Source organism: Lycium ferocissimum, chromosome 2 (assembly GCF_029784015.1).
Source record: "Lycium ferocissimum isolate CSIRO_LF1 chromosome 2, AGI_CSIRO_Lferr_CH_V1, whole genome shotgun sequence".
NCBI lineage: Eukaryota > Viridiplantae > Streptophyta > Magnoliopsida > Solanales > Solanaceae > Lycium > Lycium ferocissimum.
Genome location: NC_081343.1, coordinates 44814775 through 44942432, shown reverse-complemented (window position 1 = coordinate 44942432; position 127658 = coordinate 44814775). Strand labels below are relative to the sequence as shown.

The 127658-nt window shown below is 34.9% G+C and overlaps 12 protein-coding genes and 1 pseudogene across 13 annotated transcripts; 10 read left to right on the top strand and 3 right to left on the bottom strand.

Annotated features, from left to right (window-relative positions):
* Nucleotides 1-10693: 10693 nt before the first annotated feature.
* On the top strand, nucleotides 10694-12305 carry LOC132039699 (phosphoserine aminotransferase 2, chloroplastic-like). The gene has a single exon (XM_059430208.1). The coding sequence runs from the start codon at nucleotides 10784-10786 to the stop codon at nucleotides 12056-12058; it is 1275 nt and encodes a 424-aa protein (XP_059286191.1). The 5' UTR covers nucleotides 10694-10783; the 3' UTR covers nucleotides 12059-12305.
* Nucleotides 12306-13873: 1568 nt separating this feature from the next.
* Nucleotides 13874-27785, bottom strand: LOC132039684 (protein GRIP). Its single transcript, XM_059430187.1, has 22 exons — nucleotides 27636-27785; nucleotides 25840-26348; nucleotides 25539-25654; nucleotides 24363-24532; nucleotides 23740-23833; nucleotides 21445-21531; nucleotides 21274-21354; nucleotides 20888-21013; nucleotides 20131-20239; nucleotides 19974-20053; nucleotides 18491-18619; nucleotides 18293-18393; nucleotides 17857-17990; nucleotides 17664-17761; nucleotides 17471-17590; nucleotides 17316-17343; nucleotides 17158-17216; nucleotides 15622-15693; nucleotides 15493-15540; nucleotides 15112-15217; nucleotides 14922-14980; nucleotides 13874-14471 (listed from the first exon to the last, which is right to left on the bottom strand). Exons 2-22 carry the CDS (start codon nucleotides 26294-26296, stop codon nucleotides 14361-14363), a joined length of 2385 nt encoding a protein of 794 aa, XP_059286170.1. The 5' UTR covers nucleotides 26297-26348; nucleotides 27636-27785; the 3' UTR covers nucleotides 13874-14360.
* A 1467-nt stretch (nucleotides 27786-29252) lies between these two features.
* Nucleotides 29253-36216, bottom strand: LOC132039692 (serine acetyltransferase 2-like). The gene is made up of 10 exons (XM_059430199.1): nucleotides 35730-36216; nucleotides 34539-34736; nucleotides 34387-34446; nucleotides 33762-33857; nucleotides 33653-33677; nucleotides 33382-33476; nucleotides 31275-31441; nucleotides 31112-31185; nucleotides 29983-30042; nucleotides 29253-29616 (listed from the first exon to the last, which is right to left on the bottom strand). Exons 1-10 carry the CDS (start codon nucleotides 35994-35996, stop codon nucleotides 29603-29605), a joined length of 1056 nt encoding a protein of 351 aa, XP_059286182.1. The 5' UTR covers nucleotides 35997-36216; the 3' UTR covers nucleotides 29253-29602.
* Nucleotides 36217-50525: 14309 nt separating this feature from the next.
* Nucleotides 50526-59015, top strand: LOC132039673 (isocitrate dehydrogenase [NAD] regulatory subunit 1, mitochondrial-like). The gene is made up of 4 exons (XM_059430176.1): nucleotides 50526-51257; nucleotides 53904-54143; nucleotides 55492-55570; nucleotides 58518-59015. Exons 1-4 carry the CDS (start codon nucleotides 50778-50780, stop codon nucleotides 58790-58792), a joined length of 1074 nt encoding a protein of 357 aa, XP_059286159.1. The 5' UTR covers nucleotides 50526-50777; the 3' UTR covers nucleotides 58793-59015.
* Nucleotides 59016-61857: 2842 nt separating this feature from the next.
* Nucleotides 61858-65701, top strand: LOC132039653 (butanoate--CoA ligase AAE1-like). The gene is made up of 2 exons (XM_059430157.1): nucleotides 61858-62404; nucleotides 64083-65701. Exons 1-2 carry the CDS (start codon nucleotides 62066-62068, stop codon nucleotides 65523-65525), a joined length of 1782 nt encoding a protein of 593 aa, XP_059286140.1. The 5' UTR covers nucleotides 61858-62065; the 3' UTR covers nucleotides 65526-65701.
* Nucleotides 65702-66501: 800 nt separating this feature from the next.
* LOC132039637 (kinetochore protein NUF2 homolog) lies at nucleotides 66502-69054 on the bottom strand. Of its 2 annotated transcripts, none has more exons than XM_059430140.1 (2): nucleotides 68923-69054; nucleotides 66502-68269 (listed from the first exon to the last, which is right to left on the bottom strand). In XM_059430140.1, exon 2 carries the CDS (start codon nucleotides 68242-68244, stop codon nucleotides 66835-66837), a length of 1410 nt encoding a protein of 469 aa, XP_059286123.1. In that variant the 5' UTR covers nucleotides 68245-68269; nucleotides 68923-69054; the 3' UTR covers nucleotides 66502-66834. The 2 variants fall into 2 exon arrangements, with proteins under 2 accessions (XP_059286123.1, XP_059286130.1); XM_059430147.1 differs by having other exon boundaries at nucleotides 66502-68274; nucleotides 68923-69028.
* A 5412-nt stretch (nucleotides 69055-74466) lies between these two features.
* Nucleotides 74467-82627, top strand: LOC132039662 (isovalerate--CoA ligase AAE2-like). Its single transcript, XM_059430164.1, has 2 exons — nucleotides 74467-74670; nucleotides 80950-82627. Exons 1-2 carry the CDS (start codon nucleotides 74470-74472, stop codon nucleotides 82387-82389), a joined length of 1641 nt encoding a protein of 546 aa, XP_059286147.1. The 5' UTR covers nucleotides 74467-74469; the 3' UTR covers nucleotides 82390-82627.
* A 4212-nt stretch (nucleotides 82628-86839) lies between these two features.
* LOC132039626 (butanoate--CoA ligase AAE1-like) lies at nucleotides 86840-89937 on the top strand. The gene is made up of 2 exons (XM_059430128.1): nucleotides 86840-87253; nucleotides 88322-89937. Exons 1-2 carry the CDS (start codon nucleotides 86915-86917, stop codon nucleotides 89780-89782), a joined length of 1800 nt encoding a protein of 599 aa, XP_059286111.1. The 5' UTR covers nucleotides 86840-86914; the 3' UTR covers nucleotides 89783-89937.
* Nucleotides 89938-91652: 1715 nt separating this feature from the next.
* Nucleotides 91653-96812, top strand: LOC132039615 (peroxisomal membrane protein PMP22-like). The gene is made up of 7 exons (XM_059430116.1): nucleotides 91653-91925; nucleotides 92090-92188; nucleotides 94063-94164; nucleotides 94534-94609; nucleotides 96112-96182; nucleotides 96272-96357; nucleotides 96457-96812. The coding sequence occupies exons 1-7, from the start codon at nucleotides 91857-91859 to the stop codon at nucleotides 96506-96508; spliced, it is 555 nt and encodes a 184-aa protein (XP_059286099.1). The 5' UTR covers nucleotides 91653-91856; the 3' UTR covers nucleotides 96509-96812.
* Nucleotides 96813-99259: 2447 nt separating this feature from the next.
* On the top strand, nucleotides 99260-101026 carry LOC132048107 (probable F-box protein At4g22030). The gene has a single exon (XM_059439038.1). It carries the CDS (start codon nucleotides 99370-99372, stop codon nucleotides 100642-100644), a length of 1275 nt encoding a protein of 424 aa, XP_059295021.1. The 5' UTR covers nucleotides 99260-99369; the 3' UTR covers nucleotides 100645-101026.
* Nucleotides 101027-102965: 1939 nt separating this feature from the next.
* LOC132048106 (probable F-box protein At4g22030) lies at nucleotides 102966-104462 on the top strand (annotated as a pseudogene).
* Nucleotides 104463-109432: 4970 nt separating this feature from the next.
* LOC132048105 (probable F-box protein At4g22030) lies at nucleotides 109433-111242 on the top strand. The gene has a single exon (XM_059439037.1). The coding sequence runs from the start codon at nucleotides 109536-109538 to the stop codon at nucleotides 110823-110825; it is 1290 nt and encodes a 429-aa protein (XP_059295020.1). The 5' UTR covers nucleotides 109433-109535; the 3' UTR covers nucleotides 110826-111242.
* A 6489-nt stretch (nucleotides 111243-117731) lies between these two features.
* Nucleotides 117732-119326, top strand: LOC132048104 (probable F-box protein At4g22030). Its single transcript, XM_059439036.1, has one exon. The coding sequence runs from the start codon at nucleotides 117852-117854 to the stop codon at nucleotides 119136-119138; it is 1287 nt and encodes a 428-aa protein (XP_059295019.1). The 5' UTR covers nucleotides 117732-117851; the 3' UTR covers nucleotides 119139-119326.
* The last annotated feature ends 8332 nt before the right edge of the window (nucleotides 119327-127658 follow it).

The following is a 127658-nucleotide window of genomic DNA, read 5'->3' as shown; positions in this document are numbered from 1 at the left end:
TCAGCTCCCAGGGCGGAAGGTGTCTTCTCGGAGACCCCGAGGCGCATGTAATTTTTTTACTTAAAATTTTTTATTTAATATATGGTAAATATTTATTTAATTTTTTATAACCTTTGTGACTTCGAACAAGATCTCGTCAGTGAGACTACCTACTATATTCACCACCACACCTATCTAGAGAGCCTACAGACCATCTCGAGAGCCTCAGCGCCCGTCGATTACACAAGTTTGATTAAATAAATAACGTTAATGTTTTCAATATAAATAAGAAATGGCACTAATTATTATATACTTACCAGTTCATCCTTCTCGCCGCCCGAGGGCGGCGACTCCCGACGAGGAAGAGGTCGAGTTTCCGGACCTAACTCGACTCGAGGTTCGAGCGCGTGCTGCTGGGACTAGATCCCAAGAAGAAGCACGTTCTAGTTAAGGGCAGAAGTGAGGGAAGTGAGATGATCATGACTTGGAGCGCCCGGTTATTAAGAGAAAAAGGGCGATGGAGACGATGGCGAGGGCGGCGGGGATAGGTCTCGGCATACTACATGTGGGACCCATCCTCGATAGTGTATATACATTAGTGTTGTACAATTTATCGTAAATATTATATATTTTTTTGCATATTTATACATATTATCTTAGTCTTTATTATTGTTTATAGTTTCACATCCTAAATTGATAATAAAAAAAAACGTGACACATTCGAAATAAAGTTAAGCATTAATTTAAAAATAAGACGAAACCCTAAAAGATAAATAACATAAAGCTAATGACTACAAGTCTTCAAACAAAAAAGGACTTCGAGCACTTTTCAACCACTAAACGACAATCCAAAGTATTGCGTATTCTTGATGTATTGAGCCTATTTTATTAATTGTACAAATATAAGTAGGGTTCTATATAAAATATTGAAGTTCGGAGTCTCAAAGCATGATTAATATAATCGTTAAAACTACGTAAAAGGAGTGAAAATGTAATAAGAGTCGGGTGTTGGAAAATGGTGGATCGCATAGCGTAAAATAATGCGCTATAGATATTTACAGTGTTCATAGCGCAGTATTTTATCGCGCTAAAGCACTCAACGGGCCCGTTAGGAGAAGATAGCTATAAATATAGCAAAAATATTGCGCTAAAGCACTTAATCGTCGGCAGATGGAAGAGGTGCTTTAGCGCAGTATTTTACTGCGCTAAAGGTACTTTTGTAACATTTTTTTTTTTTGGGTATTTTAGTTCAAAATGATTTTTTTGGGGGCATTTTGATTCCGGACTCTCTTTTTACCAACCTCACTAATACGACATCGAACTCAGTCCTTTTAGACTTTTTAAGTGTTTCACCTACCTTTTAGCCCCATTTCACCAAAAATCCTTCCCCGTGATTAAATCACAGTATACACTATGTATGTTCGAGTCATTTTTTTGCGCTCGATTGTTCTTTTCGGGGGGGTGGTTTAAATCTTGCCCCTCTAAATTTGTGGTCTTTAAATTTTACCCCTCATATTTATGGTCTTTAAGTTGTGCCCTTCGCTTGGAAAAGTGGGCGAATACATGAAGTTCTAGGTTCGAACCCCTACTCAAGCATAAAATAAAAAAATAATTTCGCAAGGCATCAATGATGTGGAGTGTGTCATACGGATCCGGCATAAAATCTTTAAAAGGAAAAGCTAAAGTTATGCCGGATCTATGATAACTAAAAGTCCGCCCCCATAAGGCAGAATTTTTCCTAAGACATAGTTTAGTTATGCCTTAAGGCAAGTGGGCAAAATTTTAGTTAAGGCATAACAAAATTATGCCCCATAAGGCAAGAACTTTTCATAAGGCATAGATTCTGCCTTATAAGGCATAGACTTTGCCTTATAAGGCAAAGTTTAAGTTATGCCTTATGAAAAAGTTCCTTTTACGGGCATACTTTTAGTTATGCCTTTGCAGATACTTTTTAGTTAAGTATAACTAAAAGTTTACCTTGAAAAGTAAAATATATATATGCCTCTTCAAGGCAAAGTCCGCCCTCTGGCAGTTTTTAGTTAAACATAACTAAAAGTCTAGGAGGGGCATAGCAAAATTTAAACTTTGCCTTATAAGGCAAACTTTTAGTTATACCTTAAGGAAAACTTACGCCTTATAAGGCATACTTAAGTTATGTTTTATGGGCAAGACACTTTTAGTTAAGGCATTACTAAAAGTTTACCTTGAAAAGTTAAAAAAATATATATATATATGCTTCAAGGCAAAGTCTGCCGGAGGGGGCATAGCGAAATTTAAACTCTGCTTTGCAATTTTTTTTAAAATTTTTGACTGAGCGGGGGTTCAAACCCGAAACCTATGGGTTTTAGCCGAAGGGCAAAATTTAAAGACCACAAATATGAGGGGCAAAATTTAAATACCACCCCAAAAGAAGGGCAATTCTGCGAATTTTAGTAGGGTCATGTAGTTGCTATTCTATTGGCTTTTCCTAATTACATTTTAACATGAGGAGATGCACATTAAAACGGATATTAAGTTGAAAGTTCAATAAAGTTTGGACGAATCAAAACAGAGTGAATAATGAATCACGATTTAATTCGACTAAAGGTTGCTTGCGTATAAAATTGAGTCAACATAGGCTAAAATATTAATCATAAATCTAAAAACAATTTTTTCATTTGTCTTTGTTATTTATATCAACTTCTTTTTGTTAAGATAATGCAAGCTGTCATGATAGGTAGTTATAACTAACTCCTCTAGTCGGTTAGTTAGTTAGAGTTAGTTTAGGTAGTTAGAGTCAACTAACTCAAAGAAACCCAACAAAAATGTATATATCACAAGTAGTGTAGGGTACTAACTTGAATGAAATGAAATGATTTACATGTGATTGAAGGTTCAGAAATCTTCTCTCTATAACCGAATTCTTTCATCTCTTCTCCTCATTTCCCCGTACATAGATTAGTTTACTCAAGTCTCTTCATTCCTCGAGTTCTTCCTTCATTTAGCTTAGTAATTCAAGCTCCAATTCATGGAATCATCATGGTATCGGAAGCGAGGTTAGATCATAGATTAGATCGAGGTAAAACTCGGTGTTCATAGTTTCCAAAAGTGCTTGCATTCGGCTAAATCAAGTCGAGTAAAAAATAAGCATAAAACGAGTTAGATTTGGTGATTTCAAGTTCCGTTCGAAGGAGAAGATCGTGACGAATGTGACGGGTTGAAGGATCACGAACTCTAGAACTCGGAACAACAATATGAACAACAATGAAAATGAATCGAATAAAAACACGTACCGGAGCAACAGGCATAGCGGGGATCGGTGATAGCATCACACACATCCCTTGTACTTGCGCTCGTCGTATACACCGGGGTAGTTCTCGTTAATATGCGATTAATTGGTTCGAGAAAACTATGCATGGAGTAGGTATATGAGAATTGGATTGGTAGGAAAAGGAAAAACTAGGATTTGTTGATGGTAGATATCAAAGAGTAGTTTTCCCGGCTAACCGATGATACATGGAAAAATGCAACGTCGTACTCTTACGGATCCGAGTGCGGTCCGACACGTTTGCACTTGGTAGTGTTGTATATCTTTGATGCTCACAAGGTACAGTATGAATTAAAGAAAGGTTTGATAAAACGGTGTTCTCAAGTATTTCACTCGCATAAGGAAATTCATACCCGCACACAAGGAACTAAGGTGGGTCCAGATTATTTTTTCAAAACTTAGTGATTTTTGGAATGAATTTGGTCGATAGCAATAATGCCTTGTCCCGGATGTCCCTGTCCGTAATCAAAAAATTCTTGGAACATTTTGAGTACCCGGAGACTCACTGCGGTTTTCTTATGGGACTTAATGAGTCTTATACCCGAGGCTAGAGGTCGCATCCTCATGATGTCCCCTATAAACTTAAACAAAGCAATGATAGTTGATCGGGGAAAGCCAAAGAAACTTAGCGCTCATGTAAGTTTTGGAGTCCTGGTAGTGTTGAAGGAACGACTCTCTTCACAATACAGGGAAGTGGGTGGAGGTGGTCATGTGAGGAGGCTTGGTCGAGGCAGGGGGTGGTGGTGCACGAGGTAGTGGTCACTATGGGAAACCAATTGAATAAGTCACGAAACAATTCATAATATGTGAAGTGTGTGGTTATAAAGGGACATACTAGGGAACGAGTGTTTCAAAATAGTGGGCTATCCACCGGGTTGGAAAACAAAGAGAAAAAATGGACCACATGCAAATCAGCTGCATCTAGTCCACTGTACAATGGGCATACGGTCGCAAATTCAACCGACAAGCTCCAATCGCAAACTTCTTCACCGAAGATCGATACGAAGCGGTCTGCCCGATTCTTTGTCACAAAGGAAGTGACACCGCATCACCACAATCATCTGCTAAAGCGACGAACGTGAGTAGTATTTTAACTTCTTTGGTGTCAAAATATGTGAAAAAGGAGTGGATCATTGATATCGGAGCATCCCAATCACATGACATCAAAAGTTGAAATGCTAGATAGTTATAAATACGTTCTCGAGACTAATAGGAATAAAGTGCACCTACCTAATGATAGTGTAGTGCCGGTATCTCTGTATTGGAGAGTCAAAGATATTTGAAGATCATCTCTCACCAATGTCCTCGTTTGTACCGTAGTTCAAATATAACCTCCTATCCGTGTCTAAGCTCGCAAAAGAACTAAAGTGCTCGGTGTCCTTTTTTCCGGTTTTACGCATTTTCGGGATCTACCTTTGGACGAGTCAAGGGGATTGGTAAAGAAGAATGTGGTCTCTACATACTAAGGGAAGGAGGATATCATCGGTCTTGATTCAACTGTTCAATCTCTAAAGGGGAAGTTGCTAATATTGCCGGCCTATATCGAGCTGATGCTTTGTGGCATAGGAGATTAGGCCGTACTCACTTGTTGTTGATATAATAAAGAAGCATGAGTTCTTCAGACACTCTCACTATCCGAGATCTTTCTCATTGTTCTATTTGTCCTTTAGCTAAACAACAAAGTTGTCTTTTATCGATAATCGTATCGCGTCCGTGTTCGAACCGGTACATTATGACATTTTGGGACACTTATAGAGTTCCTACTCGCATGATAATAAAAGGTACTTTGTAACCATTGTGGATGATTTCTCTAGATATACTTGGATCTTTACGATAACTTCTAAAGTGACACCATTGTGGTTCTCGTGGGTTCTAACTCGAGTTAAAAATGTTTTTTCCCTTACTGCAAACACTCAATCGATAACGGGGGAGAATTCTTCACCCCGAGTGTCAAACTATGTTTAATGACCGTGGGATTATTCATCGGTCCTCATGTGTATACACCTCGGCAAAATGGTATTGCCGAGATAAACACGAACCATTCTCGACATGGCTAGAGCTCTTGCATTTCGGCTCTATTCCGCCGAAGTTTTGGGAGAGTGTGTATCAGCAACCGTCGTCTATATTATTGAATAGACTTCCTGCTAAGTTACTTGCAGTTCAAGTCACCTTGAAGCCCATTGTACTCACACTCTCCATCACTAAGTCACCTCGAGTGTTTGGTTGTTTATGTTATGCCTCCCCGTCCCAAAATTCCCGACAAGTTCTCTCGAAGAGCTATACCATACCGTGATTCCCTTGGCTGCTCATCCACACGAGGAAGGGGGTACATCCTATATGATGCATAATAAATCCGTTTGTTAATAGGCATGTCATTTTCCATGAAGAACTATTTCCCTTTAAACACATGCAATCATCATCTAACTCGACCTTTTTCCCGCGCTAGACCTCTATCTCCCACTTTGTCCGAGCAAAGTCAATCTTCCCCTCGGTGATCAAAGTGAGTCTCCAGGCATACTTCAAATTCTACACCTCTGCCTCTTTGTTCATCTCCACAAGTTGACCAAACTCCTGCCTCTCCTTCCGTACCTATAGCCACCAGAAACCATCTAGATCGGTAAACCACCTCTGCGGATGCAAGACTATATCACCACATCCACAAGTAATTCACATCTATACCCCTTATCCCGATCGGGTGTCTATGCTCATCTCTCCCCTCCTCCTATAAACATACTTTGACTGCCTATTCAGCTCATGTCGAACCCTCTTCCTTTAAGGAAGCCTCGGCTGATCCTCACCGGGTGCAAGCAATGCGATTTAGAGATTGATGATGTGTGGCCCAACCACACGCTGAGCTTAGGTTGACTTACCTCGGCAAAAAGCCTATTAGGCGCAGATGGATCTATAAAATCAAATACAAATCCAATGGGGAAGTGGAGAGATTCAAAGCTAGACTTGTTGCCAAAGGATATAGCCAACAAGAGTCCGGATTATGGAGAGACATTTAGTCTGTTGCCAAAATGGTGACGATCGAGGTCGATTTGTTGCTTTAACTTGGTGGCAAACCTGTTCATTTACCGGATATGGATGTTCATAATGCTTTCTTGAATGGGGATCTTCCGAGGAGGTGTACATGCAAATACACAGAAGGGTTTGCCGGACAGGGAGTCTTCTAAGGTCGCAAACTACATAAGTCTTGTATGGGCTTAGCGAGGCCCACACAATGGAACTTGAAACTAGCGAGTCTTTTTGCGTATGGAGTTTCACCAAAGTCACTATGACTACTCCTTGTTTACAAGGAAGGCAGTAATGATCCGTGATCATTCTAGTCTATGTAGATGATCTCTTAATTATTGGCAATAGTCAACAACTTTTATGTGAGACTAGAAGAGAGTTGCGAGAAGAGATTTAAGATGAAAGACTTGGGTGAGCTTAAGTTCTTCTGGGGCATTGAGTGTGCAAGATCAAATAAAGGGATCATTCTTCACAAAGAAAGTATGCTCTAGAACTAATAGCGAATGCGGTTTGGGAGGAGCCAAAGCATGGTACTCTCTTGAACTTAATCGAGGAAGTTGACCTCATTCAAGTATGATCGGTGCATCTCGGCATCAACACCGAGAGTGATCAAACAACGGGTAAACAAGAGCTTGAGGATAGTAAACAGCTCTCTTCAAGGAAACCAATAAAGGAAGAGTCGGACTGTGGTGAGTTCTAACGGATCCTAGCAAGTACCAAGGCGGCAGGAAGATTACTATATCTTACCATGACCAAAGGCGGACTTGGCTTTTCTCGGTTCGGTACTAAGTCAATATATGCATTGTCCAAAAACCTCACATATGGAAGCAGCACTCGAGTCATCGGATATGTAAAAGAGGAACACGGATTAGGCTTGTTCATGCCCTGCGAAGGTGTTAATCGGTTGACGACCTATTGTGACTCGATCGGGGGTGCATGTTTGGAGACTAGGAGGTCGATTCTGAGCTATGTAGTCAAGTTCGGAGGAGCTTTAGTGTCATGGAAGTCAAAGAAACAAGAGGCGTGTCTAGAAGCTTCATTGAAGCCGAGTTCGTAAGCATTTACGTGTGCGGAGGTAACTTTGGTTGATTGGAGTATTCGAGCTTGGAGTAGAGGTTGAAGTACCGGTGAAAGATGATATGTGACAAGAAGGCCGCAATCCAATTATTTGTAATCCCATATTCCATGAGAGAACCAAGCATATAGATATTGATTGTCATTTTGTGAGAGAAATGATCGATGAGACTACTTAAAGCGAGTATGTGCACACTAATGATCGGCGGCCAGATTTGCTAACAAAGGGGCTAGGCAAGGCACAACACCTGAAGCATCTACTCAAACAACTTGAGTGATGAACTTGTTTAAACCATGAGCTTGAGGAGGAGTGTTAAGATAATGCAAGTCGTCATGATAAGTAGTTATAACTAACTCCTCTAGTTTCCGTTAGTTAGTTAGAGTTAGTTTAGGTAGTTAGAGTCAACTAACTCAAAGAAACCCAACAAAAATGTATATATACACAAGCAAGTAGGGTACTAACTTGAATGAAATGAAATGATTTACATGTGATTGAAGGTTCGAAATCTTCTCTTCTATAACTGAATTCTTTCATCTCTTCTCCTCATTTCTGTACATAGATTAGCTTCTTACTCAAGTCTCTTCATTCCTTGAGTTCTTCCTTCATTTAGCTTAGTAATTCAAGCTCCAATTCATGGAATCATCACTTTTCTGTAATGAGAGAAAGTTAATGAAATCGTCGATTTCTTTTTTAATTTTTTGATTGTTTTCTTGTTAATCAATTTAAGCTACCTAGATATGACGTATTTGTTTCCAACTTAACCAACCGAAACTTCGACAAATGGGATGTATTACGCATATATAAGCTAAATTTGACACCATTAAATAGAGTCGAACACGCGGCTAAATATGTATTTATATTTATAAAAGTTTTGCAAAGAAAAAAAAAAGTATCTAGTGAATCTGAATTAGCAATTCGGTTACTAGACACCAGATGAGGTAAAAAAAAAAGATATGGTTATTCAAAAGAGTCCTAAAAATATGTGGTACACTCATTTAAAATTTCGAATCTATTACTAAAACTTATAATCTAATAATATTACTGGGAATCTTCTATACAATAGTCGTGGTTAGATTTGCCCTTTTTCATTTCCCCTCCTCCTTTCATGACCTCTGTGTAACGAAATTATTTAGAGCCTATTTGGATGAGCTTGAAAAAAGCTGCTTGTAAGCTGAAAACAGCTTATAAGCAAAAAAAAAAAAAAAAGTTGGGGTAGCCAAACTTATTTTTTTAGCTACCCCAACTTATTTTTTTTGGGCTTAAACATTTTTATTTTTTTTCGCATAAGCCAACGGATTGCCCTTCTTTTGGGTGGTCTTTAAATTTTGCCCCTCATATTTGTGTTCTTTAAGTTTTGCTCCTTGACTTGGATACACGAGGTTCTAGGTTCGAACCCCGTTCGGGCATAAAATAAAAAAAATAATTTCGCAAGACGAAGCCGGGAGAGTGTATCCGGATCAAAGATACAATCATAAGAGAAAAACCAAAGTTTATGCGGAGGGCGGACTTTGCCTTGAGACATTTTTTTTTTTTTTTAAACTTTTCAAGGCACACTTTTAGTTAAGACATACTTTTGGTTATGCCTTAATTAAAAGTATACTGCAGCGCATAGTTCTTGGAAAAATTTTGCCCCATAAGGCAAAACTAAATTATGCCTTGAGGAAAAGTTATGCCTCAAGCATAACTTTAGTTTTTCCTTAAGGAAGTTATGTGGAGCCACTTTGCCTTGAGACATTTTTTTTTTTTTTTTTAACTTTTAAAGGCACACTTTTAGTTAAGGTATACTTTTGGTTATGCCTTAATTAAAAGTATGCATAGTTCCTTAAGGAAAAATTTTGCCCCATAAGGCAAAACTAAATTATACCTTGAGGAAAAGTTATGCCCCTCCGCATAACTTTAGTTTTCCTTAAGGAAGTTATGCGGAGGACTTTGCGCTCGAGACATTTTTTTTTTTTTTTTTTTTAACTTTTAGTTAAAGCATCTTTTATTATGCTTAATTAAAAGACATTTCCATAAGGCATAATTCAGAAAAGTTTTGCCCATTACAAGGCACTAAATTATCTTTAAACGCATAACTTTAGTTTTCCTTAAGGAAGTTATCCGAGGATTTTGCCTCATGAGATTTTTTTTTTTTTTTAAACTTTTCAAGGCAGTTGTTTTACATCTAAGGCATACTTTTGGTTATGCCTTAATTAAAAATTTTACAAGGCATAGTTCCCAGGAAAAGTTTTGCTCCATAAGGCATAACTAAACTATGTCTTGAGGAAAAGTTATGCCCACCGGCATAACTTTAGTTTTTCCTTAAGGAAGTTATGCGGTACACTTCCTTCCACCCACCGCGAAATTATTTCTTTATTTTATGCTTGAGCGGGGTTCGAAAAAACCTCGGTATCCAAGCTAAGGGCAAAACTTAAAACGCAAAATATGAATAAAATTTAAAGACCGCAAAATATGAGGGCAAAATTTAAAGAAAAAGAAGAGGTGCGAATTGCCTAGATGAAACTTTCCAACATCTTACCAATTATTTTTTAGGCTTGTTTTAGCACAAAATGACTTATAAGCTGGCCAGCCAAACACTCAAAAAAATTGAAAACAGCTTATAAGCAACTTATAAGCCAATCCAAACGAGCTCTTATTTCTAACATATAAAAAAGTAGAAAGAATCCCGAATCAGCTTTATAGGAGCACTAATTAACTATGTCTATGTGATGAATAAAAACAGATTTTCATTATTAATAAAAAAAAAAAAAAAAATCGAATTTCGAGTCCTAGATCTGAAATTGCTGACAAGAGTTGTTTTACATCCAAAATCTAAATTTTAGGTACGAATTCAGATTAGCCAAACCCCAAAATAGGAATTGAACGTTGGTATGAACAAATTTTTTGAAAAAACTCATCAAACAAAACAATAACATACCCAGTTTAAAAAATCGGGTTCGAGCTTTAGGCATGCAGTCACTTTTGATAGTAGGTGTTTTAATCCAACGTCTGGACATTTCGACATGAATTCAGAGTAATCGAATCCCAAAACAAATATTGGACATTGAGTAGGAACAAAGATAAAGAAAAAAAAAAACTCATCAATTATTTCTAAAAGTTTCCACCACCACCCTCTTTAATTAAATATTTCGGGTCTGAGTTATGGTACAGAGTCGTTTTTATGAGGGAGTACAAAATGAGCTTTTATATGAATAAAATTAATCGATTCAAAACAAATACCAACAAAATAAGCATAAGAAATTTAAAAAAAAAAACTCACCAAATCTAATTTCACAAAATGTCCACATTTCCCTAATACTGCTGTATAAATACACACCAACTCCCCCCTTTTCCTCTGCATCTCTCAAACCCTCTCAATACAACACACCCAAAGCCAAAAAACCAAACCAAAACAATCTTTAGCAGCCATGGCTATGTCAGCTGCCACCTCCCAATCTTTCCTCCTTAACAACAACAGAACCACCCACCATACCCTCAAATCTACCACCCACCTCACCACCTACCCCACCACCACATACAAATCTATGTCCATCACCTGCTCTGCCGCCACCACAACCACCACCCCCACCACCCCCCTCACCCCCACCACCTCAGATCGGGTCTTCAATTTCGCTGCAGGACCCGCCACCCTCCCTGAAAACGTCCTTCTTAAAGCCCAATCCGACCTCGTAAACTGGCGTGGATCAGGCATGTCTGTCATGGAAATGAGCCACCGTGGCAAAGAATTCCTTTCCATTATCCAAAAAGCTGAATCAGATCTCAAAACTCTCCTTAACATCCCTGAAAATTACCATGTTTTGTTCCTACAAGGTGGGGCCACCACCCAATTCGCCGCCATTCCTTTAAACATATGTTCACCAAATGACACCGTTGATTACATCGTAACAGGTTCTTGGAGTGATAAAGCTTATAAAGAAGCTGTTAAATATTGCAAGCCTAATGTTATATGGAGTGGCAAATCTGAAAAATATACCAAGATTCCAGGTTTTGATGGTTTACAACAAAGCCAAGATGCTAAGTATTTGCATATATGTGCTAATGAAACTATTCATGGTGTTGAATTTAAAGATTATCCAACACCCATTAATGAAAAAACCATTCTTGTTGCTGATATGTCATCAAATTTCTGTTCTAAGCCAGTCGATGTGTCTAAATTTGGTATTATTTATGCTGGTGCACAGAAAAATGTGGGTCCATCTGGTGTTACAATTGTGATTATAAGGAAAGATTTGATTGGTAATGCACAGGAAAGTACACCTGTTATGTTGGATTATAAGATCCATGCTGAGAATAATTCTTTGTATAATACACCACCTTGTTATGGGATTTATATGTGTGGGCTTGTTTTTGAAGATTTGTTGGAACAAGGTGGATTGGGTGAGGTTGAAAAGAAGAATAAAAAGAAAGCTGAGATTTTGTATGATGCTATTGATTCAAGCAATGGGTTTTATAGGTGTCCAGTTGAGAAATCTGTGAGGTCTTTAATGAATGTGCCATTTACATTGGCTAAACCTGAATTGGAAGGTGAGTTTGTGAAGATAGCTGCTGGTGAGCAAATGGTGCAGTTAAAGGGACATAGGAGTGTTGGTGGAATGAGAGCTTCAATATACAATGCTATGCCTTTTGCTGGTGTTGAAAAGTTGGTAGCTTTCATGAAGGATTTCCAAGCTAAGCATGCTTGAATTTTATTTTATTTTATATTATGCTTTTGGCTTTTAATATTTTGCAACCCTTTATAATATGTTATGTTGGTTTATTTTGAGTTAGAGTCGAAATGATGCTGAATCTGTAACGGGAATGATACTTAAGCATGTGTCGGTGCTTATTGATTCTTGTGTACTTCTAGGAGTTTGTTTAGAAATATGGAAACTATTATTAGTACTAGTAGAAGTTTAATGAAAACATATTTTCTTTTATTTTTTTGGTTCATTGTTGGGCAATACTCTACTTTATGAGGAAAAATGCAATATTGTTAAGTAAAGCTGAAATCTTGGCAGACTGTATGACGATTTTTCCTGTTTAAATATTGGACGTGCCATGTCAGTATTTGTTAATGTTGCTGAATCATGAGAGAGCAGCACACCTTAGATTCCCCTGTTTTCAACTATTGTTGACTTCTAACTTGTCCCATAGTGTTATTTTCCCATCGGTTGCTGCTTGGGACCTGTTTTGTATAGGTATAGAAGCTATATTCTGAAATGAATATTTACGCAAACTTTGGTTAAGTGGAGTTGATAATAACACCATCTGCCCAGGGAATTGGTAGGAAGGGGTTTATAGAAAGGAGTACTGATTAAAGGATGATTAGCTAAATATCCTTGAAATGATATTTGGACAAAGTTGGATCAAGCATCTCTTTTTTATACGTGAAATTTTTGTATAAACCAAGTTAACTATTTGAAATCACAAACAAAATGGCAAAGGATCACTGAAAAATGATGTGTGTTGAGTGCCCAAGAGATAGCAAAGGAGGAAAGTATAGCAACTCTGGGTAGAGTTACTCATACCTGTCTTGCTTAAATGCAGCAAATAGACAAACACAGTAAGATAATCAAAGGTGCATGCAAATTCTGTTGAGCATCGTTATAAGTTCTCTTGAACCACTAAAATGGTAAGCTTTCTCTCAAAAAGTACCCCAAGCACAAAAAAATATTTGAGACTTGTAACTAAGGACATATTTAAAAAAAAAATACATAAATTTAAGTTGGTATTACAAACCTCAGATTTTTAAAATAAACAATATCATTAAGTTGTGTGTATTGAAATACACTATTACAATTTATTAACCTTATTTGTCAATTATAAAAAACGTCGATGAAATACCTCTCAATTATTGTAGTTAGGATATCTAGAATTATTCTTGTTAATATTGTATGTGAAAGTTGCTAATCTTAAATGATTTGGCATGTTCTTTCCATTTTCCTACTTTCAGGAAAGGAAAAAATTTTCAAGGGTAAGTTAAGACAAGACAAGACTCAACATTCAAGAACCAATCGTTGTCTATACCATACCACCAACCTCAACTATAACTCTAGACAGTGATGGAAGCTTTGCAAGTTATAACGTGCTCTATTTAATTGGTTGAATTTTTCAGATCTAGTATATGAGTCCAAAACGTGGTTGCCAAGAATCACCATTCTTTGTATCGGGTTCCTGATTTTAGATAATTAAATGCCAGACTATATGCTCCCCTTGACCGACAAATAGAGTAATATTTTATAGCGGCTAATGTTCAGGGAAATTGACCAAGAGTAAGATCGGCTGTTTGCCAATTGCCAGTTACAGCATGGAAGCAACGACTCCAAAACTAATGTTTAGTCTAGGGGCAGACGTCACCTCTAATATTGTTATTCAAATTGAAAACCAGCTACAGCTATTGAATGAAGAATCAAAGGTTTCTTATCTCCACTGTAGTCATGCTGATACTCAGACAATCATAGTATTACGTTTTGATATTATTATTGATCTGATTGCCTCAAAGTAATATATTATGATCCTAATATAAATCCAGTGTTAAAGCTTCTCGTAATTACAACTTTGAATACTTCTTATACAAACGTTTAGATGTCTTGAAGCAATGACTTTACAGCGGTAACCTAAAATACCTCTGGCAATCCACAAAGTAAAAGTAAACTCAGAATAACTCTTACACTATTATTTCATGAATTTCACAAATGCGTTCTTCCCTCTTTCTCTACACCCAAAAGAAAAATGGGAGAACGAAATACCTCTGGTATACAATTCATGTGAAGAACGAAAGATGCTCTACTCTTGCCCTGTATCTCGTATTGCTTGTGTTTTGTTCTTCTTTTGGATCAGTTCTATACAACAAAAAAATTCTTTGACAAGGCATTCTTTGTTAATTACATGAGAACACAAAAATTTCCTCTACTGTCCTTCCACGTCTGCTCCAGACTATCCAATCTACTTGAAGCTGGATTAGACAACGTTTGGGTAGCATCTCTACAGCCATCATAATGGCTATTAAGAGAATGAGAATCTAGAAAACAGTGAGCTCCCAGATCCAGAAGTATCTTTTGCAGGGCTGGCTTGAGCTTCTAAAGAGGAGCGATATGCTTGCTGGCACTTCCGCATCTGCAAATGCATGTGTAAACTCATGAGGTTTTCAGGTTGTGTTACACTCCTATAGTTCTACTCACTACTGACACATGAGTAATTAACAAAGGAATATCAGCATGAGACTGATAACTACAAAAAGGTTCGGCTTCATATTCCTTCCAAGTTTAGTTAAAACATTACAGCACATTTTGCTATTTCTAATCATTTGATAGAACTAGATTTTGCATTTAATAGCAAAATAAGATGATTATCTGAATAAGTGTCTGTACCTGCAATCCAAATACATACACCCATGTCATATTAGCTAAAAGGTACCAAGTCACAATAAGTCTTCATGCATATATGTTTACAGAGTAGGCCTAACAGATTCGTGAATATTACTGATATATATTGTCATAACCATCACCAATATTTTAGAAATGAAAACAGTAGTTTACTACTGCAATTGGGTAACAGGAACATCACCTCCTCAGGGCTGAACTGGAGAAGCATTGCAACCACAGGTAATAGAGCCTCCACTTCACCTGTGAAATATTTATCACAAACAAATTATGATGTAAATAATTACCTACGAAAGCATTTATTTCAACTAAAAAAATCCTGCTTTTACAGGGAACAAAATTAAAACCTTTTCACTGAAACACTGAAAAGTTACCTGTCTCGAGAAGTTTTAGAATGACATTCTTAAGATACGTCATATCTACCCCTTCCCTCTTCTGTGATCTATCCATGTTCCTAAGCTCCTCTTTCAACTTAGCTTCCTGCACTCATAGAGGCAAACTTATAATGGAATCCAAATCATAAGTAGTCCAGGAAAAAAGACAACAAAGAAGATGGTTGTCTAAGCCAAGAAAAAAAAAAAAGATTCAGCTGCCTAAGCCCACTCAAACATTAAAACAATGGCTAAACAACCCAAGCCCTCCCTCCAGTCCAAAGGAAAAAGAGAGAATTAGTTATTCAGATGGAGTACACCATGTAGAAGCAGACTTACTGATGTATATTGACAGACACATGACCTCTATTTAAAGACATATACCTGCTGGCTGTGGAGACGATTTTCACGTTCGAGCTCTTCTATCTCCTCCTGAATCAAGACACACAGTCTAATGAGGGAACTATCTCTTGAGAATATTGATGTTCTCAGTTCTCGGAGCGAATAACTTACTTGAAGTGCTAGAATGTGACGTTGTGATTGAGCAAGCTCTTCTTCTCTTTGCGCTTGTTGTCTTGCCAAAACCTGAAGCACCAAGACGTTTTAATAAATATTGGCATTGACTAGTGAGACAGAAATGGAGTCTTTGAGTGCTAAAAATTTATGTTCTTAACCAAGTAGCCATTTGTCCACAGAAATTTTTCCTACTTCTCAAATTCTTTTCCAAAAAAAATGTTTGATTATACATTGGACTGATTTTCTGAAAATGTTATCAAGATGAGTTTTTCAAGTTTAATCGAAACCTTCATCCACTCACAAAATTTCAAATTATTTTTCAAGTTAAATGCATGTCGAGACACAACTTCAATTTTGAAATGCACTTTTTCAACTTAACTTCAAATAATACTTTTTTCCAAATATCACATTTTTATATCCAAACGCAGGCTAAAACTCCGGATACAGAACTTTTGATAGATGACCCGAAATAATTCCCTCACTTAAATTACACATTTGAATGTTGTTACATTGTCTTCCAATAGCTTATCACCTTGCTTTTTAAATGCCAGACAAACAAAACCCGAACCTTTTACCTCCATTATGAATCCACCATCTTTTTCTTTTTTTCTAGTTTTACCTATCCGGTATCCGAAACTCACTAACCTAACTAATCCTTGTTGGTGCTAGGTAGGCCCACCTGGGGGGAGGGGTAAAGCGCTCACTATTGGAAGATTCTCCATTCCTAGGGCTTGAAACTAAACCTCTGGTAGAGGGATCCAAACCATTCACCACATCCTCTTCATTATAGCACCCACCACACACCCTCTAGGCTAAGAAATCATTTTGCAGTCTATAAATAGTATTAAATACACAATAACATATATTTACAAGACTTTCACGGAACATTTACCACATTGGCGACTCAGCCTGCACGTTCTAACTATCAAACGAAACTCTTACACGTGGTGGCTTTGCAAGGACCACCTCAACTACCTACAATGTTTTATTATCTTAATTTGATAACTTCCAACTCCCGGAAAAGTACATCTTTATTAGAAGGTGGAAAGAAGAAGCCTTGGTGCAACGGTAAACTTGTCTCCGTGTGACCACAGGTTCGAGCAGTGGAATCTGCCACTGATGCTTGGGTCAGGGTAGGCTGCCTACACTACACCCCCTTAAGGTGCGGCCTTTCCCCGGACCCTGCATGAACGCGGAATCGTTCACCGGGTTACCCATTAGAAGGTGGAAAGAACAGCACCAAAATTCTTTCTCCTCACTTATGTTCACCAGACCTTTTACATGTACTCAAATGATTCGGGAAATAGAACTCTGTCTTACTCCAAAACACTCATACACAATCAAACTGCAATATCTGTCCCCTGACATCCGACTATCGACTTCAAAGAACTGCATAAAGCATGCCAAACCATGTTTGGGTGGACTTGAAGACTGTTGCCACTTATAGCTATGTCTCTCTTTGCCTTCTTTTCCCCCCTATGCAGAAACTGATGAAAATATTTCACATTAATGTAATTAGAAAATTGTTCATACTAGAATCTGCTGCTCAGCAGCTGAGGTAGTCGAATTCGGAGGATCCTGCTTGTCATACACTGTACAATCATTTCCAAAAGCAATATTAGTCACTGAAGGAGCTAAGAATAGTATTTTAAACTGGAGAATGAGCTAAAAGGTGCTGAAGATCTTTATACCTGTATTTGAATTTCCAGTGTAATCGGCCTGATATTTGCAGAAGAAAAACAACGATTTTAAAAGAACGCTTAAATACATATTAATAGGACCTTTGCTAAAGCAGATTAATGAATGACCAGAATGAATAGGTGATTGGAGACTGCTCCACACTTACAAAAGATTTAGACTGAAGTTTGTTGCGAAGGTTCTCGTTATCATCTAGAAGTCTAGAGATCTCATTGTCCTTCTCCTCAATCATCTTATCAGCAAGGTCACGAAAAGAATCAAGCTCTTCCTACAAGTTAAAGAACTCAGTGCCACTAAAACTATAAAGTATTATGATCACATTGATGATTACAAATCATCACCTTCAACTTTTTACAGCTTAGTTTGAGGTCCTCTAGTTCTTTTTGAGCATTATCACCAGAGGTAACCACACTCTCTGCTTTAAATGCATCATATCTCACTGCAAAATAGTATCTCGAATGATATTTCCATTTGGAAGCTGAATAAATGGCAATAAAAAGAAAGGTTGATTAGCATATCATCCTAAAAAATTACATCGCCATGTTTCTTCCACATTTTGAAGGTTTATTTCCCATGCTTCCTTCTCTTTTTGGTGGGCAGAAAAAGCAGAATTCAGCTTCATTTCCATGCTTCTGATCTGTTGCTCTGTAGCACGCAGAGCTTCATCTCTGGAAAGGATTTGATGGATAAGCGATTCTCTTTCAGCAAATAAAAAGCTAAATCAAATTTCTAATAAACTCACTGTACTACTACAATTTATATTCAAAACTATTTTGCCCGAGGGAGTGAATGAACTTAAGAGTGTCCATGTGTGTGAGCTTAATATTCAGCAAACCAAAGTAGATAGCAAACTGCAACCAGATTTATTAAGATGCATATTGTGAATGTGTGAAAAACACACCAATAATAAAAGCGTAAATTTGTTTTCAGGTCCATGTGGACATTGAACGAGTCATCAAACTCAGATTACCTGTCTGAAAGTTCCTTCTCATGATTAGCTGAAGTGTCCTTTAGATCTTGAAGGGCTTTATCCCTTTCAGAAGAGACCGACGTTAGCTCTTTCTCAGCTTCCTAAAAGAGCAAAAATTTGTCTTAGCAACAATTAAACGACCTTAATGTTAAACTGTTAATCCAAGGCATTTCTCTAGTTACACCAGGAAGCATGTACCTTCAATGCTTCCTCAAGTGCTTTAAGTTGTTCGTTGTCTCTAGCAGCAGCCAATTCAGCATCCTTTCGCTGCAGAAGTGCGTGAGCACGAGACTTGTAAGACGAAAATTCACTTTGAGTGCGACTGATCTGCAAGTTACCATAGAAGAGGAAATCATGAGATACATAAAACAAAGAGCATTTGTGTCAAGGTTTGCTACTTCTTTCCCAGTAATAAATATTAGCCACTCTTCTTTCCCAGTAATTAAAATTAGCCACTCTTCATGCAACAAACTTTCTCTAACACCAAACTCCGAAGAAGGGAATAATTAAAGTCAATGACAAGCTATTCACCATCCTAAACTCTTCTTAAAAAAGAGCTATTCAACATCCAAAATTTGCCTAATTCTATCATTGCATAGTTTGTTTATTTTCTAAAAGGTAAGTGTAAAATGCAATTTCAATATAGGTCCATTCAGAAGAAAAGAGTTTAACTGTGCCACATGAGACACAGGGAATAGAGATAAAATTTCTGTTAGAGGTAATTACAGAAGCATAATCTAGCAAGTGGGAGAAAAATCTTTTCCTGAATTCTCAAAAACTTTAAATCAGTAATTACTACACTGTCAAGGCGGACTAAATATATGTGCCTCTTGCAGATTCTTTGTACCTTTTCTCACTTCAAATGATTCTGTGGTAAAATGTCAAATATGCAATCGGAGAACATATTTTCAAGAAGAAAATAAGGGATGTGTAAACATCCAATTGATATATAATTCTTTTTGCCCATAGCTTGGGACAATGCCATTACCCAATTAATCAGTCACATCAGGAGGATCTAGATATCAATAAAAGTTCTAGAGGCATGGGTAACCACCGACCAAACACCTCCATAACCGTCAACTACTACCACTGACCAACCACCTCCACCACCAGCCTCCATCGCACAACCGCCATAGCCAACCACCACCACAACCACCAAGCACCTTCACAACTAGTCACCACCACCAACCGCCTCCTTCACACAATCACCACTACCAACCACCTCTACCACTAACTTCTATCGGACCAAAACCGCACACAATTGCACAACCATCATAGGCAACCTCCTCCATACAACCACGACCACCACCAACCACCATCTTACGACAATTATTGCCAACCGCCACCTTTGCTGCTAGCTTTTAGAGAGCGATTCATCAAATAAACAATTTATATAACAACATGTTAACAAATGGAGTATTTCCAAATTTTTTGTGGATATAATAGTTATTAGTAATTTATTTGAATTCCATATTTATTGCGTAGTTTTCAAAATAAAGATAGATTACCAACATTCAGATGCTGAAAACAGTGTTAATTATTCAACGTTCAGATCTAGATGCAATATTTAATATTTAGATGCGAATAAAGATTCAGCCGTCTTAATCTAATAAAAACAAACGGGGCCTAAACATTTGTCAGAGGAAAAATGCAGGTAAGAAAAATAAGAGATTAGAATCACCTCTTCTTTGGCCGCCATCAATTCAGCCTCTTTTGAGTTTAATACCTGAGACTGAGCAGATAATTCTGACTCCAGTTGACCTACAATGAGGAAAACAAGTATGAGATCCAAATTCATCTTTTAAACAAGGTAAACTAACCAGAATACAGGAATATACTTCTAAATTTTGCTGCTTCAATCTCAGCACGGATGCAGTTACTCTCAGCAATCTCCAGCTTTGTTCTAAGTGAATGGCAGGTGGTTTCCCAGCTCTCTTTTTCTTTCTCCTAAATGCATCAAAAACATTACAGAAGTAAGAAATAGTTTATACATCTTACAAGGGACAAAAATAAATCATTTAGAAAATGGTCATGCCAAATTAATTAGAGTTGTTATTTGCTCCATTACACAAACCACTTGACAAAACCACAAGTCATAGTTGGCATATGATCAAATATGATTATGAAAGACTACATCATGGCAGATTGAGAATCGACCCTTATGGGGACACATCAAATTGTTAATCAAAAAGGGGAATTCCCAGCACATATTTTACTATGTTCCCGTACTGGCTCTCGAGTCAAGATTAAGATGACAGCAAGGAACAACTGCAATATTATTCTTTAAAAGATCAGCAGTTTCATCCCCCACTTTTACCTCTACTCAATCAAAAAGGCACAGGCTGGAAAAGAAATTTTAGTAGGCAAAGAGTAACAAGTGTAATTTTAGGATTCCCAACAATTAAGCCCGTGATCTGATGCTTTACTGTAAGTAAAGTGGAAACTTCCTTTTCAAATGAGCAATCTCAAAAGGTAGAGGAACTTTAGCAACTTATAGTCTTGGAATAATATAATGTTTAATGACAGACATGCACCAAAAGCATAAATTATGAATGACTTTTTAAGGTCAAATTGGAAAAAGGTGTTAGCTCATACGTGTTCGCTTTTCAGATGAATAATGTCTCCTTTAACAGTTTCAACAGCAGCTCTAAGTCTTGCTGCTTCGCCAGTGGAAGCTGCATCCATCTCTGCAATCTTAGACTCCTTCTCTGCAATCAGAGCCTACAAGAGACAACACACAATCAGAACTCCAAATATCCTGAAGATACAAAACTTGAACAACTAATATATAATAGACAGGATCCTGAGAATGCTGTGGAACCAACAATCCACTGAGCAAGAAATATAAATCTCTTTAGAATGTCATTTTTCAGATCATTAATACCTCACTAAATTACCAAAATATATATGAGCAAGATGAATTTGTTTTAAATCTCTTGCATTCCTCCACCTCTGTGTACAATTAGGAATAGAGTTATTACCCGCAGAGAAGAAATTGTTTCAGTTGCTTTGTTTCTTTCAGCCAATGCCTCAGTAATTTGGGCATCCAGACTCTCTCTTTGCTGATGCAAAAGAGCAATTTATTTAGGAAATTAACTATTCAGAATTAATGAAGTTAAAGCACCAGGTCAACAGTAATACTGCCTTTGTACCTTCTGGTGCTTTGAAGAGAGGTCGTCAAGTAAAGCTTGCCTCTTCTCATCTGCTGCCTGCAGCAATGCTCGCATCTCTTCCAATTTCTGCAAAACCAAAATTCAGTAAAATCCTCTAAGTTCAAGATGTGTATCATAAGAGAACTTAAAGATAGCCCATATATACCACAATAGGCCATGAACCTTTTACAAATATCCTGGGTTTCATAATTGAACAAATGTTTTATTTCTAGCCTTTTATGTCAACATGAGATTCCTGGTCCTCTAACTATCTTTTATTTCTCCTTGAAAATACAATAGGCATCTCTCAAGACCTTGATAAACTTCTACTGAAGCTTATCCATTTAAAATCGGGAAAGCACACCAGGCCATTTAAAACACAAAGCTTGTCTTTGCTACTGGATAAAACCCTGGACCTCCATCTACACATGATGTTTGCAGAGATTTACACTAATTTGAATCCGAACCCAGCTAAGCAGCTAGCAATCTATTACAGATGACTAAACGCAAAGCACAAGAAATCATATAACGTCACCACACAACAACAACAACATACCCAGTGGAATCCCATAATGAAGGGTAGAGTGTACGCAGACCTTACATGAACATCACCACACATGAAGTGCAATTAGAGCCCGTTTGGATTGGCTTATAAGTTGGCTTATAAGCTGTTTTCAGCTTTTTTGAGTGTTTGGCTGGCCAGCTTAAAGTCATTTTGTGCTTAAAATAAGCTCAAAAAAATAATTGGACCCATTTAACTTAGTTTATCTAAAGGCTTATAAGCTGGAAAACATGCTTATAAGCCAAAAAAAATAAGTTGGACTACCCCAACTTATTTTTTTCAGCTTATAAGCTGCAAACAGCTTTAAGCTATAAGTCAATCCAAACGGGCTCTTAGTAATACTAGTGGAAAAGCTAAAAAACTAACTCGGAAAATGGATTCTTTTACTAGATATCTTGTTCAAATGAGAACAAATAGCATTCACATTGTCATGATCCCAAAAGAATTAAAGACATTTATCTGTAATGACACAAGGGAACAACAGAGAGATCAGAAACTAATAAGTTAAGCAAAACTATAAAGTCTAGTCATGTTAGCTAAAGGCCAGCTTGAGGCGCGCTTAAGCCTTGAAACTAGGTGGTATGCAACTTGGCCGCTTCCCCTCGCTTAGGCAGCACTTCAGTGCACCATGGCCTATCACCTCTAAACCCATGGGCTCTATCTTGAAGTGAGTAAAATGAAAACTATCGATGATAAAGTGATGCATTAATTAGTTAAATGAACATTATGCATGAATTATTTAGTGATTAAGTACATAAAACTAGAATTTAGTATATGAAAACTAGCAAGTATCTGAATTAGAAACTTAAAATTGTATATTGCATCTGAATTAGAGATAAAACAGGTCTTAACTTGATTGACATGAGTATTACTCAAATTTCAATTATTTTCAGTCCACTGCTTCAATGTTTTATTACATTATGATTTTTTATTTCCCATCTTGCCTTTGTTCTCAAAACAAGCTCTCTCGAGCACCATTTGCTTAGAGCCTCAGCTAACACACTCTTCTAGCCATTTCTCCTTTAACAGTATCTTTACAAATTAAAAGAGCTTTAAAGATGCCCTTTTGCTGGTGAAAATAAAAACGAATAGCTAACTTTCCAACAATTTTCTTATAAAAAAATGCCAGTCTGCCAAATCAACTCTCTTTTTTATTAATGAGTTCTGCCAGATCAACTTGTCTACTAACTTGTCCGAAAGCTTTCATCTAATTCCTCAGACAACACTTCAGTTAACAGACTTCACAGCAGCTTTTTCGGACATGGAAATGATATTGGGAAGGTTAACACTTCATAAGACTCCAATAACACTAAAATCTAATACAATTTACAAGGAACCAGCTTTGGGTGTAGAAACATTTGGTACTCAACGCAACCTTGATGCTAATAATCAAACACTCATTTCTTCTTATCCCTCCTCCACAGAGCGCACCTTAAACTGGAGCCCAATCTTGTCCTATTGGTTTCAGTTTTACTACAGATACTTCTATCATAGCAATTTACCCACACAAAAGTCAAAGGGCTTCCGGACTACGCTTCAAGGTAGTTGAAACTACTTGATGTCAAATCATGGGTACATAAAATTGCATACAAATACCAAAAGGAATTAAGAAATACTTAGAAGACAGGTAAGGACATGAGACTGACTCAGGAAGCCATTAAACAAATTGACACTATTCTGATTATAGGCATGTAACTTGAACAAGATGTGAAAAGTTTCTCACAGCTGCACACCTGCTCTTTCTCTACAAGTGCCTGTTGTGATGCCTCCAGAGCAATATCTTTTGGTGCCAAAGAACGGCGCAGCTCTTCAATGTCGTCTCTGAGCCTAAAAATGAACAAATTTATGAAGTGAAAATAAATAATGATAGAAAGCATCTTAAGATTAGAAAATCCAAAAGAAAATTTCACATTCAGAAAAGCAATACTTAATTATTTGATATAACAAAATAGACAGAACATCCAACACCAGTTGACATGAACTAGCTTTGCATCTAACAAAATTGACAATTCCAAAGCCTGATGTAACTATTTAATAAAGACTTAGCTTCCATAAAAAAGAGAAGACGTATTTTATTATTACAGCGAGCAATTTCGGCGTTAAAAGGACAAGACAGTTTGACAAAATGCAAGGTGAATACGTTGAAAAAATATTTTCTCATTTAGTATATGGACACTGGAGGAGCTCAAAGGATAATGTTGTTGCTCAATCAAGAAGCTGTTCAACAGGTAGCTCTGATGATATCTCTTTGTTCTATTTCCCTTATCTTTTTCTACATAGCTAATCCAAACAATAAGCAGATAATCCAATCACTTGTGGAGAAGCAGTGTCAACTAAGTTAATAAGGAGAACCTACTTGTTGTTTGTACTTCTTAACTGTTGCCTATCCAAATCCATTGCTTTCAATGCCTCCTGAGCGTGTTGTCGATTGCGTTCCAACTCTTGCTGCAATGCAGACAGTTGAGAGGACGCACGCTCAGATTTCTCATTGACATCACGAAACTGGGCCTCGAGATCATCTTTTTCCTAAAGAAACAGAATTTAGACAAACAGCAGTTAATTATTGTGATTCTCGCTTTAAAAATGAAAAAAAATGGAAACAACTAATGCTGAATAACTTGTCCACGGCATTTTTTATCTTAATATCCAATCCAATTGCATCTTTAGGGAGAGAAATAAATAAGACCAAATCATGACCACTTTCGTGATTCCTCCACTTCATTCAAACAGTGCTTTCATGCTCACCTTAGTTGTTTTAAAGTTAAGGCCATTAAGCTCTACTTTTGGATTTTCGTCAAGGACACAATTAAACTTTAATAAGCAGCTCTTAAATCACTCCACAACACTGTATTCACAAAGGGCAGATTCACAAGCGAAATAGTCCAATTCTTTTGAGCTAAGCGACAGTCTACTGAGCATAAGTAACTTTACCATCAACACCAATACCAACTACTAAGCAGCAATCTCAACCTACAGGGAAGAGTAGACTATCTTCCTCTACAATGTCGTTTTGCATCAATTTTTTTTTTTTTTTTTTCAATCTGGTAGTTTCATGTCGGAGTTACGGTCCATAGTACTACATATTCAATATATCGGGTGACTCCTAATGCAAAAGCACAGATAGGCTGAAGGGCAAGGAAGACGAATATAAGGAAGAAAGACTAATGAAAGTGCAGCCCCTTCGCATCTTCGGACGATTTGGAGAGAAAAGAGTAGTAAAATTTGAAGGAGATGAAAACCATCCATAATCAGGGAAAAGCCTTCCATTTCTGTCAAATGACCGGCCTCCCCTGGCTCTTCCGCTATCCAGTCTCCCTTTCCTCCCTATGGTATGCTCCCCCCGGCGCAAAGTTCTCTCTGGTTCATTTGTGTTTTTGTTTATCAGAATATACTGTTATCTATAGAAGGTTTGCTAGAATTCGGAAGGTTTTGTACATGTAAAACACCTTTTTAAAAGTTGAACAAGTTTTGATGAAAAATTAATGAAAGACATCAGACTTATCAAATAAAAGAGGATGATCTCAGGATTTACCTTCTGCACCTCTTGAATACGCTGCTTTGCTCGTTTGTGAAGTCTATTGAACTTTGAGTCTAGCTCTGAGTACTTCTCGTCACGTTCTTTTATTTCCTGATCCATCTTATCTTGTACTATTCAAACAAACCATATATCGACTTCAGAATAGCATATCTACTTTATCAACTGAAATTAAGAAAACTACCAATGAAAGTACAGCACTACAATTTAGAACTTATCATCAAAGCCCAAGTTCTGTTATTGATGTTTGAATTCAGGAAAATTGAAGAACAAAATGGAAGTCAAAGAAAATCACAACCTTCAGCAACTTTGGCAGACAACTCTTGGACCTTTGTGTCTGCTTCTAAATATAGTGTTTGAAGATGCTTTAGTGCTTCCTCCGCAGCACCTCGTGTTTGCTTTTCCTCCAAAAGTTCCCTATTCAAAGATTCAATCTTCTCATTAAGGTCTTCTGAATTATGAGTTGCCCCATTTTCATGCACAACTGCTTTAATTTGTTGACCAGATTCATCGGAATAAGTGTCGATGTTTTGCCATCCCACAATCTGAGATTTCAGATATTCATTCTGGAAATTAAGTTCTACGAGCATTTGTACAAGATCATCATGGCTATCACCTGTATGTTGGTAACTATCATCAATCCCGTTCTCCTTTACATGATTACTCTCAATATTGAAGTTATTGAACTGTGTCTTTGTTTTGTTAGCATCTTCCGTGTGATTATCTGCAGCCCCACCACTAATATCTCCCTCCATTATTTCCGCTTATGCTTCTGAGAAGTAGGGATTAAACTGTTTCATCCATCAACTGCAATGAGTAACAATCACAAAAAAAACAAGATCAATGATCCACAATTATTGATCATGTAATTCAGAATTGAAATTAAAGAATGAAAGATAAAATGACACTAACATTGGCTCCAAAAGCTCCTAAGTATCCACAGTTTTTTTTTTTTTTTTTTAAAAAAAAAAAACTCGTATTTTGAATGTAAAATTCTGGAAAATATATAAAAGTTTCATAGTAAGATTCAACATGCAAGCTAATTTGATTAAATGGAAGCTAGCTGGTATAAGATTCCAAACTTCACATCGAATACTTCTTAGGCCTACCTCTACCCCTCTCAAGCCCACTATGGCCAACCTCTCACACCTCCTTATTGAGGCATCTGCACATCTCCTCCTAAACCATCTCAATCTCACTTCCCGCATCTTATCCTCCACAGCCACTCCCACCTTGGCCCGAATATTTTTATACCGAATCGTATCTCTCCTGGTATGCCCACAAATCCATCTCAACATCCTCATCTCTGCTACTCTCATCTTTTGGACATGGGAGTTCTTGACAGGCCAACATTCCATCTCATATAACATAGTCGGTTTAGCCACCACACTGTAGAACTTACATTTAAGTCTTGGCAGCACATTCTTATCACACAGAACGCCGGACCCCAATACGATGTGTGACATCCTCGTTAATCTCCCAATTACCGTGGATTACTGACCCCACCGTGTACTTGAAACTTCCTGTCTTGGGGATGACCTGTGTGTCAAGCCTCACTTCCACATCCGCTTCATGGGTCACGTCACTGAACTTGCACTCCAAATATTCAGTTTTGGTGGATTAAACGGAAGCTGGTATAAGCTTGCAAACTTCATAGACTATCTCTCTCTATCAGCATCTCACATTGATCACACCAACGTAGCTTTAGTTTCCGCAAACACAGAGGAAATTGCCTCCTTGTCTATTATTTCCAAAGAGCTACTGGAAACTCAATAGAAGTAGAGCTTTATTACCAGTAGCATATATGTCATACCCATATTTTTTCCTATCAGCTAATGGAAGCAAAGAAAAAGAAATAGGAGAAAATCACAAAAGAGAATTAGGCTTACTTAAACAGTTGAATTCACATTTCTGCTGCTAAATTGATTACAGTATCAACCAGATCCTACGCTTAACTAGAAATTGAACCGACCTCAATTTTACAACCGGAGCTAAATTACCAATGTATCAACACAGAAAACGAGCAAACATGTATGCATAGCATCATTACCTAAAATTGGAAAAGATTTAAAAAAAAAAAAAAAAAGGGCTGACCTGTGAAGTAAGTATGGATGAAGCAGTGGGGAACTGCAGATCTAGAATTAGAGAGAATTGAAATGATGTGTAATATTATTAAATCTCTTTATTATTTGAGTGTCAAAAGGACAAATCTGAATAGTCCGCAAAGGAAGCTCTAAGATCGCGTGGGGTGGAGCTTGCAATCTCACGCTTCCACCATACCATCAACGCTTTTATTTGTATCTTGTAATCTCATTTTCCAACTTTCACTTGTTTAGTTTAAATATTTTTTTCCCCAAGGGTTATTTGGTTTGCTGATCAAACACTTTTTCTTAACAATATTTATTATTACCTAAGAGTTTTAATAACTTCGGAAATTTAGATATACTTATTCCCGTTGTCTACTTTTACTTGGCATGCCTAGAGCAGTAAATAGAATGATAATTTTATTATATCACCCCTTATTATTACTAAGTTATCTAATGATTGAAATTAATTAAATGTAATTAATAGTAAAGGTCAAATAAGAACAAAATGGTAAATCATCTCTTAATTTTTCAAACTGGATAAATAAAGTGAACATTTATTTTTAGTATACAGGATATGTGAAAATGGACGGAGGGAATAGTAGTTTTTTTTTTATGAATTATTTTAATTTTGAAAAAAATTGATAAGAAGTGTTAATCGTAATATAATGTGGAATAAAAGTTGGAATATTAGTCAAAAAATAATTTATCCTCATAAATAATGTTAAAATGTTTTTAGTTTTTGATAGATGCTTTTAAATACCCAAACAGCAAAAAACTCGTTTCACCTGTCATGCTAGACACACTGCTCCAAGTTCTTCAAATTAAGATCTGATTTTCAATTGTTTGTATAGGGATTTCCGCGGTTACTTTTAATGTCATTTTCCTTAGTATTCCTAGTAACTTTTAAACGTTACTACTATATTAAAATGAAAATTTTGCAAATTGTTGGCAAATCAAACTGATTTGGCAAATTACTCAAAACACTTGACTCAATAAGTAGCTGTCAGAATTTAGAGTGGTGCTTCTCGCATAATGAGAGAAAGTAGGGGTAATACGACGTAACTAACGTGTGTCTAGAATCAAATATTCCAATTTTCTCATGTTCGGTCGGTTGAAATTTTGGAAAATAATATTTTCCAAGTACCTCTGTCCTATTGAAAAAAAAAGAAGAAGATGAACCTCTGTTCTCTCTTTCACTCTTCTTTTTATTTTTCATTTTCTATCTAATATTACATTAGTAGTTGCAAGAAAAAGAATTGAAATGATAATTAAAAAACTTAGTTTGATAGATAAAATGACAGTCTCAAAGTAGTTAAATTCCTTTGAGTTGTTGACAGATTTAAAGTCATAGTATATATTATATAATATACTGTTAGTAGAATGGTCCAAACTTGGACCCAAAATATCTCGTGAAAAATATCATACAAAATGAGGAGAAGCATCTGTTCTTTAGAATATCGAAAGTTCTGAATTTCCTTGCTGGAAAATCTTTTAAAGCTACAGAGGAATTCAGTTTTCCAACCAAACGAGAACCGTTACTGTTTTCTTTGCCTTCCAGAAAAAACACTATTCTGCAATACCTATTGCATGATTCTAGCCCATTTTTATATGGCCATCAATTGGCTGTCGGTAAAGTATGTCTCCTCAACAATAAACAACAGTCTGTCCAAATATTTTCAAAGGATCTCATGCTAGTGCAAACAGTGTTGCAACATGATGAGTCTAATATACAAGTAAGTGATTATCTCCAGAAAAAAGAAATACATAATTCATCTGGGCACAAATTACATGGCATTACATGTCGATTGAATGATTATCAATCTTTAAAGGAGCTTTTATTTTTCTATTTTCAGAAATCCTATATCAAGATGGTGAAAATACAAAAATCATTTTCACCCATTGAAGTGAATTGGGGTAAATTTAAGTCAAATGAAGATGTGTCTTCATTAATCTCTCATGTTGAGCTATCGTCTTTTAAGCAACCGCTCCTGCCAATAAGAGATGCAGAGAAGAATAATGTGGAAATCAGATGGTTAACCAGAAATGTGATGCAATTAATACAAGACAAGCTTGAGCGCTCGTGACTGCTAAAAGTGTCCAGAGAACTTTTCCAACATATTTGGCTACTGGAGTCCGGAAACAGCAAAGATACTAGGCTATACTTACGGAACACCCAAACTGGAATATATATAACAGCATTATTATTGATTTAAATGTGGCAAAGCGGATAGCTTGCTTCCAGGCAGAAGCTGCTGTCGGGGCAAAGCTCAAGTCGGACAGGAGAATCTTGGTTCTTTCCAACTAAGGCAAATATATCCCTACTATAAACAACATACAGCATAATGAAATCTTACCGTTGGATCTTGCTTCTTTGCATCTAATGGATACTTGTTTAAAAAATTCCTTGCTGGCATCTGCAATAGGGCAATGAAAATAAATGAGCAGTTAATTTCCAAGCAAAGGGAATGAGGAATCCAATAAAAGTTTACTGTTGGTATCATGAGCAATCAAACAAGAAACACCAGAATTTATGATTCTCATATTTCTCAAATCGCTGTAAACTACAGAGGAATGTCAAGACATTCAGTACAACCAGTCAGTATGAGCCATCAGGATATTAGACTGGTGATTCAGATGTCTAATATGTCAATTCTTACTATTCAAAGAAACTAGAAACAATTCTTGCGAGGAAGTCATGATGACTTTTACTTCAACATTCTTAAACATCTTCAAGATTTGATGGAGTAAAGATGAATATTGATCATGACGGGTCATATAACCTGTCCAATCGTACAAATTACTGTTCTGCCTAAAGTTTCCATCTAGGACCTGATTTGTTCTAATTCGTGGCACCTTCTCTCAAGTTTTGACATTATCTCTCTGTCCTTATAGTAAAAAGAATAACGTCAGTCTGCTCAACAGCTACTTTGGAGACTCTTCTCTCTCTCTCTCCCACACTCTGATATTCCATTGTTCCACTTATTTAAATCTAAAATGGGTTCTAACAGGATATTTCATTGTCTTCCTAGGGGAGGGGTTCGATGTTGAATCTCTTATTTTTTTTTACTGGTAGGGTTAAATGTTGAACATATTTTCTCCCCCTTATTGTTCCCATATCATGTAGACAAGCGTATGTATTTTAAACAAAGCAACTCCAATCAGATCTTCCAGGAAAACCTTTTAAGAATTCTCCCTTTTACCATCCTCCAGGACCAAAACAACATGATAAAGAAGATCCATCATGTTCCTCCTCCTCCTTAAGTAAATACACAACAGCTAGCTCTTGCAAGAGAGGTCAGCATTTCTTTTTCTCCCTCCTCCTTAAAGCAACCAACTTATACTTCTATATACATGCATATGTGGCATATTTATCATAACAAAACCAACTGCAATAGAGGGAGTTCCAAGGGAGAAGACTTTTCTTTTTTTTTTTTTAATAAGGAGAGAGAAATGAATCTACTAAACCAAACATCTTTGACATACCATGCTTCATAGTTAAAGATGGATCTTGATCATCTACATAACCAATCACCTTTGCGGGTATTCCTGTCACCATGCTGTAAAACCAAAAGAAGGCACATGTACATCATGTATTATCAGACTATTTTACAGATAAACCAGCAGTTCATAATATATAGTATTCAACCTGTGGGGAGGAACATCCTTCATTACAAGGGAACCAGCACCAACCATTGCACCTTCCCCTATTTTTATATTTCCAAGTATAGTTGCACTAGCTCCAATAAGTGCACCTTGACCTATGTTGGGATGCCTATCACCAATTTCTTTTCCAGTACCTCCTAAAGTTACACCCTGAACAAAATCTATTTAGATAAAAAAAAAGTGTCCTACACAAAATTTCTACGACAAACATCTCTCCAAAATGAATCTACAGACATGATGTGGAGAATGGTTAATAAGTTATTCTATGTTAAAGACAAATACATGAAGAAGAGCCTGGGTGTCTACTGTCTAATCATAACCCATTTAGCAGATGCAAGGCAATAAATGAGCTTCACAATAGGATCCAGAGATTGAAAGTTTAAGTTGGTTGGAGCACGAGTTCATGCAGGACTGTCTACTTATAACCCTCTCAGCCCCTGGGAGCCAATAAATGGGCTTCATTATGGATTCGGGGTTTGGAAGTTTAAGTTGGTCAAACGACAAGTAAAAGAACCTTTCCCTGAATTGGCCAAGGCAAGTAAAATGCTACTAATCCCCTACCAAATTTTGTCCGGCTTTGACTTCGTGCGGTTATTAGGACAAGAATTAAAATTACAAGTTGTTTAGTATTTTGTTGCAAGGACATGGGCCGTGTATTGAGTTTATAAGATGGAGGAATACTGATGAGCGTAACAAGCAACCAATATTTTTGTCGCATAAAGTGTATTGACTTCCCATTTTAGAAAAGTAGACAGTACTTTGAGACTGACCAAAAAGGAAATTCGGACTATCTTCAGGATAGAAGAAGCACATATGAACTTTCTTATGAAATTCAGTTGCCCAGCTTATATAGCACAGATTGATGATAGTCTAGGTGACGGAATGAATTCTTTAGGTAATAGTGCATAAGGCTTCCTTTTCCTTTCACAGAGAAGGATTCGCGCTAGTTGCCACCTCTGGACATCACCAGAAATCACTACACGAGAAATATACCGTTGCCCATAGGTGCAGAACTTTTTTGACAGGCTTCCCCTCGTGTCTACAATTACATTCTGGTGGGTATATGAGCTTATTCTTAAATCTCTACTCTCTTCAGCATATGCCACATAGATTAGATCGTATACCTGCCACAAAAAATTCAAGAGAAAGAATCCACACCTCATGAACTGGCAGAGCTCTGCAAGGAAGGAGGAGGGGGCGGGGGGGGGAGGGGGGTCGTTGGGGGTGGAAGGGGTCCTACAGTATTTCTCTACACTTATATAAGGATACATGATTTGAAAAGTGACTGATGCTGAACTGAAATTTTACTTGTAAACTTAAAATTATAGAATAAACTGAAATTCACTCACTGAAAGTGATCTATCCAAATTCAATCAATCACTTAAAAGCGCAATGCTGACAAGCTCCAAAGAAAGGATTTAGTTGTGCAACTTCTCTACCAACCTTTACAATAGCAGAATATTGTCAAAAACCATCAAAAGAACGAAAGTATCTGCTGAAATTAACCTATTGCTCTGGTTTATCAGCTAACGAAAAAGAAAAAAGAAAAAGAAGGCTGAAGTAGGAGGCTCAATGTGGTAAGTAAAAATTAAAACAGTGCATGTGGACTGTTTTTTTTTTAAAAAAAAAATCGCATGTGGAGAAATGTACCATCTGCAAGTTCAAGGATAGTCAACAAGGCTAGAAATGAAAGAATTTGATTGATAGAACAAACCAAGAGGGCTCACATGATGAGAGCACAAAAAATTTATCCAAGTTTATCAGCTGTATATATCCCCTATACTAATTTAAGTTTAGCTCTGGATGTTTCAAACATCTTGGTGGATACAAGACAATGAAAACGTCTGATCATTAATTTGTTAACATTGCATGCTTGAAGAACTCGAAAAAAGGTTATCAGGCATATAAATACCTGTATTTTACCATAGCCATGATACTCAAATTTCTGTTAGATCTTTTAATATGAAGGCAACATGAATAAGCAAAAACTTAACTATCATATCCTAACCACAATCACATAAGCCACAGTGCAGGAAATTGGTATTAAATGACACACTAACACTCAACATAGAGGAATCAGCATAACTCACCTGCATAAGTGAAACTCTATTCCCTATGACAGCGGTTTCACCAATTACAACACCAGTCGCATGATCCAGAAGAATTCCCTCTCCAATTTTGGCAGCTGTTTTAAGGCAAACATAGGTATAACCTAGTCATATTTATCTGATGCAGGTCCACTAATAAGATAATTGACTGGTAGTTTTTATGAAGGTAACTCTTGTGAGAATATAACTGACAAGAATATACAGAAATCATATCTTTTGGTGCAGTAGCGAGGTGGAGAAACTAAATGATTACCTGGATGTATATCAACTCCAAAGACCTGTATTGAAGTGATAATTTTATATTACCCAGTGCCATTGATAATGATAAGATGGCTATCACCAAGTAGAGGATATAAGATTACCTCACTAACTCGACTTTGTAACGCCAGTGCCAAGACTTTGCGCCCTTGATTCCATAACGCATGTGCAACTCTATGTGTTTGTAAAGAATGATAACCCTAAAAAGATTAATTTTGATATCAGGATTTTGACAATTTGCAATCAATTTTCAGAACGCAAAATCCTCAGTGGAGAGAACCATAATTCTCTTGTCCTGTGTCCTCTCTCTATAAATCAACTAAAGGCGGTGGTAAAGGGAAACTGATAAGAAGCACGGAGGTTTTAAGATAAGAAACAGACTTGCTAAATAGATAGTTTGCGGTGGTAAAGGAAAACTGATATGAAGCATGGAGGTTTTAAGATAAGAAACGGACTTGCTAAATAGATAGTTTGCCTTGCTAAGAATCCAGGAGAACAAATAAAAACCAAGAGTAAACTTAATGAGGTCCATTTACAAGTTCACTGGATTTAGTATTTTAATTGATAGCATCTTGCGAAAAGAAGTTGATGTAAGGGTAAGCAAATATTCAACAAACATGACGCGGACATAAAAATGAGGTTCCACGGCAGGGAAAAGATGGAAAGGATAAAACAAAAAAATTATCAATAATCAGCTATAAATAGAATGAAAGACCAAGGGCGCTGCACCTTAAGGTACAAAAGAGCAGAAGAATATGACAAACATGAAGGATCTCTATCTTTACATGCCTGTCAAGGGGGAGGGACAAAAGGAACTGTTAGTACTTGTCAAAAAGAATAAAGATAGAATATATTTGAGATTCACCGGATCTTGATGGCACCTGTAAATCAAGTCGAATAGAACATTGGATGCATCGATTGTGCATTAATACATCACAAAATATGTCCATTAATTGAGTTGCCAAAAGTGTAGCATTTTGCAACCGATTGGAAAGAACAAAACTCAATGCCCGCTCCAAACAATCATGTGTTAAGATACTCGCATACAAGAAGCTGCTCAATATTGGCTCCTTCTCTGCCTGGATCGCAGAATAGAAACAACATTAAATGGTTCCACAAGGCTATCAGCTAAAAACATTTTCAAAGTCTATGCAAAACTAACAAATCGAGAGAATCCAGCTACAAAAATTTACAAAGTAGATTTCAGATCTTTATTCTACATGTTCTCTTGATGACAGAAAGCTGTAAAACACACAACAGAAAATTACTGTAAGAGAGCAATCATTTGACCATTGCTGAATATGCTACTCCCACTGCTTTCATACTATAACACTATCAAATTGTTACATTTACTCCGCCCGGAAAAATTACAAACACTTGGACACTCAAAAACATCCATTTGTTCATAAGACTAACAGAGAATATTAGATATCGGGTTTAATTGATATCCACCATTCTCAACTGTGAGAGTTAATCTATCAGGTGACTTTTTAAGCTATGTTGCTCAGACTCTTCAAAATTACCGCCAGATGTGTGTCAGATCCTCCAAAAGCTATGAACTTTTAGATGGTAAGCAACATATATATCTTAAAAGTAAGCTCTAAGTAGCTGTCTATAGCACGTGTGAATGGGTAAACTGGAAACAAGGATAAGTAACTTGCTTCAACCATTAAACTAGTACTCCAATAAAGTAATATGGCTTAAATTCTTAGCTAGCAATTATACCACTGATATAAATCAAATCCCAAGAAAGACTATAACCAAACAAAAGGGAAAAAATTACACTTCACAAAGAAAGGAAAAGAATAGCAACTAAGGAGAAAGATGCAGAAATAAATCTTTTTCCTTTTTGGTTCTTTGTAACTTGGATGAAACAGTTCTCTCGAGGTCAAATTAATGTAAAGCTATGTAAAAAAACATGTTCAAATCCCAAGTAGTGATTATTCTTCTTAGATGCACATGTTTGGATTCTTGTGAACGCATCAAGGTTGAAACAGTTAGGTGCACACAAGTGGTTAAAAGAAAGAAAGAAAAAAATGTAAAGGTTACAATCTTTATGAACAAAAACATACCTCTAACTTAGCTTCAAGCTTAACAGCATCCCAAATAGGGTCACCTACAGTAGAAGCCGTGTTAGCAACAGATATGATCAAGTTGGGGTCAGGCTCCGATACACCAACAGCATAAACTGGAAACACTTTTTCTAAGCGGTATTCCCCCATAGCTGAATTGGGTCTTGAATTTTCTGAGTTTTCTTGATCTTCTTGAACCTGTAAGGTGGTGCTTCTCATTTGAGGAAGAGTAAACCAAGTGTCTTCGCTTAAACAAGAACAAGCCATTCAAAAAGAGTGATATGTTTTTTTGAGTGTTGATATAGGATTTAACCACGTGTTAGAGCAGAGTGAAGACGACCTTTAGGGTTCCATTATAAGGTGCATGCAATGATGAAGCGTTTAAAAAAAAAAAAAAAACAGAAGGAGACATACGAATAAGAAAAAATGATGATGACGATGATACACATAAACACTACACTTTGTGTGGGAGCTGGTAGAAACTTTTCATGTTTTCTTTTGCTTTTATCTTTTAGGTTTTGGGATCCGTGTGGTTGATTTAGAAAGACGCAGATTCGGAACATTTTGGACCATAGGAACCTTGTATATATCTCTTTGTTTTAATTTATGTGAACTTATTTTTTTTTTAATTCGTATCAAAATAAATGACCTTTTTTCTAATTTAAAAATAACTTTACTTTATTAAATAACTTACCGCCACACAAATATTCAAGACTTATTTTGAACCACAAGATTCAAAAGTCTTTATTCTTTTTTAAATATGCTTGAAAATAGATCTACATAAATCAAACGGAAGTAGATATAGACTATGTTGGACCACAATGCCCAAATGAAGTAAATTTATATAACTATTTAAGTTAAATTTAATAATTTATCTTACTTAATATCATTTTTTCTCAAAAGTTATTTTAATTTAAGATTGTACAATAAAGATTATGGTAATTTTTACAGACTTCCAAAAGTGTAACTTCATAGGTCACATGGGTAGCTAATAACTTGCGATTGATGTGACATCTTTTTTTTTTGGAAAATAAGTTATTTTTCAGTGATGGTTACAAAATACTACAACTTTTTTTCATCAAATTGGAAAAAACTATTTCCTCTACTTTAGTTGAAAGTCATTTTCCTTTCACATTATGTTAATTCAAACTTCATATCATTGCTCTAAGCTAATATTGTACATATTATTATCAATCTATGACACTTAAAATTTTTATTAAAATGCTATTCGATTTTCTACATTATTATTCAGTTTTTTAAAAACAATTAAAATGTTCTCGCTCTCTAATCAAATACAAGCATTTTTCATAAAATAAGTCATTTTCTAAATAGTATTTTTGACAGACCAAACACTGACAAGTTGTAGTTCCTTATTGTAATTTTTTAATTACTGCATTATCTCCCTGATATGGTACGTCTTTGTTTTTTTTATCGAACTATTTTTCTAGTTTATTAATATCAAAATTATCTTGTGAAGGATGGTTTGTGGTTAAAAGCTACCTTTTACGTACAAACTCATTTATAAAAAATAAAATAAAAATGAAAAATCTGCACTTGTCTAAATAATTATTTTAAAAAATTGATGTCAGAAATCACAAAAATAATACTACATTATTGTTGAGATTTCAAAAGTAAATCTGATGGAAAATATAGGACCCAAGGATTAAGATAAATAAGGACTCTCTACCTCCACGAGTTAGAGGTAAGGTCGCAGGCACGCTACCCTCCTCTAAAATACCCCACATTATGGGATTATGCTGGGTATATTATTGTTGTGGTGGATTAAGATAAGTGAACTATTTAAGAGCATTAGAAAATCTCAAGTATTAGTTTTTAGGCCATTAATGAAACAGTGTAAAAATTAAAGGTTTAGATAGAGTATACTAGTAACATTTTGTAAAATTTATGTTGCGTCAGCTGTACATCTCAATATATCACCACTCGTTTAAGAAAATATAAACAAATATTAAGTACCTTTAGTGCATTTAGTAAACTACCTCTTCGATGGAATACGACCTCACGCAGCGGTGTGCATGTCTCTATTAGTGCCTTTTGTGTGCATTTCTAAAATCAATCCAGAAAATATAAATAGTCTGAACTTATGAATTCTAATTTTAGAAATATAAATAGTCTGAACTTACGAAATTCTAATGTTGGAAAGAGAAACTTATACACTAATTGATGAATATTTTCAAACAAAAAATATCAAAGAGAAATAAGGAATGTTGATTTTTTGTGACCGAGTGCCTTGAATGGAATTCAACCGTGATAATGACTCAATTATTCCAATTTTAGAAGCCGAGATATTGTATGAGAAAACTTACCCATAAAAGAGATGTAATTACAAAAACAAAAAGAGAAAGAAGAACATTAAAAAAAAAAAAAAGTAACGAGCTAGCAAAGCTGATAGACATAAAAAATGAGGATGGAAACAAAATAGAGGGAAATTTAATATTTGCAATGATTGTTGGCTGGTGAGTCATGAGAACTGATACCAGAAGTAATCAAACAAAAATAAATAACACTAGTATGATTTAAAATCTCTCTAACAAGACAAAACGGTTAAGAAATTCATGATCCCTTTTTATAAAGTATACTGTAGACCCTATACTCCCAGTTAAGGGTGTACTATTAATGTCCCTAGTCGTTTATATGGCTAGATACAATTGAACATGGACTTATTCTATTGTCCCTTCGTGGCCATCACGTGTGCCAACAATGCCCCAGCGAAAGGTCCTTTCAGTAAGGAGCTCTTATCTCTTTCTTATGATGAATGATGAATCAAGCTTGGGATACAGAGAAACAAGGTAATGTATTATTCCTTCGTCACAATTTATGTAATATAATTTGACTAGAAACATAATTTAAGGAAAAAAAAACTTGTGATCTAAAACAAGTTATAGATAGTTGTACGGATGTAAATCATTTCATTAAGGATAATAGAGAAAGTTTAAGTTAAATTATTTCTAAATATAGAAATGTATCATTTCTTTTTTGAATAAGTTAAAAATGAAAGTGTATCACATAAATTGGGACATGAGAGTACATATTTTTATGTTTAGAAATAATTTAATTTTAAACTGTATACTTATAATTTTATGTCATGATTCTTTAAAAAAAATCATAATTTAAAAATAAAAAAATAAAAAAAAAGATAAACTGTGTGTTGATCAGTTAAATAAGCTAAGTAAATGAAACAAAGAGAATATTATTTAATCAACAAGTTGTAAACTTTTAATAGATATTCAATGTACTTAATACCATTATATATACTAGTATTAGACTAAAATATATGTCCATCACTTCAAGAAACATTATCACGTAACCAATCTAAAGCCCTTTGCTTTGTTTGTTTGTTAGAGAGTATTCCCTACTATAATACTGTACGACAATGACTTTGAAGAAATATTAATGAATTTCACTAATTGACAGAAAGCAGCGCCACCATTTCTATAACATCAAACTACTATTTCTAATGAATTTTGTTACCATGGCCCGTTTGGACGCAAGAAAGAACTTGATTAAAAGGTTGTTCCCCTCTTTTCATTTGAAAGGGGAATGAATATTTTATTGAGATTGATTACGAAAGAATCTTTTCAAGAAGAAAAGCAATAGGTTGCTTTGAAGAGCAAGCTCGAAAATAAATCAAAGATTAGGAGATTAAAATATAAAAAGGACTTTTGACACCTACGATTAATGTATACTCTATCAAGTATCAGAATTGTCCCTACTACCAATAATTAAATGAATTGTGGTTAGAGTTTCGTATGTCTTTCTTTTTCTCCTAGTAAAAGAATGGACTTTTAAATCAAGTGAATTCAAATAAGTTGTCAAAACGGTCTGACTCATCCTATTCGGTCTAGCCCACACGGGCTTTGAAATTTGATAGGACAGGTCAGGCTGACTCACCATTTTGATGGGCCTTAAAACAGCAAGCTAATCTATCACTAAGTGGGCTGTGGGCCTGGTCGGGCCACCCACTTTTTAAAAAAAAAAAAATCATAATTTTTTAATTTAAATTCTAATTAAAAAATGCTAACATAAATATTTACAAGACAATATTACATGGTGTTACTACTTGCTAATTAAGTTTCAAATTCACAAATAAAATTATTCTAATAATGCTTATTAAGTTTGGTTTCAAGTAAAGATTTGATTGTATGGCATCGGTATGAAATCCCTACCATTCTATGCAAATATTTTGGTGTAACTGAACAAGAAAACGATCATGTAGGACCAAACGTTCTGTGAAACTAACTTTTGACATTGTTAACATATTAATAACTAATATCACTCCAACCAAATAAAGATACTAATAGCAAAATAAACAATTAATGAGTAGCAATACAAGTGGTTAAATATGAATATTAACCTAGCTTTGTTCCAATAGATCTCAATAAAACGCAAAAGAAAATGACAATATTCCATCTATTTAAAATAAAGGGATAAGGCACTGTTACCCCCCCCCCCCCCAAAAAAAACTTGTACCAAAGTTGCGAGGACACATTTCTCTTTTCACGGCCCTATTACCCCCCCCCCAACCCCAAAAAAAAAAACTACTTTTTCCTGTAATTATTTGCACCTTTTGTGCTGACCTAGACTAGTGTCCCAGTTATATTACAATTTGTGTTATACACGCACTGTGGGCCCCAAGACAATTCACTTTTCCTTTTAATTTTATTACATTATTCATTTGGACCAAAAAAATACCCAAAATCAGCTGAACCTCTTCGATCCTTCAACAAAATTTCCCCAAATCCTTAATTCCTCTTAATTCTCTCGCAATTCATCATTAATAGAGTGAAAAGAAGTATGTAGAATATTAATTTCTTCAGTCGAACGTTTCTATTTCACTCCAGTTCAAAAAAGTATAGTCTAGGTTTTTTTTTTTATTTATTTCTTTGGTGTTACAACTTGTTGATTCAAGGTCAGTTGGAAGGCTAAGCTTACATTTCAACCAAAGGTTAGTCCTTTACTACATTTAATTGGGTTTGTGTTAGTCTAGGATTTTAGGGGTTTTTAGGTTTGCGATTTTGATGAATCGAATAAAATAGTATTTTTCTTGAATTGCTGCTAAAATGTTAGATTTCCCACTTGATTTGCATGTCTACATTGCTTTTTTCCTTTAGTGAGTTTTTCTCATTTTTGTCGATTACTTAGTTTGTTGAGAATTATGATGAATTTTTATTGTTATTTGTGTTTGTTTGCATTTAGGTATGAGTGGGTTTACATTTATCACTGTAAGATTGTATCATGGTGGGGACTTAGTGTATGAAGATGATGAGGATGAAGCAAGATATGTAGGTGGGGTAATGAGTGAATTTACTAATATTGATGTTGATACACTTTCTTATTTTGAGCTGAAGGGTTATATTACGTATCTAGTTACTCAACTGTTGCAACTTTAGTATAAGGCCACCCAAACGGTGGCATTTTAGGAAATATTGACAATGATAGGTTCTTTCAAGAATTGTAGGACTTGTAAAATGGCAGATTTTGGAAATATGTGCACATGGATGAGGAGGAATACGATTCTTCTCTTTATAAAGGGGTAGGGACCATTCAGTTTAAGTCTTAGTCAAAACATTGAAGTTGGTAGGTATCTTTAAATGCCCCAGCTTCAACTCCTAACATTGCCCAAAAAGGCCCGTATACGCCTAAATACTCTTCCTCTATTAGAAGTAGTACCTCCAAACACTCAAGATCCAATAGATCTAGTTCTTTGCTCCATCAGATTCTGAAAACAGTGAACTTTCAATAAAAGGATCTGATGAATCAACTGATAATAGTCCAGATTCTGAAAATTGTGACTTGACTGGAGAGAATGATTATTTCAGTCATGTACATGAGGAGTACATAGAGCTTAAGAATGAGAGAAGGAAAGCATTGAGGAAGAATAGAAGGGAAAGAATTCTAAAAGACACTGAAGAAGTACCATGTGGTGAAGCTGGACCAGATCTGGGATTTGATGAGACTGCAGAAGTAGGTAAAAAAATTAGAAGGAAGACTAGGGGGTGATGAACCATATTACCCAAGTTTTGATCCTGGTATCTATGAAACTGATGATGATGAATATTGGTTTGAAGAGGGGCAACATAGGAGGGTAAAACTGTCAAAATCTAAAAGAAAAAAATATGGTACAAAGGGTGTGAGATTTAATCCAACTTGTAAAAAAATTGTGGCGATTCGGGGAATGACTTTTATGAGTGTGAATGAGTTTAGAGATCTTGTCCTAGGTATGCGATCCAGAGGAGAGTTCAGATTGAGAAGTATGTTAATGAGTCTAATCGAGTAAGGGTGAGATGTTGCACGGAAGGTTGCAAGTGGCTTCTGTTTGCTAGCCTTGACAAAGTAAGTAATAATTTTGTTATTAGGACTTACATTCGATTCATAGGTGTGAAAAATCCTCGTAAAATTACTTGTGCAATGCTAAATTCTTGGCTCATGCCTTAAAAAAGAGAATAATTGAACAACCAAACATTAGAGTGTTTAAGTTGCAAGAGATAGTTAGGAAGAAGTTTAAAGTCCATGTTGGTAAGACCACAGCTAGGAGAGCAAGAGATAAGGTGTTGAAGGAGATAATGGGAGATCATATTCTTGAGTTTGGGAGAATTCTTGATTATAAGGATGAGTTGTTAAGGACAAACCCTGGAAGTAGTTGTGTTGTTAAACTTGGCGATGCTAATGATCTTAGTTAGCTTTTTGTGCTTTTACATCCGTTTGATGCACTCGAAAGGCATTCATGGGTCGTTAGGAAATGCATAGGATTAGATGGTTGTTTCTTTAAAGGAATTAGTATGGGTAATTACTATGTCTTGTGGCTAGGGATGGGAATAACCAAATGCTTCCACTTGCTTGGGCGATGGTGGAACGTGAGAACAAAAATACTTGGACTTGGTTCTTGACTTTGAAGGAGGACTTAGGATTAGGAGATGGCCGGCACAAGCTACACTTTATTATTTCGGATTACGCAAAAAGGTATGTTCTTATCATACCTTCTACTTATTTCATACTTTCTATTTCTTTATTCTTTATTCTTCTCGTTTTTTCATACTTTGATGCAATCGTTATGGGGACTCGAATCAAGAACTAGTGAAGCTGTTGCGGTCCGTGAAGAAAAGAGGTGTGCTAAGCACATTCTTTGCTTGTCAAAGGAATGGAGAGGGCTTCAAAGGAAGCAAGTATTTTGAAAGTGTGCTAAAAGCACTTGAAAATGTAATTTAATGCAAATGAAGTTATTAGAAAACTTGGCAATGGAATAGTTGATGATCCACTCACTATGATAAAGGTACGCAAGGTGTTTTTAACACACGTGTGAAGTGTGATTCAAATTTGATAATAATGTGTGAGAGTTTCAATGCTTGGATTTTGCACTTAGGCACAAAACTATCATTAGCATGCCGAAGAGATAAGAGTAAAGGTTATGACTAGAATTGCTAGGTTAGGTCAATTTGCAAATACTTAGATGGGGGACATTTCTCCATTAGGAATGAAGATATTGGAGGATAATATTGACAAGGCAATGGACTGTTTACTGAAATTTAATGGACAAACAAGATATGAAGTGTTGGAAAAAGACAAACAACACTCTGTTCTAAAAAAGAGGGTATGTAGTTGTAGATCATGGATAGGGGGATACCCTGTGCACATGCCATACCTGCCATGATTTTTAAACAATATGACCCAACTGAATATGTTGATAGTAGCTACAAAAAGGAGAGATATATGATGACATATTCTCACTTCATTCAGCCTATAAATAATATGCCATTTTGGCCTAACAATAGACATCCTACTGTTGCACCACCAGTGGTGAAACCAATGCCAGGCAGGCCCAAAAAGAATAGAAGGAAAGAGCAACATGAAACAAAGAAGTCTGGGAAATTACCTAAAAGTGGTATGCCTATGACATGTGGTCTCTGTCATGTTAAGGGTCACAACAGAAAAGGGTGTCTTTGAAAAATATTGGTTCATCAATTCCATCAAGTTCAACTGCAGCACATGATCATCCTGGTTCATCAATTCCATCAAGTTCAACAACAAGAATGGGCAGACCAAAGGTAATGTACTATTTTATTGTGTGTCTTCTAATATTGGTTGTGTCTTCTAATATATGCGTCTTTGTATGTTAGAAAACAACAAGCGTGAGGTTGAGTCTTAAAAGAAAGTAAAGAGGGAGAGCAGACATAAGAAAACGATTCTTTTCAAGTTCCATCCGCAACTAACACAACACCAAGCGTGGCACCGAAACTTCTTCAAGAAAGCATTGCCGAAAGTACAAAAAGAACCAGAGGTACTAGAGGTGGTAGAGAAAGGGGAAGGGGTGTGGGAAGAAATGTGGGAGGATATGTTAATCACCCACTTGAAAGTTTGTTCAACTGCTCTGGAAGTACTACTGCACCGAGTTCAACTGCTGCACATAGTTCAACTGCTGCAACTAGAGGAAAAAAGAAAAAGTGTGGGAAGAAATGTGGGAGGGGATGTTAATCATCCACTTGAAAGTTGGTTCAACTGATCTAGAAGTACAACTGCACCTAGTTCAACTGCTGCAACTAGAGGAAAAGGAAAAGGTGTGGCAAGAACAACACCATCTAAAAGGCCAAGAGTAATGGGAGTAGGTGTGTTTCAAGCTAAGAATGTCTTCACAACTTTTAATGTAAGTATTGATACATTACTATATTGCACTATTCTCTTAATAATAGCCTGGGCTGCCAAGTCAAAGAATAGTATCTACTGGACAAAAAAAAATAGTAAGATCAGCTGATGTAACCGGTGATATTGGTTTCAAACCAGCAAGTGGACTGAAGTGGAAAGGAACTAAAGCACTCACAACAAGAAGGCTTCAAGAGATTCGAGATCAAGTAAGGGCTAATGCAAGCCAAAGTACCAATCCTTTACTGCCAAGAGACCCATGGAAGATCTAATGTTAAGTACCAGCTGGAAGTGTTGTATTTTGTTTGTTTGAAGTTACTGTTTTGTTCATGTTGGTATTCAGATGTACCATTTGTTTTTTGTTATGTTGGAAACTATGTTTATATATGAAATGGTATGCGAATTCTGCTATTTAGATCCAATGTTTAAGAAGTGTTCTGTTTATCTATGGTGCATTTGAGTGACAAAATCTGGTGCATTTTGTCACTCAAAAAACTGTTAGGTTGTTATGGCATTTGAGAATGGTTTTGAAGCTAAATTCTGGTGCATATGAGTAACAAATTCTGGTGCATTTTGTCACTCAAAAAAATTGTTAGGTTGTTATGGCATTTGAGAATGGTTTTGATGTCGATTTCAGTGCATTTGAGTGACAAATTCTGGTGCATTTGGTCACTTAAAAAACTGTTAGGTTGTTATGGCATTTGAGAATGGTTTTGATCTTTGAATTCTGGTGCATTTGAGTGACAAATTCTGGTGCACTTTTAGAGTGAAAAAACTATTAGGTTGTTATGGCATTTGAGAAAGGTTTTGTTTGCTGAAATCTGGTGCAATTTGCTGCATTATGTGATCTTATTTTGCCCAACATTTACTCAAACAATACCAAAAGAAAGTTGTCAAAATTTAGTAAACAAAGACCAATATGAGAAGTAGGATAAATTAAAACAAGTGTAGGTACAAGACCACCACTAAAATACCGTAATTAACAATGCTTCATACAATACCAAAATGTACTATCCAAAAAAACACATCTAACTTAGCCTATCCGAGATTATTCAAGTACCATTACAACAAACAAAATGAGGTACTATTAATAGAACACTAGCTACTATGGCAACTTCATTTGATTTTTCTTCAAGTTGCCCATTTCGAATAAACTACTAAGATACACAACAAATAAATAAACCATCAAACACCAAAGTAAGTTTCTATTAAACCAACACCGGCTGCTTTTTTTTTTTCCTGTCATATCCTTCTCTTTCAAATTACCCTTCTCTTTTGAATCTTCAAGCTCATTCAAATCATCATTCTCCTCTTTTGAATCTTCAAACTCATTCAACTCATCCTTCTCCTCTTTTGAATCTTCAAACTCATTCAACTCACATTTATCTTTTGAATCTTGAAGCTCAATCAACTCACCTTTATCTTTTGAATCTTGAAGCTCAATCGAGTTGATGTTGAGATTATCATATTGAAGGGTAAGACTTTCAACCTCATTCAACTGAATTTTCTCCTTAAGTTCAAGTGAATTCATGTCGACATTATCATATTTCATCTTAAGACTTTCAAGCTCATACAAATGCACCCGAACACGCTCGTAATTTTCTTCTAACTCTTTGATTTTGTTCACCAATCTTGGAATAATAAACCTTGATCTTTGATCAACTCTCTCCGTGTCTCTCCATCCGAAAAAAATTGCACTTCAATTTGAAATTTGAAGAATACAGTCACTTCAAATTAACATTAACACTAAAATTAATCAACCAAATTAGAATATGAGCACAAACCTCATAGTGAGGACAAGATCAAAATCTCCTTTCGGGATTGCGATTAGACCAAGAAGTCTGCATTTTCCACAAAATGCCATGTCTGCATCCCACTACGGAATTGAGCATAGGATCTTCTTCGTCCAGACACAACTTATTCAACAAGCTGTTCGCCATTCCTAACCTTAAAATTTCATACACAGAAATTGCGGAAGAAAATTAAAACCCTAAACTAGAAATTCGACATGAGATGGAGAAAGGATAACAAATTTACACAATAATTTACTTACCTCGTCGAAAAAGATGAGAATTTAAGACCAAAAAAGAATTTGAGTTCTTCTAAATTAGGTGTATAATCAGTTGAGTATAGGATGAAATATAGTGTATTTTAGACGATGGGGTCTTCACATAAGCTTTGGAATGATACGTGGCAGTTTCCCATACGTGAAAAATTATGTTTTTTACCTCCTACGCGCTTCACATATTTGATCTCACGCACTAGTCCAGGTCAGCACAAAAGGTGCAAATAATTACGCGAAAAAATAGTTTAGGGGTAATAGGACCCCGTGAAAGTGTGGTGCGTCTAGCAACTTTGGTACAAGTTGTGTGGGGGGGAGTGTAACGTTTCTTATCCCTAAAATAAAAATAAACTTCCATGACACTTATGATGTATCCAACACCAACACATCATCTACATCAAGCATATCTGAATCTGCTTGTGACAAGGTTATCTTAATATCTTCACTTTCTTTCTATTTTTTAATTAATTTTTTATTATGCCCACGGGCCTGCCCAACCCATGCGCGCTCAAGCCCATGGACCGGTGGGCTTACTTGGGCCGGGGGAAAAAGCCTCATTCTTAAATGGGCTCTAAAAATTCAAGCCTAACCCTATCAGATCACGAGCTGGGTTTGATCAGTCCACGGGCCTTGCCCATAGTTACGACTCTGCAAATAACTGATCATGCCATGAAGGGTAAAATTGAAATGCTAATTTTAAATAGTTTTCAAATAAAAACATTTGTTAATTTTTTTTTTTTTGGCGACATACTAAAAAGGAAGTTTTGTCATATAATTCGAGACAGATGGAGCTTTTCTTTTTGTTGGAAAATTATAAGCAAAAAAAATTTAAAACTTGATTTTTTTTTTTTTTTTGGTTTGGCCAAAAACGTTTTCACCTTATTTTTTTAAACAAAGGAGACTAATTAAAGAAATGACTAGCTCTAGACTAGAAAGATAACCGAGATGCGTTCTTTAAGTAGAGATCTTAGTACCTCAGTTGGTTGACTACATGAACTTTCACTTGTCAGTGAGTGTTCGAATCCCCACGTTGTAATCCCTTTCCTCATTTCCCTTTCCCTAACGCCTGTGTAATAAAAAAAATTATTTTTTTTTAAAAAAATGCGTTCTTTAAATGTTGTATTTGGCTAAAATACTTAGAATCATAAAATATACAGATAAAATAAAAGAAAAAACACAGGGAGACTTATATTCGGCAGTCCTCGAGAGAGAGCAATAAATGGAGACACTTTGGCTTGAAAAGGCCTTTTCCATGATAATACCTTCCCTTCCGTTGCAAACTTTTTGTCATGGAAAACAATAAACTTTTTTTTTTTTCGTTTTTATATATAACTATTTTATCATAGTTGTGTTGTTTCTTAATTTTCTTTAACCAATATATGAAATGCACTGACTAGCAGAAGCAATTATTTATTTAGGACTGTTAATACTATTTCGATGAGCTTTTTCTCTAAAATGTGTTAAATTGTTCTATAATTATAAGTTATAACATCAATCTTGAAGGTTTGGACTTTGGACTTTGGACTTTAGACAATGAACTGATTTTTTCGACACACTAGCTGGACATGATCAAGTCATGTGTTGCCAGAAACAAGTGATGGGCAAAATTTTGAGTGAAATAGAAATAGAAATAGTAGTAGAATGTCTTGTGAAAAACTAAAGTTTAATTCATGATTTTATTACAGCAGTTTTATTTTCAAAGATAAAGCGCTCGCCTGATGAAAGTTTAATGACTCTATGATTTAACATTTTGTTTATAGTACATGGAAAAAGATTTTGGAAATATCCGGCATGTCAACATATTGATTTAATGCTTATAGAAAATCATTAAAAATGTTATTACCCTGCATCCTAGACATTGATTCTCAATTACATTCTCTTTTTTTTTTTTTTTTCCTTTTTCCAACTCAATTACATTATTGTTCGTTGTAAAATTGGTTCTAATATACATGCTGTCCAAAGCGTCACGTTAATTGCTAAAAATTTGTTCTTTGGGCCATGGGTCCATTGGATCAAGCGAAGGGTTTTGTGACCCAACTAGTTAACCATTGATCAGGCCCAAGCAATAAAATAGAAATGAGAGAAATGCTAGTGCTGAAACTTTTTTTTGTGCCGATTATCCTTTATTTGGGGTGGTCTTTAATTTTTGCCCTTCAATTTGGTGGTCTTTAAGTTTTACCCCTCGCTTAACACCCCGAGGTTGTGGGTTCGAACCCCAACTCAATAAAAAAAAAAAAAAAACGATTGCAAAATTCTGCCTGGGCCGCACAGGCAGAAATTCATCTTGTGCCATGTAAATTGACCACCATTTTGAGGGGTAAAAATTAAAGATCACCCCCAGCGAAGGGCAATCCTGCAAATTGCCCGTGCTGAAATACACATACAACATATGGAGGAATACTGGTTTTTCCTTCAGTTGTTTTTCCTTTTTGAATGATTTTGTTATATAAATCTTTATTTTGTTACAAAGAAACTAATAAGAATCCCTAAAAAAGAAAAAATAATCAGGAGTGCTGTTATTATTAGACATAGAAGCACTATTGCGTTTGTCATGAATATAATACATCACTCCTTTATGATTGTTTCTATTTTAAATAAATAAAGGGAACTATTTAAATCTCTCTCTACTTTATTCAAAATTGAGCAATTTTATGTTTCTTTAAATTTTTGAACTAATATTACCCTTGCTATTAGGAAAAAATGACCCCTAGCCGTGCTCCCACCTTAGGTAAGCTTAAACCATAGTTAACACGTTTAAGAGTAAACTTGAACTTTTTTCTCGAAGAATTTGCACACACAGAGTCCGCTATTTTATGTTGAAGTGTCGTTAATGGAAAGACAAATATGAGACCATCTGCTAACAACAATAATATGAATATGCCAAAAGTGTAAGGGATGACACAATAGAATAATTACATACAGTACAATGTTAAATTTGAACTTTTTCCCTTAGATAAATGGTAATCAGAGCTGCTTTATAAACTATTAATTATTTTTTCTCAAGATATAAAATCTTAATTATTTTACATAAATAACATAATAAATAATTATTTACGTTGTTTTAATTTATGAGACGTAGTTTAGACATTAAGTTTTAAAAATAAAGAATTTTTAGAATTTGTTTATCTAGCTAACAAATTATGCCATTAGATTAATCATTTTTTAAACAAATTACAACAAGTATTTCCTCCGTTTCAATTTACGAGAACCTTTTCAGAGTATGAGGGTCAAACTTTGTAACGCTAACCGTAAATTTTGACATAAATTTTTCAAGTTTCCAAAAATAAAATTAATATATTTAAAAACTACATAAAGTATTATAACTACTCAACTTGTAGTATTAAATGAGTCACGTATATTTTGCGTGGGTATAAATCATTGCAGAAAGTAAATTGTTTCTAAATATAGAAGGGGTCATTCTTTTTTACACGGACTAATAAGAAAATAGGTTCACATAAATTGAAACGGAATAAATATAATATAGAAAAAATGTAAGAAAACCGTGATTAAAGAACCACATATTAGACTAATACTAAGGGGTCGTTTGGTTGGAAACAAGTTATCTCAGCATTACTTATCCTAGGATTAGTTATCCCGAAAGTAGTTATCCCACAATTTTATCCCAACCAAATGTGGAATAAATTCATCTCACTTCTAATCTCGAGATGATTTATCTATTATCCCTCGTATACCAAACGAGCCCTAATAGTTCACGTAAATTGTAACAGAGGGATTAGTAATTGGGAAAAGGGTCAAATATACCCCTCTACTTTAGTTTATTCGGTAACTTTGCCCTTCGTTAGCCAAAGTAGCCAAACATACCCCTCCGTTAGCCAAAGTTGTCAAACATACCCCTAAATGGATGGAAATACATAAATCAACTGAAATTAACCATTCAACTAAAAAAAAATCATGCTCCAACCATTGACCCGCCCCGACCCAAATAAAACAATCAACCCCACCCAATATATCTCTCTAGGCTAATAGAGGGGTATATTTGACTATTTTAGCTAACGAAGGATAAAATTAGTCAATAAACAAAAGTAGAGGATTATATTTAACCCTTTTCCCTTAAATAATTTGACAACAATACTATTGTCGTATGGAATTAGATGCTGTTTGGTCAGGACGGATTCTCGAAAAACCGGCTATTCTTCAGCTGTTCACGCAAAATGTGGCGCGCATTGCTTACTTTCCTTCTTCTCATAATTCCATTTTCCCTTTTTCTTCCCCCACTAAAATATACTCTCTTCACTTAATCACTTCCCTGTTTATGGCTAAATCATTGACCTAAAACGCATCACACAAATTAAAATCAAAAATCAGACAAAACCATGTCTCGTAAATCCATCCCGATCCTAAAACAACTCCTCCACCAATCCACCACGCGCCGTTTCTCCCACGCGCCTCCACGCGCCGTCACGTTAATCCCCGGCGACGGCGTTGGTCCACTAGTAACCGAATCAGTGGAACAAGTAATGAAATCATTAAAAGCACCCGTTTATTTCGAGCGATACGACGAAGTACAGGGTGATATGAAGTGTATACCTGAAGAAGTAATTGATTCGATTAAGAAGAATAAAGTTTGTTTAAAAGGAGGGTTAAGGACACCTGTAGGTGGTGGTGTTAGTTCATTGAATGTGCAAATGAGGAAAGAGCTTGATTTGTATGCTTCCATTGTGCATTGTGTTAGTTTTCCAGGGTTACCTACAAGGCATGAAGATGTGGATATTGTTGTGATTAGAGAGAATACTGAAGGAGAGTATGCTGGACTTGAACATGAGGTTGTTCCTGGTGTTGTTGAGAGCCTTAAGGTAACTGCAAATTTTTCAATTTGAGAATTTTGTTATTTTTTACTCTCTCTGTTTCAATCTGTTTGTCTGGTTTTGACTTGGTACAGAGTTTAAGAAAGAAAGGAAAAACTTTTGAAATTTGTGGTCTAAAACAAAATTTGAATATTTTGTGTGGAGTAAAAGGTGAATTTTAATGTTAAGTTGTTTCTAATTATAGAAAAGTGACTTTTTTTTTGGGATCTAGACTAAAAAGGAAAGTGTGCTACATAAATTGGTATAGAGGAAATAGTATGTTATTGCGAGTCTTGTTAGATTCATAATCTTTGGTTAATTCTGCCTATGAATATTTGCGCCCTATTGGGTTTAGATATTGGTGAATATTGAAGGTGTTAAATAAATGACAAGGTAGGAAGTTCTCCAAAAGACCACTTTTCGGAACATATGTGTGTTTAGATAAGACAAACACCACCACCACCACCACCAACAAGAAGATACCCAGTGTAATCCCACAAGTGGGGTCTGGGGAGTGTAGAGGGTAGGGCTGGGCATAAATACCGAAAATCGAAAAACTGGACCGAACCGAACCAAACTTCAAAAAATCGAAACCGAACAAGTTTGGTTCGGTATTCGGTGTCCACCTTCAAAAAATCAAAACCGAAATAGCCGAACCGAAGAACCAAACGCCCACCGTAGTTTATTCTCTTCTTGACAAGTATATTCTCTCACATTTGGTGAGAGCTTGGAGAAATTAGGAGTTGTATTGATGTAAAGGCTACTCGAACCAATTTTTTCTTAGTAGTTTTAATTATTTTGCCATTACTTGGTAGGACCATATTCTCTGAAATCAACTTAGAGTTGAGATACTCTTATGTTGATTATAGTTTTTTACTCTTGCAAAGCGTAGTTATTCATTTTGTAATTGATTTAGTTATTTTCATTATTAATAAAAAATTTCGCTAAGCTCGTTGCTCAGTGGTATAATATTAGTGAATAATTTTTTTTTGAGCGGAGGTCTATCGGAATATTTCAACGAACTCGAACACTTTATAGTTTACGTTTTCAGAAATTTCGGTGTTCAGTTTTTAGAGTTCGGTTCTTCAATGTTTCGGTTTAAACCGAAATTTAATACACTACCCACAAAAAAAAAAAAAAATAGTCCAGGCCCATTAAGTTTAAGCCCAAAAAAAACCCAAAGGAAGGTGACTAGGATGTGTCTTTAGGATTAATGTATGTCCTTTATGTGTGTTCTTAATTATTCTTACTGTATGTATATAACACCTAGTAATCCTATATCATGGTTATGGTTTTCTGTTCTTGTGTATCCTGTTTGTTTGATTTTGATTTCAATTTATCAATTTTATGTTTTATTGCTTTTGAGAATATGAATTACTGTAAATGGAATCGCTTCTAATATCATGTCAAAAAAATCGAATTGAAAAAATCGAAACCGAACCGAACCGAACTAATTTGGTTCGGTGTTCGGTGTCCACCTTCAAAAAACCGAAACCGAAATAGCCGAACCGAATTTTGATAAAACCGAACCGAATAACCGAACGTCCACCCCTAGTAGAGTGTACGCAGACCTTACCCCTACCTTTGTATGTGAGGTAGAGAGGCTGTTTCTGATAGACCTTTGACTCAAAAGAAGGTATCTGACGATTGTAAGAAAATAGACAGCAAGATACAAAACAAATGCAGCAACAGATAGTAATACACATCGAAGGCAAACACCATGGGAGCCAAAATCCCTTGTCACGCTGTTACGACTTTAGGTGTTTGTCAGGAGCCTTTATTGACTATTGGAATGAAGCGGGTTCAGATACGAATGGATATTGAGGATTTATATAGCTAACCTAAACTTGTTTGGATTGGGGCATAGTTCTTGTTGTTCTACTTAAATTTTAATGTATCTAAAAGATGGGATCATCTACTTTTTTAGAGTAGATTTGCAGTTATAGGTGGCTCTTATGTGCATGTGGGTACTCTGAATTCTCAAATTGCTAAAAGGATGCTGCTATGTAGTGTTGAATGTGGACTTATCCTTGAGAATTTAGATCATAATTATGTTGTAGCCCCTTAGTCGGGCATTTAGGACAGACAGCAGGGTGTACAATAAAGCACTGGTTCCTTAGTAGGTTAGTATGGCACGTTGCACTTTTTTTATTAAATGGGGAATACTCTTTGCGCTCCATCCTCCTGCTGGACAGTGCATTTTTCCAGAATCTTTACATATCTTCTTCATTTATATATCCTAGACATTATTATATATAGAATATGCTTGATAGATGATGTAATATTGAGTGAAGTGTGTAGATTTTCAGCTGCAGTTAAACCTGTTTGATCTTGGTTTGTGCATGAGGAAGAATTACATGGTGAGAGCTTATCTTTACCTGGTCAGTTCAATACGTTAGAGAAATGGTCCAGCGTAACAAGATGCACATGTGATTTTTCTTAAGAATTCTTTCTTTTGTAACTAACAATTTCTTACTCTATGGTTTAAATGATATTCTTGTATGCCCGCTTCTTGATCCTTCTAATGAAAATGGGTTTCTATTTCTCTTCATCAATTTTCTTTTGTGATTCTCCTTATTATATCAACTCCTCTGTTAAGTAGTCCTGTTCCACAACTCGCTTTATCCTAAACTTCCATGTTTTTCCCTTTTCCAGGTGATAACAAAATATTGTTCACAGCGTATAGCAAAATTTGCGTTTGAATATGCTGATGTAAACAAAAGAAAGAAGGTCACAGCTGTGCACAAAGCCAACATTATGAAACTTGCAGATGGTCTATTCTTAGAATCCTGTAGGGAAGTTGCAACTAAATATCCAGAAATACAATATGAGGAGATTATTGTGGATAACTGCTGCATGCAACTTGTCTCAAAGCCAGAGCAATTTGATGTAATGGTATGGGATATGCTTCCTTGGCTTTTCTCTTTATGTAGTCCTTAAAATTCTAGCTTCCTTTATCATCTGATATCTAGTGGTGTCATCTAACTTTATAAACAAAGAAAAACTAATGGTGAATGTCATCATTTTTGTTTAGTCATTGAGGAGATGCGCATGCTGAGAGCTTGCCCTGTCTTTTGTTTGTGTATAGTTGGTTAATTTGCTTTTTGAAGTTCGAGACTATTTTGAAGCTTCTATGTGACTAGTTCATATGGTACTCGGCTATGGATTAGTGACATGCAAATGATATTGGAAATTGGAATGTGCACTGAGTTGCTTACATAGTCAAAGGGCCTACCCTTGGCACAGTGTCTCTAGCATCTACTTTGGCCTCTTATTTTTGTGTTCTTACTGGTAATGGTTGAGACAAGTGATGTGATGAAATAACAGAGTCCACATGAACAAGGTCAGCGAAAATATTGAAGTCGTTTTCCTTCTCCTTCATCTACAACTTCGATGGTCTTGCACCTGGACTTTCCTTGATTGTCCACTTTGTTTATCTTGTAAATAATATGAATCAGTGAGCTTGGTTGGTGGGAAAAAATGCTTGCCTCACCCAGTGCAACTTAAGAGAAAGGGATTGATCATATGCAGTAGGTGTCCTCTCTGAGTGCAGCAGGAGGATGCAAGTCACTTATTTTTGCATTGTAGCACACTGCCCAGCTGCGGGACATGTTTCTCACTCTCCTGGGACCCAAACAGCCTCTGCCTAGAACTGTTTGGAAACTTCTACTGGGGTGGAATATCAGGGAACTGAAAGGTATTCGCACAAGATTATGGAATGCTAACCCGGCAGCTATTTGGTGGACTTCCTAGAGAGAGAAGAATGCTAGAATCTTTTAAGACAAACAAGAGAATGTAGTCTTAAGTTCAAATGTATACTTCTGCTTTCTTTTTGGGTTAACATGACAAAATATAAATGTTACTCAGGATATTGAGACTATGTTTGACTTTTTTTAACTCCTTACATATGCTCTGTTAGAACTGACAGAAGCTTGTAACTGGTTAAATGCTCCAGCTTGTTGCTTGTCATACATCTAAAAGCTTACTTTATAAAAAAAAATAGGATATCATTGAGAAAGTATGGATGGGAAACATTAAGATTAGCAAAGGGTAGGTCCTGCCTTTCTCACTGTGGTTATTGTAGATTAAGAGTCAATAAGTCATCACCTTTCCTACATCGATCCAGAAGCAAGCTTTAGTGTCCTATTCTGCCTCTCTTTTTTTTTTTTTTTTTTTTCTTCTCCTCCTCATTTGGGGACATAGCTGATTTGTTGCTGAACTACAACACATTGCAATTATGTAGGTGACTCCCAACCTCTATGGAAATCTGATTGCAAATACGGCTGCTGGCCTGGCTGGTGGCACAGGATTCATGCCAGGAGGTAAATCTTTCAGATATATATATTTTTGAATGATTTACGTCTCTCTGTTATGCTAAGTTGTCGATTATTTCTGTCATTAGCGCTCTTTTTTTGTCTATAGATGACAATTTGATCTCAAGATTTCACTAAGTTAAGATACAGTTAATTTGGTGTCTAATCTGTAGCTCACATTTCATCAAATAGAATTCCGGTGATCAAACCTGTTAAATTTATGGCAGCTAAAACAAAGAGCTCCTTCGTAGATTGATTTTCTTGGTAACTTAAGTCTAGCTATACCACATTAATGGAAAATTGATCCAATAAATGCTCTAAATGGATAGAAGAATCATATCTTATAGAATTCGTGGTACTTGAAAGCAAAAGGAATAAGCAGGAATATAGTGGAGAGGCACATAATCTGTTGGATTTGCAGTATAACCAGATTGGCATCAGAAGGTCTGTGACATCAAGGCAGAGGTAATGTGGTTGGAGATATAACAACATATCCAGTGAAATCCCACAATGTGGGGATTGTGTGTTCTCTCTAACAGCTTAAGCTTTTAGATGAGATGGTCACACACTTTATGCAGGCACAGGTCCTGAGCTCGAGTATCACTACCACCCGTTATTAAAAAGAATTTCCACGTGCTTAGACTCATGAAAAAGAATCAAGCCCAGGCGTGTTGGAAAAAAATGTTCTCTTTAACAGCTTAAGGTTTTAGATAAGATGGTCACACACTTCAACAGAAATCTTTGCAGATTGTGATTAACTATAGCTACCACTTATTCGGTATGTTCTCATTCAATCTGTGCTAGGGAAAAGGAGGCTGAACACAATCATGCCGTAGATAGCAGACTTAGGCTGGAAAGACATGTCCTAACTATAGAAAATTCGTCGGGATAAGGGTATCATATCAATACAACCTTATGCACATTAGGTCAGAAAAGAGGTCTTTTGTAGAGGTTGCTCTTATGAGAGCTAAAGTCACACACCAAACTAGTAGAGGAGGATCACAGAATTTCAATAGAATTTTTTTTCCTATGCTATGGATTAAATCATCTTAACAAATGTTTAATTTGAAACACAAAGCTCACATAACAGAGGTCTCTCATTTATTGGAGGTGTAGATATAGGCTCAGAACATGGGTCATTAAGATGAGTGACATATTTTCTCTCTGTGGATTCCCTTCGAAGGCTATTGAAGAGTCAAGTTTGTTTAGTGGTAATCGAAGGTCAGAAGCTCTTCCTTGACTTGTGGTCTCTTATCCGGCCTGTCATCAGCCTGTGCCTAAACCAAGTGACTTGTGAATTAGAAGGATGGGACTTCCATTGCAGTCGTGATGAATATTCTGTCTGAATGGAGGGGGATGTTTTTGGTGGTTATTTGGAAGTGGACAAGGTTTGAAGAAACAAGAGATATCTTTGGTAGACTAGAATTTTGTGCTAGGGATTCAGACAAGAAAATTGCAGCGACCATGATATTGAGGTAAGCGATTGGACATACTTGGTGTCAATTTGATCTAAGATGGTGACTTGGGTGCAGAACATAAGGCATCAGAGCAAAGGTCACTGTGAAATGGTAATTTTGAAAAATAGAGATGGCCAGCGGTGGATACCAGAACTTTCACAAATTTCCCTTTAAACAATGAACCAAGCAACTTCTGGACAAGCAGGGAATTCAAACTGGGAAACTAACACAGCTAGACCATTTAGGCTTTTACTTAATGATGGGAAGAGGGAGAACTCTAATAACTGAAGTTTTTCTAATTGGGCGCGGTTCAATCACAAGAAGAAGAAATTCCATTGAAAAGGAAGGCATGCAGATGCTCAAAATTAAGGGCATATTGTAAGGCCTCAATCACAGACGAATAAGTCGTCTGAGGCAGCAATAAAGGAATTAAAATTTTGTGCCCAGATCCGTGTCTTGAAGACAATTTTTTTTGGCCTTCATATAGATGAATAGTATGTTGAGCAGATGGAGATGGCACGGACTTCGTTGGAGATTGTAGTCAGCCAGTGGAGATAGTGAACTTTGGGGATAAAGACTGCAGACAAAAGTTATCACGATTAGCTTGGGCTGAGGAAATAGAGGTAGTTGAACAAAATTAACTGCCTCTCGCTGACAAATCAGGAAATAAGGTCACACATGTGTATGGGTGAAATTGGGACAGTTTCCTATCCATTTTCAAATGATACAGCCACTGATCCAAGTCTTGTGTACTGCGCTGTTCATCATCCTGTGTAGGTATATTGGTGCGGCCTAGCTGGTATCCTCTGTGCAGCCTAACTTCATCCTCCCCAGGTTGCAGTAGCTCCAAGGATAATGCTGCTCAATACCTTGCTCGGTGTTGGTTTTCTCTTTTCCTTTTTTCTTTTGGATGGATATAGATCTTTATTTTTTTTCCAAGCTTCACTGTTGGTTTTCTCAACTTGTCTAATACAAATGCAGTTGGTCAATTATTTCGTGGTCTCGATATCTCTTGAGATTGAATCATTCTCTGAGCTTCGTAAGTTCCAACTCCTAAATGAGGCTGGTGCGGGTAAACAATTGTTATGCTTGACCTCGAGCCTCTACATCCCTTCTTTTCTTCCCTCCGTGACTGAGTAGAAGTGTTAATAAAGAACCTTCCAGTATACCGATATCCATTTGATTATGAGGTGTTCCCCGGTTGGTCGCCAAATTGGTCAGTGCCTTTTTGCTTATTATGGAACAGCTCCGAGTAGTTGTCAATACCTGACAAAATGCAGTAGAACCCTCTTATGAGTGCCTGCTTCTTCTCGTGAGACTTCACCACAATGCTCATCAACACCAATTTCGTTGTTGGAAGAAAGATTAAATGTCTCGTCCTTGTCTATTCTGCAGATAATTTATAGAGTCACTCGGGGGACAATTAGAATATTGTCAGTGTTTCTTCCTTAATTAGTAGTCTGCTTATGAGACATAATGTAGGGCTGTGATTTTCTCAGGTAATGTTGGCACTGATCAAGCAGTTTTTGAGCAAGGTGCTTCAGCTGGGAATGTTGGCAACGAAAAGATATTGAAGCTTAAGAAAGCAAATCCGGTGGCTCTTCTTCTGTCGTCAGCAATGATGCTGAGACATCTTGAATTTCCATCCTTTGCTGATCGCTTAGAAACTGCTGTAAGACGTGTAATAGCAGAGGGAAAATTCAGGACAAAGGACGTTGGAGGGGATAGCACCACCCAAGAAGTTGTTGATGCAGTTATAGCTGCTTTAGACTAATCGGCAATGATAAACAGCAAATGTTTAGGAGAATTATTCACTGTCCAGAGATCTACTTGGCCTATTTTTTTTAGCTGCTGCAATTTTGTTCTTTTATTATCTTTGTCATTGGTTAATAATTCAAACTTGATGCATGATTGCTGTCTATGCCCTGTGCATAAAAACCTGTAAAGGATCACTTTTTTCTCGTCCATATTAGAAGGAAATTTGCTTCGTGGTGATATTTCGGCACATCTTTTTGGTGTTTAATTTCTTTGATCTTTGTTTTTTTTAATCATTTTTTTGTGCGGAATGTCCTTCAAAGGCACTGGTCTTTAATTTTTGTCGCTCAAATTTGAAATCTTAAAAAAATTCTCAAGGCAAAAGTTAGGCCTTAAGGCAGAGGTTTGTAAAATTTTAATTAAGTTTAAAAAAAAAATGCCTGAAGGCAAAGGTAGAGGTTTGCCTTATGCCTTCTAGTGAAGGCAAAACTCTACCTTAAGTAGAGTTTGAAATTCTGCTTAAGGTAGAGTTTAAAACTCTGCCTTGTGTATCCAAACTTTACCCTGTAATTTTTTTTTAATTTTTGACTGATTGTGGGTTCGAACCCGAAATCAAGAAATTTTTAGCGAAGGGCAAAAATTAAAGACCACCAATTTGAGGGACAAAAATTAAAGACCCTTTGAAGGGAAATGGTGCAAATGATTATTATTATTACTAGTTGCATGAGGCCCGTGTTAAGCCCGGGCTCAAACTCATGCTACAAAAGTATTAAATTTAATTTAAAAAATATCACTTATGTTAAATTTTATCAATGGCATAATTAACTTAATCTATTGGCACGTGTATAATCATTATCTTATTGGTAAGTCTTTTATAATTATTAGGGTTTTTCAGTCACATAATTGAATAATTTATAAAAAGTAAATTATTTATGAGGAAGGATGTTTGGAATGAGAATTAGCAAACACAAAGAAATACAAGATTTTGTATTCACTAAAGAAGCAAAACTTTAGAGTTTTAAAACAAATAAAGGGTATGTTCTAGGGGTGCTTATCAGTCGGTTTATCGATTTACAGTTTATAGACATGCTTAACCGATAACCGAATCAATAAGATATTCGTTATCGATTTTAATCAGTTTAGGTCCTTAACGGTTCAGTTTTCGGTTTAACCGATAAGAAAATGTTTTTTTTTTCCTCTTGTTTTCATCTGTTCATATACATTGCCTTCACGCATAAAAGTCTACACAAATACAAGCAGAAGCAAATTCAAAGATGTTATTGCTAAAATTAACTTGTTTTCTTTCTGGTCGAGGTTCAGAGAACTAAAGTATCGCTTGCGGAAATAGGGTCCTGGAACGAAGTTAAGAAATAGAGTTTGTCTTTAAAGGCTAAAGTCACTAGTATAATTAGAGATAAAAAGGTAATTTTAGTATAATCTTATTGGGTTATCAGTTTAACCTTTAACTAAAACCTCAAAACCGAAACCAGCCTGATAGTCCAACAAAAATATTTACAAAACCACTTAAAAACCGTTAACCCAATAATCCGATAACGATAAATCAATAACATTTTTCTCGGTTCATCGGTTAAACTGGATTTTGCACACTTCTAGTGTGTTCGGTATGGAGGAAAATATTTCAGAAAATATTTTTTCAATTTTTTTATGTTTGGTTTTGTAGAAAAATAAGTTCCTTAAAAATGAGAAAAATAAATTTCCTAGTTATAGAAGAAAAATTGGCAAGCTAGCATCAACAGATTTCAAACCCCATGATAGCAATATTGTTTCCGGTTAGAAGGACAAAATCAGGGATGAAGAGATAGAGATCAAATTAGGTCTTCAATCGGATATTCTTTTTCTTTTACCCCCCCCCCCTCTTTTTTTTTTTTTTTTTTTTGCTCCGTTGGTGACTTGAACCCACAACCTTCGGGTTGGAGGTGGAGGGTGCTTACCATCTGAGCAACCCCTCGTATCTTCATTTGGATATTCAATGTTGCAGTTAAATTTTTTTACGTGTTGTACATGTGTTGGCTAGGTGTTGTACTTATTGAAGTGACTGGCTTTTAAAAAGATTGGACAAATTTTTAGTGAAATGAAACGGAGAACCACCAAAAGATGTGGTGCAGTGGAAGGGGTTACTCCTCTCTTAATCAGAGGTTTCGGGTTCGAGCTTTGGGTTTGGAAAAATCTCCGTTAGGGAGAGCTTCCCCTGAATGGGCCTTTCACGACCCGAATCTGAATATAGTAGGGATTCAATACGGATACCGAACACCGAGTGAAAAAAAAATAGATAAGGGGACAACTGTTGTTTTTTATGAAAAGGACAGAGGAAGAAATACACAATAATGATTTCCTTAGTAAATACACGTGTTTATTTAGAAGCTAATGGTGATGGTATGAGATATATATAAAACCAAGTATAAGGTACCATTTATATAGCTCATTGTACAAATCTTCACAGCCTAAGTTGTCTTTTTAAAATAACATCACAGCCTAAGCTTTGGGATATATTAGGAATTTCTTCTAGGAGGCCCACTAAAGATTTGTGAGGACGACAAAAAGTAAAGATTCACCCAATTATATTAAGTAGTAATTTCGCTGTGAGTAGTGGGAACGCATGACATCTTCTTCTTCTTCTTCTTCTTCATTTATTTATGAGTTGTGGTTTTATTTTATTCTACCATGTGTTGCGCAACCTCCTTTTTTATTACTTGCTTTCGTTCTCATTTCATTCCTTCGTTTTCTTGAATATTCATTTTTCCGTGGTTAGTGAAATGACATTTCATTGCATTGGTTTGATGTAAATATCGGGTGTGGATAAATATTTAGCTTGTGTTCGCTAGCTTCCACTTCGTGCAAAGACCTATCTACCTTTGTTAATCCATTATCTCCAAACCAAATGTATTCCAGGATATCATCAGTTTTTGCTTAAAACGAGATTTTCATCAGATAGAAAAATACTGACGTGAAGGTTTATTCACATAAAGGTTTGCTCATTTAAGTACGCAAACTTGTTGACTTGTCGCTACTAATCCCATCATATCCCGTTCCGCCCACGTTTGAGTTTTAATTAGCGGTTTATAATACTCGTTAATTAGTGCTTTATAATACTCCACATTGCCATCACGTAAAGGAAACAGTAGATACTCAATACAAGTTATCTTTGATTTGCCAACTGTAATCTGATCTTCGCATTTCCATTTGCCAATATATATATGTGTGAGTTCTAAAAAGATTCCCACATGCAACTCTTCTTTATTCTTCCCTTCTGACTTTCTTCTTCACCATCACCATGAGTCACTCAGGAATGGCAAGAACTTTTATATATAAGACCATTTCAGTTCAAATTCAACCCACAAGCTGTCAGAGGCCTCGCCACTACATGTGCCAGGTTTCAATGGATCATCATCAAACCGAGTCATCGGGATCCATGGAGGGTTTACTTAAATGTTCTGTTAATTATGTTCCTTTGACACCCATAAGTTTTTTGGAGAGAGCAGCAAATGTTTTTAGAGGAAGAACTTCTATCATTGATGGACCCTCTGTGAAGTACACTTGGGAAGAGACTCATGATAGGTGCATAAAGCTTGCTTCTGCTTTGTCTGAGCTTGGTATTTCTCGTGGGGATGTGGTAAGTTTCATCATGCTTACCCACTTTCTGTTAGAAAATAAGATTACAAAGATGAAGCCTTGAAGTGTGTAGCAAACACTTTTGTCAAAAGAGTCATTTCTTGACGACCTCTTAGAATACAAGTGACTAGGGGTGTACAAAAAAAACATCCGAATCGAACCGGAAACTTGAACTAAATCGACTTAAAAGAAGAAGAGTATTTGGTTTGGTATTAAAAGAAAAGAAGAGACAAACCAAACCGGCATGTACAAACACGTCTGCACAATGGTTTCACAAGGGAAATTCAAAATATCAAGAAGTAACATATGAAGCAACCAAGGGGATTTAACATTTACTTTATAAGTAAAAATTAATTTTAATCTCGAAGTAATACTCCATAAATGAATCCCTTGCCATACCCATGCGGTATGCACGCAGACATACAACTATTATGAAGGATTAATTTTAATTATTTTATCTTATTTTTACTAATGAATGGCTGATTGTAACTTGTATGGTCACTTTAATTTTTTATCAGATATTGTTGAAATACCTCATCTTCTTGTTCTTTAGGTCTCAAGACAAATATTATTAGGTTCACGTCTTTGCCGATTGTGATAGTGTTTTCTATGAATTTAAAAAAAAAAAAAAAAAAAAAAAACATAGCATATCATTGTTTAGGCTCCGTATTGAGTTATGTATTTTATATCGAATTTTAGAGAGTCATTTATTTATTTTTAAATCATTAAGATTAATTTGATGAAACTCGAAAGGATACATGATGTAAGACTGTTAGACTAGTGGAAATGGATAATTATCATGTATCCTTGCGAAAATTCCTATAAGGATATTTCAGTAGATAAAAGATAATCCCGCACATTTGGTCTATTCTTGTTACACATTGATTTATTGAAAATTATATCTTTAACTAGAGTAGACAGAATTGATTGAATTTACATGTCAAGCCACCAATAAAACAAAACTGGAAAACCGGGAAAATACATATACTGTAGTTGTGTTAATTGGTTAATTTTTAGGTAAACCATTCATTGCCATTTGATATGCTCCCCTTTTGTTTGAGATTGCTCCTTAATTCAGAGAGAATATTTAGAAATTTGGCTTACTTAAATAGTAGTTTAGTTTATTAGGCTGGCTGCATTTAATTTCAAATGCTATTGATAGCGGTAGGCAAATTTTGGCACTTGGCTAAACTTGGTTAACCAGATAATTTGAGTTATATAGATGTTTCATGGTGTACTTTAGAGCTTGAAGTCCAGGCCCTATTCCTTATGCTTCATGCACTTATGTTTTTTAAAGGAAGAAGAGTCGCGACAGGGGCAGAATCTACGGGTTCAGTCGAAGCCAATAGTTTAAATGTGATGCAAACCTTGTTTATGTGTTAAGAAATCTAGCAGTAATTCAAATGATCAACAGGTTCAGTGGCATCCTGAACCCAAAAAGTTTAAATCCTGAACCGGCCTTTGAATCGCAAGCCACACAAACGAATTGTGGGGTTTATGTGGCCTTTGATATAGGTTGATAAACGTACTAGGAATAACTGTACTAGTTCCGAGAGGTTAAATGTATCTTTAGATATTGATTTGATGGGCTCTTTGTTTAACAGTTCTCAATTAACCCAATAAGTTTGGCTCAAACCTTTTCTGTTAGACTGAAGTTGGGAATCTAATTATTTCTGCAGGTTGCAACGTTGGCCCGAAATGTATACGCAATGCAAGAGCTGCATTTTGCAGTACCAATGGCTGGAGCAGTTCTTTGTACATTAAACACACGCCATGATTCAAATATGTTATCAGTACTGCTCAGGCATTCAGAAGCAAAGGTCATATTTGTGGATCAACAATTGCTCCAAGTTGCTCAAGGAGCACTAGATATTCTTGCTAATGAAAAAGTAATACCACCTCTTCTTGTTCTAATATCTGAATCTGACAATTCTTCTCCTACTATGGTTAATTTGAATTCTCACGAATATGAAAGCCTCCTGGAAAGTGGGAGCAGAGAATTCGCTATAAGGTGGCCGGTAAGTGAATTTGACCCTATTAGTGTTAACTATACTTCTGGAACGACATCGCGGCCCAAAGGAGTCGTTTACAATCACAGAGGTGCATATCTCAATACCATTGCTACATTTATGCTGCATGAAATGAGTTCATGGCCTGTTTACCTTTGGACAGTTCCAACGTTTCACTGCAATGGATGGTGCCTGACTTGGGGTCTAGCAGCACTTGGTGGCACCAGCATTTGCCTCAGACAGGTTTCTCCAAAACTCATATTTGAAAATATAGCAGAGCACAATGTGACACACATGAGTGGGGCACCAACTGTTATGAACATGATTGTGAATTCGCCCATAAGTGACAGAAAACCGCTTCCTCACAAGGTTAACATAATGACAGGTGGTTCACCACCACCTCCTCAAATCCTTTCCAAAATGGAAGAACTCGGGTTTCGAGTACATCACTTATATGGACTAACAGAGACATATGGTCCAGGTACATATTGTTTATGGAAGCCTGAGTGGGATTCATTACCACCAAATGAGAAATACAAATTGAAAGCAAGACAAGGGGTGCAACATCTTTGTTCAGAGTCAGTGGATGTTATGGACCCTCTCACACTGGAGAAAGTACCAGAAGATGGTAAGACAATAGGTGAAATTATGTTTAGAGGGAATACTGTAATGAATGGCTATTTAAATGATTTAGAAGCAACCGAGGAAGCTTTTAAAGGCGGATGGTTTCATAGTGGTGATTTGGCTGTTAAACATCCTGATGGCTACATAGAAGTTAAGGACAGATTGAAAGACATTATAATTTCTGGTGGAGAAAACATAAGCACACTAGAGGTGGAAAGAGTTTTGTATAGTCATCCAGCAGTTCTTGAAACAGCAGTAGTCGCGCGACCAGATAATCACTGGGGGCAGATACCTTGTGCATTTGTGAAGTTGAAGGATGGTTCTAACAACGTTAGTGATCAAGAAATCATCAACTTCTGCAGGGATAACTTGCCTCATTACATGGCACCTCGAACAGTCATATTTCAAGATCTCCCAAAAACTTCAACAGGCAAGATACAAAAATATATTCTCAGGGAGAAAGCCAAAGCCTTAGGCAGTCTTTTCTGAATGAAATGGGAAATGACATCTTTTTCCCTTTGATGATAGTCGGTTTCAAGTCTGAGCATCATTCTTCTATTCCATTTACAGTTTGGGAATTTCTAGAACCGAACAGTTCTATACAATCTGTTTTTCTTCTCTTTGTTGTACAAGCTGGACATGGTAGCTCTTTGCTAATGAAGTTTAATTTTTCATTATTCTTCGTCTTGATCAATTGCATTTGACTATCAAATTTAATATCAAAATTCATATTGTCGGTGTATATAATTTAATTAATTCCTATTCAAATTTATCTGTAAGGTCGTGGTAAATTTATCTGTATTGGAGCCCTCAAACTCTTAAAGGAAAAACTAGACAACAAATTATACAAAGACAGTAAGCTGGCAAGTCTTACTCAGGTCCTGTTCGCTCAAACTCTGAATAAATTTCTCAAAAGGTCACTCAAGTATGTGAAAGGAAAATTATGCTGTCTACTTTTTAAAATATTAACGCCACATAACCCATACTTTGTGTATAAACACCCGATTTAGCCTATATTTGTGTATAAACACCTTTTATACACTCTTATACACTTTATACAAGGCTGATACATTATGCATAATGTTTTTCCCCAAGTATAATGTTGTATAATATTGTATATTGGGCTTCATGGCGTAAATATTTTCAAAAGCTGTATATTTTTGAAAATAGAATTATTTAGCAAAGCCACTTAACTTAGTTTTGTATCAATAAAATCACTCAATTTATAAGCTCTCTTATAAAGTCACTCTAGCCGGATTTGCCACTTCAGGTCATAAAAAATATACGACTTGGTGAAATAACCTGATTCTTTATGCCAAAAACTGATTTTTTTAGCCGGAGCAGCAAAACTACATTTTTCCAACGGCAGATGTTTTAGCCGGAGCACCGTCCATATTACATCGGTGATAAAGAGCAACTTAGTTTCTGAAAACCGAAGTTGAACTCGTAACAGTTACACATGACATCCTAAAAAGCTTGCTCTCTCTCTCTTCCATTCTTTCTACTAGTAATACTGTATAAATTAGACCGAAAATTCTAAAGCCTCTCAAAGTGAGGTGGACAAAAAGAAAGGAAAAGATGAACCTTTTAGACAAACTGTATAAAAATATCGACAATTTTAGACAACAATATCAGAAATCAAATTGAGCAACAACCCATGCCTTACGTGTTGTAGATCTTAAACTGAGTCATGAAGGTTTTCCCGCTCTTTCGGGACTGTAACTGTAGAACGGCTCTACTTCACTGTAATGATATAATAAAAGATCAGCTCCTTTTCTCAATAACTGCCTGGTCCACTTCAATTGTGCGGTAGCAAGTCTCTGATTGAGTTTGAGTGACGATAAAACTCTGCTACAACTTCTTCGCAATTACGGCCCAATTCTTGGCATTTGGATGCTCCAGACTCCCTTACTGAATTAATTTTTTCATTTATTGCATCCACCTCTGCAAGCACACCCTCCAAGTCATTCTGCCTTGCTTCAAGACCGTGCCTCTTTGATTCCACTTCCAACTTTACATTTTTCAATTCTTTGGCAGCCTCCTCATAACTAAGATCTCTTTCTCTCTCTAATTGCTTTCTTAATTCTTCCAATTGGTCTGCTTTTCCTTGCCTTTCAACTAGTTTAGCTTCAAGGGATTTTTCCAGTACTTCCTCGTCACTCAACTTCAGTTTGAGAACCTTAACATCTTTCTCAATAGATTTGGTTGAGTTAACCTGCTCCTGTATAGCCTGCATCTGATTGAAGTTCTTGGACATTTTCTTGTAAGCCTTTGTATAAACCTCAAGAATTGCAGTTTTATTTTGAAAGGACTGCATTGCTGCTCTTTCAGCATTCCTCGTCTCAACTTGAAATGATTTCTTTTCCTCCAGTGCTCTCTGAAGCTTATCCGGTGATTGGACAATCTTAGAACGTAAATTGGCATTGTCCTGAACTGCTTGTACCAATGCAAAGTCTGCACTAGAAATCTTCTCATCCATCTCTTTAGCCCTCTCCTTAAGTTTTCTTATTGAGGCCTTCAAGGACATCTGGTGATTGTTAAGACCAGAAATTGTTTGCCTCAGTTCCTTAACATTAGAATCTATTTCTTGAACCAGAGGCATCTCCCTTTCTCTTGATTCATGTTGTTCTGCAATCTCTTCGTTTAACTGAGATATTCTAGCCTCCAAAGATAGCCGTTGTTCATCGATGAGAGTCAGATCTTCCACAATCGGTCTTATAGCATTTAACTTAGTGTCTCTGTGAAGACAAAAATTGAGGATGGCTCCGACGAAGAACCTGGTGCGATCAGGCTCAGGCTTGATCAAATCCCTGAGAGTAAATATCTCGGGACACTCCAAAGCAGCCAACATCTCCCTTATCTTATGAAACAAATTCATGGCCCGAGAAGAGTCAACATGAAGATCGGGGTTCTCAAGCTGCTCCAGAGCCAAAAAATCCACTTGGTCATGATCATCCTGGAAAGTGTTGATATAGAGAAGAATGCTGGAGTAGAGGTTGGAGACAAAGTCGGCAGTGGGTTTGAGGAGATCCTCGTCGGAGATGGAGGCTATTTGATTATCAGCTAATACAGCGATGATGTCTTGTCGAGGGAGTGTTGGATAATCAAACCTCGACATTTTTTGCAATGGAAATTGTGGAGAGCAGTCAGAGGGCGAGTGCCTGTTTTGCAAATGCAAGGAAGCAGAGGAATATCGGCAGGGTGCCATTAGATGAATATCGGAAAAGATGAACCTATACTTCATATTGAAGGATATTTTATTAATTCTGATAATCACATACTCATGAATCGAGTTAAATAGACAGAGAATGAAAATGGGAACTTAGCTTCGGACAGAACATGGAAACATTTAATACATTATCAAGACTAAGATGAAAAGATTGATTCTTAAAAAATGTAGTCACGAAGTAAAAATGTCAACCAATAAGGAAATAAGAAACTCCCAAACATCTTGACACTAGCATCTTAGCATGAAACTGAAACATTCAAACTTAATATCCTTAACATAACATTTCCAAAGACAACTCTTAGCAGAAAGGAAAAATAGACAGACTGTCAGAAAAAGCTAAGCACATCATTAAAATAACTAGAAAAAAACGTCTCATGACCTAAGCTAAAAATGAATTTGTTAGGAGATCCAGCTTGCAGGAACATTGTATTTAATTCAAAACCCTTATACACCAATGTCTTTAAAACATCTAAATGTTAAGTACATTAAAAAGGTAAAGAATTTTTGACAAGTAGGCAAATGAAGCAAATCCCAACTCAGTTGAAATAATAACAAAACACATCAAGTCCTAGACAAATTAAACACACACACAATTAGTCATGAAATATCAGTCAAAAACAAAAGGGGAAAAGTAACAAAGTTAAAGTTATTACTTACCTAAATCAAAATCCTCTATCACTTGAAGCACACTATTACCCCCCCAAGTAAAACCTGCATTTTGGGGTAAACCAAAATTCACGAGTTACTTTTTCAGGTTACTAAGAAGTTAAAAATGAAAAAAGCATTGCGGAAAATAGTGAAAGTAGGTAAGGAGGGAAAATTACCTCCCAGATAGTAAGTTAATCTCCAGAAAAGACCTTTCAAGATTCCGTTTTTGTAAAGCTAGGGTTTTGTTGCCTCTATAATTGAAGGGAAAAGAAATAGGAGGGAAAAAAGACCCGCTAATAACAATCCAAATTGGAAAAAACACTTTTTTTTATTTTTTTTGTTTAAATAGGCAAAACACTTAGCTAGAGTTTGGCCTTAGATTCCCAAAAAAGAAAAATTAAGAAACTTAATTTGAGTAAAGTTTTCAAATTTTGAAAATGTGTTTGACCACAGTTTTTTAAAACATATATCACTTTTTATTTTGAAAAACATGAAACATTTATTTATATTCTAAAAACTATCAAGAATACAAATCATACAAAACATACATCCTTGCTAATCTCAAATTATGCAGACACGATGTTTTAATAACAACTGCTAATAACACACTTAATAGCTACTACAATTCAAATTACAATACAAAGGGCCATCTATGCAAGAAAAAATAACAATGGTAGTAACTAGCTATAATATTTTCACGATGAGCATGCATTTTCACATTGTATAAATAATCTCTTCTATTGTATGGGCACAACTTAGTTCGTTCATTTATAGAAGAGACTGCTTTAATTATGAAAACATGGTAGATACAGCTTTAATGGAGGAAGTTGGTAGATAGAATTAGTTAGGTCATAAATAGATAAGAGTTTTTTTTATAAAATATAAAAGTTTGGGGTAGTTTTAAAAAGTTTTGAAAAGGCCAAAACATAGATAAAGTTTTGAGAAGGCCAAAACATAGATCTTGGCCCAAAACAGATTTAAGCCAGAATTTGAGATTTGAAAATTTATTTTCAAAATCTATGGCCAAACGGGAGCTTATTTAATGAGTGAGTTTACATTAATAAACAAAACTCATATTCTACCCTCTTAGGCAAAAATCCTCAAATTTTTTTACTTCAAATTCAGGATTTAGGGGTTAAATCTAGCATAAATTCTCGTGCATCTTAATCTTTATTATTTTAAGCTTATTTTAGGAAAACAAACTCTTACATTTAAAATTAATTCTCATAAAAATTCTCTAATTCTTTTTGTCCAAATAGTAATAGGTTCACATAAATTGAAACAAAGGGAGTATAACTTAAAGCAAAGATTTTGACATAGCTATTCCATTTTGCTTCAAGTAATTTATTGTCGCTAAAAAAAGGTTACTATTGCTACGGTTACTGTAAAGGCGTGACAAAAACTCACTATTGGAGCTACAAAGTTGTAGCTATTCGTGTAACTATTGGCACAAATCATAATAACTTAAAACAAAAGTATCTATTTAGCTACAACGTTTTGCTCTAAGTATTTATTGTGGCTAAAAAATGTTACTATTCCAAAGGTAACATTAAACGCACGGCAAAAACTTACAATTAGCAAAAAGAATTTATGTAGCAATAAACTTGTAGCTATTTGGGTAACTATTGCCACAATTTATTATAACTTAAAGCAAAAATATCTATTTAGCCACAACATTTTGCTTCAAGTAATTTATTGTGACTAAAAGGTTACTATTGCTATGGTAACTTTAAACGCTTGGCAAAAACTTACAATTAGCTATAAAATTAGTAAATTTAACCGTGTTACGTGCGGTATAATGATAAATTTAAAATGATCTTTTTATAAATTAAGTAGAGAAAAGAAGATAAGTAATTATCTTTTCGAATTGATGAATCAATGAAACTCGTAAAGAATAGAAGAAGAAATGGAAACTTTTTTAGATAATTCTTTTTCTTTTTTGCTTCTATATTTCCTTTTTCTCTCTCCCCTAATCCCCAATCTTCTTTTCCTTTTCTTTCCTATTCATTTGTTCCATTTTGTTCTCTGTTCTTTTTCCACCTCGTCTTTGTTACTCATTACTCACTCCAAAAATTTAGGCCCGGTTTGGACATGGTTTGAAACCATGTTTGGACATGGTTTGAAACCATGTTTGGACATGCAATTTGAATATTTTAAGGAGTATTTTCTCTTATAGACATAAAAACCTCACAAGTTGTGAAAACTATCAAAACATTCTCAATTCTTATACAATTTTACCAAATGAGCAAGTCATAGTTCATAAAAAAATTAATATGCTAATTCATAACAACCGGTTCAAAATTAATACTAGAAGACCTTTCTAAAAATACAACATCAATTGATCAAATTTTAGTTCAATAGATAAAATTAAACTATGGGTCTTTTTTTACAAAATTAAAAGGTTGGTAGACATAAATAAAATTTGGTGGAAGTTAATGAGATTGGTAAATGATTGATGGAGGTAATTGTTAAAAATATCTACCAACTTATGGGTCTTTTTTACAAAATATAAACTTATGGGTTAAATTTTATATTTAAAAAAATTGAAACCATGGTTTCAAACCCCAAATCATGTCTTTTTGGATGATTTGGGGGTTTGAAACTATGGTTTGAAACCATGCGTAAAAACGCATGTCCAAAAGCTGGTTTGAAACCATGGTTTCAAAACTCATGGCCAAACGCCTACTTAAATCACATTTTCACAAAAATAAAATTACACTACAGATTAGGAATATAAAAGGGGTGTAATAGGTCAAAGAATGCATGATAAATATAGATTTTCCATCTGCTTTAATAACAAAAGTAAAAGAGACGTATTGTTTCTCCACAAACAATAACAAATTTACCAGAATTCACAGCAAGGAATCATTCAATGATTTTCTTTTCATAGTTATAGAAACTTTACAACCCGAAAATCAAGAAAGAAATGAGAAAGGAAAAAGAAAAAGAAAAATGGAGGAAAAAGGAAAAGCAAGTTACTCAGCACAAAAATAATGATCGATGCAACAATTACTACTAACTTAGCAAAAAACAACACAACTAAAGTCAAAACAAAATGAGAAAGCATAGACAAAAAAAAAAAAAAAAAAAACACACACACACACACACAAACTAACAGGAACCCTCAAACAAAGATCAAAAGCACAATATGTCCAACTAAAATCAATGAAAACAGGAAACAGAAAAAGGAAAGAGTAACGGCAAAAATTATACTTATTTTAAGTATTTGTAGTTGGAAAAGATCTAGGCAACCGGACTTCTCTAATACGGAGAGGAGCTTGGAAAGGAAATGTAACCGGCAGTGGAAGATGCAAAGACAAGTCATAATGCATAATAATTTAAAGTCACATTTAAGTTTCTTCTTAATGTAGCAGATAAATGTTACTTATGAAAAGAAAAGAAAAATTCTGGGAAAAAGAGAAATATGACAAAACAATGACAAAAAAGTTCAAAAAATTGACAAAAAAGATAAATAACAATGGAAGCCATAGAAAAGTGTCACATCACTTTGTCTATTCCTAACTTTATTATATATCGATATTACTGTAGCAATAAATGTGTAGCTATTTGGGTAACTATTGCCACGATAGTTAGCATCTATACGAGGAATTAGTGCCAATTTATTTTTGTAGATATCTTACGAAATTGTAAATAGCCATGGAATTTCAATTTGTGTGGTGATTGTTAGGTATTAGCCACAATTTTCATATATTTAGCTAAAAATTCGTAGCTATATTTACATAATGTTGTAGTGTTTCTTTGATGATAAGTGTTGTTAAGTCTGAGTGCCATTCTTCTATTTCATTTACAGTATGTTGAGTCACTGTCACCGTATGTAACTTAAATTCTTCATTATTTTGTAAATTAGGAGAAAATGACCTGCTCCAAGGGTATGATTGGTTACAATTTGAGCAGGAAAGGATGACCCTAAAAAGTTCACATGTATTTTATTTGTTTATTCGCTGTGTTACTCCTTACTGATCACCTATAGAAAAGACCATATGACATTTGCAATGAACTACAAAACAAAATCTTTGGTGAATTAAGTGATAGGAGGTGCAAGGTAGATGAAAAGGGGAAAGTATTTTGGTAAGAAACAAACCGAAAATGAGGTGTTTACTGTTTGGTTATTGCCCTTTTGCTTATAATGGGATGGCTCAGTCTAATAGCTAGTACTCGATTTTATTTCCAAAGAATGATCTTTTTTTTTTTTTTTTTTTTTTTTTTGAAAAAAATAATACTCTGCCCGTGTGACTTCAATGAATGTTCGTAAGTACTTGTTCAAACTTCATCGTTGGAAGAAAGATTAATTGCCTCGCCTTGTCTATTATTATGATCATTTATAGTTGGCGATGGAGTCAAATTTTTCGCAGATTCAAAATATAAAGAACTAAATACACAAAGAAATCAAAGTAATTCAACATCTACTGTGTATATACATAAAAAGCAATTTTAACTAATTTTCTGGTGAAAGGAATTGTCTTTCAGGAAATAATTAGAATATTCTTAGTGCTTCTTCCTCGAGTATCAGGAGGCTTGTGAGATTTAATCTAGGTGTGACCTTTCTCAGGTAATGTTGGCCCTGATCATGCAGTTTTTGAGCTGGAAATGTTGGCAATTATGCTGGCACATCTTGAATTTCCATCATTTGCTGATCGTTTAGAAACAGCGGTAAAACGTGTAATTGCAGAGGGCAAATTCAGGATGTTGGAGGGGATAGCACCACCCAAGAAGTTGTTGATGCAATTGTAGCTGCTTTAGACTAATCTGCAATGATACTCAGCGAATGTTCAGGAGATTTATTCACTGTCCAGAAATCTACTTGGCCTATTTTTCCACGGAGCTATACAATTTTTGTTAACTCTGTCAACAACAACATACCCAATGTAATTCCATAAGTGGGGTATGGATAAGGTGGTGTGTACGCAGCCTTAGCCCCTATTTTGTAAGGTAGGGAGGATGTTTCCGATAGACCATCGGCTCAAGTAAAGCATTTCAAATCAGGTATGGAAAGGAAATACAATAGTGAAGAAGTCATGTTGAAAATAACGGAAAAAAGAACAGTAGCAACAATAAATAATACGATAATCGAAAGCAAAGGAAGCAACAAGTAATAATAAAATCGAAGAATAGGATAGTAGGAAGTAATAATAATATAATGTTGATGGGGAACTGGACAACGCTCGACTATCTACTAACCTTCTACCGTAATCCTTCACCTCCATATCCTTTTATCTAAAGTTATGTCCTCGATAACCTTGATGCATGATTGCTTTCTATGCCCCCTGTTTTGATTGTACATAAAGTACAAGGTTGACTTCTCGGCTCTAGCTGGAGATTCCATCATATCCACTTACGATGAAGAAGCAACATATTAATAATCATTACAGTTTCTTCACATTGTCAACTCTGAACTGGTCTTCACATTTTCAATATATGTTATTCCTTAAAAGGTGGCACTTATTATTTATATGTATGGTGCAATATTCCTGTACAAATTCAACCCACAAGCACTCAGAAACCAATTGAAACTGAGTCATTGTGAATTTGTGATCCATGGAGGGTTTACTTAAATGTTCTGTTAATTATGTTCCTTTGACACCCATAAGTTTTTTGGAGAGAGCAGCAAATGTATTTAGGGGAAGAACTTCTATAATTGATGGACCTTCTGTGAAATACACTTGGGGAGAGACACATGCTAGGTGCATAAAGCTTGCTTCTGCTTTGTCTGAACTGGGAATGTCTCGTGGGGATGTGGTAAGTTTCTTAACTCTAACCCATTTTCTGTTAGAAAATAAGATTAGTAAAGACCAATGATGCCTTGAAGTGTGCTGAAAATAAGCACTTTCCAACAAATGGTAATATTATATTTACAATTCAAAAAGCTACGCAGAGTCTCCCTGTTCTAACAAAAAAATAAAAAAAATTAAAGAAGAGTAATTGCTTGACTTTTGGTACAATAATCTCTTAGGGGTCGTTTGGTTAGCGGAATAAATTATCCCGGGGTTATAGTCTTGGACTTATAATTCATGGACTAATTTATCCCATCTTAGAGGTGGGATAATATAATCCCAAGTTTGATGGACAAGGTGAGAAATTCAGGATTAAGTTTAGGATAAAATTTATACTGTGTTTGATTAACTATATAAATTTTATAATTATGAGATATCCCACATTATTCTTGTACCAAACGACTCAGTAGAACACAACTACGGGTGTAAATAAACCAAAGCGAACCTGAAGGTTGAATTAATCCGACTAAAAGGACAACACATATTTGCTTTGGTGTTTACCTCAAAAGAACTTACACAAATAATTACGTTTTAGGAGCTCTTAACGAATAGTAGCTAACTTTTACTTATTTACGGTTCGTAGCTATATTTAGGCAATTCGCATGTATTTGAGTGTATTTGAATACACTATTCGGTTGTATCCAACCTTATCTGATGTCTCGTGTATTTGAATACATGCAACCTTAATTTCTCTGAATACATGTGTAATCAAAATGATTGTATTCCAGTTAGGGCTGGGCATATTTCAGTTCAAACCGAAAAAACCGATCGAACCGGACCGAATAAACCAAAAAACTGAAACCGCAATTAACTTCGGTTCGGTTCGGTTTAGTTTAAATTTATAAGATTTCAACAATTCGGTTCAGTTTTTGGTTTATGCAAAATTAAATTCGGTTAAACCGAAAAATAGAATTATATATATATATATATATATATATATATTGGGGTTCTGCCCATAAATAATAAACTAAAGAGGCCCAAATCTCAATCCCAAAATAAAATATCCAACCCAATTAGTGAAGCCCTATCTAATATCTACCCAAGCAAAAAAAAAATTAGATAGGCCAATGATTTTGTCTTAGCTCTAATCAACGACTCTTTAGCTAATGTATGGTCTGTGGTTTGGATCGTGTTATATATATATATATATATTGTATGTCTCTTTACGGTCTCTCTATATGTGACGGCTTTGCTCGTTGAGATGTACTAGCACTGTTACTGTTTCCTGTTTCCTCTGAGCTTAGAAAACATCGCTCTAATTTTAGCTTATGTTTGTTAAAAATTGCTAGAAATTGTCCAAACGCCTACTTGTGGCTATGGGAAAGTTTTCATATCTAAACCGAATAAACCAAACCGAAATTGCAAAAACCGAACTGAACCAAAGTTATTTCGATTCGGTTTCGGTTCCCATTTTTTCCAAACCGAAAATCGAAAAATCGAACCGTATTTAGGAAACCGAACAGAACCGACTGAACGCCCAGCCCTAATTCCAGTGCATTTAAGTACATGACGAAGCTATGTATTTTAATGTATTTATATATTAATATATCCTTTTATTTTGGTTGTATTTAAATGTATTTGAGCTCCGATCAGCAAGGTCGCCACCGACGTCGCAAAGTTGAATGTATTCGACTGCAGTTGAATGTATTTACACTCAGAAATCCTTTTAATTAATGAAGAATAATCATTTTGAACGTATTCGACTACATTTGAATGTATTTACACTCAGAAATCCTTTTATTCGACTGTATTTGAATGTATATAATTTACACTCAAATAAATGAAGAATACGTTCAAATCCTTTTAAAAATACATTGTATTTACTCAAAAAAATTAAGATACACTGTATTCATATAGATCTGCAATAACTCCACCAGAGATCATACAAATGAGACCTTGTTGAATAATGTATACATTAAGAAAATGAAGAATACACTCAAAAGATACATTGTATTTCATACATTGTATATAAATACACTGAAAAATGATGAATACACTCAAATCTTAATATTTTTTTACCAACCGTCGTGGGCGGTGGCGCCAACGGCGGCATCACTTTCTTCCTCCGATGAATCAAGAATTGATGTTAAGATTAGCAGGTAGAAAGCTCTTTTCTTCAGCCGCTAGATCTTCATCGAGCCTCTTCACCAGAACCACCTCTTTCATTGTTATCGATGATTCGTCTCCATCGAGAAGAGAGAAGAGATCTCCTTCTCCTTCACTCGCCTCTTTGTATCTCCATTATATCAGAGGTCAGCGAAAAGCATTTTTTGGGAGAAAAAAGGGAGATTGTTTGGGGAAGAAGATGGAAGTGAGATCGCACAGATCTTAGAGATGAGGGAAAATCGATTAAGAGAGAGAGAACGGAGAGAGAGAAAGAGAGGGGTGAGGGAGAAGATAGATCTGGGAGGTGAGGGAAAATCGATTGAAAAGAGAGACTTTTGAGATACAGGGCACTAGTTATGAGATGTAAATTAGAAAAAAACTATAGCTATGAAAAGTAAATAAAATAAAGAGTAATTTTTATCCATAATTACCTCTTAGATGTAGTTATGCCAAGTAATTTTTTCAAAAAAAAAAAAAAAAAACCGGCACACACACACAAACTATATTTATATTTAAGAAATTTATGTAACTTTTCCATTTAAAATTTGTCTAGAGGTATTCATGATCCTTGTTTGGGGATGTTTAATATAAGTGTTATAGAAGATTCAATTTTTTTCTTTTACTTATGAATGACCGATTGTAACTATATATATATATATATATATATATATATATATATATATATATATATATATAAGTGCCATGGGGGGTATGAACACAGCTTCCAATAGCTGTATCATGAGCTTCACAATTTGTACACACAATGAATGCTTGTATCCTAAGCTATATAACTTGTACACTTTATAAATTATTTTTATATCCCGCGTAGACATATGTCATAGTACTTAATATTTATTTCCTTCTCATGTATAGACGTATGCACTTAAATTTTAATTTTCCGACACATTTATTTTCTTCGTGCACTTTTACTTAGACGTATGCAGTTCAATTTTAATTCTCGTACACAAATTTATTTTCTCCGTGCACTTTTACTTGTTCACTTCTGACTTTTCACATTCTTGCTGAATATTTATTCTCTTCTCATGTATACATGTATGCACTCCAATTTTAATTTTCCGACACATATTTATTTCCCTCGTGTACTTTTACTTGTTCACTTTTGACTTTTCATGTTATTTAAGAATTAATAAATGAAGTACTCCCTCCATCCCATATTAGTTAGTTGGCCACATTAAATTGGCTTTTCCCATATTACGCCACATTACTATCTTGACTTTTCACGTTCTTTAAGAATTAATAAAAAATGACTCCCTTCGTCCATATTACTTAGCCACATTACTATACTTGACTTTTCACGTTCTTTAAGAATTAATAAAAAATGAAGTACTCCCTTCATCCCATATTACTTGGCCACATTACTAAAAATATATATTTTTCTATTATATATAAGCGTGGAGGAGGGACGAACACCGCTCCTCCAGCTTGTACCATGAGCTTCACAAATTGTACATGCAATGAATGCTTATACCATAAGCTATATAACTTATACACTTTATCTAACTATTTTTATATCCCACGTAGACATATGTCATAATACTTAATATTTATTCCCTTCTCATGTATAGACATATGCACTTCAAATTTAATACTCCGACACATTTATTTCCTCCGTGTACTTTTACTTGTTCACTTTTGACTTTTCGTGTTGTAGCTGAATATTTATTCTCTTTTCATGTATAGACATATGCAGTTTAATTTTAATTCTCCTACACAAATTTATTTTCTCCGTGCACTTTAATTTGTTCACTTTTGACTTTTCACATTCTTTAAGAATTAATAAATCCCATGTGGATATATGCCATAATACTGAATATTTATTCTCTTTTCTATTGACGAACGCCGCTCCTCCAGCTTGTACCATGAGCTTCACAAATTGTACACGCAATGAATGCTTGTACCATAAGCTATATAACTTGTACACTTTATCCAACTATTTTTATATTCCACGTAGACATATGTCATAGTACTTAATATTTATTCCCTTCTCATGTATAGACGTATGCACTTCAAATTTAATTCTCCGACACATTTATTTCCTCCGTGCACTTTTACTTGTTCACTTTTGACTTTTCGTGTTCTACCTGAATATTTATTCTCTTTTCATGTATAGACATATGCAATTTAATTTTAATTCTCCTACACAAATTTATTTCCTCCATGCACTTTAATTTGTTCACTTTTGACAGTACTGAATATTTATTCTCTTCTCATGTATACACGTATGCACTTCAATTTTAATTCTCCGACACATATTTATTTCCTCCGTGCACTTTTACTTGTTCACTTTTGACTTTTCACGTTTTTGCTGAATATTTATTCTCTTCTCATACATATATCCATAACTTTTGGTACAAATTTGCATTGATATTGTTCGTTCTCTTTTCACGTTTAAAGTATTGAGAAAGAAGGAAAAGGGGGATAAAAGTCACTCCCTCTTATCACGTTCTTTAAGAATTAATAAATGACATATATATTTTATCATAATATCCATATTTATTGGTGTATAGTCTCAATAGCTTTAGAAAATGATTTGAAAATAAGTAATTAATGTAAAGAGTAAAATAAGACGAAAATTCCTTTCTCTTGATATGTTAACGTAGACAATTACTTTTATCCCCATTTTTCTTCTTTGTTAATACTTTACTTATCTTACTCTCCTTCGCATTCTCTGATTATTGTTCCTTTACATTTATAAAATGTATTACTTTATGTTTTCATTTCGGAATTAAAATTTGGTGATTTACGATATAACATATATCTTTCTAATTTTGATTTCTTTGTAACCGTTCTTTTTATCTATAATTGTTAATATAAAAAATTATAATATAACTAATTTACCCCTTATTAACATATTTTTTAATTAATTTAGTAAAAATATTTTATTAGGTTTTTAAAAATCCAATATATACAACAATGGTTCTTATGTTTGGATCTGAACAGTTAATTGATTGAGATGAATATCAACTTGTCGGTATACATATAAGATTTTAAACAATTTAAAAGAAAAAAATCTAGAATCAAAATATTAATTTTCCCTCACCTTCTTACTAATTTTTTTTTTTTTTTTCACATTGATAAACAACTTTCATTGTCATGACTATGACAAATTTTTAAAAGTTATTTACAAAATACAAATCTTAAAAAACTAAAACGAATAATTAAAATGAATAAAATATTCGTATATATATATATATATATATATATATATATATATATATATATATATATATGGTCACTTTCTTATCAATTGTTGTTGCAATACTCCCTCTGTTTCTAAATAAATAGTGCTTTAGGCTTTTTCTTTTGTTTCAAAATAAGTGATGCTTTAGGATTTCAAGAAGAAATTTATCTTATTCTTCCAAATTTACCTTTATATACATAATTACATAATCAAGAATCATTAAATAGTTTTTCTTTTTCTAGGCATTTAATTAGGGGTAAGTTAGTAAAACACTCCTAATTTTCTAGGAGTGAGTACTTTGTTAAGGGGTTTGCATAAGCTAAACAAATCATTTATTATGAAATGGAGGGTGTACTTCAATTCTTACGGAGTTTTCCCCGACAAGATTTATTAGGTTCATATGTCTTTCCCAATTGTGATCTAGTGTTTTCAATAGTTTAAAAAACAAACATAGCATATCATTGTCTAGGCTTCAAATCGAATTTTGTATTCTACATTGAACTTTTTAAGAGTCATTTGTTTAATGTTTAATTATTAAAATTTGGTTAAACATGTAAGCACACATAGTGTAAGATTGCTAGATTAATAGAAATGAATAACCATCATGAATTAATCACTAAGAAAATTTTGCACATGAGGATACTTCAGTTGATAATCTTAAGTAGGACTGTAAGCATACAATGACAGATTCTTTTTATGCTTCAACTAATGGCTGGATTTCACTACTTTAATGCTATAAGATTCTGCAACCCGTTGAGTGTATTCTTCCAACTGGTTGAAATGGAACTTTCCAATATTGGTTTGTAGGGCTCTTTCTTTAATAGTTTTCTGAACCTTGGACGATTCTTATTGTGATAAATAGACTCCAGATCAACTCTGTTAACCTGTTAGAATGAGTTTGGAAGTTAAATGGTTTATTTGAAATTGTTTCCGTAGGTTGCAACATTGGCCCCAAATGTATACGCAATGCAAGAGCTGCATTTTGCAGTACCAATGGCTGGTGCTGTTCTTTGTAATTTAAATACACGTCATGATTCAGCTACGATATCAGTACTTCTCAGACATTCAGAAGCAAAAGTCATATTTGTGGATCAACAATTTCTCCAACTTGCTCAAGGAGCACTAAATATTATCACTAATGAAAAAGAAACACCGCCTCTTCTTGTTCTACTCCCTCAATCTGACAATTCTTCTCCTAGTAGTGTTAACTCTAGTACTCATGAATACGAAAGCCTCCTTGAAAGTGGGAACAGCGAATTTGCTATAAGGTGGCCGATAAGTGAACTTGACCCTATTAGTATTAACTATACTTCTGGAACAACATCGCAACCCAAAGGAGTTATTTTCAATCACAGAGGCGCGTATCTCAATTCCATTGCTACATTTATGATTCATGAGATGAGTTCATGGCCTGTTTACCTTTGGACTGTCCCAATGTTTCACTCCAACGGGTGGTCCCTGGCTTGGGGTCTAGCAGCAATTGGTGGCACAAGTATTTGCCTTAGAAAAGTTTCTCCAAAACTCATATTTGAAAGAATAGCAGAGGATAAGGTCACACATATGGGCGGGGCACCAACTGTTCTAAACATGATAGTGAATTCTGCGGTAAGTGACAGAAAACCACTTCCACGCAAGGTTAACATAATGACAGGTGGTTCGTCACCACCTCCAGAAATCCTTTCCAAAATGGAGGAACTCGGGTTTCAAGTACATCACTTATATGGAATAACAGAGATACATGGTCCAGGTACATATTGCTTGTGGAAGACTGAGTGGGATTCTTTGCCTCCAAAAGAAAAGTACGAATTGAAAGCAAGACAAGGAGTGCAAAATCTTTGTGTAGAGGCAGCGGATATAATCTATCCTATAACAATGGAAAAGGTACCAGCAGATGGCAAGACAATGGGTGAAATTGTGTTTAGAGGAAATACCGTAATGAGTGGATATTTAAAAGATGTAGAAGCAACAAAAGAAGCTTTTAAAGGTGGATGGTTTCATACCGGTGATTTGGCTGTTAAACATCCTGATGGATACATAGAAGTTAAGGACAGATTGAAAGACATTATCATTTCTGGTGGAGAAAACATAAGCACGGTCGAGGTGGAAAGCATTTTGTATAGTCATCCAGCAGTTCTTGAAGCAGCAGTAGTCGCGCGACCAGATAATCACTGGGGGCAGACACCTTGTGCATTTGTGAAGTTGAAGGATGGTTTCAATGTTGATAATCAAGAAATTATCAACTTTTGCAGGGATAATTTGCCTAATTACATGGCGCCTCGAACTGTCATCTTTAAAGATCTCCCAAGAAATTCAACTGGCAAGATACAGAAAGTCATGTTAAGGGAGAAAGCCAAAGCCTTGGGCAGTCTTTTCTGAAAAAAGAAGAAGGAAACTATCACTAGGTTTCTCTTCTATAATAATTGTTGTTTATCATTCTTCTGTGCCATTCTGTTAAATATTGTCCAAAGCTGGCAAATTGCTTTGAAGTGGTATAATAACTTTCTTTTACTATGTTTGTAGATTGAAGTTATATCAAAAGTGATATGCAACTAATAATAGCTATATTGTACATGGTGGACATGACATGTTATTTGCTAATGAAATTTAATTTTCATTATTCTTCTGATTAATTTCAGTAGATTATCAAATTCGATATTAGAACTTTGTGCTGTCAGTCAATGTGTATAACTACTAAATTAATCTGTAAGGTCACGGGTAAATGTATTAGTGAAGAGGACATCATACAAGCACTCAAAGTCACGAAGAAAACATTAGACAACAAATTAATCAAAGAAATTAAACGAGATATTGCAAGTCTAATTTTCAGTTCCTCTTTGCTCAAACTGACTCAGTTTCACTGAAGGTGACATGATCTTGTTTTATCCTTTTCCTAATTGTCGTTTTAAATTATTAAGATTAAAAAATTGTCACTGATCTATGGCATTTTGTGTCAAACAGATACCTTATGGAAATTGATGTAGTTGGTAGACAGATCCAAGAAATGACAGTACTCAAATCATTGTTGTATACTGAAAATTTATATCTCTGATGTTGGCAATTTCAATTCAAAAAATTGAAAATGTTATCATCTTTGGACATTTGCGTCAACATAAGTCTCTTTTAAAATTGTCTGAAATTATTGTTTCTTACGCTGAAGTTAAAATAAAAAATAAAAAAGAAAGAGAGAGTGAGATACTGTTGAGGATAAACTAAATCTTAACCATATCATCTAAAATATAGGAGTAGTACAGTCAAACCTCTGTATAACAACATTGTTGAGTCCAAAATTTTTTGGTGTTGTTATAGACATTTAGATAATATTTCGCTGTTATACGCAAAAAAGATGCGTAAAATCTAATTTTTCATTTTTAATTATCAAATTCTAAGCTTATCACAACTTGTACAACGAAAGGAAATCTTTTAACGATTTGGAAAGCCACCCACGTAATTGGAATTGGGTTACACAGTTTGACCTGTTTGTTTGACCAAGTAATTACATAGTTAGGTGGGAATTGGGTGTAATTAAGAGGGTGTAATTACACTCTCCCATTCTCAAGGGAGTTAAGAATTGGGTGTAAGTTACTTTTTAGTTTTTTTTTTTTTTTTAATTTTAATTTTTGATTTTTAATTTATTTTTTATTTCTATTATTCTATTTTTTTTTATTTTTACTTTTAAATTATTTTTCTTTTTATATTATTTTATTTTTCATTTCCTTTCTTCTCATTCCCAACCTTTACTTTTTGTGGTTCCATGTAATTGCTCGTATTTTTATTTTATTTTATTCATTTAGCATAACCGTGTTATTATTCTAATTTTTTATAAACACCTCTTAATATTGGAAAGAATGAGTCATTAATAAACTTGACATATAACGAGTGACATTATTAAAGTAGAATTTTATTGTGAATGAGGTTATAGACTTATATTTTCCCTTTCTTTTGAATTATTTACTTAAGTTACGTTGGAACTTACTTATGTAATGTTGGAATTTGACATAAGAGTATTATGTTAAACTTTTTGTTTTGGATTTTGAATTTAGGTTATATTTTCAATTTTAAGTTATTTGCTTTCACATTGCATGTTGTTTATTTTTCACTTACATTGTTGGATTTTTTGTGTCAAACATTTGAATAATGTTGTGGCATTATATTTATAATTTTTTTTTTGTCAAACATCCAATCCATGACGTTCTCACAAAAAAGTCTTCTTTTAAGTTTTATAATTAATTAAAATTAAATATTATTAATTTGAAAAATATATATTAATTATTTTTTACAATATTAGTTACAAATATATGATTATTAATTAATATATTTTCAAGAAAAAATGTGTTATTAAATAACTAATTTAATATTATTTATAAAGGCAAATATTTTTTAAATATTAATTTTAAATTTTTTATTATTAAATTTTATTTTTAAATTAAATTAGCTATGTAATTACACTTGTGCAAACTGTAATTATGTTATGACAAATAAACAGGTCGTTGTAATTACACTACTGTGTAATTACTAAGCTGTGTAATTACTGCCCTAGTAATTATACCAATTCCAATTATCAGGTGGCTTTCCAAACAGGCCATTAATGATGAAAATATATATATTCAAATGATATTCTTTGTCATAAATAGTGTATTAAAAGATCAAATATTTAATCAAAATCTCGACACTTATTATCGGTAATCATGGATATTTTATTTTTATAAAGTTGGTTAATTATTATATTACCAAACAATAAGATAGCTGTTATATGAGGGTAATTTTACAAAGAGCCGTTGATGTTATAGGTAAAATGCTGTTATAGAGAAGTAAAATATAACATAAAAAATCAATTCCGAAAAAACTTGGCTGTTATAGGAGGTGCTTTTATATACGGATGTTGTTATAGAGAGGTCCGACTGTATACATCTTTTGACCAGACTTCTAAAATTAACTTATTTTGAAAAGTGTTTTTTCCAAAAGTACTTTTTATAAGAGGCAACTTGTGTTTGGTCAATTAACTTAAAAAATACTTTTGAGCATCAATTAATATTTGGCTAAACTTTAAAAAGCGCTTGTAAGTGTATTTTCTCGAAAGTGCTTTTAGGAAAAAACTATTTTTTAGCTACTGAAAACTAGCTTCTGCTACTCCCTAACAACACTTATTTTCTTCCAAAAACTTAGTCAAACACGCCACTTTTTATTTTATTTTAAAAATAAATGCTTTATGAAGGAAAAAATACTTTTGACATCTCGGACACTTGGCCAAACAGGCTATAGTTAATAACAACTCTGGTTCTTTCTTCTATATTTTTATATTTTAAATTACTTAGTCAATGTCAGTGTATATAATTTACTTTGTATGTTCTTCATTGTTTTTGTATCACTGTTGGTTATCTAGTGAATTAGGCGGGGAGTTAATGAAAGGGGAAAATTAAGAATTTGGTAAGAATATCTATAGGATACTAGGCACTAAATCATAGTGAATCATTATCCGATTCTCATAGGTATTTTAGTTGCTTGATTCGGAAGGAAAGAGAGCTTTGAGATTATCGTTTTTGTTTCCAAGGTGCAGTGGAAAAGAAATTAAGAAAAATGAATGTACATTTACGTGTTCGATTTTACTTTTTTGTCTATTTTAAAATAATATTCCCTCCATTTCAAATTTGTGTTTCTCTTTTACACGCCCCTTAAAAGAGTATTAATTAGGAAGAGTATTTGGCTATTTTACTTTATTTATGTCTTAAGTTATAATCTCTCTTTATTAAATATTTATTCTATGTCATCACCCCATAATTAAGGTGTTTGTAGTATTTGAGAACAATTGCTACCAAGGGTAAAATGAAAAAAGAAATTATGTTGAACTTCTAATTAAGATGACAACTAATTTGAGAGAACTATGACAACAAATAATTTGAGATGGAGGGGTATCATCTTTCAATAGTTAGTATAGTAAGTATTTAATTCTAACATTCCCACTTTATCTAATCACGCTCCTTTATAATAAAATGTGAAATGTTTAACACCACAAGATTAAAAAGAATATTTTTGGTATGTTTTCAAAAAAAATCTTTATATTCTTTTATTTCGTGCGCAATTAAACTAAAACTCATAAAATAAAATGCATGATACGATTTATCGTACTATTGCATCCAAGAGATAAATCCAACTTTCCATCCAATTTTCCTTTCCGTTCTCTTTCAGCCAAAGGAAAAGAATTTTTTCAACAATGTTATGTTTGTTTAAGTTCTTTCAATGAAAAGGAGGATTGCATTAACGAGTTCTTCATTGGAAGAGTTTCTGTTACTCACTAAACATCACAAATCTTTAAATTAACTATAGCTTGTCGAGCAATTTTCTTTTCTCCAAACTTTTTTTCCAAAGGTTGTTCAAATTGAAGTTAAATTATTTCGACATAAACTTCACCTGAAAATAGTCACTTTAACTACTGAAACTCAATATTTACAAATACTACCTATTATATTTTGACATAAACCTCACTTGAAAATAGTCACTTAAAATACTGAAACTCAATATTAATTACAAATACTACCTAACATTTCATCCAAACGAGCTTCCTCTTCCTTTTCTTCCTTCTTTAGTGCTCAAAGATTGCATAAATTAACGTCACGGTGGACGAATATTCTTGAAGCCCAAAGACATGGACACAGTTAAGTTATAAGCTGACAAAATTAAATACACATTTAGAACTAATAGTAGGGTCCTATACGACTATGTGACCAAATCTTGCGTCTAGCCAATGTTATTACTAACATAACAAAGCTTATTGCTGTCATTTAGTTAGAATTTGCATGCTCTTAAACCCACATATCTACTCATTTATATTTAGACACCTATTTGTAGAAAATCCCCCCTGACAAAAACTTTTGCTTGCTTACTCATTTTTCTCTCTATATTCATCATGAATCATTTCTTCAATATTTCAAAATTCAGTGGATGGTTACACAGAGTTCGAGTTCACCCCATTTTGAGTCTGAGGCTTCATTATCTGAGCCATATAATTAGTGAGATTAATCTTGAAACTCATCCATGGCAATCCATGGAGGGACTAATGAGATCTTCTGCCAATTATTTTCCTTTGACACCCATTAGTTTCTTGGATAGAGCAGCTAAAGTTTTTAGAGACAGAACTTCAGTTGTGTATGGTTCTTCTGTTAAGTACACTTGGCAAGAGACTTATAACAGGTGTTTAAAGCTGGCTTCTGCTTTGTCCCAGTTGGGTATTTCTCGTGGAGATGTTGTAAGTTTATTTTCTTCTTACTCAAAGGTTTCTGTTTTAGTGGTAAACATGTTTTTCATATGTTTCTTATAACTCAACGTTTCTTGTTTATAGTATCAGTATGATGTCTCTGTTCTTTCCTTAAGATGTGTAATAAAAAAATCTTAGTTAGCTTGATGGAGTCCCCTGGGCTTATAAAATGATGTCTCCCAAACTTTAGACACTCTCAACTTTATAAGTAACTTAAGCTGGAAATTCGAAGTCTAAGATCATCAGATTTTTTTTTAAAGAAAATGGACCAGGGGACTTATTCAACCTGACCATATAAGTAGAAAACAATCGATTCTCTCAACCAATGCAGGACACTAACACTCTCTGGAAGTCCTGGCCTGAACATATTAAGGGTGGACAACATAACATGAGGTGATGAGGACCCAACATTGAATAGGCCAAGAATAGGAGCATCCGTCTCTGCTATGAAAAAATAGACCTTGGGCCTAACTCATCCCAATAGCTCATTAGGTGAGGATCATCGAAGACTATATAAAGAGAAAAAAAATCTATTTCCACTACCTAATGTGAGACTTCAACATAAGATGGATGCATGCCTGAAGACTTCATTGTGTGCTGATGGTTTTTTTTTCTTATGACTTTCAGCATAAGCCCAAGTTGTGATGCTCTCTAGGGTAATACTGATGTGAATAAGCTGATTTTTATCATATTTAGTTATGTTCTGGTGCAGAGCTAGGGGGGCGGAATGAGGTTCATCTCCGAAAAATCACACTTTATATGCATGGTCTACAACCTTTGCTATGTAAATATATATAGTAGATGATGAACCGCTTAACGCTAGTGTTGAATGGAAATGCTTTTTCTCAGTCAAAAAAGTTTGCCCTTCATTTATAACAATAACTCATTCAATTATGGGAAAAAGTGTTGTCTGAGCATTGTAACTCTTGTCTCCCCAACTTTTTTCTCCTTAAAATAAACATATATTAACATTTTAGTCTGATCATAAACCAATACTTATATCTAAGTAGGACATTTTTGTCGGTCAATTCTCATGGTTGTAAGTAAATTCTGCAACAGGTTGCAACACTTGCCCCTAATGTACCTGCAGTGCAGGAGTTGCATTTCGCAGTGCCAATGGCAGGAGCAGTGCTTTGTACGTTGAATACACGCCATGATTCAGCTATGGTATCAGTCCTCCTAAGACATTCAGAAGCTAAGATCATTTTCGTTGACCAACAGTTGTTTGAAGTTGCTCAAGGAGCACTGGATCTTCTCACAGATTCCAAAAAAAAACCTTTTCTAGTATTAATTCCTGATCCTGAAAACCTCCCTCCTCCCGTTGCTACTTCCAACGTTCAGGAATATCAAACTCTTCTGGAAAGTGGACGTAATGATTTTGCTATCAAGTGGCCGTTAACTGAATTTGACCCTATTAGTGTCAACTATACTTCTGGGACAACATCACATCCTAAAGGAGTCGTTTACAATCATAGAGGTGCATATCTCAATGCTATTGCTACTCCTTATACTCATGAGATGGGCTCTATGCCTACTTATCTTTGGACTGTTCCAATGTTTCACTGCAATGGATGGAGCCTTACTTGGGGCGTGGCTGCACTTGGTGGCACTAATGTTTGCCTAAGACGTGTCTCTCCGAAGGACATTTTCGAGAATATATCCCTCCACAAGGTCACACATATGAGTGCTGCACCAACAGTCTTGAATATGATAGTAAATTCACCAAAAAGTGACCGCAAACCACTTCCTCACAAGGTTGAAATAACGACAGGTGGTTCACCACCGCCTCCTCATATCATTTCCAAGATGGAGGAGTTAGGTTTTTCGGTATCTCATATATATGGGCTCACGGAGATTCATGGTCCTTGCACATCTTGCCTTCGTAAGCCAGAGTGGGAATCATTACCTCCTGATGAACGATTTGCTCTGAAAGCAAGACAAGGAGTGGAACATTTTTTCACGCAGGGAATTGACATAAGAGATCCCGACACGATGGAGAAGGTGCCGGATGATGGCAAGACCCTTGGAGAAATTATGATTAGAGGAAACACTGTAATGAGTGGATACTTAAAAAATGTTAAAGCAACAGAAGAAGCGTTTAGAGGTGGATGGTTTCATACTGGTGATCTTGCTGTGAGACATCGAGATGGCTACATTGAAGTTAAGGACCGGATGAAGGACATTATAATCTCTGGAGGTGAAAATATTTGCTCGGTTGAGGTGGAAGGGGTTTTGCTCAGTCATCCCGCAGTCCTTGAAGCAGCTGTAGTAGCAAGGCCAGATGATCACTGGGGGCAGACGCCTTGTGCATTCGTGAAGTTGAAGGAGGGATTTAGTGTTGGTTCTGAAGAAATAATCAACTTTTGTCGGGAACATTTACCTCATTATATGGCTCCTCGGACAGTTATTTTTGGAGATCTACCAACAACGTCTACTGGCAAGATACAAAAGTTTATCCTAAGGGAAAAGGCAAAAGCCTTAGGCAGTCTTTGTAAAATCGAAAGCGAGGTTGCAGTCTGAAGTGTATTTGGGACTAAAGCCTTATTGTTGTAAACATTTGTTCAGAAATTTCCAACATTAAGTCTTGGCTCTTCTGTTTGTGATCTTATGTTCAAGGTTTTACATAATGAAGCTTTCTATAAATAAAGAATCTCAAGCATGATTAGATATCCTCAGACTTTTTGTTTCTTCTGGCAGCCAACAGTGTCCTAAACAAAGGTTTAGATTTGTGAAGGGGAAATAACACCTTGTGGATTGGTTGATTTCATGATAACACTTATGTGTATTATCCAAATAGCACAGATGAATTTAATTTATACAAAGCATATCAGTAGAGACCAAATATGAAATGGAATGAGGACGATCCAATGATGAATTCAAATCACAATTACTGGAAGTAATTATGTCTTTCAAAAGATCCAAACATTGCAAATTAAAACATAAGCATATAGTAGTATATTATAACCACGCACATGTAACACAATATGTTGATCACCTAGAGCATGTCAACAACTTTTAAAACCTGCTTCTTTACTACTATAAATTACAAGATGCAATCCTGAGCAAAAGTGAGTATAAACTAATACTTAAAAGGGACATTATTAATACTGTTTTTCATTTTTTAGCAAGGGCCAGAGACAAATCGGTTGTTTATCTCCAGTCATTTGACGATACAGTGTAAGTGAAAAGAATGCCACCACGGCAATATTGAGATAATCTCTCCTATTGAAGGCTAATCCATACAGATGGAAGATTTAAGTTTATCTGTACAATACTTGAATGTATGATGGATTTACATATATACTCTAGCAATTTACAGAAGACGGGGTCGAAGAGAAAATGCTTACCTAACGTTAACAGATGTTTTCTGATTACATGTTGGACTCGTTACTAAAATTCCTACATGGTCAAGGATTTGCCTAAGACTACCTTACAGTAACAGAAAAAAAAGAAAAAAGGAAATGGTCAAATTGGGAGGAAATGAGATTTCTTACAATTTGAATAGAAGAAAATGAAATCTCCTGTAAAAAGGGTCATAAAACTAAAATAAAATTGTAAAAGGCCAAATAACCATTTCTCCCTCAAATTTGGCCCTGTATGATTCGAAATTTAGCAGCTTTGTCCTCAGTTACACTTTTGATTTAATATCACTTTTATCATTAGAAAAGTTATTTCATTTTTGCCCTTCAACCTCTAATGGATAATTTTACATTATAGTCAAAAGTTGAGGGATAAATTAATTTTTTTTTTCCGATGAAGGTGGACACATGAAATCCAATCCTTTCATGTGGGAGTTCTGTTAATGACAAGTCAAAACGAGACGATTTTTATCGCATGAATATGAATAAACTAAAAATTGGGCAAAATTGAGCAATTTTCGTTAATATATAAGAGCAACTTTGACATTTCTCCTTAAATCATGAAAATTCTACCGAAGGTATGTTTATTTTAATCTAAATATTTTAAAGAAAAAAAGAAGAAAAAAATTAAGATAATTTGAAGTGGAATAATAAATAAGCAAATTGTTATAAATATTATTTATTATTATGGATGTCTATCTTTAATAGAAAAACTAGGACTAGTGACTTTGAGATCAAGTCAGTTTTCTTCTACAAATATAAAGGTTTTCCTTCATTGTAAATTCATCCTTCAAGAGAAATAAAAAACTCTCCTCTCTTTTCTTTACCTATGATATTCTTGCTTTATTATTTTATAACACAAATTAAATTAATGACAAATTTACAGTCATAGTGGAGTAATAATTAAATAATTGAAACTATCGTTAATAGTTGAGCTTATTTATGCCATCATCGTGATCAGAATGACATGGCCTCTAATTAGAGGTTTATACTCGCCAACTTAAATGGACCCAAATTACATTAAAGCCAATGCCTATAAACACGTGTACTGCAGAAACTTGTGACAGATTTTGATGGGATTCTCCGTTAAGTCTAACTAGGCGGCTTCAACACAGTGCTATGATATTTTAGGTACACTGTAAGGAAAGTCTGAAGATCGAAACAAGTGGAAGATCGAATCTGTTCCTCTTCTCAATTCTTTTACAGTTGAACAAATCAAGAAAACCAAATAAAGAATGTCAATTGCAAAAAAAGGACTGCAAAACTACTTGTTACAGCTTCAACAACACCCCTTACGAACAAAGGTCAAAACTTTTCCCCCATTTCTGATTTGTCTAGTGGGTGTGGGCTATTTTGTGATGTGGGGTTTCTTTAATTTCTCGAAAAAGTTGCTCTTTTGGTACAAAGATTTCACCTTGATGTTTTTGCTAATTTTGTACTGGAGTATTGTTTGAATATTTGATGGCAGGCAATAACGGCAGGAGTATTGTCAGCGATAAGTGATATAGTGGCTCAGAAGTTAACTGGCATTCAGAAACTTCAAGTCAGACGCCTTCTTCTCAAAGTGGTATGCTTCTCTTTCCATACATTTATATTTTTACTACTAAGAACAAAGCATTTATGGTAGAATCGAGGTCATTATTGCCTACCACAGCAGGGTAGCTAAGTTGGTTGAGCATGGGACTTCCATAACTCCTGCCTACGAGAGCAGGGCATTTGCCTTCTGGGTCGGAGCTCATCACACGGGGCTTGCCTAGTGCGGTTTATCTTTCCTGTGTGGTTTGCGCTCTATTGCACAAGAGTAGGATTTATCCTGTGCGCACCCGAAGGTAGGGTAGCGGCTGCGGGTTCCCTTAAAAAAAATTATTGCAATTTTTATATGTATCTGAGCTCCAGTACGATGTCTTTGTAAGTCTGATGAACCTTTAGTATTTTGTTCCACTGAATCATAGAAGCATCTATTCGTAAAAAGTTTCATTGACTGCGCTGAGTGCCTCATGTTTCAAATTTATAGGTTCTTGGTTTTCTGTTTCTTTTGATAAAAGATCAGCTTGGTTACGTAACACTACCTTAGACCTCAGTCTCTTTCATTGCTTTTCTGACGATGGTGGTAATGGACCAGTTTACGTACATCAGTTAATACTCCGCACAGCCTGATATAACCTACAAGTACCTGTATTGAGTAAACCTGCCCATCAAGGTTAGAGCAGACATGTGGAGTGAATTAGCTTGGAATATAGAACTCCTATGCCTCGACCACTCAGCCATAACCTTAAAGTCTAGTCTCCTTATGGAATGCCAACTATGGATCAATTTTAGCCTCTGAGTGCATCAGGTACAGGAAGTAAACGCAGAGCGAAACAATGCGGTGCTAGCATGCTGTTTGTATTAGATTGGAACTGGCAAATTTACACAAACTGTCACGCAGGGTAATGTGATGATGTGATCAGCTTTTCTCTAAATTTTCTTGAAATGACAGAATTAGCGTGCTGAAGAGAGTGCACATTTCAGCAGAATTGATCTTAAATGCACTCCGGTTTACTTTGCCACACATGACATCATTGTCTCTGCATCTTCATTTTTTGTTTTGTTTTAGAGGATCCCAATGTTCCAATCTCTTTTGGATAAATACTTCTGCTGTGCCCATCTGGTGGTTGAATGGATAACTTGATTTTAGATTTAGCTTTTCGTCTAAACAAAGACTTTACAACTTGCGGGAAAAAGTGTTTTGGTTGTGAGCCGCAAAGGATGTTATAAATATATTTCTTCTTTTGCATCAAATCTTTTTTCTTATGCTGGCTCTACTACGGGAAGGCTTCTGCACTGAGTCTTGGGGCTGTAGCCTTTGTTGCGGAGAAGAGGAGCTATTTCTGGCTAATCCTCTAATTCCTTATTCGAGATTGTCAAATCCTGAAACAGGAGTGGGATCTTACAAGTTAGAACTGTAGCACTTTGGAAAATTATTTCTTGTCACACCACTATACTAGGATATTAGGAGATCAGAAGCAAAGGAATGTATCAAATAGTTGCAACTAGTATGGAATGGTGCTTGAAAACACTTAAATATCTTAAGTTGCTTTAAGGAGTTGTCTTGGAGGTTTGAGAAACTGAAAGCTGAGCAAGTAGTTGCCAGTAAGCTTATATAATAAAACTTTATCTTCTGGCTCACTTTAATTGCAATGATCGAATGGAGCAGAATGGATATAGAGGATTCATACAGCCGAACCCAACTAGTTTGGTATTTAGGCGGAGTTGTTTTTGATGTAGGTTAAGTTTAGTTGCAATTCTGTGTCAAATTCTCTTCAATTTCAGGGTTGTTACTGACATGGCACATCGAAATCATTTGATTCATTTAGTATCGTTCGTGTCATATTCTTCTGCTTGTGCGTATAAGTTGCTATTTCGGATGTTATCATCTGCTTTGACTTGAACTACATGCAGCTTTTTGGCGTTGCCTATCTTGGACCATTTGGGCATTTTCTTCACTTATTACTGGACAAACTCTTCAAGGGGAAGAGAGACAAGAGTACAGTTGCCAAAAAGGTACTGAACTCTCTCTTCTTTGGATGATTTAGTATCAGCATCAGGAAAGCAGGATATGGTATCCTTTTTTTTTTTTTTTTTGTAAAGAATGTAATAGTATATTCATCAGCACAAAAAGCTGTGCTGGTAGCCAAATTTGCAAAAGATCCTGTAAGTTCATCTGCCCCTTTCTCCTTACAAGGACTCTAAAAACTGTAATATTTACTCTGTTTGAACAACAAAATTTTTTTAATCTTCTGTAAAGAGTTGTGTCTGTCTTCAAAACACCTAGCATTCCTTTCTCTCCAGACAGTCCACCATAGAGAAAGAGGTCAATAAACAGTGAGCTGATAAATATATAAGAATGTGAACATGCATTTTGAATTTCAGGTGTTGCTGGAACAAGTTACTTCGTCTCCCTGGAATAACTTGCTTTTCATGGTTTACTATGGATTAGTTGTTGAAAGTGAGTTTCTGTCTTTAATTACCACTGCCTTTCAACTTTGCAACATACGTATAAACTATTTCATGGAATACCATTACACCAAATCTCAACATGTTCTACAACTAAAAGTCCAAGTAGACAAATATGGCCTTAAGCAATCAAATTAGGATTTGTCGAAGGGATTGACAGTAGATATTGTCAAATTAAAAGAGTTATAAATGCAAAGAACCTTGTAGATGCATCAGTTTAAAAAGAAAGAACCTTGTAAATTCATGTGGAAAACAAAAAGAACAAGAAGAAAGGTACAAAAGGATAAAACTATATGTTCTGGCTACCATTCTAATCCGCTTTTAGCAAAACCATTTCATCTATACAGACATACATTTTGTCCTGTGAGTTATTAAATTTGCACAACAATTTCTCCTTCAACCCTTATAGTTTTATAAACCTTGATGAAGTTACTAAGTTTTCATCATGTGGAAGTCTCAAATCCTTGAATTATATTTCTTGTTTAAACTATAGTGTTGTTTAATTATTTCAGAATTTCCTTCTTTTATCCTTGTAGGAAATATCCTCAAAATGAGGAGTTACTTAAAACAATGTCTGCTTTAATGGGTGTTTCATTCAAATAAATATTTGTATTATGTTTGGCTGGAGTAAAAAGAGAGATGGTGGGAGCAGAGGAAGTTTAAAAAGAACAGTGACACAGGTTTTCTACCCTTTTTTGCTGATGAAGTTATAGAGGAGCTCTTGAACCCTCTGAAATAGGACTGGAGATTTTAGCACACTTCCATAAACTAGTGAAAAGGAGGAAATATATCTTTTTACCGTCATCCTATCCTAGAAACAATTGAAAAGAGATGATGAGTGCTCCATAAAAGGAAAGTAAACCATGAGTGTCTTGTTTCTTTACAATTTTCTTCTCCTTCGTGAAGCGATATGTAGCATAAGTTTTTGAAAGATCTGCAGGAATTTATGACGGTCTGTCTCATTTATGTTTGCTGACCTTCGGTTAGTTAGAGGTATGATTACCTATGTTGCTTGGACCCTTCGCACCCGTGTCCGACACGACATGACACCGACACCGACACCGGATTCGTGTCGGATCTGGTCAAACGACATTGGATACTTTGACCAAATCCATGGACCAATCTGAGAAAAAAATTGAGGCCAAATTGAAAGAAATGGAGTGCTCTTGAAGAGTGGACACTTACTGTATCTAGAAGAGTTTCAAGTTAATTAAAAATTAATATTTAATTATAAATGAAAGATAACTATCAAAAATTATTTTTGTTTTTTATTTCTAGGCATAGATTTAGTTATTTTTCTTATAATTTTGAATTATTTTAGCCGAGTATCGGCTTTTTCGGATCCGTACCCCGAATCTTAAAATTTAGATTATGCCGAATCCGACCTCTAGATCCGTACCCGTATCCGACACTCGACACCGAGTCCGAGCAACATAGATGATTACACAAACAGAACAAAGGATTTGGCTGAATATTATCTTGTATTTTGCACAGGTAGACCCTGGATACAGGTGAAATCTAATATCAAGAGGGAATATCCGAAAGTGCAGTATACAGCTTGGGCGGTTAGTCAAATTCGCCCTCTCCCGAGTCCAATATTTCTGTTCTGTTCTTTATTGAATGATAACTGTAAGTATTGTTTATAAATATGCAGTTTTGGCCAGTCGTTGGGTGGGTAAATCACTTGTACGTTCCACTGCAATTCAGAGTCATATTTCACAGCATTATTGCATGTTGCTGGTATGCACAAATTCCCTGCTTGTTACTGTTTCTATTAGAGTCAAACCTGTTCCCATCTCGGTGATTTTACAGTATGATTAACTTTTTATCAATTTGTAGGGGAATATTTTTGAATCTACGTGCAAGGTCGATGGTTTTGAAGAAGGCTTGAAATCCTCAAGGTTACATGAACATGGCAACATCTCCTTGTGTAGTTCGAAAACATTTAATATGGTAGTTTGGGGTGCTTATTTTGTTTCGATTTTCACTTTTTCTCTAATCCTAAAAACCGAGACATCTTCATTAAGCAAAAGTGGTTGCATAGAGCAAGTGCATATGCAGAACGTTCCACACATGGCAATGTGAAAAGTTGTCAGTTGAAAAATGTAACGGCACTTCAAATGTGATCAAAAATGCTAAAATTGTGGCAAGCGATTACAGTATATTATATTGCACAATCCAACATTATTTATGTAGCCATACTATCTTGTCTTTGACCAAATTGTCTTTGTTGCCTACACGTACTCCTCTTTGAAGACGAGAGCTGCTGATGTTTCTCTTACTACCATAATTTTACTTATTTGTGTACTGTGTTTTGGAATTCCAAAAAGGTGTGGAGAAAGTAACGTGCGATGCATTGCAGCAATCAGCTACTCTTTTCTAAACTTTCACACTTTTGGAATGCCAACTTGAGATTTCTCACACGACATTGCAACAATCTGCTAATCTATTCTGGTTCCATATGTTAATTGTTTTGGTCAATTAAAGGTTACAAAATATTTTAGGAAAACTACAATCGTTTACTTATTACTGTTTTTATTTCCTGAATCTACCTTCTAGTGTTCTAGTTAATGGAGATTTAAATAGGTGAGACCTTTGAGGTAGAGCTAAATATTACTTTCCACAAATTCTTGTGTGGTATGTGCATTTTCTAATAGTCAGATAATATAGATCGGAAGAAGCGCAGCAGTAGCTTTCTATGTGTCATACAACGTTACAGGTTCAACCACCATTATCCGAGTCAGGATCTTCATTAAGGGGATTAAAACTATAAAACAATAAATATACCAAGAAGTTAATGGGGTTTGACATATATTATTTATGCAAAAATAATGTTCTAAGCCTTGTATGTATAGTGTAATTTTAATTTTCCGACAAAGGGAGTTTGAATGAATCCATTGCACCCATACCTCCGGCCTGGGCAACCGCCCTAGATAATTAGTCATTGCTTTAAAGTCATATGATCAATACTATTATGTAATGCTGACACCATGTTACCACTTATTGCCATTTCAGAAATATGCTGCACATGTTATAATTGAACTAATTGTGGCCTTGTACCCATTTTAGAAGTGAACCAAAGGCTGAATAAGTTCGATTTATTGGAAAGCGAGTATGTGGTACTAGTAGAGATCAGAACTAAACACGAGGTGTGTGCATGTATATATACAACTTTCAAGAATAGTAAAAGCTGATGAGCTTTAGGATTTCAACAGTGGCTGGCTGGTATGAAATTTTCTGATCTTTGACCTATTTTAAGTATATTGGACGGAATGAATTATCTCATTATATATTTTCATATCCCTCGAAATTTGAATTGACGAGTACAGATTATACGTTGGAAAAAAAGTACTGAAATTATATCATCATTTTAGTCATATACTCGTTGTTGTTTTCTAAAGTAGGAAATTTTGGATTTATTCAAATTTTGAAAACTACAGTACCCTAAAGTTCCAAAAATCTCGCTAAATTGAAAATCCACGTGATTGAATATACAAAGCTTTAAGTCTTAGAAAAAACAACACAGGGAATTGTTAACACGCTTTTCCACATGCTCTCATTTTCGGATCATTTATGAAAGTAATTCAGTATGGCTACAAAAAAAATTCAGTACGGCTAAAAAAAATAAAATACGTATGGCTACTTCGTGTTAATTGAGGAAATTTTCGCGCACGCAAATCCATTTACTAAAGTCTTACACGATACTCATTTTGTCATTTTTATTTGTTCTGCATACTAAAAATAGTTGTTCATTTTTACTTGTTCAGTTTGAAAAATCAAGAAATAATTTATCATTTCATATCTATTTTACCCTTATTATTAATTATTGGGTCGGAAAGTTCAAAGAATTCACAACTTTTAAAGTATGTTTGATTGATTTCAATCATTAGATGACTTAGTAATAATTAGGGGTTATATAGTAAAATTCATGTCATTCTATTTATGACTCTTTAAGGGATGTGTCAAGTCAATACAAGACAAGTAAAAATGGACGGCGAGAGTAGAGTTTTTCTTATCACTTTGCAACACAGGTTGAGATAATAATTTGGTTCTGCCAAGGGGAAACAAAAGGGCATTATGGATTTTATTATCAATAAGCTTGATCTATTTTATCGAGAACCGATAGCTAATATCTGGTGAATAAATACTTACCTATGTTTACATCAAATTATATAAATTTACTATAATTTATTGATTTAGTGAGGTGAGGATGTTTGTTAATGAATCATGATTAAGCGTTAAAAATTTATGTACAAATACATGACACGTCTCTTGATTTACCTTTAATTATACAATAACGGGAAGAACATGATAATGATTATTTACGCCAGGTTTCATCACGCATGAAATACTATATAATTGGACACAAGGATTAAGAGTTGATCAAGGGTTTAAGTATAATATTGGTTGGCCGTTTCAAATTTCAAAAACCCACAAAAGTTTTCCTATATTGAAAGTCAATGAGAGTAAGTACAATAAGCCAAAGGGCTAAGGCAAATAAGAAATAGTCTTGGCCATGACCCATTGAATTCAAGCTTTGAATAATTCACTAGTATTGCCCTTTATTTTTTCCAGTCAAATCTTATTTAGGATGTCAAGTTGTCAACTACTCTCCCTATATATACGTCCCGTGTCCTGTCTTCTTTACCATAATAATCATAATCACAACTCAACTTTTGGTTTCTCCTCTTTGTTTTCCAATCATAGATCATTAATTAACATCCCTTATTTTCCAATCAAAGAACAAAAAAGATGGCAATCATGCTCCAATCTTCAAGTTTCTTGAATTCATATAATTCTGTTCCTTCAACATCATGTTGCAGTTGTAGAAGAGGACTGATCAGAGCGAATATTAATATTCCAAATAATCAGACATTTAAAATCTCCCTTCCCAGGCTTCAAAGTCGAGCTAGATCATTGCAGGAACAAGAGTTTATTAGTGTGTTATCAACCAGCAGTAGCCCAATTGAGAAACAATTTAGTCCGTCAAAAAGAATTGATCCTTTGGTTATAGAGAAGCTTTACGCAATCAAGGAGGCAATTGCAGATAGAGTGGAGATGCACAGGAATATTGGCGAGCAGAGAAGTCAATGGAACAATATGCTTTTGACATCAATTAATGGCATAACTCTAGCTGCTGCTACAATGGTTGGAGTTGCAGCTAGCAGTGGTGATCCTATTTTGGGACTAAAAATGTCATCCACTTTGATGTATTTGGCTGCTACTGCCATGTTGGTCACCATGAACCAAATTCAACCATCCCAACTTGCTGAAGAACAAAGAAATGCAACAAGGCTTTTTCAAGATCTCCATAACCAAATAGAAACAACTTTATCAATGGGTCATCCTTCTGCTATTGATGTCAAAGCAGCTATGGACAAAGTATTGGCTCTTGACAAGGCATACCCCCTTCCTCTTCTTGGTGTAATGCTAGAGAAATTTCCATCTACTGTTGAGCCAGCTGTTTGGTGGCCTCAACAACGTCGAAGACAGCCCAAAAGGGCCACTGACAATGGAAACGATTGGAATGGATGGAACGGTAAATTGGAAGAGGAAATGAAAGAAATAATGGGAGTGTTAGGTAAAAAAGACCAAGAAGAATATATTAGGCTTGGGGAGAAGGCCTTAAAATTGAACAAGTTTTTAGCCATATCTGGTCCTTTGCTCACAGGCCTAGCAGCAGTTGGCTCTGCATTAGCAGGTCCTTCTACTCATGGATCTTGGGCAGCCATGCTTGGCATTGTCGGTGGCGCATTGGCAAGTGTAGTTAACACAGTAGAGCATGGTGGACAAGTGGGAATGGTATTCGAGATGTATAGGAGCAACGCTGGTTTCTTCCAGTACATGCAAGAATCTATTGAATCTAACTTGACAGAAACAGAAATGGATCGAAGAGAAAATGGTGAGGTGTTTGAAATGAAGTTGGCACTGAAGTTAGGAAGGAGCTTATCAGACCTGAGAGATCTTGCTGCTTCTTCTTCATGTAAAGCAGAAGATTTAGATGAGTTTGCGAGCAAGCTTTTTTAGAGTAGTTATTCAAAGTATAACGCATCGACAAAATGCAGTACATATCATTGTTTGTGCGAGTAGGACTAACTCATTCTTTTATTCAATTGTAACTGCTTATAAGGCCAAGTACTTGCAAGTTGCAAATTTCAACTTGCTTGATTCATATTTATGATTTGACTCTACTGGGAATGAAATATTTCAATATTTCTTGCCTTTAATCTAGCTAATTATCTCCTATTGTCACTCGATAAACTGTTGCACCTGTGAACTTTGATATTGCCATTTACTATGAATTACAGCCCACTGCAGTATTTGTTGCCACTCCCTTGCATACTTTTGAACTCCCTGCCACTGAATTAGGATCTTGTTCCAGAAGTTGCTTGAAAACAACTCACACTTGGAAAAAAAAAGTGAAGTGCTCTCAACGACAATATGGTACACTGGACATGTCAGATTGTCAACTATACCCCAATGAGCAAGTTTATCTCTAGCATATATAAGCTTATTTGAAGTTGCCTCATGATGAAGATCCACTTATGAGAACAAAAATTGTTACACAAGCCTTCCTTAAGGTGCCTTAAGGAAATCCCCTCTTAGCTTTGACATACATTCTTTTAATGGAATTTTTTTGAATCTGCCTGCATAGAGAGGAATTTGGAGAACAAAGCACTCTTTCATGTTAATATGAATTAAGAAGCCGCTCATATATATTTCAACTCGCTCAACTTTAATCAGTTTTTAGTTACTACTTTATTTTATTTTTAAATCGTTTACAATACGATTATAAGCTGTTAAAAATATGACTTATTATTGAAGAAAGTATAATTATGTTCTACTAATTAAAATCGGATCATTAATTTGTTTATCTATTTATTTTTATTCTTTTTTTTTTCTTTCTGACAAAAGATACATATCAATTGATTTGGAATACTAATTCAGTACAAGTTAATCCAACCTTTTGGACGGTTAATTGAGTTATATACATTAAGAATATGCCACTCCCCTAGCCTGCCAAAAAATAAGTAAGTTGGACGAGTTACACTTTTTACCTGTCAAATGATAGATCCCTGGAAATAGTCTAATATCGAGCATTGAAATTATAACATCATATACTCCTTGTTATGTTCTAAAGTAGGAGTATTTATTTATTTATACTATATGAATATCTAAAACTACAATATCCTAAAGTTCCAAAAATTTCGCAAAATTGAAATCCACGTGATTGTAGAAAAAGGTTTCTATAAGAAACAACTTAGAGAATTATAAATACGCCTTCCACATGCTTCCCATTTTTGGCCGATTCTAATGACTGGAGTATATTAATTTTGATATTCTGTATGAGCTAAATTTCATCTCAGCACTTTGGAACACAGGTTGAGGTAATAATTTAATCATGCAAAAAGAAAAGCATGCATGTTGAATGTTTAAAACAGCGTGGATAATAATATATCCGAGAACAGATGTCTAATGTCTCGCGTTTGTTTATAATGTGAAACCAATTTAAAATGTAAGCTAAAACATACGTATGTAACTGTATATTTTTTTCTCTCTCCGATTCATTATTATTTCTTGCTTGTAAGCAACTCGTTAATGAAATGAACCGACTCAAAAGTATATACACAAGTCACAACAATCATACTCCCTCCATTTCAAAATGTTTGTCTGGTTTTGACTTGACACGGAATTTAAGAAAATAAAATAAGGCTTTTAAATCTTGTGATTGTTAACTAAAGATGTGTAGAATGTACCAAAATGCCCTTTTAATCTTGTGATCTTAGACAGGTCATGTGGAAAGTTGGAATAAAAGAGTTCTAAAAAAAAAAAAAAATTTTTTTTTAAACGACTAAAAAAGAAAGTAAGACACATTTTGAAACCGATCGAATATTTACTTTTAAGAAATTTGATTTATTATTATATCCAATAATAGAAGAAATATAATGATTATTTATGACAAATATTATCAAGCATGAAATATATAACTGGACACGAGAGTTGAATTGGCAGGGTCTAAGGTATAGTTTTGGATGGCTGATTCAAATTTCAAAACCCCATAAAAATTTCCTACGTTTTGAAAGTCAATAAGAGTACGTGCAAGTAGACTTAACGTAATATACCCAAAACATTTTCAAAAACTAATAGGGCAAATTAAGCAAACAGAAGAAATGGTCTTGGCTATGTACCGATTCAATTCAAACATTGAATAACTTGCTATTATTGCGGTATTACCTACTGTTTTTAGTCAAATCATAATACTATTTCAATAAATGTCAACTAGTGTCCCTCTATATATATCCCATGTGCTGTCTTCTTTACCATAACAATCATAATAATCAAAATTCAACGTTTGGTTTCTCCTCTTCCTATTCCAATCATCAGTTAACATCCCGTTGAAGAACAAAAAAAGATGGCAATCATTCTCCAATCTTCAAGTTTCTTGATTTCATGTAATTCTGTTCCCTCAACATCATCTTGCAGTTGTAGAAGAGGATTGATTAGAGCAAGTATTAATATTCCAAATAATCAGAAACTTAAAATCTCCCTTCCAAAGATTCAAAGACGAGCGAGACCAGGGCAGCAACAAGAGTTGATTAGTGGGTGTTCAACCATAAGCACCAGCAGCAGCAGCCCAATTGAGAAACAATTTAGCCCTTCAAGAAGAAGTGATCCTTTGATTATCGAGAAGCTTTACGCGATCAAGGAGGCAATTGCAGATAGAGTGGAGATGCATAGAAATATAGGAGAGCAGAGAAGCCAGTGGAACAATATGCTTTTGACATCCATTAATGGGATAACTCTAGCTGCTGCTACAATGGTTGGAATTGCAGCTGGCAGTGGTGATCCTGTTTTTGGACTAAAAATGTCATCCACTTTGATGTATTTAGCTGCTACTGCCATGTTGGTGACAATGAACCAAATTCAACCATCTCAACTTGCTGAAGAACAAAGAAATGCATCAAGACTTTTTCAAGATCTCTACAACCAAATAGAAACAACTTTATCAATCGGTCATCCTTCTGCTATTGACGTGAAAGAAGCCATGGACAAAGTCTTGGCTCTTGACAAGGCCTACCCGTTACCTCTTCTTGGAGTAATGCTAGAGAAATTTCCATCTTCTGTAGAGCCTGCTGTTTGGTGGCCTCAACAACGTCGAAGGCAGCCCAAGAGGGCCAGTGAGAATGGAAACAATTGGAATGGATGGAACGGTAAATTGGAGGAGGAAATGAAAGAAATAATGGGGGTATTAGGAAGAAAAGACCAAGAAGAATATATTAGACTGGGGGAAAAGGCCTTAAAAATGAACAAGTTTTTAGCCATATCTGGTCCTTGGCTCACAGGCCTAGCAGCAGTTGGCTCAGCATTGGCAGGTCATTCTACTCATGGATCTTGGGCAGCCATGCTTGGAATTGTTGGTGGCGCTTTGGCCCATTTGTAGTTAATACGATAGAGCATGGTGGACAAGTTGGAATGGTATTCGAGATGTATAGGAGCAATTTGGTTTCTTCCGGTACATGCAAGAATCTATTGAATCTAACTTGACGAAACGAGAAATGGATCGAAGAGAAAATGGTGAGGTGTTTGAAATGAAGTTGGCAGAAGTTAGGAAGGAGCTTATCGGACACGAGAGATCTTTTGCTTCTTCTTCATGTAAAAGCGAGAAGATTTAGATGAGTTTGCGAGCAAGCTTTTTTAGAGTAGTTATTCAAAGTATAACGCATCGACAAAATGCAGTACATATCATTGTTTGTGCGAGTAGGACTAACTCATTCTTTTATTCAATTGTAACTGCTTATAAGGCCAAGTACTTGCAAGTTGCAAATTTCAACTTGCTTGATTCATATTTATGTTTTGACTGACTAGATCTACTGGGAATGAAATATTTCAATATTTCTTGCCTTTAATCTAATTATCTCCTATTGTCACTCGATAAACTGTTCCACCTGTTAACTTTGATGTTGCCGTTTACTATGAATTACAGCCCCATGCAATATTTGTTGCCACTCCCTTGCATACTTTTGAACTCCCTGCCACTGAATTAGGATCTTGTTCCAGAAGATGCTTGAAGACAACGCACACTTGAAAAAAAAAAAAGTGAAGAAAAAAAAAAGTGAAATGCTCTCAACTTCAATATGGTACATTGGACATGTCAGATTGTCAACTATACCCCAATGAACAAGTTTATCTCTAGTATATATAAGCTTATTTGAAGTTTCCTCATGATGAAGATCCACCTATGAGAACCAAAATTGTTACACACAAGCCTTCCTTAAGGTACCTTAAGGAAATCCCCTCTTAGCTTGACATACATTTTTTTAATGGAATTTTTTTTGCATATGCCTGCATAGAGTGGAAGATTATCTCGGTATAATAGGATCGTTTGGTACACAGATTAAGTTATCCGGATATTATAATCTTGGGATTATAACCCGTGGACTATTTTATCCCACTTCAGACTTGAGAGATGGGATAAAATAATACCAAGCTAGATGGGATAGATGGATTATCCAAGACTAAGTTTGGGATAAGTTTTATACCTTGTGTGGTTGAAGATATAAATTTATCCCACGTATCAAAAGACCCCGAACATGTTAATATGGATTAAGAAGCCGCTCATATATAGTTCAACTCGCTCAACTTAAATCAATTTTTAGTTACTATTTTATTTTATTTTTAAATCATTAACAATACGATTATAAGCTGTAAAAAATATAACTTATTATTGAAGAAAGTATAATTATGTTCTACTAATTAAAATCGGATCATTAATTTGTTTATCTTCTCTTTTTTTTTTTTGACAAAAGATACTTATCAATTGATTTGGAATACTAATTAAGTACAAATTAATCCAACCTTTTGGACGGTTAATTGAGTTATATACATTAGCCTGCCAAAAAATAAGTAAATTGGACAAGTGACACTTTTACCTGTCAATGATATGTATATGATGCTAGTTAACTTAACCGCACGGTAATAAAACATATCATTGAACTTTAAAAGTAAAATATCCCGTAAAAACAAAAATTCTTAATATTCTTTTTATTTTCAAATTCTAAATAGATTAATATGGCGAAACTATATTTTATTTAAAAAACATTTAAAAGGAAGAAAGAATCAAGGAAATTTGATTTTTTTATGTGCATATGTTAATAAATTTAAATAAATTGTTTTTTTCATTTTGTACATTTGATATGTGCATAAAATTACTAATTTATTTCCGTATCATTAGAGAATTAAATTTTAAAGCTTTGAGAATTAAAATTTATATATAAACACGATTGAAGTTTATACTTTTCTTTCTTTTTCCGTCTTCTTTCCTTTCTTGCGTCCATGTATAGTTGTTTGTTTCTTAATAAAATGGCTATTTTAAAGTCCTTCTCTTCTTCCCTTATCTTCTTGTCACCATTCATAAACAACCACCTTTTTACTCTAAAGTAATTTCATTTCATCCTGCATATCATTAAATATATTAAAATATTACGAATTCAAAAAATGTACGTATTTCTCTTGAAAATTCCTCCTAAAAATTCTATGTGCACATAAAAAGTGAAGAAAATCCATAGGAGTTAAGATATAAATTTTAAGCTTCGGGATCTTTGAAAAATATCTTACCGTTTATTCACCTGAATTGATTTTAACATTAGAATAAGTAAAATGAATAAAAAGAACATAGGCAAGAAAAAGAAAAAAACAGTAAGAGAATGAAAGAATATGAAAAATGAAAGAAGAACAGTTAATTGAGGATGGATATAAGATGAGAGACAGGTGATTAAAAGGAGCTACAGAAGAACTACAAAATTACGTAAACTTTTAACTCAATATATAAACCAGGATTAAAGAAAACCGTTTCCATTCCATATTAATACCGCATTGATTATACATTGAATTCAAAGGAATGGAGGAAGAAAGAAGTAGAAGAGGGAGAGTAATTGAGAGAACAAAGGATCCTTGGGCTTTTAACATTACGTGGTTGTTATAATTTTTATAGTAATTGATTGTGCTATTTTCTTCAAAAAATAAAATTACTAAATTCTTTTTATATTAGTTTTTATTTAGTAGAGTTCATAGTATATGCATTAATAATTTTGTATATTATCTATGCAATATTAGTAGAATTAGTTATTGAAAGCTGAATGACAATTGTGTTTGTCAACTATAAACATATCGTTTAAGAAAATTATTTATAAACATTTTTTATATGGACGAAGTAATTCTAACACAAATTAATTTTCATATGAATTTAGTTTTTCCTTAAGATGACGTTTCAAGAAAAATATTAAAACCCAAGTGTGTGGAGCTTGTCATATAATTAACTATTAAAATAAGGATCTCTCCCTCTTTCGCACTATCCTTTAAAAATAAGAGAAAATGAGATCTTTTTCCCTCTTACAATTTGAATAAATGAAAATGGTCTTTTCAGATCTCTCGTAAATATGACATAAAACTAAAAACATTTTGTAAGTGAGCTACAAAATCATTTCTCTCTTTAAATAGGCACCAAATTTCATTTTACAACACTTTTTGATACTCTTTTTCATAATGGATCTTACACTTTCCCTCTAATCCTTTCCATCCAGAAAAAACTAAAGCTACAACCAAGAAAAAAAAAATGAAGATTAATTAGAACTTAAATTGGAAAAAATAGTAATAAACAGAAGTAGGTCATACCTTTTTTCTGGAAAATGAATGATACTATCTCCATATTGTCAGTAGTTGTTAAAAGTAACCACTTCATGCAAATTTCATACGACAAAAACGAAACATGAAAGAAGTATTACTATTATGTAGGAGTTAAGATACTACGATACATATGTAAATTAAAAAGGTAAAAATACTTAATTGTTATTGGAGGAGTTGGATTTGTTTCATCGAAATGGATCATTAGGAAAGGTATCAATAACATGAAGCAAACGAAAATAGGAAGCAATTAAACACTGTTAGCCTCTCAATACACGGGGATTGAAAACACGATATTAAAACACAAAATTGGGATTCACCTTTGAGCACCATCTTAGTTGGTACTATTTATAATAGAACACTAAATGTGAAATTATGAGTATGAGATAAGGGGAGGTGAAAAGGTATTTTAACTGATATGCAATTATAATGCTCATTGAAATGCAATAAAAGGGTTTAATGCTACGTGGGAGGTGGGTGAGCCTTTTGTTAATTCTATTAGTTAGTAGATTAATTATTGTGTTATTATTATATAGAGAAATGGAGGGAAAATATAAAAAAAAAGAGAAAAAAGAAAAATAGGCATGGTGGTGTAGAGAGTGTCGCGTCACTTGTTTATCTTTGCTAACTTTATATTATATATAGATATTCTTGGAAATCTGAATATCTAGCATTGAAATTATAACATCATGTACTCCTTGTTATCTTCTAAAGAAAGAGTAGTTATTTATTTGTGCTATATGAATATCGAATACTACAATATCCTAAGGTTAAAAAAATCTCGCCAAATTGAAATCCACGTGATTGTAGAAAAAGGTTTCTATTAGAAACAACTAGAGAATTATAAATACACCTTCCACGTGCTTCCAACTTTTGGCCTTTACCACGTATAGATAGACACTAATAAATAATTTCAAAAATTCGTGGGGATTTTAATAATTCAGTTAATTGCTTACTTGAACTTTCATTTTGTTGGTGAGGGCTCGATATTCCCCTCCCCATTTTTCCTTCCCCAACCCCCTATGTAATAAAAAATAAAATTGAGAAATTAGTTCAGATTGGGTACTTTGTGTTAATTGAGGAAATTTTCATGCACATAATCTGTTTTCTTTTCTGAATAAGTTCTTACACAATAAAGTGTAACTAATGACTGGAGTAAATTTAATTTTGATATTCTGTATGAGCTAAATTTCATCTCAGCACTTTGGAACACAGGTTGAGGTAACAATTTAATCATGCAAAAAGAAAAGCATGTTGAATTTTTAAAACAGCTTGGATAATAATATCTCCGAGACAGATGTCTATGTCTCGTGTTTATTTATAATGTGATACCAATTTAAAATGTAAGCTAAAACATACGTATGTAACTGTATATTCTTTTTCTCTCTCCGATTCGTTATTATTTCTTGCTTGTAAGCAACTCTTTAATGAAGTGAACCCACTCAAAAGTATATACACAAGTCACAACAATCATACTCCATCCATTTCAAAATGTTTGTCTGGTTTTGACTATTGGTACATAGTTTAAGAAAATAAAGAAGACTTTTGAATCTTGTGATTGTTAACTAAAGATGTGTAGAATGTACCAAAATGGCCTTTTAATCTTGTGATCTTAAACATGTCATGTGAAAAGTTAAAATAAAAAAGTTGCCAAAAAAGGAAAAAAAAACATTCTTTTTAAACGGACTAAAAAGGAAAATAAGAAAAACATTTTGAAGAAAGGTGATTAATTATTATATCCAACAATAGAAGAAATATAATGATTATTTATGACAAATATTATCATGCATGAAATATATAACTGGACACGAGAGTTGAATTGTCAGGGTCTAAGGAATAGTTTTGGATTGCTGATTCAAATTTCAAAACCCCATAAAAATTTCCTACGTTTTGAAAGTCAACAAGAGTACGTGCAAGTAGCCAAAACGTAATATACCCAAAACATTTTCAAAAACTAATAGGGCAAATTAAGCAAACATAAGAAATGGTCTTGGCCTTGTACCCATTCAATTCAAACATTGAATAACTTGCTATTATTACGGTATTACCTATTGTTTTCAGTCAAATCATAATACTATTTCAATAAATGTCAACTAGTGTCCCTCTATATATATATCCCATGTCCTGTCTTCTTTACCATAACAATCATAATAATCAAAACTCAACGTTTGGTTTCTCCTCTTCCTATTCCAATCATAGATATCATCAGTTAACATCCCGTTGAAGAACACAAAAAGATGGCAATCATTCTCCAATCTTCAAGTTCCTTGATTTCATGTAATTCTGTTCCTTCAACACCATCTTGCAGTTGTAGAAGAGGATTGATTAGAGCAAGTATTAATATTCCAAATAATCAGAAACATAAAATCTCCCTTCCAAAGATTCAAAGAAGAGAGAAATCAGTGCAGGAACAGGAGTTGATTAGTCGTTTTTCAACCATAAGCACTAGTAGCAGCCCAATTGAAAAACAGCTTAGCCCTTCAAAAAGAATTGATTCTTTGGTTATCGAGAAGCTTTACGCAATCAAGGAGGCAGTTGCAGATAGAGTGGAGATGCATAGAAATATTGGAGAACAGAGAAGCCAGTGGAACAATATGCTTTTGACATCTATTAATGGGATTACACTAGCTGCTGCTACAATGGTTGGAATTGCAGCTAGTAATGGTGATTCTGTTTTGGGATTAAAAATGTCATCCACTTTGATGTATTTGGCTGCTACAGCCATGTTGGTGACCATGAACCAAATTCAACCATCCCAACTTGCTGAAGAACAAAGAAATGCATCAAGACTTTTTCAAGATCTCCATAACCAAATCGAAACAACTTTATCAATCGGTCATCCTTCTGCTATTGATGTGAAAGCAGCTATGGACAAAGTATTGGCTCTTGACAAGGCCTATCCATTACCTCTTGTTGGAGTAATGCTAGAGAAATTTCCATCTTCTGTCGAACCTGCTGTTTGGTGGCCTCAACAACGTCGAAGACAGCTCAAAAGAGTAAGTGATAATACCGAAAACAAGTGGAATGGATGGAACGGTAAATTGGAGGAGGAAATGAAAGAAATAATGGGAGTGTTAGGAAGAAAAGACCAAGAAGAATATATTAGACTGGGGGAAAAGGCCTTAAAATTGAACAAGTTTTTAGCCATATCTGGTCCTTTGCTTACAGGCCTAGCAGCAGTTGGCTCTGCATTGGCAGGTCATTCTACTCATGGATCTTGGGCAGCCATGCTTGGAGTTGTTGGTGGCGCTTTGGCAACTGTAGTTAATACAGTAGAGCATGGTGGACAAGTCGGAATGGTATTCGAAATGTATAGAAGCAACGCTGGTTTCTTCCAATACATGCAAGAATCTATTGAATCTAACTTGGCAGAAACAGAAATGGACAGAAGAGAAAATGGTGAAGTGTTTGAATTGAAGTTGGCTTTGAAATTAGGAAGAAGCTTATCTGATCTAAGAAATCTTGCTGCTTCTTCTTCTTCATGTAAAGCAGAACATCTAGATGAATTTGGGAGCAAGCTTTTCTAAAGTAGCTATTCAAGCATCGACAAAATGTAGTACATATCGTTGTTTATGCGAGTAGCACTAACTCATTCTTTGATTGAATTATTGACTCTTGGCCATGTGCAAATTAAATGGCTTGCTCGATTATTAATTATTTTTTGACTCAATATTGGGAATGAAACACTAAATCATTTAAATTTACTTTCCTACCCCTGAATTCAACCTCTATGCATTGAGAAATCACTTATATCAACGCGCAAAATCAAGTACATGTTATTGTGTATAAGAGCAGGGCTAACTCATTCGTTCGATTCAAAAGTTAACAGTTTCTGATCAGGCCATGTTGCAAGTATCAAATGAGTTGATTTGTTTTCTTATTTCTTGGCTCCATGAGGAATGAATCATTAGTTGAACTGCTTCCTTGTTATCAAGCTTTATGTATTGAATGAGTGAACCAAAGACAACCTGCGATCATGTGTGTTTAACTAGTGATATATCAATAGAAGACTAAGTCTGAACAATAATATAGTGAGAGTGTGATCGATTGAGTTTAGAACTTAGCATGAGGTCTCCGTAATTCTGTGACGTCCATGACCAAGGGCGGGACAAAGAAAAGGACTGACATGCTTTTATGTTGGCAAGCTTCCGAAAAGGGGGCGTAGATGACAGCTCACATCAAAATGAGAGAGGAATGAGGAGAGTGAATTATGGTTCGCATGATACACATGTTTTTGGACTCGATGATGGTATAACCTGAGAGATAAATCCACGAGACTTGTTGGGCGAAAGCAAAAAATACCTGCCATGAGCCAGCTTAGACCGTAACAAACACCTCCATAGGGTTTTAGTCGACAAGGGAGTGTAGCGTACACCTTTCAAAAAGTAAAGCTGATCAACTTTATAATTTCAACGAAGTGGTTGGCAGGGTGCTATATAATGGAATATACTATTTACAGTAAATGATAGCGATCTTAATTTGAATAATTTCTCATCTTTAAAATAAAATATAAGATGAACTTTAATTTTATCGATTAACGATTTAACAAGTTGTGGACATCAAAATTTTGTGGAACTCTACAAGATGAGCCCAATATCTGTTAGGGTTTTTTGGAGGCTACTCTTTCTAAGCCGTACGTCACACCTATATAAAGGGACACATATTCTCTTGAAAAGGCATCTCGAAAATCCCATAAATTCTTGGGATATGCATAAAGAGCTCAAGGCATCACATACTGCCTTTATCAAATTGCCTGACGTTCTTTGAGATCAAATACATCACAAGAAGATCTTCCTACATGCGAAAAATATGCTACTAATGACCCTCGAATAACAGAAAAATATTAGGAGAGAAGAATCAAGGAAATAAACATATTTGTGCCCGCACTATTCATCAATAAAATATTTGTTTCAACATATTTTGTTTGTGCTTTACAATTAATTTCCACACATCAAAAATTTGTTGCAAACACAAGTATTTTTACGGGTTTGAATAGGTTATCACCTTCCATTCTAGGTTATTAATAATAATATAGTAGCTCATGTTCAAATTTCAATATAAACATTCAGCTACAGGACTACAGCTTGCCGTGGCAAAGCAACCTAATTATGTGTAAATATTCTTTAAGCTGTCAATGGATAAACTTGAATCTGCAAACAGATTTGTTGGAAAATTTAGTATCTCATGAATTAGGAATTACTCCATTTTTTGCTTTAGGAAAAAATTATTCTTTTAGTGATCTAGTAAAGAACAAGTAAAGAAATTGAGTTCGCGCACACGAGAAATGGGCCTACAGGTATAAAAATGGTGGATTCCCCCTGCCCCGGAAATATACATTGTAGGCTTATAGCATATCCTGGTGAAATATTCATAAATTGGTGTTTAGACCAAATTAATTCAACTTATCATTGATTGATTGAATGAAAAAAAAAATCCAATATATTAATTAATAATTAATTCAACTTATCATGATTAATTGATTGAATGAAATAAAAATTTATATTATATTAGTTAACTACGATTAATTGATATATGTGTATGTTCAAATAGCATCTACTCATTAACTATGCCTCGTGCAAATAAAATTTTAACTATATAGAAGAGCCGGTTGGCTACTTTTTTCGTCGTCGACCATTAAAAAAAAAAGGTGTGGGCCCCATATTAAAGCACAAACCAATATTAAAAAAAAAAAAAAAAAAAAAAGTGGAACCCACCATCTCCAAAGTCACGGGGAAAAAAAAAGTGAACCCCATATTAACAAAATCAAGCAATTTTTTTTAAAAAAAAAAGTGAATCTCATATTAAAAAAAAATAATGTCAAAAAAAAAAATGCATCCAATATTAAAAAATCAAACAATATTCACGTAATTTCTAAAATATCTCATTAAATCAACGGAAAAGGCTCAAATATGCCATCCAACTATTGGAAATGGTTCATTTATGCCACTCGTCAATAGTTTGGCTATTTATGCCATCAAACTATGTAAAATGACTCATTTATGCCATCGAAATAGGAAATGACGACTCATTTACGCCACTCATCAATACCCCATTTATGCCATCGCCTCGTTAATAAAAATGACTCATCCATGCCATATTTCATTAAAGCTGTTTTACAATACCATATATGACACATGGCCTCCAATAGATTATGGTTGTGGGTGGGTAAGGTGTATGGGTCGGATTTTTTATTAATTTGGTATTTAAAATTGGGTTGGTTTAATTAAACGACATAGACCTCTAATTGGAGGCTACGTGTCATATCTGGTATTATAAAATCGGCGTTAATAAAAAATGGCATGGATGAGTCATTTTGGTGCGATGGCATAAATAAGTCAAAATATTGATATGGCATAAATGAGCCATTTCCTATAGTTCGATGGCATAAATGAGCCATTTCCATAGTTCGATGGCATAAACGAGCCAAACTATTGAAGTGGCATAAATGAGCCATTTGAAGTAGTTGGATGGCATATTTGAGCCTTTTCCGTTAAATCAATAATGATGGATTCATTGCCACATGCGTATCAATTAGTGGGAGCAAATGAAATTATTACGGAAAAAATATAGACCCCATATTATTGCTTTTCTTCAAAAGGTTAAGTAGCCAAATCATACAATTTTCTTTTTTATTTTTTTTATATTAGCCTGAGATGTAATCTAGATATTGAACTGTTGTATTTGCTATTCCGCCATATTATTTATTTGTTATGTTTACTGAAATAAATATACTTAAAATACTTATATTTTACTACTATATAGAAGAGTCGGTTTATAAGCAAGATCATCGTCCGTCCTTTGGTCCCACTTTTTTATTTAAGGGCAAAAATATCCTTTGTGGTCCCACCCACTTTTTTATTTAAGGGCAAAAAAATGATATTTTATACTTTATATTACCAATTCTTCTAAAAAGTAGATAGAAATACTTTATTATCTTTCTATTTTTCTACTATATAGAAGCATCGATTTACCCATGCTTCGTCGTCAATCACTCTTAAAAAAAAAAAAATAATAAGGTGGACCTCATACTAAAAACACCAAGCAATATTTTAAAAAAAAAAAAAAAGGAAAAAAAGTGGACCCCACCCTCTCCAAACTCATAAAAAAAAAGTGGATTCCACCCTCTCCAAACTCATGAAAAAAAAAAAGTAAACCCCATATTAAAAAACAAGCAATGTAAAAAAAAAAAAGTGCATCCCGTATATTAAAAAATTAAACAATATTCATGTAATTCCCAAAGTATCCCCATCAAGTCAATAATAGAGGATTCATTGTCACACGCGTATCAACCCATTAGTGGAAAGTAAATGAAATTATTACACAAAGCAAAAAATATGGACCCCATATTATTGCTTTTCTTCCAAAGGTTAAGTAGCCAAATACATACAATTTCCTTTCTTTTCTTATATTAGCCTGATATCTAGTCTAGATATTTAACTGATGTATTTGCTATTCCGCCATGTCATTTATTTGTTATGTTTACTAAAATAAATATACTTAAAATATTTATATTTTAAAATAAGATAGAATTTAATTATTTTTTCATTTTTATTCTTACTCTAATAAATGTGAAAAGAGATTAATATCAAATGAAGATCAAATAATAAATAAGATAAATTAGTCAAATTATAATTCTAATTGACGTTTCCTTAAAAAACCATGCAAAAAATAACATGACAAGTAAAATGAGATAAATCGAGATTATTTACCAAAAATTAAAAATAGTATTTCTTCGTTTAAATAGAAAATCAATTTCTACTTTATTTCATTTTAAAGATGTAAAATTAATTTAATAATTTGAATTAGAATTATCCAAATCAAAATTTAATAAAAAATAATAAGTATTTTACACCTTTAAATTAATCGAATTAAAATTGAAAGTATCAACTAATGCTTAAATATTGCTATTGTTTTATCTCAAAGAGAGGAAAATAGTTTCTTTTTAAACAAGTCTTCTCTTTTAAAAAGTATTAATAAATTTTTGCCGACTTTGTATTTAAGAAACACGAATATAATAAAGTTTTAGACAACTATATATATATTCAAACTATAATGTTATATTAATCATATATATATATATATATATATATATATATATATATATATATATATATATATATATATATATATACACTATAATTCAAAAATAGCCATCCAGTGATAATGATAAATGACACTACAATTGGCGGAGCCAATTAACACCAATCGTTACGGTGTACCAAAGAAGTCAAAGAAACTGATTTTTTCGCGAATTTTGTCTGTATATAATATAAAATATTCAAATAGTCAGGTCAGCCTTTGACAATTTGAGAATCCAAGTTAGCTTTTAATTATTATTTGACATAATCTTGTCTAAACCAAATCAATATACTCAACATCTCATTTATATCTTGTTAGTATTAAAAAGAAATTTTCAACATTGTTTTGCATTCCTTCGACATAAAATGTCATCGTTGTTGTGCAATATTTACTGAAATTATCTCAGTACAATATGCACCAAACATAGGTATTTGGCCGAAACTTGAATATTGCTTGCATTTCGCTGGAGACGCCATCAGTGGACCAGTGGTGGCATTTGCACGAACAAGCATGACAAATACATTTTCTCTCCATTCCAATTTGGGTGCTCACTAACATGATTACTATGACAAAAAATTTAAAATATAGATAATTTAATACTTTTTGTTAGGAAACAAGTTCATGAAACATTAGTATTAGTTTTTTGTTAACGAAAATTATTTTTTAGAACAAAATTATAATAGAAAGTAATAGAGAGTCTAACAAAACTCGTTGTGCTCTATTAAATGCACTAAATTTCCATTTAGAGGAAATTGAGTGCTACTTAATACTTTGAGATAACAAAACAATTATACGAGTGCTTAAGGACAAATGGCGCATAATATAAAATGATAATAACCAATTACGTTCCAAATAAAAAAGGAAAAAATATATATATTATCCAATACCAACTATAATGGTTAACATTTTGCAGCGTAAAGGTGGTAGAGTTTAAATGGCGGGGGAAGGGGTAGGGGTGTCAAAAAAATATGAAAAACCGACCTAACCATGCCGAACCGATTTATAGTATGTTTTCAATAAAACCATGGATTTTTATTTAAGCTTATAACCGTCCCGAATAATTAGGGTGGTCTTTTTAATTTATACAAAAACCCGAAAAATTCCTGAACCGAACCGAATAGCCTTACATGTATGAAATATATTTTATATAGTACAAATATGTTAAATTGAATATATAAAATATATTTTATAAGTTTTGTTTCAAAAATAAAAAAGAATTTTGGCCACTAAATTTTGGGCCTTTAGTTGATTGGATTTAGTTTCAAAAGGATACCTCATATACATAGGCATACATTCATAGATTTAGATGATTTAAGTAGGCATTTTTGGCTATAGTTAGTACTAATAGAAGTTTACCTCCATCTTGGTCTCCTCTACTATGTTATTTGATGCATATGTATCAAATTCAAGCTGTGGTTTCTGTGGCCTACAAGCTAATGTTTGTTTTGGCTCAATTCAACATTGTTGTCTATGGCAAGTTATTCTTCTCCCTGGTCAATTAGTGAGGATTCACGTTGCGATGATGCCATCGTTGTTGTCTTGCTATTTGATATAACACATTTCAGTTTAATTACTTTGTATAGTTTTTTTAATAGCTTTTACATTAAATATTTCATAAGAAACAAATAGAAGCTTTATTTGATGGTGTACTACAAATAGGTTTGTGGAGATCTGTGTCGTTACATTTTAATGGTGGTGTATTCTTAGGTGACACTTTAAAACTAAAATAACCGAAAATTAACCGAACCGTACCGATACCAAAGAAAAACCGAGATGATGGGACGATCTCGAAAAGTCTAATTTTGGTTATATAAAATAAAATAACCGAAGAATTGGATGGTATAATTTTTTAAAAATAACTGACCGAACCGTCCCATTGACACCCCTCGAAGGTGGTTTGTTTTACATAATCTCTTCAACTTTTAATTTTTTTATGTCCACATAAGCCCTAAACATGCTCTATATTTAAGAATAGCTATATTTCTTTTTATTGGTTTTGAAGATATCGTCCTTAATAGAGAATACTGTTTCCAAGAAAATGAAAATCCCTGGCGTTGGCCGTTTCAAAATTAAAATCCCTGGCGTTGGCCGTTTCAAAATTCATACCCTACAAAAATTTCAGTTGAAAGTCAATGTCAAAGCAGCCAATTATGCTTGACAACAATGACGAGATCAAAGCTTGTGACTGCGCCAAATTACCAAGAGTGAACCCCAAAAACATAGTCTAATTAGCCAAAGGACCCGTTCAATTCAACTGCTGAAAATCAAAGCTATAACACTGTTTTGTATCATGCACCAACTTCCCTTATATATATGCCATCTGCAACGTCTCCTTTGCCATAATAACAAAGTAACAAACATATAACCAACTCTAAGCATTCAGCAATAAGAATTCAAAGGAGATCCATTTTTATACCTCTAATCTTTCCAGCCTAAACCAATCTTTTACATATCAACAGATTTAGAGAAAATATATGGCAACTCTTCAAGCATCAAGTTTCTTGAGCTCATCTTGTTCTGCCACCTCGTCTTCATCTTGCCGAAGAGGAACCATTGCAGCAAGGATCAATATTCCCAAGATTCAGAAGAAAAAAATCTCTCTACCTATCCTAATTCAGAGAAGAGGAATATCAGAGCATGAGCAATTTAGCAACAAAACAATTGAGGAACTGCTTAGCCCATCAAGAATATTAAGTGATACAAATGATAGTCCTGATCTGCTGGTTATAGAGAAGCTTTACGCTATCAAAGAGGCAGTTGCAGATAGAGTGGAGATGCATAGAAATATTGGAGAGCAGAGGAGCCAATGGAACAGTATGCTTTTGACATCCATTAATGGGATAACTTTAGCTGCTGCTACAATATCTGGCATTGCAGCTAGCAGTGGTGCTGGTGGTGATTCTATTTTGGGACTAAAAATGTCATCCACTTTGATGTATTTGGCTGCTACTGGCATGTTGACGATCATCAACAAGATTCAACCATCCCAGCTTGCTGAAGAACAAAGAAACGCAACAAGGCTGTTTCAAGATCTCCATAACCAAATAGAAACAACTTTATCAATTGGTCATCCTTCAGCTATTGATGTGAAAGAAGCTATGGACAAAGTCTTGGCTCTTGACAAGGCCTATCCATTACCTCTTCTAGGAGTAATGCTAGAAAAGTTTCCATCCTCTGTTGAGCCTGCTGTTTGGTGGCCTCAAGAACATCGAAGGCAGCCCAAAAGAGCAAGTGATAATACTGAAAACAAGTGGAACGGATGGAATGGTAAACTGGAGGAGGAAATGAAAGAAATAATGGGAGTTTTGGGCAGAAAAGACCAGGAAGAATATATTAGCCTGGGGAAAAAGGCCTTGAAATTGAACAAGCTTTTAGCAATGTCTGGTCCTTTGCTCACAGGCCTAGCAGCAATTGGCTCAATGTTTATAGAATCTTCTCCTTCTCATGGATCTAATTTGGCAGCCATACTTGGAATTGTTGGTGGCGCTTTGGCAAGTGTAGTTAATACAGTAGAGCATGGTGGACAAGTTGGAATGGTATTCGAAATGTATAGGAGCAACGCCGGTTTCTTCCGGTACATGCAAGAATCTATTGAATCTAACTTGACAGAGACAGAAATGGATAGAAGAGAAAATGGTGAAGTGTTTGAACTGAAGTTGGCATTGAAGTTAGGAAGAAGCTTATCAGATCTAAGAAATCTTGCTGCTTCGTCTTCATTGAAAGCAGAAGATTTAGACGAATTTGGGAGCAAACTTTTTTAGAGTAGCTATTCACTGTATAAAGCATTGCAAAATCCTGTACATATCATATTGTTTATGCTAGTAGGGCTAACTCATTCTTTGATTCAATTGTTAACTCTTTATAGGAGTTTGTAAGGCCATATTGCAAGTTGCAAATTAAATGGCTTGTTTGATCCTTCAATTATTTTTAACTCTCTACGGGATTTGAAACACTTAATCATTTATTGCCTTTCAATTTTGATTCCTACATTGAATTGAACCCTATATGCATTGAGAAACCGCTTATATCAACGTCGACAGAGGTGGCCCGTGAGATCTTGTTGCTTCTTCATTGAAAGCAGAAGACGTGGACGAGTTTGCGAGCAAGCTTTTTTGAAATTCTGCTCTAAAGCTTTTTACTTTTTAACTCATTCTTTCGATTCAAATGTTAATTGCTTATAACAGTTTCTCAGGCCATCGTCTCAAGCTGCAAATCGCTTGACTTGTTTTCTTATTTCTTGGTTCCATGAGAAATGGTCAATCATCTCTTAGTTCAACTGCTTCCTTAAATTCAAGCTTTATGCATTGAAAATGAGTGAACAAAAAGACAAGCTGAAATCCTGTGTGTTTGACTAGTGATCAACAGAGTCAACTTTGGAACTTTGAATCATAAGAAAGTGAGCATGTGATCGATTAAGTTTAGAACTTACTGTGAGGTGATAAAACTGACACCCCCGAGGGGGGTCAAAGGGAATGACCGACAGACTTCTAAACTAACAAACTTTTGAAGAAGGGGATAATGGGCAGGCTGACGAAGGCGGGTCAAAGAGAATGACCAACAAACTTTTAGGCTGACAAACTTCTGGAGAAGGGGATGGAGCTACGAGGACGGGTCAAAGAGAATGACGACAAACTTCTAGGCCGACAAACTTCTTAAGAAGGAGTGCACATGACACCTTAGATGAATTCCACATCGAAATGAGAGAGCAGAGTGAAGGTCTTTATAAGGCATAACACAAGTTCACATACGTGTGCTTTTGTTATTGGTGTGACCAATGGAAAAATCCGTGAGGGGCCAAAACAGACAATAAGTGCCATGAGCTTGAACTATGACAAATATCTCCATTGGGCTTTAGTCGACAATATGTGGAGTATAACTTTCAAGAAAGTAAAGCTGATCAACTTTATAATTTCAACAGAGTGATTGGCAGGATAATGTATATAATAATATATTACTACTCCAGTAATTTCTCATCTTTGAATAAAATATATATATATATATGATGAACTTAATTTTTATCGATTAACAATTTAAAAAGTAGTGACTGTTCGAATAGGTTATCACCTTCAATTTCTAGGTTATTAATTTGCTCATGTTCAATGTAAACATTTATCTACAAGCCTACACTTGCCGTGCCCATTACCTGGTTCTGTGTAGCTATTCTTTAATCTTGTCAATGGATAAACTTGAATTTGCAACAATTTTTGCTGGAGAATTTAGTGTGTACCTCATGAATTAGGAAGAGTTTTTTTTTCTTCACTTTATAAGATGTCCCTTATGGGGTAGAAAAGAGCTGGTGAAGAGGCGGATTTGCACGGGATATATACACATGAGATCTATATAAGTGAAATATCCTTAAGGATAGTGTCCTTAATACGCTTTAATTACGCTTCCAGGTGTGATCATGACTGAGTATTGATACTGTACCATCATATGTTGTTCGTTGTTCTCTAATTAAAGCAGAAGTATTGGATTTCTAAGCGGTCACTTTTCATGTTTCGGTTAGCATTGATATTGGCAACTTCCTTTGAATCCACGATCATATTAGAAAACATAGATGATATGGTCATGGTTCTCATATCATATAAAGTGAAGACGATGGGATGAAAAAATGGGATCAAGAACACTTCTCAGTGTATATTACAGCTCTTGAAGACAAAATATATGCAAATTATATGCCTATTTAGCTCTTAAATTTAAGTAATTACAGCAGATCAAAATATAAATCCTTAAGATTATGTTGACCTTGATTAAAGCCAATGAAATATATGAAGCCTGGGCTGAGCCAACTTAGGCGAAGGGTGGTCCGGTGCACACCCTTCGCCGGAAAACTATGTGGTCTACAGAGGTTACATGTTAGCTATTATGAGTGTATATTTAGTTTTGCACACCCTTAACACAACAGAGAAGAAAATTTGAACATCTTTCACCAAATTCCTGACTCCGCCACTATAATAGCATGAATAAAGTTCCAATTGAGCAATGGGTTCCTTAACCCTTATAGCTAGTTTGTATAATATCGTTAATCTTATTTAGTAAAACATGCAAGTCCATGAAAGTACAGAAAAGTGAATTATATCATCAATCATGGGGGCTGACGTATTACAATAGAGACCACCCACGCCACCATGGGTGCGCTAGCTTTGAATATGAGAAAAATAAAAGAAAAAAAATTGTATTACAAAGTGTATTAATTCAATTTTTCATGATTAATTGCTTGAATTAAATAAAAATGTACAGTATATTCACTTAATCATGATTAATTCATAGTTGAGTATGTTCAAACACATGTTATGCATCTACTGATTAAGTATAAAAATAATCCAGTTCAAATAAATTTTAATGATAAATGCCACTACAATTGCCAAAGCTAACGTCTATCTTTACGGTGTATCAAAGAAGTCAAAGAAACTTATTTTGTCTGTATATAAGTAATAAATATTTAAATAGTCAGGTCAGCCTTTGACAATTTGAGAATCCAATTTAGCTTAAGAGTGTCAAGTGGCCGGGCCGTCTCAACCGGCCGAGAAACCGCCCACCACGCCCTTTGCCCACTAAAAGGTGTGAAGGGGCCGGGCTAGGTGGGTTTTATTAGGGGGCCGGACAAGGTGGACGACCCCGCCATTGCCCACGACGGCCGGTGATGGCCCATCGGCACCTCCGTCCGCCCACTTCAATTTTTTTTTTTTTTTTTAAAAAGATAAGTTGTTACATTCCGTGTTTTGTACCCTCGGGTAAGTCAAGGCAAGTGACACAAGTTGCGTATGGAAAATTGTAAAGTGGGAATATTAAGAAAGGCCAGGGGTAAAAAGGTAAATTCGCAAAACGACTCATGGAAATACGGAGAAAGGCTAGGGGCAAATTTGGAACTAAGGGAAATGTTTTTCATGAAATATAAGAAATTTGCTAGAATTTTCAAGAAAAGGGGCCACTTGGCCGTGGACCCCACTTGCAATATTTGGCCAAATAGAATCGAAAGCTGCTAGGGGCAAAATGTTCAATTATTATTGGAAGGAGCTATATATATATATATGGGGAAAGATGACTTATTCATCTTATTCCCCTAGACTTTTCAAGAGTTAGAGAGCAAGAAAGAGAGAGGAGAAAAACACCATGGCCATTCGGCCTTGAAAGAAAAAAAAAACCGAAGGAAAAAAGAAAAAAAGGAAAGGAAAGAGAGAAAGTTTCCAACTTGTTCTTCATAGCCAAACCATTCCTTGAAGGGCTCTTAACATAGTAAGGTGTATTTGGAGCAAGGAAAACACAAGTCTTCAATTGCAAGCCAAGTGAAGAAGTAAGGAAAAAAAGGTAAGGTTTAATTCTTTTCTTATATGTTATGGATGGTTGAGTATGTTGTGTGCATGAAAATGGATGAAATTCATGTGATGGAAGTGTGTGAGTGTGGCCGTGACTTACAAGAGCAAGCCGTGTGTGTGTGTGTGTTGTGTTGTATTGTGTTGTGTTGTGTGTTGGTTGTTGTAATGTATGGAAAATATAGAAGTTCATGAAAAATATGCATATGACGTGTGTTGGCCGAATGGTATAGATTATGGTAGGGTGTAGTGAATTGATTTTATTTAGAATGGAAATTGTTGTTATGGTAGGTTCTATGATGTTAGAATAAAGATTTAATGGTTTGGAGGAATAAAAATTGGGTTGTTGTGATTGAATTGGAAAGAAGGAGAAATGTTGTTGTTGTTTCACCAGAAGATATGGGTAAGTAGTATATTGATGGTATTGTTGGAATATCATGTGGATTAAATTGTATTAAGTTATATTGAATTGTATGGAATTGTATTGAATTGCATTGAAAGGAATTGGATTGAGTTGAATTAAATATAAGTGGCTTGTTGGTATTGTTGGTTGACGATTTGGCCGAGTTTCATTCTCGGATTTGTTGAGTGATAATATGGCCGAGTCGAATTCTCGGGGATGTTATATGTATAGGGGAGGTGCTGCCCAAATTTTGTTTATAGACAAATATTGGGTAAGATTAACATTTGGTAATTGTGACCAAATTGTAGATTCTGGCAAACTTGGAGCTTGAGTTTGGAGACGTGTGCAAAGCGGAAAAGGTATGTGAAGTCCACCTCTCCTTCTCTTGGCATGTCCTAGTTATTATAGGTCGAAATCCGACCCTCGGGAAAAGTCCTACCCCTCGGAAACGACACCTAAATTTGTTCCTTTTTCATTCAATAGAATTGAATCCATAACTTGTGCCTTAAGGTAAGGTAATGTTCAAACGTCCGAAACCTTTGTAAATGAAATCGAAATGCCTTGAAACCTCCGTGGATGACCCAATGGGACATAATGACCATGTTTTTATGTTCGCTACTCGAGTCTCGATGTACGTGCTTATCGGTTTCCATTACTTCTTTCATAGAAGCTTTATAATTTTATTTTATGTTTTCTCGTGGTGTTGCTGTTCATTGATGGTCTCGCCTTATAATGATTGTTCCTTCAAGGTGGGACGAAGCGACTGTGGTTATTCCATAAGGGAGTCGGGGGCTATCGACCTTACGTCACCCCATGACACACATGACTTTCCTTGGGTTCTTATGCATGTCGCTTTATATGATATGTACGACATGTATATGATATGTATATGAAAATGGGGAGATTTGGGGAAGGGACACATGTTGCGCTATAGACGCATTGCCACACACCGGGCCCGGCGTAATTCCATCCCGACGCGGGATGCCGACGCTTGGACACACAGTGTGGGCAGCCGACGTACTTCGGCGCTATGACTTGTTCTATTTTCACATGTATATGACAAGAAATGTTTTGAAAAAATATGTATAATAAGCAAGCATGACATCCGCCTGAGAGGCACTTACAGGTACAGATTATCCTTGTATATCGTTATATGATCTTGGGTCCCACATGTTGTTATCGTCATATGTTACATGCTTCATTGTATTATTTTCATGGCTTACATACTACACACTTTTCTTACATCGACCCCCTCTTCTTCGGGGCAACGTCTCATGCCACGCAGTAGACAAAGTTGACGGGTTCGACTCCTAGGAGCTATTCCAAATGTATTCGAGAGGGCGCTCCGGTTGTTCCGAGCTTCGTTTTGGGTACTATTTTTGTGTATATATATGTAGATCTGACAAAGTCGGCACTTGTAATTACATGTATCTTGTTAGAGGCTCGTAGACAGATATGTACAGTCAGATGTTCCATAGTCTAGTTGTCCTTGCCACCGTGCAATATGTCAGTACAGTTGATTACTACCCGTTTACATGTATGTTATTAACGACAGTCTTGTGAAAAAAAATGCTAGTGTTTGTACGGCCCACTTAGTGATAAGAATAAGACGTATGACAAGGGGGTGCCCGGTACAAGTATCGGGTACTCGTCGCGGCCCCTAGTTGGGTCGTGACATAAGTACTACATTTATTACTAATAATAAGTATTTTAAAAACATTGTATCCCAATAAAATAGCTGTACTTATAATTGTGGGATTCTTAAAATTTTGGAAACAAATATATGAAATATTTATTAATTATTCAAACCATAGTTAGAATCTTACTTTAGTTAATTAAAACTTAACCATTAATTTTAACTCATGTAATGTGTCTCTTATTCAAGTAAGAACTTGGGAAAAATGGAAACAATGAAAATGAGAGAGAGAGTCGGATCCGTTAATATTTAATTGCTACTAAATGAAAACTAAAGGCTCCTTCGAGGCCTTTGAATTTCTTTTCAAATTTGTGTTATAATTTTATTTATAATTTTATTTACAAGAATAATAATACGTAAGCGATCAAATAGAACTATAAATGTAATTGTGTAAAATTAATCCTACAAAGCAAGAACTCCAAGATAAATTTCGTAAGGAGGGACAAACATTGATCAAGGACCTCAAATGCAACAAGACATTATAATAGGTCACAAAATCGGTAAATGACAAGCCTCTGAAATTGCCGATACGTGAAATAAATCAAATACCCCTTTTTAAGTTACTATCTTGTATTGTCTTACACAAGTTCAAAAATATTTCAATAGGTTATACAAGATATAATAATATAAACTATTAGTTATATATATAATAATATATTAATAAAATCTTATTAGTTTCAAATATTTTATATATAATAATAATTAAATATTTTTTAGCGTATTGAAATGTCTCCATGATGATGGAGAGGTGACAATGCACATGACATTAGGACTTAGGATCGTATGAGATAATTAAATTAAGAACTTTGGTTTAGTATCAAAACTCATGTGCATTGTTCCCATTTAGTTCCCATTTAGATGAGTAGGAAATTTAGAAAAGAGAGAGTAGGGAATTGTGAGATAATATGGAGAAGAATGAATGGTATTTATAGATTGAAAATAGGACCAAAGTATAATTTAGTTTAACTTGATGGTTAAAATAAAGTTGACAACTAGATTTTAAAGTATCAAACTTAATAAATTTTAGTATTAGAATTTTTTTTAAAAAATAATTAAAATCCGGCTCGGCCCACTAACTAAAACCCGCCTAGCCCCCACCAATCGGCGAGGTAAGCAATTGCGCTTGCCCCTATCCGGGCGGTGGCCGACACCCTTTCCCTCTCCAAGCCCGGCCCCCAGCCCGGCCCACTTAACTTACGGCCCGGCCCGGCCCCGACCCGGACCCTTGTGGCCCACGTTTAAATGGCCCGGCCCAGCCCGACCCGGCCCACTTGACACCCTTATAATTTAGCTTTTAATTAGTAATATTTGACATAATCTTAGCTAAAGATGGTTCCGCATCCCAAATCAATATTCTCAGCATCTCATTAATACCTTGTTAGTATTAAAAAGAAATTTTCGACTTTGTTTTGCATTCATTCGGCATAAAATGTCATCGTTGTTGTGCAACATTTACTGAAATTATACTTATTTGAACTAAACATGAATATTGCTTACATTTCGCTGGAAACGCTATCATTTTTGTCAAATTTATAGTGGACCAGTGGTGGCAATTGCACGAAGAAGCATGACAAATACATTTTTTCTCCATTCCAATTTGGGTGCTCATTAATATGATTACTGTGATAAAAATTAAAATATAAATAATCTAATACTTTTTTTTAGGAAACAAGTTCATGAAATATTATTAGTTTCTTGAAAAAAATTAATTTTATACTAAAATTATGACAGAAAGTAAAAGGGCGTCCAACAAAATCTTCGTGCTCTATTAAGTGTAGTAAATTTCAATTTAGAGGAAATTGAGTACTAGTAATACTTTGAGATACCAGAAAATACTATATGAATATTTAAGGACAAATGTCGCATAATATAAAACGATAATAACCAATTACATACCAAATAAAAATGAAACATATGATCCAATACCAACCATAATGGTTAACATTTTGTAGCATAAAAGTGGTAGAATTATATGAAGAGGAAATGTGGTTTATTTTTCAGTCTCTTCATCATGTAAATGTTATATGTCCACATGAGCCCTAAACATGTTCTATATTTAAGAAAAGCTATAGTATCCCTTTCATAATAATATTTCCAAGAAAATGAAAACCCCTGGGGTTGGCCGTTTCAAAATTCATACCCTACAACAGTTTGTGTTGAAAGTCAATGTCAAAGCAGCCAGTTATACTTGAAACAATGACAATATCAAAGCTTATGACTGAGCCAAATTACTAAGACTGAACCCCAAAAACATAGTCTTATAAGCCAAGCACCCGTTCAAATCAACTGCTGAAAAACAAAACTATGATACAACTATTTCTATCATGCACCAACTTCCCTTATATGTATGCCATCTCCTTTCACTCCTTTTTCATAATACAAACATATTACCAACTCGAAGCATTCAGCATAACCCCAAAAAGTTCAAAGAAGAATCAGTTTTGACTCTTAATTTTCAAGCCTAAACAAAAATTTTACCTGACAGACTTAGAGAAAATATATGGCAACTCTTCAAGCATCAAGTTTCTTGAGCTCATCTTGTTCGGCTACCTCTTTTTCATTTTGCCGAAGAGGAGCCATTACAGCAAAGATCAATATTCCCAAGATACAGACCAACAAAATCTCTCTCCCTAGGATAATTCAAAGAAGAGGATTGCCAAAGCATGAACAATTTAGCAACAACACAATCGAGGAACTGCTTAGTCCATCACAAATATTAAGTGATACAAACGATGGTCCTGATCTGCTGGTTATCGAGAAGCTTTGCTCTATCAAAGAGGCAGTTGCAGATAGAGTAGAAATGCACAGAAATATTGGAGAGCAGAGAAGCCAGTGGAATAGTATGCTATTGACATCCATTAATGGGATA

Bases quoted from the DNA above. Each gene is read 5' to 3' on its own strand.
- LOC132039699 (XM_059430208.1), top strand. From the start codon at position 10,784: ATGGCTATGTCAGCTGCCACCTCCCAATCTTTCCTCCTTAACAACAAC.
- LOC132039684 (XM_059430187.1), bottom strand. From the start codon at position 26,296: ATGGAGGGAGATATTAGTGGTGGGGCTGCAGATAATCACACGGAAGAT. The intron at 24,533-25,538 runs GTAAATCCTGAG...CTGTTTCTTTAG, and splicing joins GTATTCAAGAGGTGCAGAAG to GAAAAAGATGATCTCGAGGC. The intron at 21,355-21,444 runs GTACAAAGGCAG...CTTTTGCATCAG, and splicing joins TCTCTTCAAAGCACCAGAAG to CAAAGAGAGAGTCTGGATGC.
- LOC132039692 (XM_059430199.1), bottom strand. From the start codon at position 35,996: ATGGCTTGTTCTTGTTTAAGCGAAGACACTTGGTTTACTCTTCCTCAA. The intron at 31,186-31,274 runs GTTGAATACTAT...TTGGTTTTACAG, and splicing joins AAGGATGTTCCTCCCCACAG to CATGGTGACAGGAATACCCG. The intron at 30,043-31,111 runs GTATGTCAAAGA...GCCCTATTGCAG, and splicing joins ATCTTTAACTATGAAGCATG to ATGCCAGCAAGGAATTTTTT.
- LOC132039673 (XM_059430176.1), top strand. From the start codon at position 50,778: ATGTCTCGTAAATCCATCCCGATCCTAAAACAACTCCTCCACCAATCC. The intron at 51,258-53,903 runs GTAACTGCAAAT...TCCCTTTTCCAG, and splicing joins GTGTTGTTGAGAGCCTTAAG to GTGATAACAAAATATTGTTC. The intron at 55,571-58,517 runs GTAAATCTTTCA...TGATTTTCTCAG, and splicing joins CACAGGATTCATGCCAGGAG to GTAATGTTGGCACTGATCAA.
- LOC132039653 (XM_059430157.1), top strand. From the start codon at position 62,066: ATGAGTCACTCAGGAATGGCAAGAACTTTTATATATAAGACCATTTCA. The intron at 62,405-64,082 runs GTAAGTTTCATC...TTATTTCTGCAG, and splicing joins GTATTTCTCGTGGGGATGTG to GTTGCAACGTTGGCCCGAAA.
- LOC132039637 (XM_059430140.1), bottom strand. From the start codon at position 68,244: ATGGCACCCTGCCGATATTCCTCTGCTTCCTTGCATTTGCAAAACAGG.
- LOC132039662 (XM_059430164.1), top strand. From the start codon at position 74,470: ATGGAGGGTTTACTTAAATGTTCTGTTAATTATGTTCCTTTGACACCC. The intron at 74,671-80,949 runs GTAAGTTTCTTA...TTGTTTCCGTAG, and splicing joins GAATGTCTCGTGGGGATGTG to GTTGCAACATTGGCCCCAAA.
- LOC132039626 (XM_059430128.1), top strand. From the start codon at position 86,915: ATGAATCATTTCTTCAATATTTCAAAATTCAGTGGATGGTTACACAGA. The intron at 87,254-88,321 runs GTAAGTTTATTT...ATTCTGCAACAG, and splicing joins GTATTTCTCGTGGAGATGTT to GTTGCAACACTTGCCCCTAA.
- LOC132039615 (XM_059430116.1), top strand. From the start codon at position 91,857: ATGTCAATTGCAAAAAAAGGACTGCAAAACTACTTGTTACAGCTTCAA. The intron at 91,926-92,089 runs GTCAAAACTTTT...ATTTGATGGCAG, and splicing joins AACACCCCTTACGAACAAAG to GCAATAACGGCAGGAGTATT. The intron at 94,165-94,533 runs GTACTGAACTCT...TTTGAATTTCAG, and splicing joins AGAGTACAGTTGCCAAAAAG to GTGTTGCTGGAACAAGTTAC.
- LOC132048107 (XM_059439038.1), top strand. From the start codon at position 99,370: ATGGCAATCATGCTCCAATCTTCAAGTTTCTTGAATTCATATAATTCT.
- LOC132048105 (XM_059439037.1), top strand. From the start codon at position 109,536: ATGGCAATCATTCTCCAATCTTCAAGTTCCTTGATTTCATGTAATTCT.
- LOC132048104 (XM_059439036.1), top strand. From the start codon at position 117,852: ATGGCAACTCTTCAAGCATCAAGTTTCTTGAGCTCATCTTGTTCTGCC.